General features: G+C 49.5%; 3 protein-coding genes across 3 annotated transcripts; 1 reads left to right on the forward strand and 2 right to left on the reverse strand.

The window, feature by feature from the left end:
- The first annotated feature begins 10,585 nt into the window (after window positions 1–10,585).
- Window positions 10,586–75,320, forward strand: ABCB6 (ATP binding cassette subfamily B member 6 (Langereis blood group)). The gene is made up of 20 exons (XM_038743267.1): window positions 10,586–10,599; window positions 20,768–21,259; window positions 36,769–36,906; window positions 40,521–40,731; window positions 40,836–40,937; window positions 42,557–42,740; window positions 42,832–42,953; window positions 48,973–49,082; window positions 51,595–51,660; window positions 51,760–51,885; window positions 53,930–54,006; window positions 61,854–61,917; window positions 62,036–62,121; window positions 66,192–66,249; window positions 66,360–66,464; window positions 66,551–66,725; window positions 67,987–68,099; window positions 71,729–71,823; window positions 73,582–73,650; window positions 75,073–75,320. Exons 2-20 carry the CDS (start codon window positions 20,783–20,785, stop codon window positions 75,161–75,163), a joined length of 2,469 nt encoding a protein of 822 aa, XP_038599195.1. The 5' UTR covers window positions 10,586–10,599; window positions 20,768–20,782; the 3' UTR covers window positions 75,164–75,320.
- A 3,237-nt stretch (window positions 75,321–78,557) lies between these two features.
- Window positions 78,558–108,641, reverse strand: ZFAND2B (zinc finger AN1-type containing 2B). Its single transcript, XM_038746752.1, has 9 exons — window positions 108,518–108,641; window positions 101,607–101,701; window positions 85,689–85,820; window positions 85,433–85,578; window positions 81,958–82,056; window positions 79,412–79,460; window positions 79,225–79,301; window positions 78,837–78,909; window positions 78,558–78,755 (listed from the first exon to the last, which is right to left on the reverse strand). The coding sequence occupies exons 1-9, from the start codon at window positions 108,570–108,572 to the stop codon at window positions 78,711–78,713; spliced, it is 771 nt and encodes a 256-aa protein (XP_038602680.1). The 5' UTR covers window positions 108,573–108,641; the 3' UTR covers window positions 78,558–78,710.
- A 10,056-nt stretch (window positions 108,642–118,697) lies between these two features.
- RETREG2 (reticulophagy regulator family member 2) lies at window positions 118,698–139,572 on the reverse strand. The gene is made up of 8 exons (XM_038753891.1): window positions 139,232–139,572; window positions 136,369–136,475; window positions 133,727–133,760; window positions 131,254–131,389; window positions 125,479–125,563; window positions 122,894–123,159; window positions 121,793–121,928; window positions 118,698–118,996 (listed from the first exon to the last, which is right to left on the reverse strand). Exons 1-8 carry the CDS (start codon window positions 139,435–139,437, stop codon window positions 118,698–118,700), a joined length of 1,269 nt encoding a protein of 422 aa, XP_038609819.1. The 5' UTR covers window positions 139,438–139,572.
- Between the last annotated feature and the right edge of the window lie 4,607 nt (window positions 139,573–144,179).

The raw sequence follows: 144,179 nt of genomic DNA on the forward strand, positions 1-144,179 counted from the left end.
GGCGGAGGAAAAGGGAGGCTCAGTCTGGGGAGGCACACTCCATAAGCGCTTAGTACAGTGCTCTGCACATAGTAAGTGCTCAATAAATACGATTGATGATGATAAATACCATTAATTGTGCTGCACATTGGCCTTTGTACCCTCATAATTTTCTTCCCATTTTTCTGCTGCTCGATATCCATCCACTGGCTCTAACTTATAGGTGATGGGGAAAGGAACAATGTTCTATAGGAACCCACTTGTAACAGTCCTACCAGTGAAAGGCATCTAAGAGCTGCCCCCATTGTATCCCCCCAGCGCTTAGAACAGTGCTTTGCACATAGTAAGCGCTTAACAAACGCCATCATTATTATTTAGTAAGCGCTTACCACGTGCCAAGCACTGGGGAGGTTACAAGGTGATTCATAATAATAATAATAATAATAATTTTTAGACTGTGAGCCCACTGTTGGGTAGGGACTGTCTCTATATGTTGCCAATTTGTACTTCCCAAGTGCTTAGTACAGTGCTCTGCACATAGTAAGCGCTCAATAAATACGATTGATAATAATAATTAATATTATTAATAATAATGATAGCATTTATTAAGCGCTTACTATGTGCCAAGCACTGTTCTAAGCGCTGGGGAGGTTACAAGGTGATCAGGTTGCCCCACGGGGGCTCACCGTCTTAATCCCCATTTTTACAGATGAGGGAACTGAGGCCCAGAGAAGTGAAGTGAATTGCCCAAAGTCACACAGCTGACAATTGGCAGAGCCGGGATTTGAACCCATGACCTCTGACTCCAAAGTCCCTGCTCTTTCCATGGAGCAATCGTATTTATTGAGCGCTTACCGTGTGCGGACCACCGGACTAAGCGCTTGGGAAGTCCAAGTTGGTAACATCGAGAGACGGTCCCTACCCGACAGCGGATTCACAGTCTAGAAGTTGCCAACTTGGACTTCCCAAGCGCTTAGTCCAGTGCTCTGCACACAGTAAGCGCTCAGTAAATACGATTGATTAATAGAAGGGGGAGACAGAGAACGAAACAAAACATATTAACAAAATTGTGATCGACAAGTAGGGTGCCAAACAGGTTAGTCGGTGTAAATCGGCCGCAGGGTTCGCGTACCCAGGGTGGTGACGCAGATCGGAAAAATGCCTCGGAGACGCGAGTTCGGATAGCGCAGGAAAGGAGGAAAGTGGCGTTTTAGACTGTGAGCCCACTGTTGGGTAGGGACTGTCTCCATATGTTGCCAATTTGTACTTCCCAAGCGCTTAGTCCAGTGCTCTGCACACAGTAAGCGCTCAATAAATACGATTGATGATGAAGTGGCCACCTTCCCGTCAATCTCCCGGGAGAGGCGCGAGTGACAAGCAGCCCCGATCCCATTCTCACCGTTTCTTTTATTCAGTTAAAGCAGAATGGGAGTGGAGCATTTGGGAATTTCAGGAATTCAATCAATGAATCATATTTATCGAGCGCTAACTGTGTGCAGAGCACTGTACTAAGCGCTTGGGAAGTCCAAGTTGGCAACATCTAGAGATGGTCCCTACCCAACAGTGGGCTTACAGTCTAGAAATTCAATTAGGACTGACAGGATGTTATAAATTCTCCTTATCTTCTGTTTTCACAGTCTTTTAGACTGTGAGCCCACTGTTGGGTAGGGACCGTCTCTATATGTTGCCAATTTGTACTTCCCAAGCGCTTAGTGCAGTGCTCTGCACACAGTAAGCGCTCAATAAATGCGATTGATGATGATGATGATGTTGTTATCTGCCCTTTGACCCTGCGTAGATAGGTGTTACTTGTTAATGGCCTTGAAGACATCTGTTGCGGAAAATGCAAAAGGGAGCTGTTCTCTCGGCCTGCACAAAATGGAGGGTTACTGTCAGCATACACAAAATGGAGTCAGTTACGTCAAGTCATTCATTCATTCAGTCGTATTGATTGAGCGCTTACTGTGTGCAGAGCACTGGACTGAGCGCTTGGGAAGTCCAAGTTGGCAACAACTAGAGACGGTCCCTACCCAACCGGGCTCACGGTCTAGAAGGGGGAGACGGACAACAAAACAAAATATATTAACAAAATAAGATCAATAGAATAAATATCATCATCATCATCAATCGTATTTATTGAGCGCTTACTATGTGCAGAGCACTGGACTAAGCGCTTGGGAAGTCCAAATTGGCAACAAGTCCGCTAGTGGACAACATCAGGAATCCAATTAGGACCGACGGGACGTTACAAATTCTCATATTTTAGACTGTGAGTCCACTGTTGGGTAGGGACCGTCTCTATATGTTGCCAACTTGGACTTCCCAAGCGCTTAGTACAGTGCTCTGCACACAGTAAGCGCTCAATAAATACGATTGATTGATTATTCCCTGTTCTCACTGCCTTGTGCAGGATGTTGTTATCTGCCCTATGGACTCGCACTCATTCATTCATTCATTCAATCGTATTTATTGAGCGCTTACTGTGTGCAGAGCACTGGACTAAGCGCTTGCATAGATAGGTGTTACTTGTTACTGGCCTTGAAGACGTCTGTTGCCGAGCCTTACATAAAATACGGAAAGGAGTTGTTCTCTCGGCCTGCACAAAATGGAGGGTTACTGTCAGCATGCGCAAAATGGAGTCAGTCACGTCAAGTCCGCTAATGGACAACAAAATCATCATCATCAATCGTATTTATTGAGCGCTTACTCTGTGCAGAGCACTGTAATAAGCGCTTGGGAAGTACAAATTGGCAACATATGGAGACAGTCCCTACCCAACAGTGGGCTCACAGTCTAAAAGGGGGAGACAGAGAACAAAACCAAACATACTAACAAAATAAAATAAATAGAATAGATATGTACAAGTAAAATAACTAAATAAATGGAGTAATAAATATGTACAAACATATATCCATATATGCAGGTGCTGTGGGGAAGGGAAGGAGGTAAGATGGGGGCGATGGAGAGGGGGACGAGGGGGAGAGGAAGGAAGGAACAAAATAAAATAAACAGAATAAATATGTACAAATAAAATAGAGTAATAAATCCGTACAAACATATATACATATATACAGGTGCTGTGGGGAGGGGAAGGAGGTAAGGCGGGGAGAGGACTGTTGGGTAGGGACCGTCTCTAAATGTTGCCAACTTGGACTTCCCAAGCGCTTAGTACAGTGCTCTGCACACAGTAAGCGCTCAATAAATACGATTGAATGAATAAATACGATTGAAGGAATGAATGAATGAATCAGGTCCCATGCGGGGCTCACAGTCTTAATCCCTGTTTTACAGATGAGGGAACTGAGGCCCAGAGAAGTGAAGTGACTTGCCCAAAGTCACCCAGCTGACAAGTGGCAGAGCCGGGATTTGAACCCCTGACCTCTGACTCCAAAGCCCGGGCTCTTTCCACTGAGCCACGCTGCTTCCCCATTAGGTCACGGGTTCTAATAATAATAATAATAATGGCATTTATTAAGCGCTTACTCTGTGCAAAGCACTGTTCTAAGCGCTGGGGAGGTTACAAGGTGATCAGGTTGTCCCACGGGGGGCTCACAGTCTTAATCCCCATTTTACGGATGAGGGAACTGAGGCCCAGAGAAGTGAAGTGACTGGCCCGAAGTCACCCAGCTGACAAGTGGCGGAGCCGGGATTTGAACCCATGACCTCTGACTCCAAAGCCCGAGCTCTTTCCACTGAGCCACTAATCCCATCTCTGCCACCTCGGGCGAGTCGCTTCACTTCCCTGGGCCTCAGTTCCCTCATCTGTAAAATGGGGGTGGAGCCTGGGAGCCCCACGGGGGACAGGGACTGTCCAACCCAATTTGCTTGTAATAATAATAATAATAATAATAATAATAATAATGTCCCTACCCAACAACGGGCTCACAGTCTAGTAATAATAATGGCATCTGTTGAGCGCTTACTATGTGCAAAGCACTGGTCTAAGCGCTGGGGGAGGATACGAGGTGATCAGATTGTCCCACGGGGGACTCACAGTCTCCAACCCCATTTTACGGATGAGGGAACTGAGGCCCAGCCCAAAGTCACACAGCTGCCAAGTGGAGGAGGTGGGATTTGAACCCATGACCTCTGACTCCAAATAATAATGGTGGCATTTATTAAGCGCTTACTATGTGCAAAGCACTGCTCTAAGTGCTGGGGAGGTTACAGGGTGATCAGGTTGTCCCACGGGGGGCTCACAATCTTCATCCCCATTTTACAGGTGAGGGAACTGAGGCCCAGAGAAGTGAAGTGACTGGCCCAAAGTCACCCAGCTGACAAGTGGCGGAGCCGGGATTTGAACCCACGACCTCTGACTCCCAATCCCCTGCTCTTTCCACTGAGCCACGCTGCTATATTTGTTAAGCGCTGACTATGCGCTAAGCGCTGGGGGGGGTTAGGAGGTAATCAGGTTGTCCCACGTGGGGCTCACAGTCTTCATCCCCATTTTCCAGATGAGGGAACTGAGGCCCAGAGAAGTGAAGTGACTGGCCCGAAGTCACCCAGCTGACAAGTGGCGGAGCCGGGATTTGAACCCACGACCTCTGACTCCCAAACCCGGGCTCTTTCCACTGAGCCACGCTGCTTCCACCTCAGCGCTTAGTACGTTGCCTGGTACAGAGTAAGCGCTTAACAAATACCAGAATTATTCATTCATTCATTCAATCGTATTTATGGAGCGCTTACTGTGCGCAGAGCACTGGACTAAGCGCTTGGGAATATGTATGTAATGGCATTTGTTAAGCGCTTACTATGTGCAAAGCACTGTTCTAAGCACTGGGGGGGATACAAGGTGATCAGGTTGTCCCACGTGGGGCTCACAGTCTTAATCCCCATTTTACAGATGAGGGAACTGAGGCTCAGAGAAGTTAAGTGACTTGCCCAAGGTCACACAGCAGACATGTGGCAGAGCCGGGATTCGAACCCATGACCTCTGACTCCCAATCCCGGGCTCTTTCCACCGAGCCACGCTGCTTCTCTAAAGTACAAGTTGGATTATTAGGGACTGTCTCTATGTGTTGCCAATTTGTACTTCCCAAGCGCTTAGTACAGTGCTCTGCACATAGTAAGCGCTCAATAAATACGATTGATTGATTGATTATTAATAAGTGCTCACAATGTGCTAATAACGCTGTACCAATTGCTGGGGCAGAGACCAGCTAAACGGGTTGGCCACAGTCCATGCCCCACGGGGAGCTCACTGCCATAAGCCCCATTTTAAAGGTGAGGTAACTGAGGCCCAGAGAAGTGAAGTGACTTGGCCAAGGTCACACAGCAGACATGTGGCAGGGGTCAGGATTCGAACCCATGACCTCTGACTCCCAATCCCGGGCTCTTTCCACCGAGCCACGCTGCTTCTCTAAAGTACAAGTTGGATTATTAGGGACTGTCTCTATGTGTTGCCAATTTGTACTTCCCAAGCGCTTAGTACAGTGCTCTGCACATAGTAAGCGCTCAATAAATACGATTGATTGATTGATTATTAATAAGTGCTCACAATGTGCTAATAACGCTGTACCAATTGCTGGGGCAGAGACCAGCTAAACGGGTTGGCCACAGTCCATGCCCCACGGGGAGCTCACTGCCATAAGCCCCATTTTAAAGGTGAGGTAACTGAGGCCCAGAGAAGTGAAGTGACTTGGCCAAGGTCACACAGCAGACATGTGGCAGGGGTCAGGATTCGAACCCATGACCTCTGACTCCCAATCCCGGGCTCTTTCCACCGAGCCACGCTGCTTCTCTAAAGTACAAGTTGGATTATTAGGGACTGTCTCTATGTGTTGCCAATTTGTACTTCCCAAGCGCTTAGTACAGTGCTCTGCACATAGTAAGCGCTCAATAAATACGATTGATTGATTGATTATTAATAAGTGCTCACAATGTGCTAATAACGCTGTACCAATTGCTGGGGCAGAGACCAGCTAAACGGGTTGGCCACAGTCCATGTCCCACGGGGAGCTCACAGCCATAAGCCCCATTTTAAAGGTGAGGTAACTGAGGCCCAGAGAAGTGAAGTGACTTGGCCAAGGTCACACAGCAGACAAGTGACAGAGGCGGGACGAGAACCCGGGGCCGGGGCCTTCAGATATACAGGCCCGGGCTCTACCCGCTAGGCCACCCACTGTTGGGTAGGGACCGTCTCTATATGATGCCAACTTGTACTTCCCAAGCGCTTAGTACAGTGCTCTGCACACAGTAAGCGCTCAATAAATATGATTGATTGATTGATTGATTGATTCTCCATGTCACCATTTCGGGCAAGGGAACGCGTCTGCCGACCCTGATGTTTAGGACAGTGCTTTGCACAGAGTGAACACTCAGTAAGAGCCCGGGCTTTGGAGTCAGAGGTCATGGGTTCGAATTCCGGCTCTGCCAATTGTCAGCTGTGTGACTTTGGGCAAGTCACTTCACTTCTCTGTGCCTCAGTTCCCTCATCTGTAAGAAATAGGGATGAAAACTGTGAGCCCCCCATGGGACAACCTGATCACCTTGTAACCTCCCCAGCGCTTAGAACGGTGCTTTGCACAGAGTAAGTGCTTAATAAATGCCAGCATTATTATGAGAAGCAGCGTGGCTCAGTGGAATGAGCCCGGGCTTTGGAGTCAGAGGTCCTGGGTTCAAATCCCAGCTCTGCCAATTGTCTGCTGTGTGACTTTGGGCAAGTCACTTCACTTCTCTGGGCCTCAGTTCCCTCATCTGGAAAATGGGGACGAAGACTGTGAGCCCCACGTGGGACAACATGATCACCTTGGATCCGCCCGCAGTGCTTAGAACAGTGCTTGGCACATAGTAACCGCTTAACAAATGCCATTATTATTATTATTATTATTGTTATTATTCTCTGGGCCTCAGTTCCCTCATCTGTAAAATGGGGATGAAGACCGTGAGCCCAACGTGGGACAATCTGATCACCTGGGACAACCTGATCGCCTTGTATACCCCCAGCGCTTAGAACAGTGCTTTGCACATAGTAAGCGCTTAACAAATGCCATTATTATTATTATTCCCTGGGCCTCAGTGACCTCATCTGTAAAATGGGGATGAAGACAGTGAGCCGCACGGGGGACAACCTGATCGCCTTGTATACCCCCAGCGCTTAGAACAGTGCTTTGCACATAGTAAGCGCTTAACAAATGCCATTATTATTATTATTCCCTGGGCCTCAGTGACCTCATCTGTAAAATGGGGATGAAGACAGTGAGCCCCACGGGGGACAACCTGATCACCTTGTGTCCCCCCAGCGCTTAGAACAGTGCTTGGCACAGAGTAAGTTCATTCATTCACTCAATCGTATTTATTGAGCGCTTACTGTGTGCAGAGCACTGGACTAAGCGCTTGGGAAGGACAAGTCGGAAACATCTAGAGGTGGTCCCTACCCAATAGTGGACTCACAGGGGGAGGGGCTGGGAAGAGCCACTTCCGGAGGCCCGAGTCGGGGGGAGGGGAGTGGGAAGAGCCACTTCCGGAGGCCCGCGGCGGGGGGGAGGGGCTGGGAAGAGCCACTTCCGGAGGCCCGAGGCGGGGGGAGGGGAGTGGAAAGAGCCACTTCCGGAAGACCGCGGGGGGGGAGGGGTGGGAAAGGTTACTTCCGGAGGCCCGCGGCTGGGGGAGGGGCTGGGAAGAGCCACTTCCGGAGGCCCGAGTCGGGGGGGAGGGGAGGGGGAAGAGCCACTTCCGGAAGCCCGCGGCGGGGGGAGGGGTGGGAAGAGCCACTTCCGGAAGCCCGGGGCGGGGGGAGGGGTGCGAAGAGCCACTTCCGGAAGCCCGCGGTGGGGGGAGGGGTGGGAAAGGTTACTTCGGAGGCCCAAGGTTGGGGGAAGAGCCACTTCCGGAGGCCCTAGGCGGGGGGAGGGGGGTGGGAAAGGTCACTTCCTGAGGCCCGAGGCCGGGGGGAGGGGATGGGAAGAGCCACTTCCGGAGGCCTGCGGTGGGGGGGAGGGGGAGGGGAAGAGCCACTTCCGGTGACCCGAGTCGGGGGGAGGGGGTGGGAAGAGTCACTTTCGGAGGCCCGCGGTGGGAGGAAGGGGGATGGGAAGAGCCACTTCCGGAGGCCCGCGGTGGGGAGGAGGGGGTGGGAAGAGCCACTTCCGGAAGTCCGCGGTGGGGGGAGGGTGTTGGGAAGAGCCATTTTCGGAGGCCCGAGGTGGGGGGAGGGGGGTGGGAAAGGTCACTTCCGGAGGCCCGCGGCGGGGGGAGGGGGTGGGAAGAGCCACTTCCGGAAGCCCGCGGTGGGGGGGGGTGGGAAAGGTCATTTCCGGCGGCCCGCGGTGGGGGGAGGGGGTGGGAAGAGCCACTTCCGGAGACCCGAGTCGTGGGGGGGGGAAGAGCCACTTCCGGAGGCCCCAGGTGGGGGGTGGGAAAGGTCACTTCAGGAGGCCCGCGGTGGGGGGAGGGGGTGGGAAGAGCCACTTCCGGAGGCCTGCGATGGGAAAGGTCACTTCCGGAGGCCCAAGGTGGGAAGAGCCACTTCCGGAGGACCGCGGCGTGGGGAGGGGAGTGGGAAAGGTCACTTCCAGAGGCCCGCGGCGGGGGGAGGGGGTGGGAAGAGCCACTTCCGGAGGACCGCGACGGGGGGAGGGGGAGGGGAAGAGCCACTTCCGGAAGCTCGCGGCGGGTGGAGGGGGAGGAGAAGAGCCACTTCCGTAGGTCTGCGGTCGGGGGGGGTGGGAAAGGTCACTTCCGAAGGCCCGAGTCGGGGGGAGGTGGTGGGAAGAGCCACTTCCGGAGGCCTGCGGGGAGGGGAGGGGGGTGGGAAAAGCCACTTCCGGACGCCCGCGGCGGGGGGGGGGGGGGTGTTGGAGGAGGGAGAAGTGCGCTTTGCCTTTAATTCACTCATTCATTCAATCGTGTTTATTGAGCGCTTACTGTGTGCAGAGCACTGCACTAAGCGCTTGGGAAGGACAAGTTGGCAACATCTAGAAACAGTCCCTGTCCAACAGCGGGCTCACAGTCTAGAAGGGGGAGACAGACGACAAAACAAAACATATTAACAAAATAAGTAGAATATGTACAAGTAAAATAAATAAATGGAGTAATAAATCAGTACAGACATATACATATATACAGGTGCTGTGGGGAAGGGAAGGAGGTAAGGTGGGGGGGATGGAGAGGGGGAGAGGGGGCTCAGTCTAGACTGTGAGCCCACTGTTGGGTAGGGGCCGTCAATATATGTTGCCAACTTGTACTTCCCAAGCGCTTAGTACAGTGCAATGCACACAGTAAGCGCTCAATAAATACGATTGATGGATAGATTGAGTGACCTCCCCCTTCTAGACTGTGAGCCCACTGTTGGGTAGGCACTGTCTCTACATGTTGCCGACTTGTACTTCCCAAGCGCTTAGTCCAGTGCTCTGCACACAGTAAGTGCTCAATAAATACGATTGATTGAGTAGCAGAGAAGCAGCGTGGCTCTGTGGAAAGAGCGCGGGCTTGGGAGTCACAGGTCAGGGGTTCGTATTCCGCCTCCCCCACATGTCTGCTGTGTGGCCTTGGGCAAGTCACTTCACTTCTCTGGGCCTCAGCTCCCTCATCTGTAAAATGGGGATGAAGACTGTGAGCCCCACATGGGACAACCTTATCTCCTTGTATTCCCCCCAGCGTTTAGAATCAATCAATCAATCAATCAATTGTATTTATTGAGCGCTTACTGTGTGCAGAGCACCGTACTAAGCGCTTGGGAAGTCCAAGTTGGCAACATCTAGAGACAGTCCCTACCCAACAGCGGGCTCACAGTCTAAAAGGGGGAGACAGAGAACAAAACCAAACATACTAACAAAATAAAATAAAATAAATAGAATAGATATGTACAAGTAAAATAGAGAGCTGAGAGCTCACCTCCTCCAGGAGGCCTTCCCAGACTGAGCCCCTTCCTTTCTCTCCCCCTCATCCCCCTCTCCATCCCCCCATCTTACCTCCCTCCCTTTCCCACAGCACCTGTATATATGTATGTATGTTTGTACATATTTTTTTTTTACTCTATTTAATTTATTTGTACATATCTATTCTATTCATTTTATTTTGTTAGTATGTTTGGTTTTGTTCTCTGTCTCCCCCTTTTAGACTGTGAGCCCGCTGGTGGGTAGGGACTGTCTCTGTGTGTTGCCAATTTGGACTTCCCAAGCGCTTAGTACAGTGCTCTGCACATAGTAAGTGCTCAATAAATACGATTGATGATGATGATGATAGAGTAATAAATATGTACAAACATATATACAGGTGCTGTGGGGAAGGGAAGGAGGTAAGATGGGGGAACAGTACTTTGCACATAGTAAGCACTTAAATGCCAATATTATTATTATTATTATTATTATTATTATTAATTATTATTACTACTATTATTGAGTGACCTTCCCCAGCCCCCTCCCACCCCCGCTGGCCTCCTCTCCTTGTTTTGCTTCCCCCGCGTGCCTGAGGGGGCCCCCGGCCCCGCCCCCTGGGGACGGCGACCAATGGGGACGCGCGCCGGCCCCGCCCCTCGGCGGCACCAGCCAATAGGGTGGCAGCGGGTCCCGCCCCTTCGGTGACGCCGGCCAATAGGGAGGCGGCTCGGGCGCGGGGGGCGTGGCCTGGTGGGGGTGGAGGAGCCGGCCGCGCATGCGCTGAAGTCCGGAGGGGGCCCAGGTGAGGGGGCGGCGCGCGCACGTGTCCCTTTCCCTCAGTCACTGCGCTTTAATAATTATTAATAATAATAATGGCATTTATTAAGCGCTTACTATGTGCCAAGCACTGTTCTAAGCGCTGGGGGGGATACAAGGTGATCAGGTTGGCCCACGTGGGGCTCACAGGCTTCATCCCCATTTGACAGATGAGGTGACTGAGGCCCAGAGAATAATAATAATGATAATAATGGGATTGGTTAAGCGCTTACTATGGGCCAAGCACTGTTCTAAGCGCTGGGGGAGACTCAAGGTCATCCGGTTGTCCCCCGGGGGGCTCACAGTCTTTATCCCCATTTTACAGATGAGGGAACTGAGGCCCAGAGAATAATGATAATAATAATGATGGCATTGGTTAAGCGCTTACGATGTGCCAAGCACTGTTCTAAGCGCTGGGGGAGATTCAAGGTCATCGGGTTGTCCCACGTGGGGCTCACAGTCTTTATCCCCATTTTACAGATGAGGGAACTGAGGCCCAGAGAATAATACCAATACTAATGATGGCATTTGTTAAGCGCTTACGATGTGCCAAGCACTGTTCTAAGCGCTGGGGGAGATTCTAGGTCATCCAGTTGTCCCCCGTGGGGCTCACAGTCTTTATCCCCATTTTACAGATGAGGGAACTGAGGCCCAGAAAATAATACTAATACTAATGATGGAATTGGTTAAGCGCTTACGATGTGCCAAGCACTGTTCTAAGCGCTGGGGGAGACTCAAGGTCATCCGGTTTTTCCAAGTGGGGCTCACAGTCTTCATCCCCATTTTACAGATGAGGGGCCTGAGGCCCAGAGAATAATAATAATACTAATGATGGCATTTGTTAAGCGCTTACTTTGTGCCAAGCACTGTTCTAAGCTCTGGGGGAGATCCAAGGTGATGAGGTTGTCCCATGTGGGGCTCACAGTCTTCATCCCCATTTTACAGAGGAGGGGACTGAGGCACAGAGAAAAATACTACTACTATTAATAATGGTGGTATTTGTTAAGCGCTTACTATGTGCAAAGCACTGTTCTAAGCACTGGGGAGATTACAAGGTGATCAGGTTGTCCCACGTGGGGCTCACAGTCTTCATCCCCATTTTACAGATGAGCTCCCTGAGGCACAGAGAATAATACTAATAATAATGATGGGATTTGTTAAGCGCTTACGATGTGCCAAGCACTGTTCTAAGCGCTGGGGGAGATTCAAGGTAATCAGGTTGTCCCACGTGGGGCTCACAGTCTTCATCCCCATTTTACAGATGAGCGCACTGAGGCACAGAGAATAATACTAATAATAATGATGGGATTTGTTAAGCGCTTACTACGTGCCAAGCACTGTTCTTAGCGCTGGGGGGGATACAAGGTGATCAGGTTGGTCTTCATCCCCATTTTCCAAATGAGGGAACTGAGGCCCAGAGAAGTGAAGTGACTTGCCCAGGGTCACACGGCTGACTAATAATTATAATGTTGATATTTGTTAAGTGCTTACTATGTGCCCAGCACTGTTCTAAGCACTGGGGAGGTTACATGGTGATCAGGTTGTTCCACGGGGGGCTCACAGGCTTCATCCCTATTTGACAGATGAGGGAACTGAGGCCCAGAGAAGTGAAGTGACTTGCCCACAGTCACACAGCAGACAAGCGGCGGAGCCGGAATTAAAACCCACAACCTCCGACTCCCAAGTCTGGGTTCTTTCCACTGAGCCACGCTGCTTCTCTGATAATAATAATAATAGTAAGGATAATAATAATGTTGGTATTTGTTAAGCGCTTACTATGTGCCCAGCACTGTTCTAAGCGCTGGGGAGGTTACAAGGTTATCAGGTTGTCCCACGGGGGGCTCACAGTCCTCCTTTTACAGATGAGGTCACTGAGGCCCGGAGAAGTGAAGTGACTTACCCAAGGTCACACAGCAGACAAGTGGCGGAGCCGGATTCGAACCCACGACCTCTGACTCCCAAGTCTGGGCTCTTTCCACTGAGCCACGCTGCTTCTCTGGTAATGATAATAATAATATTGATGATGGTATTCTCTAATAACAATAATGGTAGTAATGTTGGTGTTTGTTAAGCGCTTACTATGTGCCAAGCGCCGTTCTAAGCGCTGGGGGGGATACAAGGTCAATCAATCAATCAATCAATTGTATTTATTGAGCGCTTACTATGTGCAGAGCACTGTACTAAGCGCTTGGGAAGTACAACTTGGCAACACATAGAGACAGTCCCTACCCAACAGCGGGCTCACAGTCTAAAAGGGGGAGACAGAGAACAGAACCAAACATACCAACAAAATAAAATAAATAAGATAGAAATGTACAAGTGAAATAAATAAATAGAGGTGATCAGGTTGTCCCCCTTGGGGTTCACGGTCTTCATCCCCATTTTCCAGATGAGGTTACTGAGGCCCGGAGAAGTAAAGTGACTTGTCCAAAGTCACACAGCGGACAAGTGGCAGAGTCGGGATTAGAACCCACGACCTCCGAGTCCCAAGCCCGGGCTCTTGCCATGAAGCCAGGCTGCTATCCATTCATTCCTTCGTTCAGTCGTATGTATTGAGCGCTTACTGTGTGCAGAGCACTGTACTAAGCGCTTGGGAAGTCCAAGTCGGCAACAGATAGAGACGGTCCCTACCCAACGACGGGCTCACAGTCTATTCATGTCCGCCTTCTCCCTCTAACAGTAATTATCCTTCTCCTATTTCTGAGGCGCTTACTAGGTGCCGGGCACTGTACTAAGCGCTGGCGGTGGGGGGGGGGTGAGACAAGCCAATCGGGTCGGACACAGTCCCTGTCCCACGTGGGGCTCACAGTCTTCACCCCCATGCTAGAGAAGCAGCGTGGCTCAGTGGAAAGAGCCCGGGCTTTGGAGTCAGGGGTCATGGGTTCGAATCCCGGCTCTGTCAGTTGTCAGCTGGGTGACTTTGGGCAAGTCACTTCACTTCTCTGGGCCTCAGTTCCCTCATCTGTCAAATGGGGATGAAGACTGTGAGCCCCATGTGGGACAACCTGATCACCTCGTAACCTCCCCAGCGCTTAGAACAGTGCTTTGCACATAGTAAGCGCTTAACAAATGCCATCATTATTATTATTATTATTTGGCAGATGAGGAAAATGAGGCCCAGAGAAGTGATTTTATTTCATTTTATGGTGTTTGATAATAATAATAGTAATAATAATAATAATGGCATTTGCTCCTCCCCCTCCCCCTCCCCCCCGCCTTACCTCCTTCCTCTCCCCACAGCACCTGGATATATGTATATGTACGCATTTATTGCTCCATTTATTTATTTTATTTGTGCATATTTATTCTATTTATTTTATTTTGTTAATATGTTTGATTTTGTCGTCTGCCTCCCCCTTCTAGACCGTGAGCCCGCTGTCGGGTAGGGACCGTCTCTAGATGTGGCCGACTTGGACTTCCCAAGCGCTTAGTCCAGTGCTCTGCACACAGTAAGCGCTCAATAAGTACGATTGAATGAATGAATGAATGAAGGTGACACAGCAGACACATGGCGGAGCCAGATTAGAACCCATGACCTTTCCACTCCCAGGCCCGGCCTATTATCTATTATGACACGCTGCTTTTCTAAGGGGTGTGTTAAGCGCTTACTCTGTGCCAGGAATTGGACTGAATTGAAAAGAGAAGCTGTGTTTTATTTCTATCTCCTTAATCAATCAATCAATCAATCGTATTTATTGAGCGCTTACTGTGTGCAGAGCACTGTACTAAGCGCTTGGGAAGTCCAAGTTGGCAACATCAAGAGACGGTCCCTACCCAACAGCGGGCTCACAGTCTTCCTGATCACCTTGCAACCTCCCCAGCGCTTAGAACATAGTAAGCGCTTGATAAATGCCACAGTTGTTTTATTTCTATCTCCTTAATCAATCAATCAATCAATCGTATTTATTGAGCGCTTACTGTGTGCAGAGCACTGTACTAAGCGCTTGGGAAGTCCAAGTTGGCAACATCAAGAGACGGTCCCTACCCAACAGCGGGCTCACAGTCTTCCTGATCACCTTGCAACCTCCCCAGCGCTTAGAACATAGTAAGCGCTTGATAAATGCCACAGTTGTTTTATTTTTATCTCCTTAATCAATCAATCAATCAATCATATTTATTGAGCACTTACTGTGTGCAGAGAGCACTGTACTAAGCGCTTGGGAAGTCCAAGTCGGCAACATCTAGAGACGGTCCCCACCCAACAGCGGGCTCACCGTCTTCCTGATCACCTTGCAACCTCCCCAGCGCTTAGAATATAGTAAGCGCTTGATAAATGCCACTGTTGTTTTATTTCTATCTCCTTAATCAATCAATCATATTTACTGAGCGCTTACTGGTGTGCAGAGCACTGTACTAAGTGCTTGGGAAGTCCAATTCGGCAACATCTAGAGACGGTCCCAACCCAACAGCGGGCTCACCGTCTTCCTGATCACCTTGCAACCTCCCCAGCGCTTAGAATCAATCAATCAATCAATCAATCAATCGTATTTATTGAGCGCTTACTATGTGCAGAGCACTGTACTAAGTGCTTGGGAAGTACAAATTGGCAACACATAGAGACAGTCCCTACCCAACAGTGGGCTCACAGTCGAAAAGGGGGAGAGTTACTATGGTGTTACTATGTTCACCATCTTCCTGATCACCTTGCAACCTCCCCAGCGCTTAGAGCATAGTAAGCGCTTCTAGACTGTGAGCCCGCCGTTGGGTAGGGACCGTCTCTAGATGTTGCCAACTTGGACTTCCCAAGCGCTTAGTCCTGCACACAGTAAGTGCTCAATAAGTACGATTGATTGATTGATTGATAGATAAATGCCACCGTCGTTTTATGTCTATCTCCCTAACAAACGCCATCAATTTTATTGATATAATTATTTATTTTATATTATAATATATTATATTATATATTATATTATACAATTATTTATACAATTACATGTTGCCAACTTGTCCTTCCCAAGTGCTTAGTCCAGTGCTCTGCACACAGTAAGCACTCAATAAATACGATTGATTGAATGATAAATGCCACCGTCTTTTTATGTCTATCTCCTTAGCAAACGCCATCAATTGTATTTATACAATTGATATTATATTATAAATTATATTATACAATAATTTATACAATTACATGGTGCCAACTTGTCCTTCCCAAGTGATTAGTCCAGTGCTCTGCACACAGTAAGCGCTCAATAAATACGATTGATTGAATGATAAATGCCACCGTCTTTTTATGTCTATCTCCTTAGCAAACGCCATCAATTGTATTTATACAATTGATATTATATTATAAATTATATTATACAATTATTTATACAATTATATGGTGCCAACTTGTCCTCCCTAAGTGCTTAGTCCAGTGCTCTGCCCTTCAGTAAGCGCTCAGTAAATACGATTGATTGATTGATAAATGCCACCATCATTTTATTTCTATCTCCCTAACAAACGCCATCAATTGTATTTATACAATTGATATTATATTATATATTATATTATACAATTATTTATACAATTATATGGTTCCAATTTGTCCTTCCCAAGAGCTTCGTCCAGTGCTCTGCACACAGTAAGCGCTCAATAAATACAACTGATTGATTGATTGATAAATGCCACCGTCTTTTTATGTCTCCCTAACGTCATCAATTGTATTTATACAATTGATATTATATTATATTATATATTATATTATATAATTATTTATACAATTATATGTTGCCAGCTTGTCCTTCCCAAGCGCTTAGTCCAGTGCTCTGCACACAGTAAGCTCTCAATAAATACGATTGATTGATTGATAGATAAATGCCACCGTCTTTTTACGTCTATCTCCCTAACAAATGCCATCAATTGTATTTATACAATTATTTATATTATATTACACAATTATTTATACAATTCTATGTTGCCAACTTGTCCTCCAAAAGCGCTTAGTCCAGTGCTCTGCACACAGTAAGCGCTCAATAACTATGATTGATTGATTGATAAATGCCACCGTCTTTTTATGTCTCCCTAACAAACGCCATCAATTGTATTCTATGTTGCCAACTTGTCATTCCCAAGCGCTTAGTCCGGTGCTCTGCACACAGTAAGCGCTCAATCAATCAATCAATCGTATTTATTGAGCACTTACTGTGTGCAGAGCACTGGCCTAAGCGCTTGGGAAGTCCAAGTTGGAACATCTAGAGACGGTCTCCTACCCAACATCATCATCAACCATCATCAATCGTATTTATTGAGCGCTTACTGTGTGCAGAGCACTGGACTAAGCACTTGGGAAGTCCAAGTTGGCAACATCTAGAGACAGTCCCTACCCAACAGCGGGCTCACAGTCTAAAAGGGGGAGACAGACAACAAAACCAAACATACTGACAAAATAAAATAAATAGAATAGATATGTACAAGTAAAATAAATAAATAAATAGAGTAATAAATATGTACAAACATATATACATCTATACAGGTGCTGTGGGGAAGGGAAGGGAAGGAGGGAAGTCCAAGTTGGCAACATCTAGAGACAGTCCCTACCCAACAGCGGGTTCACAGGCTAAAAGGGGGAGACGGAGAACAAAACCAAACATACTGACAAAATAAAATAAATAGAATAGATAGGTACAAGTAAGATAAATCATTATCATCATCAATTGTATTTATTGAGCGCTTACTATGTGCAGAGCACTGTACTAAGCGCTTGGGAAGCACAAATTGGCAACATATAGAGACAGTCCCTACCCAACAGTGGGCTCACAGTCTAAAAGGGGGAGACAGACAACAAAACCAAACATACTGACAAAGTAAAATAAATAGAATAGATAGGTACCAGTAAGATAAATCATCATCAATCGTATTTATTGAGCGCTTACTATGTGCAGAGCACTGTACTAAGCGCTTGGGAAGTACCAATTGGCAACATCTAGAGACAGTCCCTACCCAACAGTGGGCTCACAGTCTAAAAGGGGGAGACAGACAACAAAACCAAACATCCTGACAAAATAAAATAAATAGAATAGATAGGTACAAGTAAGATAAGTAAGTAAGATAGTAAGCGCTTAGTCCAGTGCACACAGTAAGCGCTCAATAAATACGATTGATGATAGAGTAATAAATATTCACAGGCTAAAAGGGGGAGACGGACAACAAAACCAAACATCCTGACAAAATAAAATAAATGGAATAGATAGGTACAAGTAAGCTAAGTAAGTAAGATAGTAAGCGCTTAGTCTAGTGCACACAGTAAGCGCTCAATAAATACGATTGATGATAGAGTAATAACTATTCACAGGCTAAAAGGGGGAGACGGACAACAAAACCAAACATACTGACAAAATAAATAGAATAGATAGGTACAAGTAAGATAGTAAGCGCTTAGTCCACTGCTCTGCACACAGTAAGCGCTCAATAAATACGATTGATGATAGAGTAATAACTATTCACAGGCTAAAAGGGGGAGACGGACAACAAAACCAAACATCCTGACAAAATAAAATAAATGGAATAGATAGGTACAAGTAAGATAAGTAAGATAGTAAGCGCTTAGTCCAGTGCACACAGTAAGCGCTCAATAAATACGATTGATGATAGAGTAATAACTATTCACAGGCTTAAAGGGGGAGACGGACGACAAAACCAAACATCCTGACAAAATAGAATAAATGGAATAGATAGGTACAAGTAAGATAAGTAAGTAAGATAGTAAACGCGTAGTACGGTGCACACAGTAAGCGCTCAATAAATACGATTGATGATAGAGTAATAACTATTCACAGGCTAAAAGGGGGAGACGGACAACAAAACCAAACATCCTGACAAAATAAAATAAATGGAATAGATAGGTACAAGTAAGATAAGTAAGATAGTAAACGCTTAGTGCAGTGCACACAGTAAGCGCTCAATAAATACGATTGATGATAGAGTAATAACTATTCACAGGCTAAAAGGGGGAGACGGACAACAAAACCAAACATCCTGACAAAATAAATAGAATAGATAGGTACAAGTAAGATAGTAAGCGCTTAGTCCAGTGCTCTGCACACAGTAAGCGCTCAATAAATACGATTGCTGATAGAGTAATAACTACTCACAGGCTAAAAGGGGGAGACGGACGACAAAACCAAACATACTGACAAAATAAATAGAATAGATAGGTACAAGTAAGATAGTAAGCGCTTAGTCCAGTGCACACAGTAAGCGCTCAATAAATACGATTGATGATAGAGTAATAACTATTCACAGGCTAAAAGGGGGAGACGGACGACAAAACCAAACACCCTGACAAAATAAAATAAATAGAATAGATAGGTACAAGTAAGATAAGTAAGCTAGTAAGCGCTTAGTCCAGTGCTCTGCACACAGTAAGCGCTCAATAAATATGATTGATGATAGAATAATCATCTAGAGTATTGATGATAGAGTAATCACGCCGAGCCCGTGGAGAAGGGCGCTGGCATTTGTTAAGCCCTTACTATGTGCCAAGCACTGTTCTCAGCATGACTTGCCCAAGGTCACACAGCAGACATAATAATAATAATAATGGTATTTGTTAATGCTAAACCAAACATACCGACAAAATAAAATAAATAGAATAGATAGGTATAAGTAAGATAGTAAGCGCTTAGTCCAGTGCTCTGCACACAGTAAGCGCTCAATAAATACAATTGGTGATAGAGTAATAACTATTCACAGGCTAAAAGGGGGAGACGGACAACAAAACCAAACATCCTGACAAAATAAAATAAATGGAATAGATAGGTACAAGTAAGATAAGTAAGATAGTAAGCGCTTAGTCCAGTGCTCTGCACACAGTAAGCGCTCAATAAATACGATTGATGATAGAGTAATAACTATTCACAGGCTAAAAGGGGGAGACGGACAACAAAACCAAACATCCTGACAAAATAAAATAAATGGAATAGATAGGTACAAGTAAGACAAGTAAGATAGTAAGCGCTTAGTCCAGTGCACACAGTAAGCGCTCAATAAATACGATTGATGATAGAGTAGTAACTATTCACAGGCTAAAAGGGGGAGATGGACAACAAAACCAAACATACTGACAAAATAAATAGAATAGATAGGTACAAGTAAGATAGTAAGCGCTTAGTCCAGTGCTCTGCACACAGTAAGCGCTCAATAAAAACGATTGATGATAGAGTAATAACTATTCACAGGCTAAAAGGGGGAGACGGACAACAAAACCAAACATCCTGACAAAATAAAATAAATGGAATAGATAGGTACAAGTAAGATAAGTAAGATAGTAAGCGCTTAGTCCAGTGCACACAGTAAGTGCTCAATAAATACGATTGATGATAGAGTAATAACTATTCACAGGCTAAAAGGGGGAGACGGACAACAAAACCAAACATCCTGACAAAATAAATAGAATAGATAGGTACAAGTAAGATAGTAAGCGCTTAGTCCACTGCTCTGCACACAGTAAGCGCTCAATAAATACGATTGCTGATAGAGTAATAACTATTCACAGGCTAAAAGGGGGAGACGGACAACAAAACCAAACATCCTGACAAAATAAATAGAATAGATAGGTACAAGTAAGATAGTAAGCGCTTAGTCCACTGCTCTGCACACAGTAAGCGCTCAATAAATACGATTGATGATAGAGTAATAACTATTCACAGGCTAAAAGGGGGAGACGGACGACAAAACCAAACATCCTGACAAAATAAAATAAATGGAATAGATAGGTACAAGTAAGATAAGTAAGATAGTAAGCGCTTAGTCCAGTGCACACAGTAAGTGCTCAATAAATACGATTGATGATAGAGTAGTAACTATTCACAGGCTAAAAGGGGGAGACGGACAACAAAACCAAACATCCTGACAAAATAAATAGGATAGGTACAAGTAAGATAGTAAGCGCTTAGTCCAGTGCTCTGCACACAGTAAGCGCTCAATAAATACGATTGATGATAGAGTAATAACTATTCACAGGCTAAAAGGGGGAGACGGACGACAAAACCAAACACCCTGACAAAATAAAATAAATGGAATAGATAGGTACAAGTAAGAGAAGTAAGATAGTAAATGCACACAGGAAGCGCTCAATAAATACGCTTGATGATAGAGTAATATGTGCAAACATATATATACATTGATCGATTGATTGATTGGCTGATTGATCTTTCGTTTCCTCCCCCCCGCCACAGGGCACGGCCGCGACCATGGACGGCTACTGCGGGTCGGAGGGCCCGGCGGGGCCGACGTGGCACCGGGGCGGCCCGACTCCCTGCTTCTTCTTCACCCTGGAGCCCGCCCTGCTGCTGGGCCTGGCGGGCCTGGCCGCCGTCCAGCACATAGCCCGGCCGGCCGATCCCCGCCCGCGCCCGGGCCCGCTGCAGCTGCTGCTGGCCACCTCGCAGGCCGCCCTGCCCTTGGCCGGCCTGGCCGCCCGGCCGGCCTCCGGGGCCCCGCTGCCCGGCTTCGCCACCCTGGGGGCCGTCCTGGAGGCGGCGGCCGGGGCCGGGGGGCTGGGGGTGCTGCTCCTGGAGCGGGGCCGGGCCCGGCGGGGGGCCCGGCCCCCCGGGCACGGCCCCGGCCTGCTGCTGCTCTGGGCCGCCGCCTTCGCCGGGGAGAACCTGGCCCTGCTGGGCTGGAACAGCCCGCTGTGGTGGTGGGGCCGGAGGGACCCCCTGCAGAAGGTGGGCGGCCACCCCAGCCCCCGTGTACTGGGCGCCGAGCCCGGGGAGGGGCAGCGGGGCTCGGGGGAATGGGGTCAGGGGTCGTGGGTTCTAATCCCGGCTCTGCCAGGTGACAGCTGGGTGACTTAATAATAATAACGCTGGCATTTGTTCAGCGCTTACTATGTGCCCAGCGCTGTTCTCAGCGTGACTTGCCCAAGGTCGCACAGCAGACATCATAATAATAATAATAATGACGATGGCATTTGTTCAGCGCTTACTATGTGCCCAGCACTGTTCTCAGCGTGACTTGCCCAAGGTCGCACAGCAGACAATAATAATAATAATGATGAGCGCTTACTATGTGCCCAGCACTGTTCTCAGCGTGACTTGCCCAAGGTCGCACAGCAGACATAATAATAATAATAATGATGGCATTTGTTCAGCGCTTACTATGTGCCCAGCACTGTTCTCAGCGTGACTTGCCCAAGGTCGCACAGCAGACATAATAATAATAATAATGATGGCATTTGTTCAGCGCTTACTATGTGCCCAGCACTGTTCTCAGCGTGACTTGCCCAAGGTCGCACAGCAGACATCATAATAATAATAATAATGATGATGGCATTTGTTCAGCGCTTACTATGTGCCCAGCGCTGTTCTCAGCGTGACTTGCCCAAGGTCGCACAGCAGACATCATAATAATAATAATAATGATGACGATGGCATTTGTTCAGCGCTTACTATGTGCCCAGCACTGTTCTCAGCGTGACTTGCCCAAGGTCGCACAGCAGACAATAATAATAATAATGATGGCATTTGTTAAGCGCTTACTATGTGCCCAGCACTGTTCTCAGCGTGACTTGCCCAAGGTCGCACAGCAGACATAATAATAATAATAATAACGATGGCATTTGTTCAGCGCTTACTATGTGCCCAGCGCTGTTCTCAGCGTGACTTGCCCAAGGTCGCACAGCAGACATCATAATAATAATAATAATGACGATGGCATTTGTTCAGCGCTTACTATGTGCCCAGCGCTGTTCTCAGCGTGACTTGCCCAAGGTCGCACAGCAGACAATAATAATAATAATGATGAGCGCTTACTATGTGCCCAGCACTGTTCTCAGCGTGACTTGCCCAAGGTCGCACAGCAGACATAATAATAATAATAATGATGGCATTTGTTCAGCGCTTACTATGTGCCCAGCACTGTTCTCAGCGTGACTTGCCCAAGGTCGCACAGCAGACATAATAATAAGAATAATAATAATAATGACGATGGCATTTGTTCAGCGCTTACTATGTGCCCAGCACTGTTCTCAGCGTGACTTGCCCAAGGTCGCACAGCAGACATCATAATAATAATAATAATGACGATGGCATTTGTTCAGCGCTTACTATGTGCCCAGCACTGTTCTCAGCGTGACTTGCCCAAGGTCGCACAGCAGACATAATAATAAGAATAATAATAATAATAACGATGGCATTTGTTCAGCGCTTACTATGTGCCCAGCACTGTTCTCAGTGTGACTTGCCCAAGGTCGCACAGCAGACATCATAATAATAATAATAATGACGATGGCATTTGTTCAGCGCTTACTATGTGCCCAGCACTGTTCTCAGCGTGACTTGCCCAAGGTCGCACAGCAGACATAATAATAATAATAATAATAATGATGATGGCATTTGTTCAGCGCTTACTATGTGCCCAGCGCTGTTCTCAGCGTGACTTGCCCAAGGTCGCACAGCAGACATAATAATAATAATAATAATGATGATGGCATTTGTTCAGCGCTTACTATGTGCCCAGCACTGTTCTCAGCGTGACTTGCCCAAGGTCGCACAGCAGACATCATAATAATAATAATAATGACGATGGCATTTGTTCAGCGCTTACTATGTGCCCAGCGCTGTTCTCAGCGTGACTTGCCCAAGGTCGCACAGCAGACATCATAATAATAATAATAATGATGACGATGGCATTTGTTCAGCGCTTACTATGTGCCCAGCACTGTTCTCAGCGTGACTTGCCCAAGGTCGCACAGCAGACAATAATAATAATAATGATGGCATTTGTTAAGCGCTTACTATGTGCCCAGCACTGTTCTCAGCGTGACTTGCCCAAGGTCGCACAGCAGACATAATAATAATAATAATAACGATGGCATTTGTTCAGCGCTTACTATGTGCCCAGCGCTGTTCTCAGCGTGACTTGCCCAAGGTCGCACAGCAGACATCATAATAATAATAATAATGACGATGGCATTTGTTCAGCGCTTACTATGTGCCCAGCACTGTTCTCAGCGTGACTTGCCCAAGGTCGCACAGCAGACAATAATAATAATAATGATGAGCGCTTACTATGTGCCCAGCACTGTTCTCAGCGTGACTTGCCCAAGGTCGCACAGCAGACATAATAATAATAATAATGATGGCATTTGTTCAGCGCTTACTATGTGCCCAGCACTGTTCTCAGCGTGACTTGCCCAAGGTCGCACAGCAGACATAATAATAATAATAATGATGGCATTTGTTCAGCGCTTACTATGTGCCCAGCACTGTTCTCAGCGTGACTTGCCCAAGGTTGCACAGCAGACATCATAATAATAATAATAATGATGATGGCATTTGTTCAGCGCTTACTATGTGCCCAGCGCTGTTCTCAGCGTGACTTGCCCAAGGTCGCACAGCAGACATCATAATAATAATAATAATGACGATGGCATTTGTTCAGCGCTTACTATGTGCCCAGCGCTGTTCTCAGCGTGACTTGCCCAAGCTCGCACAGCAGACAATAATAATAATAATGATGAGCGCTTACTATGTGCCCAGCACTGTTCTCAGCGTGACTTGCCCAAGGTCGCACAGCAGACATAATAATAATAATAATAACGATGGCATTTGTTCAGCGCTTACTATGTGCCCAGCACTGTTCTCAGCGTGACTTGCCCAAGGTCGCACAGCAGACATAATAATAAGAATAATAATAATAATAACGATGGCATTTGTTCAGCGCTTACTATGTGCCCAGCACTGTTCTCAGTGTGACTTGCCCAAGGTCGCACAGCAGACATCATAATAATAATAATAATGACGATGGCATTTGTTCAGCGCTTACTATGTGCCCAGCACTGTTCTCAGCGTGACTTGCCCAAGGTCGCACAGCAGACATAATAATAATAATCATAATGACGATGGCATTTGTTCAGCGCTTACTATGTGCCCAGCACTGTTCTCAGCGTGACTTGCCTAAGGTCGCACAGCAGACATAGTAATAATAATAATAATGATGATGGCATTTGTTCAGCGCTTACTGTGTGCCCAGCGCTGTTCTCAGCGTGACTTGCCCAAGGTCGCACAGCAGACATAATAATAATAATAATAATGATGATGGCATTTGTTCAGCGCTTACTATGTGCCCAGCACTGTTCTCAGCGTGACTTGCCCAAGGTCGCACAGCAGACATCATAATAATAATAATAATGATGATGGCATTTGTTCAGCGCTTACTATGTGCCCAGCACTGTTCTCAGCGTGACTTGCCCAAGGTCGCACAGCAGACATCATAATAATAATAATAATGATGATGGCATTTGTTAAGCGCTTACTATGTGCCCAGCACTGTTCTCAGCGTGACTTGCCCAAGGTCGCACAGCAGACATCGTAATAATAATAATAATGATGGCATTCTTCAGCGCTTACTATGTGCCCAGCACTGTTCTCAGCGTGACTTGCCCAAGGTCGCACAGCAGACATAGTAATAATAATAATAATGATGGCATTTGTTCAGCGCTTACTATGTGCCCAGCACTGTTCTCAGCGTGACTTGCCCAAGGTCGCACAGCAGACATAATAATAATAATAATAATGATGATGGCATTTGTTCAGCGCTTACTATGTGCCCAGCACTGTTCTCAGCGTGACTTGCCCAAGGTCGCACAGCAGACATCATAATAATAATGATGGCATTTGTTAAGCGCTTACTATGTGCCCAGCACTGTTCTCAGCGTGACTTGCCCAAGGTCACACAGCAGACATAATAATAATAATAATAATAACGATGGCATTTGTTAAGCGCTTACTATGTGCCCAGCACTGTTCTCAGCGTGACTTGCCCAAGGTCGCACAGCAGACATCATAATAATAATAATAATGACGATGGCATTTGTTCAGCGCTTACTATGTGCCCAGCACTGTTCTCAGCGTGACTTGCCCAAGGTTGCACAGCAGACATAATAATAATAATAATAATGATGGCATTCTTCAGCGCTTACTATGTGCCCAGCACTGTTCTCAGCGTGACTTGCCCAAGGTCACACAGCAGACATAATAATAATAATAATAACGATGGCATTTGTTCAGCGCTTACTATGTGCCCAGCACTGTTCTCAGCGTGACTTGCCCAAGGTCGCACAGCAGACATAATAATAATAATAATAATGATGGCATTTGTTCAGCGCTTACTATGTGCCCAGCACTGTTCTCAGCGTGACTTGCCCAAGGTCGCACAGCAGACATAATAATAATAATAATGATGGCATTTGTTCAGCGCTTACTATGTGCCCAGCACTGTTCTCAGCGTGACTTGCCCAAGGTCGCACAGCAGACATCATAATAATAATAATAATGACGATGGCATTTGTTCAGCGCTTACTATGTGCCCAGCGCTGTTCTCAGCGTGACTTGCCCAAGGTCGCACAGCAGACATCGTAATAATAATAATAATGATGGCATTCTTCAGCGCTTACTATGTGCCCAGCACTGTTCTCAGCGTGACTTGCCCAAGGTCGCACAGCAGACATAGTAATAATAATAATAATGATGGCATTTGTTCAGCGCTTACTATGTGCCCAGCACTGTTCTCAGCGTGACTTGCCCAAGGTCGCACAGCAGACATAATAATAATAATAATAATGATGATGGCATTTGTTCAGCGCTTACTATGTGCCCAGCACTGTTCTCAGCGTGACTTGCCCAAGGTCGCACAGCAGACATCATAATAATAATGATGGCATTTGTTAAGCGCTTACTATGTGCCCAGCACTGTTCTCAGCGTGACTTGCCCAAGGTCACACAGCAGACATAATAATAATAATAATAATAACGATGGCATTTGTTAAGCGCTTACTATGTGCCCAGCACTGTTCTCAGCGTGACTTGCCCAAGGTCGCACAGCAGACATCATAATAATAATAATAATGACGATGGCATTTGTTCAGCACTTACTATGTGCCCAGCACTGTTCTCAGCGTGACTTGCCCAAGGTTGCACAGCAGACATAATAATAATAATAATAATGATGGCATTCTTCAGCGCTTACTATGTGCCCAGCACTGTTCTCAGCGTGACTTGCCCAAGGTCACACAGCAGACATAATAATAATAATAATAACGATGGCATTTGTTCAGCGCTTACTATGTGCCCAGCACTGTTCTCAGCGTGACTTGCCCAAGGTCGCACAGCAGACATAATAATAATAATAATAATGATGGCATTTGTTCAGCGCTTACTATGTGCCCAGCACTGTTCTAAGCGCTGGGGGGGGAGACAGGGTGATCAGGTTGTCCCACGGGGGGCTCACAGCCATCATCCCCATTTTACAGATGAGGGAACTGAGGCTCCAAGAAGTGAAGTGACTTGCCCAAGGTCACACAGCAGACAATAATAATAATGATGATGGCATTTGTTAAGCGCTTACTATGTGCAAAGAACTGTTCTAAGCACTGGGGGGGGATACAAGGTAATCAGGTTGTCCCACGGGGGGCTCACAGCCATCATCCCCATTTTCCAGATGAGGGAACTGAGGCTCCGAGAAGTGAAGTGACTTGCTCAAGGTCACACAGCAGACATAATAATAATAATAACGATGGCATTTGTTAAGCGCTTACTATATGCGAAGCACTGTTCTAAGCGCTGGGCGGGGGGGAATACAAGGTGATCAGGTTGTCCCACGGGGGCTTACAGCCATCATCCCCATTTTACAGATGAGGGAACTGAGGCTCCGAGAAGTGAAGTGACTTGCCCAAGGTCACACAGCAGACATAATAATAATGATGATGATGGCATTTATTAAGCGCTTTCTATGTGCAAAGCACTGTTCTAAGCGCTGGGGAGGTTACAAGGTGATCAGGTTGGCCCACGGGGAGCTCACAGTTTTAATCCCCATTTTCCAGATGAGGTCACTGAGGCCCAGAGAAGTGAAGTGACTGGCCCAAAGTCACACAGCAGACCAGTGGCGGAGCTGGGACTCGAACCCATGACCTCTGACTCCAAAGCCCAGGCTCTTTCCACTGAGCCGCGCTGCTTCTCAAATAAAAACTCCTCCCCACAAACAAGCCCGGGCTGCTTAGAGAAGCAGCGTGGCTCAGTGGAAAGAGCCCGGGCTTTGGGGTCGGGGGTCGTGGGTTCAAATCCCAGCTCTGCCAAGTGACAGTTGTGTGACTTCACTTCTCTGCACCTCAGTTCCCTTAATCAATCAATCAATCGTATTTATTGAGCGCTTACTGTGTGCAGAGCACTGGACTAAGCGCTTGGGAAGTACAAGTTGGCAACATATATCCCTTAATAATAATAATAATGGCATTTTTTAAGCGCTTACTATGTGCAAAGCACTGTTCTAAGCGCTGGGGGGGGATACAAGGTGATCAAGTTGTCCCGCATGGGGCTCACAGTCTTAATCCCCATTTTACAGATGGGGTAACTGAGGCTCAGAGAAGTTCAGTGACTTGCCCAAGGTCACACAGCAGACATGTGGCGGAGGTGGGATTCGAACCCATGACCTCTGACTCCAAAGCCCGGGCTCTTTCCACTGAGCCTGTGAGCCCCCCTGTGGGACAACTTTATCACCTCCCCAGTGCTTAGAACAGTGCTTTGCACATAGTAAGCGCTTAATAAATGCCATTATTATTATTATTATTATTCCAGGCTGCGAGAGAGGGGAAGAGCCCAGGCTTTGGAGTCGGATCCCGGCTCCGCCAGTTCATTCATTCAATCGTATTTATTGAGCGCTTACTGCGTGCCGAGCACTGGACTAAGCGCTTGGGAAGGACAAGTTGGTAGCTTTGGAGTCAGATCCCGGCTCCATCATCATCATCATCATCATCAATCGTATTTATTGAGTGCTTACTATGTGCAGAGCACTGTACTAAGCACTTGGGAAGTACAAATTGGCAGAGCACTGTTCATTCATTCAGTCGTATTTATTGAGCGCTTATTGCGTGCAGAGCACTGGACTAAGCGCTTGGGAAGGACAAGTTGGTAGCTTTGGAGTCAGATCCCGGCTCTGCCAGTTCATTCGTTCATTCATTCAATCGTATTTATTGAGCGCTTATTGCGTGCAGAGCACTGGACTAAGCGCTTGGGAAGTCCAAGCTGGCAACATATGCATTTATTTATTCATTCATTCAATCGTATTTATTGAGCGCTTACTGTGTGCAGAGCACTGGACTAAGCGCTTGGGAAGGACAAGTTGGCAGCTTTGGAGTCAGATCCCAGCTCTGCCAGTTCATTCGTTCATTCATTCAATCGTACTTATTGAGCGCTTACTGCGTGCAGAGCACTGGACTAAGCGCTTGGGAAGTCCAAGCTGGCAACATATGCATTTATTTATTCATTCATTCAATCGTATTTATTGAGCGCTTACTGTGTGCAGAGCACTGGACTAAGCGCTTGGGAAGGACAAGTTGGCAGCTTTGGAGTCGGATCCCGGCTCCGCCAGTCCATTCGTTCATTCATTCAATCGTATTTATTGAGCGCTTACTGTGTGCAGAGCACTGGACTAAGCGCTTGGGAAGTACAAGCTGGCAACATATGCATTTATTTATTCATTCATTCAATCGTATTTATTGAGCGCTTACTGCGTGCAGAGCACTGGACTAAGCGCTTGGGAAGGACAAGTTGGTAGCTTTGGAGTCAGATCCCGGCTCTGCCAGTTCATTCGTTCATTCATTCAATCGTACTTATTGAGCGCTTACTGCGGGCAGAGCACTGGACTAAGCACTTGGGAAGTCCAAGCTGGCAACATATGCATTTATTTATTCATTCATTCAATCGTATTTATTGAGCGCTTACTGTGTGCAGAGCACTGGACTAAGCGCTTGGGAAGGACAAGTTGGCAGCTTTGGAGTCGGATCCCGGCTCCGCCAGTCCATTCGTTCATTCATTCAATCGTATTTATTGAGCGCTTACTGTGTGCAGAGCACTGGACTAAGCGCTTGGGAAGTACAAGCTGGCAACATATGCATTTATTTATTCATTCATTCAATCGTATTTATTGAGCGCTTACTGCGTGCAGAGCACTGGACTAAGCGCTTGGGAAGGACAAGTTGGTAGCTTTGGAGTCAGATCCCGGCTCTGCCAGTTCATTCGTTCATTCATTCAATCGTACTTATTGAGCGCTTACTGCGTGCAGAGCACTGGACTAAGCGCTTGGGAAGTCCAAGTTGGCAACATATGCATTTATTCATTCATTCAATCGTATTTATTGAGCGCTTACTGCGTGCAGAGCACTGGACTAAGCGCTTGGGAAGGACAAGTTGGTAGCTTTGGAGTCAGATCCCGGCTCTGCCAGTTCATTCGTTCATTCATTCAATCGTACTTATTGAGCGCTTACTGCGGGCAGAGCACTGGACTAAGCGCTTGGGAAGGACAAGTTGACAGCTTTGGAGTCAGATCCCGGCTCCGCCAGACCATTGGTTCATTCATTCAATCGTATTTATTGAGCACTTACTGCGTGCAGAGCACTGGACTAAGCGCTTGGGAAGGACAAGTTGGCAGCTTTGGAGTCAGATCCCGGCTCTGCCAATTCATTCATTCAATCGTATTGATTGAACGCTTACTGTGTGCAGAGCACTGGACTCTCATCTGTAAAATGGGGATTAATCAATCAATCAGTCAATCGTATTTATTGAGCGCTTACTGTGTGCAGAGCACTGGACTAAGCGCTTGGGAAGGACAAGTTGGCAACATAGAGAGACGGTCCCTACCCGACAGCGGGCAAATTTTCAGCTGTGTGACTTTGGCCAAGTCACTTCACTTCTCTGGGCCTCAGTTCCCTCATCTGTAAAATGGGGATTAATCAATCAATCAATCAATCGTATTTATTGAGCACTTACTGTGTGCAGAGCACTGGACTAAGCGCTTGGGAAGGACAAGTTGGCAACATAGAGAGACGGTCCCTACCTGACAGCGGGCAAATTTTCAGCTGTGTGACTTTGGCCAAGTCACTTCACTTCTCTGGGCCTCAGTTCCCTCATCTGTAAAATGGGGATTAATCAATCAATCAATCAATCGTATTTATTGAGCGCTTACTGTGTGCAGAGCACTGGACTAAGCGCTTGGGAAGGACAAGTTGGCAACATAGAGAGACGGTCCCTACCCGACAGCGGGCAAGTTTTCAGCTGTGTGACTTTGGGCAAGTCACTTCACTTCTCTGGGCCTCAGTTCCCTCATCTGTAAAATGGGGGATTAATCAATCAATCAATCAATCGTATTTATTGAGCGCTTACTGTGTGCAGAGCACTGGACTGAGCGCTTGGGAAGGACAAGTTGGCAACATAGAGAGACGGTCCCTACCCAACAGCGGGCAAATTTTCAGCTGTGTGACTCTGGGCAAGTCACTTCACTTCTCTGGGCCTCAGTTCCCTCATCTGTAAAATGGGGATTAATCAATCAATCAATCAATCAATCGTATTTATTGAGCGCTTACTGTGTGCAGAGCACTGGACTAAGCGCTTGGGAAGGACAAATTGGCAACATAGAGAGAAAGTCCCTACCCGACAGCGGGCAAATTTTCAGCTGTGTGACTTTGGGCAAGTCACATCACTTCTCTGGGCCTCAGTTCCCTCATCTGTAAAATGGGGATTAATCAATCAATCAATCAATCGTATTTATTGAGCGCTTACTGTGTGCAGAGCACTGGACTAAGCGCTTGGGAAGGACAAGTTGGCAACATAGAGAGACGGTCCCTACCCGACAGCGGGCAAATTTTCAGCTGTGTGACTTTGGCCAAGTCACTTCACTTCTCTGGGCCTCAGTTCCCTCATCTGTAAAATGGGGATTAATCAATCAATCAATCAATCAATCGTATTTATTGAGCGCTTACTGTGTGCAGAGCACTGGACTAAGCGCTTGGGAAGGACAAATTGGCAACATAGAGAGAAAGTCCCTACCCGACAGCGGGCAAATTTTCAGCTGTGTGACTTTGGGCAAGTCACATCACTTCTCTGGGCCTCAGTTCCCTCATCTGTAAAATGGGGATTAATCAATCAATCAATCAATCGTATTTATTGAGCGCTTACTGTGTGCAGAGCACTGGACTAAGCGCTTGGGAAGGACAAGTTGGCAACATAGAGAGACGGTCCCTACCCGACAGCGGGCAAATTTTCAGCTGTGTGACTTTGGGCAAGTCACTTCACTTCTCTGGGCCTCAGTTCCCTCATCTGTAAAATGGGGATTAATCAATCAATCAATCAATCAATCGTATTTATTGAGCGCTTACTGTGTGCAGAGCACTGGACTAAGCGCTTGGGAAGGACAAATTGGCAACATAGAGAGAAAGTCCCTACCCGACAGCGGGCAAATTTTCAGCTGTGTGACTTTGGGCAAGTCACATCACTTCTCTGGGCCTCAGTTCCCTCATCTGTAAAATGGGGATTAATCAATCAATCAATCAATCGTATTTATTGAGCGCTTACTGTGTGCAGAGCACTGGACTAAGCGCTTGGGAAGGACAAGTTGGCAACATAGAGAGACGGTCCCTACCCGACAGCGGGCAAATTTTCAGCTGTGTGACTTTGGGCAAGTCACTTCACTTCTCTGGGCCTCAGTTCCCTCATCTGTAAAATGGGGATTAATCAATCAATCAATCAATCAATCGTATTTATTGAGCGCTTACTGTGTGCAGAGCACTGGACTAAGCGCTTGGGAAGGACAAATTGGCAACATAGAGAGAAAGTCCCTACCCGACAGCGGGCAAATTTTCAGCTGTGTGACTTTGGGCAAGTCACATCACTTCTCTGGGCCTCAGTTCCCTCATCTGTAAAATGGGGATTAATCAATCAATCAATCAATCGTATTTATTGAGCGCTTACTGTGTGCAGAGCACTGGACTAAGCACTTGGGAAGGACAAGCTGGCAACATAGAGAGACGGTCCCTACCCAACAGCAGGCAAGTTTTCAGCTGTGTGACTTTGGGCAAGTCACTTCACTTCTCTGGGCCTCAGTTCCCTCATCTGTAAAATGGGGATTAATCAGTCAATCAATCAATCGTATTTATTGAGCGCTTACTGTGTGCAGAGCACTGGACTAAGCGCTTGGGAAGGACAAGTTGGCAACATAGAGAGACGGTCCCTACCTGACAGCGGGCAAATTTTCAGCTGTGTGACTTTGGGCAAGTCACTTCACTTCTCTGGGCCTCAGTTCCCTCATCTGTAAAATGGGGATCAATCAATCGTATTTATTGAGCGCTTACTGTGTGCAGAGCACTGGACTAAGCGCTTGGGAAGGACAAGTTGGCAACATAGAGAGACGGTCCCTACCCGACAGCGGGCAAGTTTTCAGCTGTGTGACTTTGGGCAAGTCACTTCACTTCTCTGGGCCTCAGTTCCCTCATCTGTAAAATGGGGATCAATCAATCGTATTTATTGAGCGCTTACTGTGTGCAGAGCACTGGACTAAGCGCTTGGGAAGGACAAGTTGGCAACATAGAGAGACGGTCCCTACCCGACAGCGGGCAAATTTTCAGCTGTGTGACTTTGGGCAAGTCACTTCACTTCTCTGGGCCTCAGTTCCCTCATCTGTAAAATGGGGATTAATCAATCAATCAATCAATCAATCGTATTTATTGAGCGCTTACTGTGTGCAGAGCACTGGACTAAGCGCTTGGGAAGGACAAATTGGCAACATAGAGAGAAAGTCCCTACCCGACAGCGGGCAAATTTTCAGCTGTGTGACTTTGGGCAAGTCACATCACTTCTCTGGGCCTCAGTTCCCTCATCTGTAAAATGGGGATTAATCAATCAATCAATCAATCGTATTTATTGAGCGCTTACTGTGTGCAGAGCACTGGACTAAGCACTTGGGAAGGACAAGCTGGCAACATAGAGAGACGGTCCCTACCCAACAGCAGGCAAGTTTTCAGCTGTGTGACTTTGGGCAAGTCACTTCACTTCTCTGGGCCTCAGTTCCCTCATCTGTAAAATGGGGATTAATCAGTCAATCAATCAATCGTATTTATTGAGCGCTTACTGTGTGCAGAGCACTGGACTAAGCGCTTGGGAAGGACAAGTTGGCAACATAGAGAGACGGTCCCTACCTGACAGCGGGCAAATTTTCAGCTGTGTGACTTTGGGCAAGTCACTTCACTTCTCTGGGCCTCAGTTCCCTCATCTGTAAAATGGGGATTAATCAATCAATCAATCGTATTTATTGAGCGCTTACTGTGTGCAGAGCACTGGACTAAGCACTTGGGAAGTCCAAGTTGGCAACATAGAGAGACGGTCCCTACCCGACAGCGGGCAAGTTTTCAGCTGTGTGACTTTGGGCAAGTCACTTCACTTCTCTGGGCCTCAGTTCCCTCATCTGTAAAATGGGGATCAATCAATCGTATTTATTGAGCGCTTACTGTGTGCAGAGCACTGGACTAAGCGCTTGGGAAGGACAAGTTGGCAACATAGAGAGACGGTCCCTACCCGACAGCGGGCAAATTTTCAGCTGTGTGACTTTGGCCAAGTCACTTCACTTCTCTGGGCCTCAGTTCCCTCATCTGTAAAATGGGGATTAATCAATCAATCAATCAATCGTATTTATTGAGCGCTTACTGTGTGCAGAGCACTGGACTGAGCGCTTGGGAAGGACAAGTTGGCAACACATAGAGACGGTCCCTGCCCAACAGCGGGCTCACAGTCCCGGGCTCTACCCACTAAGCAAATACGACTGACTGAGCCTGTGAGCCCCACGTGGGACAGGGACTGCGTGTCCCACCCGATTTGCTTGTTTCCACCCCAGCGCTTAGTACAGTGCCTGGCACAGTCATTCATTCAATTGTATTTATTGAGCGCCCACTGTGTGCAGAGCATTCACAACCTGTATATATAGTCTTCTAGACTGTGAGCCCACTGTAGGGTAGGGACCGTCTCTATAAGTTGCTTGTTTCCACCCCAGCGCTTAGTACAGTGCCTGGCACATTCATTCATTCAATTCACAGCACCTGTATAGATGTATAGATGTTTGTACGTATTTATTACTCTATTTTACTTGTACCTATCTATTCTATTTATTTTATTTTGTGAGTACGTTTGGTTTTGTTCTCCGTCTCCCCCTTTTAGACTGTGAGCCCACCGTTGGGTAGGGACCGTCTCTAGATGTTGCCAACTTGGACTTCCCAAGCGCTTAGTACAGTGCTCTGCACACAGTAAGCGCTCAATAAATACGATTGATGATGATGATGATGATTCAATTGTGTTTATTGAGCGCTTACTGTGTGCAGAGCATTCAAAACCTGTATATATAGTCTTCTAGACTGTGAGCCCACTGTTGGGTAAGGACTGTCTCTATATGTTGCCAGCTGGGACTGCCCAAGCGCTTAGTACAGTGCTTTGCACACAGTAAGCGCTCAATAAATACGATTGATGATGATGATGATGATTCAATTGTGTTTATTGAGCGCTTACTGTGTGCAGAGCATTCAAAACCTGTATATATAGTCTTCTAGACTGTGAGCCCACTGTTGGGTAAGGACTGTCTCTATATGTTGCCAGCTGGGACTTCCCAAGCGCTTAGTACAGTGCTCTGCACACAGTAAGCGCTCAATAAATACGATTGATTGATGTAACTATGTTTGTACCTGTATATATGTATATATAGTCTTCTAGACTGTGAGCCCACTGTTGGGTAGGGACCGTCTCTATATGTTGCCAAATTGTACTTCCCAAGCGCTTTATACAGTGCTCTGCACACAGTAAACGCTCAATAAATATGATTGATTGATGTATATATGTTTGTACCTGTATATATGTATATATAGTCTTCTAGACTGTAAGCCCACTGTTGGGTAGGGACCATCTCTATATGTTGCCAACTTGGACTTCCCAAGCGCTTAGTCCAGTGCTCTGCACACAGTAAGCGCTCAGTAAATACGATTGATTGGTGTATATATGTTTGTACGTATTTATTACTCTATTTTATTTGTACAAATTTATTCCATTTATTTTATTTTGTTAATATGTCTTGTCCTGTTGTCCGTCTCCCCCTTCTAGACTGTGAGCCTGCTGTTGGGTAGGGATCAATCAATCAATAAATCGTCTTTATTGAGCGCTTACTGGGTGCAGAGCACTGTACTAAGCGCTTGGGAAGTCCCAGCTGGCCACATCTAGAGACGGTCCCTACCCAACAGTGGGCTCACAGTCTAGAAGGGGGAGACAGACAACAAAACCAAACGTATTAACAAAATAAAATAAATAGAATAGATATGCACAAGTAAAATAAATAAATAGAGTAATAAATATGTACAAACATATATACAGGTGGACGTCTCTAGATGTTGCCAACTTGGACTTCCCAAGCGCTTAGTCCAGTGCTCTGCACACAGGAAGCGCTCAATAAATATGATTGAATGAATCCCCTCCTTCTAGACTGTGAGCCCGCTGTTGGGTAGGGACCGTCTCTCTATGTTGCCGACTTGTACTTCCCAAGCGCTTAGTACAGTGCTCTGCACACAGTCAGCGCTCAATAAATACGATAATGATTGATTGATTGATTAGTCCAGTGCTCTGCACACAGTAAGCGCTCAATAAATACAATTGAATGAATCTCCCCCTTATAGCCTGTGAGCCCGCCGTTGGGTAGGGACCGTCTCTAGATGGACTTCCCAAGCGCTTAGTCCAGCGCTCTGCACACAGGAAGCGCTCAATAAATCCGAATGAATGAATGACCGTGGAGCCCGCCGTTGGGAAGGGACTGTCTCTAGATGTTGCCAACTTGGACTTCCCAAGCGCTTAGTCCAGTGCTCTGCACACAGTGAGCGCTCAATAAATACGATTGATTGATTAGTCCAGCGCCGTGCACACAGGAAGCGCTCAATAAATCCGATTGAATGAATGACTGTGGAGCCCACTGTCGGGTAGGGACCGTCGCTCCGTGTTGCCAACTTGGACTTCCCAAGCGCTTAGTCCAGTGCTCTGCGCACAGGAAGCGCTCAATAAATACGATTGATTGATTGATTGATTAGTCCAGCGCCATGCACGCAGGAAGCGCTCAATAAATCCGATTGAATGAATGACTGTAGAGCCCACCGTTGGGTAGGGACTGTCTCTAGATGTTGCCAACTTGGACTTCCCAAGCGCTTAGTCCAGTGCTCTGCACATAGGAAGCGCTCAATAAATACGATTGATTGATTGAGGAGGAGGAGGAGAGCAGCCAGGGGAGGGAGGAGGGGGCGATGTGATGGACGGCTCTCAAGCGGAGGGTGTGGGAGAGTCCGGCTTTGTGTAACGCCCCTGTGCTCTGCCCGCTGCGGGCCCCGCTCCCAGGTCCAGTTTGGGCTATGGATTATGCGCTACCTGATCTCCGGGGGTCTGTTGGCGCTGGGGCTCTGGGCCCCCTGGCTCCCCGCCGTCCACTACACCCTCCAGGTCAACGGCGACGACGGGGACGTGGAAAGGAGGCAGGTGAGGACCCCCACCCGCGCGCCCACCCCCTCCAAAAAGCCGCTCGGCTTTAATAAATGCCATTATTATCGTTCTTCTAGACTGTGAGCCCGCTGTTGGGTAGGGACCGTCTCTAGATGATGCCAACTTGGACTTCCCAAGCGCTTAGTACGGTGCTCTGCAAACAGGAAGCGCTCAATAAATACGATTGAATGAATGAATCCACCCTAAGTTCTTGGCACTTAGTAAACGCTTAACAAATACCGTCGTTCTTCTAGCCTGTGAGCCCGCTGTTGGGTAGGGACCGTCTCTAGATGTTGCCAACTTGGACTTCCCAGGCGCTTAGTCCAGTGCTCTGCACACAGTAAGCGCTCAATAAATACGATTGATTGAATGAATGAATGAATCCACCCCAGTGCTTAGAACAGCTCTTGGCGCTTAGTAGACGCTTAACAAATAAATACCATCATTCTTCTAGACTGTGAGCCCACTGTTGGGTAGGGACCGTCTCTATATGTTGCCAACTTGGACTTCCCAAGCGCTTAGTCCAGTGCTCTGCACATAGTAAGCGCTCAATAAATACGATTGATTGATTGATAGCGCTCAATAAAGACGATTGAATGAATGAATATTAGTAGTAGTACTACTAAATTTCCTCAGTCTAGAAGTGGTGGGGGCAGACAAGAAAACCAAACAAGTAGACAGGTGTCAATACCGTCAGAATAAATAGAATTATTGCTATATATAACAATAATAACAATGTTGGCATTTGTTAAGCGCTTACTATGTGCAAAGCACTGTTCTAAGCGCTGGGAGGGATACAAAGTGATCAGGTTGTCCCATGTGGGGTTCACAGTCTTAATCCCCATTTTACAGATGAGGTAACTGAGGCTCAGAGAAGTTAAGTGACTTGTCCAAGGTCACACAGCAGACATGTGGCAGAGTTGGGATTCGAACCCCTGACCTCTGACTCCAAAGCCCGGGCTCTTTCCACTGAGCCACGCTGCTTCTCAATATAATGATGGTATTTGTTAAGTGCTTACTATGTGCAAAGCACTGTTCTAAGTGCTGGGGGGGGAATACAAGGCGATCAGGTTGCTCCACGTGGGGCTCACAATCTTAATCCCCATTTTACAGATGAGGTAACTGAGGCCCAGAGAAGTGAAGTGACTTGCCCAAAGTCACACAGCTGACAGTTGGCAGAGCTGGGATTTGAACCCATGACCTCTGACTCCAAAGCCCATGCTCTTTCCATTGAGCCATCATAGCTCAGTGGAAAGAGCCCGGGCTCTGCAGTCAGAGGTCATGGGTTCAAATTCCGGCTCCATCGCTTCATTCATTCATTCATACTTATTGAATTTATTGAGAAGCAGCGTGGCTCAGTGGAAAGAGCCCAGGCTTTGGAGTCAGAGGTCAGGGGTTCAAATCCCGGCTCCGCCACTTGTCAGCTGTGTGACTTTGGGCAAGTCACTTCGCTTCTCTGGGCCTCAGTTACCTCATCTGTAAAATGGGGATTAAGACTGGGAGCCCCCCCATGGGACAACCTGATCACCTTGTAACCTCCCCAGCGCTTAGAACAGTGCTTTGCACATAGTAAGCACTTAATAAATGCCATTATTATTATTAATATTAACAAAATAAAAGAAATAGAATAGTAAATATGGACAAGTAAAATAGAGTAATAAATATTCATTCATTCAGTCAGTCGTATTTCTTGAGTGCTTACTGTGTGCAGAGCACTGGACTAAGCGCTTGGGAAGTCCAAGTTGGCAACATCTAGAGATGGTCCCTACCCAACAGCGGGCTCACAGTCTGGATGCCCTCTCCCCGAGCCCCTGGAACACCATTCATTCATTCCATCGTATTTATTGAGCGCTTCCTGTGTGCAGAGCACTGGACTAAGCACTTGGGAAGTCCAAGTTGGCAACATCTAGAGACGGTCCCTACCCAAAGGTGGGCTCACAGTCAGCTGGGTGACCCTGGGAAAGTTGCTTCACCTCTCCCCGAGCCCCTGGAATACCATTCATTCATTCAGTCAGTCAGTCAGTCATACTTATTGAGCACTTACTGTGTGCAGAGCACTGTACTAAGCGCTCGGGAAGTCTAAGTCGGCAACATATAGAGACAGTCCCTACCCAACAGCGGGCTCACAGTCTAGAAGGGGAGATGGTATTTGTTAAGCGCTTACTACGTGCCAGGCACTGTTCTAAGAGCTGGGGTAGAGACGAGGTGATCAGGTTGTCCCAGGTGGGGCTCACAGTCTTCATACACATTCATTACTCCATTTATTGATTTTACTTGTACATATTTATTCTATTTATTTGATTTTGTTAATATGTTTGGTTTTGTCATCTGTCTCCCCCTTCTAGACTGTGAGCCCGCCATTGGGTAGGGACTGTCTCTAGGTGTTGCCAACTTGGACTTCCCAAGCGCTTAGTCCAGTGCTCTGCACGCAGTAAGTGCTCAATAAATACAGTTGAATGAATGAAGGAATGAATGAATGTGAGCCCATTGTTGGGTAGGGACTGTCTTTATATGTGGCCGACTTGGACTCCCAAGCGCTTAGTCCGGTGCTCTGCACGCAGTGAGCGCTCAATAAATGCGATTGAAGGAATGAATGAAGGAATGAATGAATGTGAGCCCATTGTTGGGTAGGGACCGTCTCTATATGTGGCCGACTTGGACTTCCCAAGCGCTTAGTCCGGTGCTCTGCACGCAGTAAGCGCTCAATAAATACGATTGAATGAATGAATGAAGGAATGAATGAATGTGAGCCCATTGTTGGGTAGGGACCGTCTCTATATGTTGCCAACTTGTACTTCCCAAGCGCTTAGTGCGGTGCTCTGCACTCAGTAAGTGCTCAATAAATACGATTGAATGAATGAATGAAGGAATGAATGAATGTGAGCCCATTGTTGAGTAGGGCCCGTCTCTATATGTGGCTGACTTGGACTTCCCAAGCGCTTAGTCCGGTGCTCTGCACGCAGTAAGCACTCAATAAATACGATTGAATGAATGAAGGAATGAATGTGAGCCCGCTGTTGGGTAGGGACCGTCTCTCTTGGACTTCCCAAGCGCTTAGTCCGGTGCTCTGCACGCAGTGAGCGCTCAATAAATACGATTGAATGAATGAAGGAAGGAAGGAATGAATGTGAGCCCATTGTTGGGTAGGGACTGTCTCTATATGTGGCCGACTTGTACTTCCCAAGCGCTTAGTCCGGTGCTCTGCACGCAGTAAGCGCTCAATAAATACGATTGAATGAATGAATGAAGGAATGAATGAATCTGAGCCCATTGTTGGGTAGGGACCGTCTCTATATGTTGCCAACTTGTACTTCCCAAGCGCTTAGTCCGGTGCTCTGCACGCAGTAAGCGCTCAATAAATACGATTGAATGAATGAATGAATGAATGAATGAATGTGAGCCCGCTGTTGGGTAGGGACCATCTCTCTTGGACTTCCCAAGCGCTTAGTCCAGTGTTCTGCACGCAGTAAGCGCTCAATAAATACGATTGAATGAGTGAACGAATGGGCCCCCGGGGGACTATCTGTCCATGCCCCTGGCGTGCCATCTTCCTCACCCAACACCGCGGACGTGTCCCCCGCCTTGACACCCCTGTCCCCTTCCTCCCGCAGCCGCCGCCGCCACCGGAGGAGAAGGAGGAGGAGGAGAACCGAGGCCCGAGGTCGACATGGCGGGACTTGGGCCGCAAGCTGCGCCTACTGAGCGGCTACCTGTGGCCGCGGGGGAGCCCGGGCCTGCAGCTGGTGGTGCTGCTCTGCCTGACCCTCATGGGCCTGGAGCGCGGGCTCAACGTCCTCGTGCCCCTCTGCTACCGGGACATCGGTGAGCGGCCCCCCGGGGGGGGAGGCGGGCCCCCGCCGGGACCCCGGGCCACATGTGTGGCTCTTTGTGGCTCTGTGTGTGTCTGTCTGTCTGGGCGCGGGCAGTGAACGATCTGACGGCGGGCACGGCGTGGCCTTCCCTGGCCCAGACGGTGGGCATCTACGTCCTGCTCAAGTTCCTCCAGGGCGGCGGCACCGGCAGCACGGGTAACACCTCGCGCCCCCGACGCACACCTACCCAGACCCCCCAACCCCAGCCCCCAGGACACACCTGGGCCCTCTCTCCCAGCCCCCCCATCCCCCAGCATGCACCTGGGCCCTCCCTCTCAGCCCCCCAATCCCCCCAGGACGCACCTGGGCCCTCCCTCTCAGCCCCCCAATCCCCCCAGGACGCACCTGGGCCCTCCCTCCCAGCCCCCCAATCCCCCCAGGATGCACCTGGGCCCTCCCTCCCAGCCCCCCCAATCCCCCAGCATGCACCTGGGCCCTCCCTCTCAGCCCCCCATCCCCCAGCATGCACCTGGGCCCCCTCTCTCATCCCCCCCATCCCCCAGGATGCACCTGGGCCCTCTGTCCCAATCCCCCAGGACGCACCTGGGCCCTCCCTCTCAGCCCCCCCATCCCCCCAGGATGCACCTGGGCCCTCCCTCCCAGCCCCCCCAGTCCCCCAGGATGCACCTGGGCCCTCCCTCTCAGCCCCCCATCCCCCAGCATGCACCTGGGCCCTCTCTCTCAGCCCCCCCATCCCCCAGGACACACCTGGACCCTCCCCCTCAGTGCCCCCATCCCCCCAGGACGCACCTGGGCCCTCCCCCTCAGCCCCCCCCATCCCCCAGCATGCACCTGGGCCCTCTCTCCCAGCCCCCCCCATCCCCCAGCATGCACCTGGGCCCTCCCCCCCAGCCCCCTCAATCCCCCAGCATGCACCTGGGCCCTCCCTCTCAGCCCCCCCATCCCCCAGGACACACCTGGGCCCTCCCTCCCAGCCCCCCAATCCCCCAGCATGCACTTGGACCCTCCCTCCCAGCCCCCCAATCCCCCAGCATGCACCTGGGCCCTCCCTCTCAGCCCCCCATCCCCCAGCATGCACCTGGGCCCTCTCTCTCAGCCCCCCCCCATCCCCCAGGACGCACCTGGGCCCTCTCTCCCAGCCCCCACAATCCCCCAGGACACACCTGGGCCCTCTCTCCCAGCCCCCCCAATCCCCCAGGATGCACCTGGGCCCTCCGTCCCAGCCCCCCCCAATCCCCCAGCATGCACCTGAGCCCTCCCTCCCAGCCCCCCCCACCCCCCAGCATGCACCTGGGCCCTCTCTCCCAGCCCCCCAATCCCCCAGGATACACCTGGGCCTCCCCACTCAGCCCCCCATCCCCCAGGATGCACCTGGGCCCCCTGTCCCAGCCCCCCCAACCCCCCAGGACACACCTGAGCCCTCCCTCTCAGCCCCCCAGTCCCCCAGGACGCACCTGAGCCCTCCCTCTCAGCCCCCCCATCTCCCAGCATGCACCTGGGCCCTCTCTCCCAGCCCCCCCAATCTCCCTGAGTCCTCTCTCTCAGCCCCCCAATCCCCCAGGATACACCTGGGCGCCCCCCCTCAGCCCCCCAATCCCCCAGGATACACCTGAGCCCTCCCTCTCAGCCCCCCCACCCCCCCAGGCGGCACCTGGGCCCTCCCTGCCAGCCCCCGCTGGGCCCTCTCCCCCTTCCCCCCCCATGCCCGCCCGCCCGCCCTCGTCCCCCTCGGGCCCCCTGAGGTTGTCCGGGCCGGGCCGGGCCGCCACGGCCTCCCCTCGGCCACCCCTCGGCCTCCCCCCGGCCTCCCCCAGGCTTCGTGAGCAACCTGCGCACGTTCCTGTGGATCCGGGTGCAGCAGTGGACGTCGCGGCGGGTGGAGGTGCAGCTGTTCAGCCACCTGCACAGCCTGGCCCTGCGCTGGCACCTGGGCCGGCGCACGGGGGAAGTCCTGCGCAGCGTGGACAGGGGCACCGCCAGCATCAACGGCCTGCTGAGGTGCGGCCCGGGGGGCCGGGGGGCCGAGGGAGGGGCGGGCCGCCCGGGGACCCCGACCCCGGCCCTGACCCCGTCCCCGGCCCTCCCCCAGCTACCTGGTGTTCAACATCGTCCCCACCCTGGCGGACATAGTCATCGGCATCGTCTACTTCAGCATGTTCTTCAACGCCTGGTTCGGCCTCATCGTCTTCCTGTGCATGACGCTCTACCTCAGTGAGTGCCCCGCCGGGCCCGCCTCACGGGTACTTGACACCCGTCCACGTGCTTGGTTTGGTCGCCCGCCTCCCCCTTCTAGACCGTGAGCCCGTCGTCGGGGAGGGACCGTCTCTAGATGGACTTCCCAAGCGCTTAGTCCGGTGCTCTGCACACAGTAAGCGCTCAATAAATACGATTTCTAGGCCGTGAGCCCGTCGTCGGGGAGGGACCGTCTCTAGATGGACTTCCCAAGCGCTTAGTCCGGTGCTCTGCACACAGTAAGCGCTCAATAAATACGATTTCTAGGCCGTGAGCCCATCGTCGGGTAGGGACCGTCTCTAGATGGACTTCCCAAGTGCTTAGTCCGGTGCTCTGCACACAGAAAGCGCTCAATAAATACGATTTCTAGGCCGTGAGCCCGTCGTCGGGGAGGGACCGTCTCTAGATGGACTTCCCAAGCGCTTAGTCCAGTGCTCTGCACACAGTAAGCGCACAATAAATATGATTTCTAGGCTGTGAGCCCGTCGTCGGGTAGAGACCGTCTCTATATGGACTTCCCAAGCGCTTAGTCCGGTGCTCTGCACACAGTAAGCGCTCAATAAATATGACTTCTAGGCTGTGAGCCCGTCGTCGGGGAGGGACCGTCTCTAGATGGACTTCCCAAGCGCTTAGTCCAGTGCTCTGCACACAGTAAGCGCTCAATAAATATGATTTCCAGGCCGTGAGCCCGTCGTCAGGTAGGGACCATCTCTATCTGTTGCCAATTTGACCTTCCCAAGCGCTTAGTCCGGTGCTCTGCACACAGTAAGCGCTCAGTAAATATGATTTCATGGCTGTGAGCCCGTCGTCAGGTAGGGACCGTCTCTAGATGTTGCCGATTTGTCCTCCCCAAGCGCTTAGTCCAGTGCTCTGCACCCAGTAAGCGCTCAATAAATATGATTTCTAGGCCGTGAGCCCGTCGTCAGGTAGGGACCGTCTCTATATGGACTTCCCAAGCGCTTAATCCAGTGCTCTGCACACAGTAAGCGCTCAAAAAATATGATTTCTAGGCTGTGAGCCCATTGTCGGGTAGGGACCGTCTCTATATGGACTTCCCAAGCGCTTAGTCCGGTGCTCTGCACACAGTAAGCGCTCAATAAATATGATTTCTAGGCCATGAGCCCGTCTTCGGGTAGGGACCGTCTCTATATGGACTTCCCAAGTGCTTAATCCGGTGCTCTGCACACAGTAAGCGCTCAAAAAATATGATTTCTAGGCTGTGAGCCCGTCGTCGGGTAGGGACCGTCTCTATATGGACTTCCCAAGCGCTTAGTCCGGTGCTCTGCACACAGTAAGCGCTCAATAAATATGACTTCTAGCCTGTGAGCCCGTTGTCGGGTAGGGACCATCTCCAGATGTTGCCGACTTGTCCTTCCCAAGCGCTTAGTCCAGTGCTCTGCACACAGTAAGCGCTCAATAGGTATGATTTCTAGGCTGTGAGCCCGTCGTCGGGTAGGGACCCTCTCTAGATGGACTTCTCAAGCGCTTAGTCCAGTGCTCTGCACACAGTAAGTGCTCAATAAATATGATTTCATGGCTGTGAGCCCGTCGTCAGGTAGGGACCGTCTCTAGATGTTGCCAATTAGTCCTTCCCAAGCGCTTAGTCCAGTGCTCTGCACACATTAAGCGCTAAATAAATATGACTTCTAGGCCGTGAGCCCATCGTCGGGAAGGGACCGTCTCTAGATGGACTTCCCAAGCGCTTAGTCCAGTGCTCTGCACACAGTAAGCGCTCAATAAATACGATTTCTAGGCCGTGAGCCCATCGTCGGGAAGGGACCGTCTCTAGATGGACTTCCCAAGCACTTAGTCCAGTGCTCTGCACACAGTAAGCACTCAATAAATACGATTTCTAGGCCGTGAGCCCGTCGTCAGGGAGGGACCATCTCTACATGGACTTCCCAAGCGCTTAGTCCAGTGCTCTGCACACAGTAAGCGCTCAAAAAATATGATTTCTAGGCTGTGAGCCCATTGTCGGGTAGGGACCGTCTCTATATGGACTTCCCAAGCGCTTAGTCCGGTGCTCTGCACACAGAAAGCGCTCAATAAATATGATTTCTAGGCCGTGAGCCCGTCGTCGGGTAGGGACCATCTCTAGATGGACTTCCCAAGCGCTTAGTCCGGTGCTCTGCACACAGTAAGCGCTCAATAAATATGATTTCTAGGCCGTGAGCCCGTCTTCGGGTAGGGACCGTCTCTATATGGACTTCCCAAGCGCTTAATCCGGTGCTCTGCACACAGTAAGCGCTCAAAAAATATGATTTCTAGGCTGTGAGCCCGTCGTCGGGTAGGGACCGTGTCTATATGGACTTCCCAAGCGCTTAGTCCGGTGCTCTGCACACAGAAAGCGCTCAATAAATACGATTTCTAGGCCGTGAGCCCGTTGTCGGGTAGGGACCGTCTCTAGATGTACTTCCCAAGTGCTTAGTCCGGTGCTCTGCACACAGTAAGCGCTCAATAAATACGATTTCTAGGCTGTGAGCCCATCGTCGTGTAGGGACCGTCTTGATCTGTTGCTGATTTGTCTCTCCCGAGCGCTTAGTCCAGTGCTCCGCACACAGTAAGCACTCAATAAAGATGATTTCTAGGCTGTGAGCCCGTCATTGGGTAGGGACCGTCTCGATCTGTTGGCGATTTGTCTCTCCCAAGCGCTTAGTCCAGTGCTCCGCACACAGTAAGTGCTCAATAAATATGATTTCTAGGCTGTGAGCCCATCGTCGGGTAGGGACCGTCTCCAGATGTTGCCGACTTGTCCTTCCCAAGCGCTTAGTCCAGTGCTCTGCACACAGTAAGCGCTCAATAGGTATGATTTCTAGGCTGTGAGTCCATCGTCAGGTAGGGACCGTCTCTATATGGACTTCCCAAGCGCTTAGTCCAGTGCTCTGCACACAGTAAGCGCTCAATAAATATGACTTCTAGGCTGTGAGCCCGTCGTCGGGTAGGGACCATCTCTAGATGTTGTTGACTTGGACTTCCCAAGCGCTCAGTCCAGTGCTCTGCACACAGGAAGCACTCAATAAATGTGATTTCTAGGCTGTGAGCCCGTCGTCGGGTAGGGACCGTCTCCAGATGTTTCCGACTTGGACTTCCCAAGCGCTTAGTCCAGTGCTCTGCACACAGGAAGCGCTCAATAAATATGATTTCTAGGCTGTGAGCCCATCGTCGGGTAGGGACCGCCTCTAGATGTTGCCGATTTGTCCTTCCCAAGCGCTTAGTCCAGTGCTCTGCACACAGGAAGCGCTCAATAAATAATGAATGAATGGCACAGCTTGGGGCCCGGGAGTCCAAAGGCCCTCAGAAGGCCAGGGCCTCTAATCCCGGCCCCGTCACTTATTAATAATAATGATGGTATTTGTTAAGCGCTTACTATGTGCGAAGCACTGTTCTAAGCGCCGGGGAGGTTACAAGGTGATCAGGTTGTCCCACGTGGGGCTCCCAGTCTTCATCCCCATTTTCCAGATGAGGTCACTGAGGCCCCGAGAAGTGAAGTGACTGGCCCAAAGTCACATAGCCGACAGTTGGCGGAGCCAGGATTTGAACCCATAACCTCTGACTCCAAAGCCCCGGCTCTTTCCACTGAGCCACGCTGCTTCACTTACTATTATTATTATGGTATTTGTTAATAATAATAATGATAATAATGATGGCATTTGTTAAGCGCTTACCACGTGCCAAGCATTCATTCATTCATTCAGTCGTATTTATTGAGCGCTTACTGTGTGCAGAGCGCTGGACTAAGCGCTTGGGAAGTCCAAGTCGGCAACAGATAGAGACGGTCCCTATAATAATAATAATAATGGTATTTGTTAAGCGCTTACTATGTGCAAAGCACTGTTCTAAGTCTCGGTCTAGAAGGGGGACAACGAAACAAAACATCATCATCATCATCATCATCAATTGTATTTATTGAGTGCTTACTATGTGCAGAGCACTGTACTAAGCGCTTGGGAAGTCCAAGTCGGCAACATCTAGAGACGGTCCCTACCCAACAGTGGGCTCACAGTCTAAAAGGGGAGACAGAGAACAAAACCAAACATACTAACAAAATAAAATAAATAGAATAGATATGTACAAATAAAATAAATAAATAAATAAATAAATAGAGTAATAAATCTGTACAAACATATATACATATATACAGGTGGTGTGGGGAAGGGAAGGAGGTAAACATGGAGACGGGTGAAAAAACCGAGCACTGTTCTAAGCGCTGGGGGAGAGACAAGGCAATCGGGTGGTCCCCCGTGGGGCTCCCAGCCTTCATCCCCATTTTCCAGATGAGGGAACTGAGGCCCAGAGGGAGTGAAATGACTTGCCCAAGGTCACACAGCCGACAAGCGGCGGAGCCGGGATTCGAACCCAGGTCCTCCTGCCGCCCGGGCTCTGGCAACGAGGCCATGCTGCTTCCCTGCTGGGTCTGCCCCTTGTCCGCTGTGTGACCTCGGACGAGTCCTTTCCCTTCTCCGGGCCTCAGTTCCCTCCTCTATAAGAGAGGGGTTCATTCATTCGTTCATTCAGTCGTATTTATTGAGCGCTTCCTGTGTGCAGAGCACTGGACTAAGCGCTTGGGAAGGACAAGTCGGCAACATAGAGAGACGGTCCCTACCCAACAGTGGGCTCCCAGTCTAGAAGGGGGAGATTCATTTAATCGTATTTATTGAGCGCTTCCTGTGTGCAGAGCACTGTACTAAGCGCTTGGGAAGTCCAAGTCGGCAACATATAGAGACAGTCCCTACCCAACGTCGTCATCATCATCATCAATCGTATCTATTGAGCGCTTACTGTGTGCAGAGCACTGGACTAAGCGCTTGGGAAGGACAAGTCGGCAACATCTAGAGACGGTCCCATATCAATCGTAGTTATTATTCAGTCTTCATCCCCATTTTCCAGATGAGGTCACTGAGGCCCCGAGAAGTGACAAAGTCACACAGCTGACAGTTGGCGGAGCCGGGATTTGAACCCATGACCTCTGACTCCAAAGCCCCGGCTCTTTCCACTGAGCCACGCCGCTTCACTTGCTATTGTTATTATGGTATTTGTTAATAATAATAATAATGATAATAATGATGGCATTTGTTAAGCGCTTACCACGTGCCAAGCGTTCATTCAGTCAGTCAGTCGTATTTATTGAGCGCTTACTGTGTGCAGAGCGCTGGACTAAGCGCTTGGGAAGTCCAAGTCGGCAACAGATAGAGATGGTCCCTATAATAATAATAATAATAATGGTATTTGTGAAGCGCTTACTATGTGCAAAGCACTGTTCTAAGTCACGGTCTAGAAGGGGGACAACGAAACAAAACATCATCATCGTCATCTCTCTCATGGCTCAGTGGAAAGAGACCGGGCTTTGGAGTCAGAGGTCATGGGTTCAAATCCCGGCTCCACCACTTGTCAGCTGGGTGACTTTGGGCAAGTCACTTTACTTCTCTAAGCCTCGGTTCCCTCATCTGTAAAATGGGGATGAAGACTGTGAGCCCCCCGTGGGACCACCCGATCACCTTGTAACCTTTCCAGCGCTTAGAACAGTGCTTTGCACATAGTAAGCGCTTAATAAATGCCATGATTATTATTATTATTATCATCATCAATCGTATTTATTGAGCGCTTACTGGGTGCAGAGCACTGGACTAAGCGCTTGGGAAGTACAAATTGGCAACATCTAGAGACGGTCCCTACCCACCAGCGGGCTCACAGTCTAAAAGGGGGAGACAGAGAACGAAACCAAACGTACTAACAAAATAAAATAAATAGAATGGATATGTACAAGTAACATAAATAAATAAATAGAGTGATAAATATGTACAAACATATATACATATATACAGGTGTCTGTCACTCCCATTGACAGACACACGCCAAACACACCCGTAAACCCGCACATTTCACCGTCTCTCGCTGTCACTCACCCACCCGCTCCCCGTCTCTGTCTCTCTGCCCCGGTCTCTGTGTGTCTCTGTGTGTCTCTGTGTGTCTCTGTGTCCCGTCCCGCCGCGTCCGGCAGCGCTGACCATCGTGGTGACCGAGTGGAGAACCCAATTCCGGCGGGCCATGAACACGCAGGAGAACGCCACGCGGGCCAGGGCCGTGGACTCCCTGCTCAACTTCGAGACCGTGAGAGGCTGCGGGGGGGGGTCCTGAGGATCCCGGGGGTCCCCGGGGCGGGGCTCGGTGGAAAGAGCCCCGGCTTTGGAGTCCGAGGTCGTGGGTTCAAATCCCGGCTCCTCCGACTGTCAGCTGGGTGACTTTAGGCAAGTCAATCAATCCATCAGTCGTATTGAGTGAGCGCTTCCTGTGTGCAGAGCACTGGACTAAGCGCTTGGGAAGTCCAAGTTGGCAACGTAGAGAGACGGTCCCTCCCCAGCAGCGGGCTCACGGGCTAGAAGGGGGAGGCGGATGACAAAACAAAACATATTCACAAAATAGAATAAACAGAATAAATTCATTCATTCAATCGTATTGATTGAGCGCTTACCGTGTGCAGAGCACTGGACTAAGCGCTTGGGAAGAACAGGTTGGCAACATCTAGAGACGGTCCCTACCCAACCAGCGGGCTCACAGGCTAGAAGGGGGAGGCGGACGACAAAACAGAACATATTCACAAAATAAAATAAATAGAATAAATTCATTCATTCATTCATTCAATCGTATTTATTGAGCGCTTACTGTGTGCAGAGCACTGGACTAAGCACTTGGGAAGTCCAAGTTGGTAACATATAGAGACGGCCCCTACCCAACAGCAGGCTCACAGGCTAGAAGGGGGAGGCGGACGACAAAACAAAACATATTCACAAAATAAAATAAATAGAATAAATTCATTCATTCATTCAGTCGTATTTATTGAGCGCTTACTGTGTGCAGAGCACTGGACTAAGCGCTTGGGAAGTACAGGTTGGCCACATATAGAGACAGTCCCTACCCAACAGCGGGCTCACGGGGTAGAAGCGGGGGAGGCTTCTCTGGGCCTCAGTTACCTCATCTGTAAAAGGGCGATTAATCAATCAATCAGTCAATCAATCGTATTTATTGAGCGCTTACCGTGTGCAGAGCACTAGACTAAGCGCTTGGGAAGTCCAAGTCGGCAACATCTAGAGATGGTCCCTACCCAACAATGGGCTCACAGTCTAGAAGGGGGAGACAGACAACAAAACAAAACATATTAACAAAATAAAATAAATAGAATAGATATGTACAAGTAAAATAAATAAATAAATAAATAAATAGAGTAATTAATAGGTACGAACATATATACATATATACAGGTACTATGGGGAAGGGAAGGAGGTAAGATGGGGGGGATGGAGAGGGGGACTGTGAGCCCCCCGTGGGACAACCTGATCACCTTGTAACCTCCCCAGCGCTTAGAACAGGGCTTTGCACCTAGTAAGCGCTTAATAAATGCCATCATTATTATTATTATTCTCTGGGCCTCAGTGACCTCATCTGGAAAATGGGGATGAAGACTGGGAGCCCCCCATGGGACAACCCGATGATCTTGTATCTACCCCAGCGCTTAGAAAAGTGCTTTGCACATAGTAAGCGCTGATGGCTCAGTGGAAAGAGCCCGGGCTTTGGAGTCAGAGGTCATGGGTTCAAATCCCGGCTCCGCCAACTGTCAGCTGTGGGACTTTGGGCGAGTCACCTCACTTCTCTGGGCCTCGGTGACCTCATCTGGAAAATGGAGATGAAGACTGGGAGCCCCCCATGGGACAACCCGATGATCTTGTATCTACCCCAGCGCTTAGAAAAGTGCTTTGCACATAGTAAGCGCTTATGGCTCGGTGGAAAGAGCCTGGGCTTTGGAGTCAGAGGTCATGGGTTCAAATCACTTGGAGAAGCAGCGTGGCTCAGTGGAAACAGCCCGGGCTTTGGAGTCAGAGGTCATAAGTTCGAATCCCAGCTCTGCCACTAGTTAGCTGTGTGACTTTGGGCAAGTCACTTCATTTCTCTGGGCCTCAGTGACCTCATCTGTAAAATGGGGATGAAGACTGTGAGCCCCCCGTGGGACAACTTGATCACCTTGTATCCACCCCAGCACTTAGAACAGTGCTTCGCACATAGTAAGTGCTTAATAAATGCCATTATTATTATTATTATTATTATTATTCTCTGGGCCTCAGTGACCTCATCTGTAAAATGGGGATGAAGACTGGGAACGCCCCCTTGGGACAACCCGATGATCTTGTATCTACCCCAGCGCTTAGAACAGTGCTTTGTGCATAGTAAGTGCTTATGGCTCAGTGGAAAGAGCCCGGGTTTTGGAGTCAAAGGTCATGGGTTCAAATCCCGGCTCCGCCAACTGTCAGCTGTGGGACTTTGGACTGTCTTTTAGACTGTGAGCCCCCTGTTGGGTAGGGACTGTCTCTTATATGTTGCCAACTTGTACTTCCCAAGCGCTCAGTACAGTGCTCTGCACACAGTAAGCGCTCAATAAATACGATTGATGAACTTTGGGCAAGTCACCTCACTTCTCTGGGCCTCGGTGACCTCATCTGGAAAATGGAGATGAAGACTGGGAGCCTGCCGTGGGACAACCCGATGATCTTATATCTGCCCCAGCGCTTAGAACGGTGCCTGGCGCATAGTAAGCGCTTAGGAAACGCCATCGTTATTGTATCCGCTCCAGGTGAAGTACTACAACGCGGAGAGCTACGAGGTGGAACGCTACCGCGAGGCCGTCCTCAAGTACCAGGTGGGGCCGGGGGGGGATCCGGGGGACGGTCCCGGGGGGCCCCGGGGGGGACGGGGCCCGGTGGGGGCCCGTGACCGGGCTCGGTCCGTCTGCACGCAGGGGCTGGAGTGGAAGTCGAGCGCGTCGCTGGTGCTCCTCAACCAGACCCAGAACCTGGTGATCGGGCTGGGCCTACTGGCCGGCTCCCTGCTCTGCGCCTACTTCGTCAGCGACAAGCAGCTGCAGGTCTCGGGGGGGGGGCACCGGGACCGGGGGGCGGGGGGGGGGAGAAAGGGGGACAGAGGGCTGGGGGGGACGGGCCGGGGGGCAGAGGGACGGGGACAGAGGGATGGGGGGATGGGGGAAATCAGGGACCGGGGGCTGGGGGGATGATGGGGGACAGGGAGGATGGGGGAATCAGGGGATGGGGGACAGGGGGGTTGGGGGCTGGAGGACAGAGGGATGGGGGGGATGGGGGAAACGGGCCAGGGGCCGGTGGGATGATGGGGGATACAGGGACAGAGGGATGGGGGGGAATGGGGGGATCGGGGGCCAGGGGGATGGGGGACGGGGGGATGGGGGACGGGGGGATGGGGGCCAGGGGAGACGGGGGACAGAGGGATGGGGGGGGGAGTGGGGGGATAATAATAATAATAATGGCATTTATTAAGCGCTTACTATGTGCAAGGCACTGTTCTAAGCACTGGGGGTACACAAGATGATCAGGTTGTCCCATGGGGGCTCACAGTCTTCATCCCCCTTTTACAGATGAGGTCACTGAGGCCCAGAGAAGTGAAGTGACTTGCCCAAAGTCACACAGCTGACAAGTGGCAGAGCCAGGATTCGAACCCATGACCCCGGACTCCAAAGTCCGTGCTCTTTCCACTGAGCCATGCTGCTTCTCTCAAGGGGCCGGGGGCCGGGGGATAGGGGACAGGGGGACAGGGGGATGGGGGACGGGGGGGACGGGGAGACGGGGGACAGAGGGATGGGGGGGGAATGGGGGGATCAGGGGTCGGGGGGATGGGGAGATGGGGGACAGAGGGATGGGGGGATGGGGGAAATCAGGGGCCAGGGGCTGGGGGATGATGGGGGATGGGGTGACAGAGGGCCGGTGGATGAGGGGGATGGGGGACAGAGGGATGGGGGCATCACGGGACGGGGGGATGTGGGAATCGGGATGGGGACGGGGGGATGGGGGACAGGGAGACGAGGGGATGGGGGACAGGGAGACGGGGGAATGGGGGAAACAGGGGCCAGGGGCCAGGGGGATGATGGGGGATGATGGGGTGATGGAGGGACAGAGGGATGGGGGGATCAGGGGCCGGGGGCCGGGGGGATGAGGGATAGGGGGACAGGGGGGATGGGGCCCAAGGGACAGAGGGATGGGGGGGGCGGGGGGGATCGGGGGCCGGGGGACAGAGAGACAGGGGGATGGGGGGGATGGGGCCTAAGGGACAAGGATGGGGGACCTGGGGATAGAGGGACAGGGGGATGAGGGCCGGGGGACAGAGGGATGGGGGGACGGGGGCCGGGGGACAGAGGGATGGGGGGACGGGGGCCAGGGGGATGGGGGAAATCAGGGGGATGGGACAGGGGAACAGAGGGATGGGGGACCAGGGGCTGGGGGCCAGGGGGATGGGGGACAGAGGGAGAGGGGGACAGGGGGGATGGGGGAAATCAGGGGCCAGGGGGGTGGGGGGACGGGAGACAGAGGGATGGGGGGATTGGGGGAATGAATCAGGGGCCGGGGGGATGGGGGATGGGGGACAGAGTGACAGGGAGATGGGGCCTGGGGGACAGAGGGATGAGGGATGGGGGGACGGGGGGCCGGGGGGCCGGGGGAACTGGGGCCCAAGGGGATGGGGGCCAGAGGGCCACGGGGACGAGGACCAGAGCCCGGGGTGGGGCGGGGAGCTGTGACCGTCCCCATAGAAGGACACGGTCCAGGGACAGCAAAGCAGGAAGCCCAGCCCCTCCCCTCCCCGCCCTGCCCCGAACCCCCAGGGATCCATTCGTTCCATCGTCTATTTATTGAGCGCTTCCTGGGTGCAGAGCACTGGACTAAGCGCTTGGGAAAGCACAACTGGGCAACAGAGAGGGACGGCCCCTCCCCAACGAGGGGCTCACGGGGATCCTTTTAGACTGTGAGCCCACTGTTGGGTAGGGACTGTCTCTATATGTTGCCGACTTGTACTTCCCAAGCGCTTAGTCCAGTGCTCTGCACATAGTAAGCGCTCAATAAATACGATTGATGATGATGATGATGATGATTCCGCCGCCTCTGCAGGTGGGGGATTTTGTGCTGTTTGGGACGTACATCATCCAACTCTACGCCCCCCTCAACTGGTTCGGCACCTACTACAGGTAACACCGGGGGCCCGCCCGGCCCCTTTTCTTATTGTTTTATTGTCTTATTTTCTTATTGTCTGCTGTATATATGTTTGTACATATTTATTACTCTATTTATTTATTTATTTTACTTGTACATATCTGTTCTATTTATTTTATTTTGTTAGTATGTTTGGTTTTGTTGTCTGTCTCCCCCTTTTAGACTGTGAGCCCACTGTTGGGTAGGGGCCGTCTCTAGATGTTGCCAATTTGTACTTCCCAAGCGCTTAGTCCAGTGCTCTGCACATAGTAAGCGCTCAATAAATACGATTGATGATGATTTATCTTACTTGTACCTATCTATTCTATTTATTTTATTTTGTCAGTATGTTTGGTTTTGTTCTCTGTCTCCCCCTTTTAGACTGTGAGCCCGCTGTTGGGTAGGGGCCGTCTCTAGATGTTGCCAATTTGTACTTCCCAAGCGCTTAGTCCAATGCTCTGCACATAGTAAGCGCTCAATAAATACGATTGATGATGATTTACTTGTACCTATCTATTCTATTTATTTTATTTTGTTAGTATGTTTGGTTTTGTTCTCTGTCTCCCCCTTTTAGACTGTGAGCCCGCTGTTGGGTAGGGGCCGTCTCTAGATGTTGCCAATTTGTACTTCCCAAGCGCTCAGTACAGTGCTCTGCACATAGTAAGCGCTCAATAAATACGATTGATGATGATTTATCTTACTTGTACCTATCTATGCTATTTATTTTATTTTGTCAGTATGTTTGGTTTTGTTGTCTGCCTCCCCCTTTTAGACTGTGAGCCCACTGTTGGGTAGGGACCGTCTCTAGATGTTGCCAATTTGTACTTCCCAAGCGCTTAGTACAGTGCTCTGCACACAGTAAGCGCTCAATAAATACAATTGATGATGATGATGATGATTGTCTGCTGTATGACCTTGGGTAAGTCACTTCTCTGGGTCTCAGTTCCCACATCTGTAAAATGGGAGTGTGAGACCCAGGTGGGGCAGGGACTATGTCTATTCTATTTATTTTATTTTGTTAGTATGTTTGGTTTTGTTGTCTGTCTCCCCCTTTTAGACTGTGAGCCCGCCGTTGGGTAGGGACCGTCTCTAGATGTTGCCAATTTGTACTTCCCAAGCGCTTAGTACAGTGCTCTGCACATAGTAAGCGCTCAATAAATACGATTGATGATGATTTATCTTACTTGTACCTATCTATTCTATTTATTTTATTTTGTCAGTATGTTTGGTTTTGTTGTCTGTCTCCCCCTTTTAGACTGTGAGCCCACTGTTGGGTAGGGACCGTCTCTAGATGTTGCCAATTTGTACTTCCCAAGCGCTTAGTACAGTGCCCTGCACATAGTAAGCGCTCAATAAATACGACTGATGATGATTTATCTTACTTGTACCTATCTATTCTATTTATTTTATTTTGTCAGTATGTTTGGTTTTGTTCTCTGTCTCCCCCTTTTAGACTGTGAGCCCACTGGTGGGTAGGGACCGTCTCTAGATGTTGCCAATTTGTACTTCCCAAGCGCTTAGTCCAGTGCTCTGCACATAGTAAGCACTCAATAAATACAATTGATGATGATGATGATGATGATTGTCTGCTGTATGACCTTGGGTAAGTCACTTCTCTGGGCCTCAGTTCCCACATCTGTAAAATGGGAGTGTGAGGCCCAGGTGGGACAGGGACTATGTCTATTCTATTTATTTTATTTTGTTAGTATGTTTGGTTTTGTTCTCTGTCTCCCCCTTTTAGACTGTGAGCCCGCCGTTGGGTAGGGACCGTCTCTAGATGTTGCCAATTTGTACTTCCCAAGCGCTTAGTCCAGTGCCCTGCACATAGTAAGCGCTCAATAAATACGATTGATGATGATTTATCTTACTTGTACCTATCTATTCTATTTATTTTATTTTGTCAGTATGTTTCGTTTTGTTCTCTGTCTCCCCCTTTTAAACTGTGAGCCCGCTGTTGGGTAGGGGCCGTCTCTAGATGTTGCCAATTTGTACTTCCCAAGCGCTTAGTACAGTGCTCTGCACATAGTAAGCGCTCAATAAATACGATTGATGATGATGATGATGATGATTGTCTGCTGTATGACCTTGGGTAAGTCACTTCTCTGGGTCTCAGTTCCCACATCTGTAAAATGGGAGTGTGAGGCCCAGGTGGGACAGGGACTATGTCTATTCTATTTATTTTATTTTGTTTGGTATGTTTGGTTTTGTTCTCTGTCTCCCCCTTTTAGACTGTGAGCCCGCCATTGGGTAGGGACCGTCTCTAGATGTTGCCAATTTGTACTTCCCAAGCGCTTAGTACAGTGCCCTGCACATAGTAAGCGCTCAATAAATACGACTGATGATGATTTATCTTACTTGTACCTATCTATTCTATTTATTTTATTTTGTTAGTATGTTTGGTTTTGTTCTCTGTCTCCCCCTTTTAGACTGTGAGCCCGCCGTTGGGTAGGGACCGTCTCTAGATGTTGCCAATTTGTACTTCCCAAGCGCTTAGTACAGTGTTCTGCACATAGTAAGCGCTCAATAAATACGATTGATGATGATCCTTTGTGGTAGCAAGCGCTCATTATGTGCCAGACACTGTACTAAGCGCCGGGGCGGATACAAGCTAATCGGGTTGGACGCAGCCCCCGTCCCACGGGGGGCTCACACTGTTCATCCCTTTTACAGATGAGGGAACTGAGGCCCAGAGAAGGGAAATGCCTTTTATTTTTTCAGGGTGATACTTGCTAAGCGCTTACTATGTGCCAGGCACTGTTCTAAGCGCTGGGGGAGAGTCAAGGTCATCAGGTTGGGCCCAGTCCCAGTCCCCCGTGGGGCTCGCAGTCTTCATCCCCATTTTGCTCAGTGGAAAGAGCCCGGGCTTGGGAGTCAGAGGTCATGGGTTCGAATACCGGCTCCGCCACTTATCGGCTGTGTGACTTTGGGCAAGTCACTTCACTTCTCTGGGCCTCAGTTACCTCATCTGTAAAATGGGGATTAAGATTGTGAGCCCCCCGTGGGACAACCTGATCACCTTGTATCCCCCCCCCCCGCAGCGCTTAGAACAGTGCTTTGCACATAGTAAGCGCTTAATAAATGTCATCATTATTATTTTACCGATGAGGGAACTGAGGCCCAGAGAATAATAATAATAATAATAATAATAATAATAATAATAATGGCATTTGTTAAGTGCTTACTATGTGCCAAGCACTGTTCTAAGCGCTGGGGGAGATACAGGGTAATCAGGTTGTCCCACGTGGGGGCTCACAGTCTTCATCCCCATTTTACAGATGAGGGAACTGAGGCCCAGAGAATAATAATAATAATGATAATGATGGCATTTGTTAAGTGCTTACTATGTGCCAAGCACTGTTCTAAGCGCTGGGGTAGATACAGGGTAATCAGGTTGTCCCCCGTGGGGCTCAGAGTCTTCATCCCCATTTTACAGATGAGGGAACTGAGGCCCAGAGAATAATAATAATGATAATGATGGCATTTGTTAAGTGCTTGGTACGTGCCAAGCACTGTTCTAAGCACTGGGGAGGATACAGGGTAATCAGTTTGTCCCACGTGGGGGCTCACAGTCTTCATCCCCATTTTACAGATGAGGGAACTGAGGCCCAGAGAATAATAATAATGATAATGATGGCATTTGTTAAGCGCTTACTACGTGCCAAGCACTGTTCTAAGCGCTGGGGTAGATACAGGGTAATCAGGTTGTCCCCCGTGGGGCTCACAGTCTTCATCCCCATTTTACCGATGAGGAAACTGAGGCCCAGAGAATAATAATAATAATGATAATGATGGCATTTGTTAAGCGCTTACTACGTGCCAAGCACTGTTCTAAGCGCTGGGGGAGATACAGGGTAATCAGGTCATCCCACGTGGGGCTCACAGTCTTCATCCCCATTTTACAGATGAGGGAACTGAGGCCCAGAGAATAATAATAATGATAATGATGGCATTTGTTAAGTGCTTACTATATGTGCCAAGCCCTGTTCTAAGCGCTGGGGAGGTTACAGGGTAATCAGGTTGTCCCACGTGGGGCTCACAGTCTTCATCCCCATTTTACCGATGAGGGAACTGAGGCCCAGAGAATAATAATAATAATGATAATGATGGCATTTGTTAAGCGCTTACTATGTGCCAAGCACTGTTCTAAGCACTGGGGAGGATACAGGGTGATCAGGTTGTCCCACGTGGGGGCTCACAGTCTTCATCCCCATTTTACTGATGAGGGAACTGAGGCCCAGAGAATAATAATAATGATAATGATGGCATTTGTTAAGTGCTTACTATATGTGCCAAGCCCTGTTCTAAGCGCTGGGGAGGTTACAGGGTAATCAGGTTGTCCCACGTGGGGCTCACAGTCTTCATCCCCATTTTACAGATGAGGGAACTGAGGCACAGAGAATAATAATAATGATAATGATGGCATTTGTTAAGCGCTTACTATGTGCGAAGCACTGTTCTAAGCGCTGGGGGGGAGGATACAAGGTGATGAGGTTGTCCCACGTGGGGCTCACAGTCTTCATCCCCATTTGACAGATGAGGGAACTGAGGCACAGAGAAGTTGGGTGGCTTGCCCAGAGTCACCCAGCTGACAAGTGGCGGAGCCGGGATTCGAACCCACCACCTCCGACTCCCAAGCCCGGGCTCTTCCCACTGAGCCACGCTGCTTCTCTGTTAAAAAATAATGATGATGGCATTTGTTAAGCGCTTACTCTGTGCCAAGCACTGTTCTAAGCGCTGGGGCGGATACAAGATGATCGGGTTGTCCCACGGGGGGCTCACAGTCTTCATCCCCATTTTACAGATGAGGGAACTGAGGCCCAGAGAAGTGAAGTGACTCGCTCAAGGTCACCCAGCTGACAATTGGCAGAGCCAGGATTCGAACCCACGACCTCTGACTCCCAAGCCCGGGCTCTTTCCACTGAGCCACGCCACTGCTCTGTGTGAGAAGTGAAGGGACTCGCCCAAGGTCACACAGAGGACAAGTGGCAGAGCCGGGATTATAATAATAATAATCATGGCATTTATTAAGCGCTTACTATGTGCAAAGCACTGTTCTAAGCGCTGGGGAGGATACACGGTGATCAGGTTGTCCCACGGGGGGCTCACAGTCTTCATCCCCATTTTCCAGATGAGGGAACTGAGGCCCAGAGAAGTGAAGTGACTTGCCCAAAATCACACAGCTGACAGTTGGCGGAGGCGGGATTAGAACTCAGGTCCCCGGTCCGGGCTCTACCCACTAGGCCACGCTGCTTCTCAGGCCCAGCGCCTGCTTTGGCCTGCCTCCCGCCCCTTCCGAGTAAGGCAGCGTGGCTCAGTGGCAAGAGCCCGGGCTTTGGAGTCCGAGGTCATGGGTTCGAATCCTGGCTCCGCCAATTGTCAGCTGGGTGATTTGGGGCAAGTCACTTCACTTCTCGGGGCCTCAGTGACCTCATCTGGAAAATGGGGATGAAGACTGTGAGCCCCCCATGGGACCACCTGATCACCTTGTAACCTCCCCAGCGCTTAGAACAGTGCTTTGCACATAGTAAGCGCTTAATAAATACGATCAAAAAAAAAAAGGAGACCCTGCTGACCCTCATAATGGCCCCCTTTGCCCCCCGCCCCAACTGACCACTCTGTACAAGACTCCCCTCCCCTCTTTACGCCCCCCCAGCCCTTCATTCATTCATTCAATCGTATTTATTGAGCGCTTACTGTGTGCAGAGCACTGGACTAAGCGCTTGGGAAGTACAGGTCGGCAACAGAGAGACGGTCCCTACCCAACAGTGGGCTCACAGTCTAGAAATCATATTTATTGAGCACTTACTGTGTGTGGAGCACTGGACTAAACGCTTGGGAAGTACAAGTTGGCAACAAATAGAGATGGTCCCTACTCAACAATGGGCTCACAGCCTGGAAATCGTATTTATTGAGCGCTTACTGTGTGCGGAGCACTGGACTAAGCGCTTGGGAAGTCCAAGTCGGCAACAGATAGAGACGGTCCCTACCCGACGACGGGCTCACAGCCTGGAAATCATATTTATTGAGCGCTTACTGTGTGCAGAGCACTGGACTAAGCGCTTGGGAAGTACAAGTCGGCAACAGATAGAGACGGTCCCTACTCAACAACGGGCTCACAGCCTGGAAATTGTATTTATTGAGCGCTTACTGTGTGCGGAGCACTGGACTAAGCGCTTGGGAAGTCCAAGTCGGCAACAGATAGAGACGGTCCCTACCCAACGACGGGCTCACAGCCTAGAAATCATATTTATTGAGCGCTTACTGTGTGTGGAGCACTGGACTAAACGCTTGGGAAGTCCAAGTTGGCAACAGATAGAGACGGTCCCTACCCAACGATGGGCTCACAGCCTAGAAATCATATTTATTGAGCGCTTACCGTGTGCAGAGCACAGGATTAAGCGCTTGGGAAGTCCAAGTTGGCAACAAATAGAGATGGTCCCTACCCGATGACGGACTCACAGCCTAGAAATCATGTTTATTGAGCGCTTACTGTGTGCGGAGCACTGGACTAAACGCTTGGGAAGTCCAAGTCGGCAACAGATCGAGATGGTCCCTACCCAACGACGGGCTCACAGTCTAGAAGGGGGAGACGGACGACAAAACAAAACATGGGGACAGGTGTCGAGTCGTCAGAATAAATAGAAATAAAGCTAGATGCGCATCATTAAGAAAATAAATAGGATAGGAAATATGTACAAGTAAAATAAATGGAGTAATAAATCTGTACAAATAGATATACAGGTGCTGTGGGGAGGGGAAGGAGGGATGGGGAGGAGGAGAGGGAAAAGGGGGCTCAGTCTGGGAAGGCCTCCTGGAGGAGGTGAGCTCTTTCCCGTGTCCCTCCCTCCCCTTGCTCGCAGACGCTTCCCGTCCTCTTCCTCCTCCTCCTCCTTTTTATATAATGGCATTTATTAAGCGCTTCCTATGTGCAAAGCACCGTTCTAAGCGCTGGGGAGGTTCCAAGGTGATCAGGTTGTCCCACGGGGGGCTCACAGTCTTCATCCCCATTTTCCAGATGAGGTAACTGAGGCCCAGAGAAGTGAAGCGGCTCGCCCAAAGTCACCCAGCTGATACGTGGCGGTGCCGGGATGTGAACCCATGACCTCTGACTCGGATTTGTTGAGCGCTTACTGTGTGCAGATATGTTGCCAATTTGTACTTCCCAAGCACTTAGTCCAGTGCTCTGCACATAGTAAGCGCTCAATAAATACGATTGATGATGATGATGATGCAGAGCACTGGACTGAGCGCTTGGGAGGTGCGGGTTGGCGACATGTGGAGGCGGTCCCTACCCGACAGCGGGCTCACGGTCTAGAAGGGGGAGACGGAGAACAAAACCAAACATATTAACAAAATAAAATAAATAGAATAAATATATACAAGTAAAATAAATACCCAACAGTAGGCTCACTCATCGGCTCCCGCTTCAGGATCCAGGGTCCCCCCACCCCCCGGGATCCGGACCAGGGCTCCTCTAGACTGTCAGCTCCTTGTGGGCAGGGAATGCGTCTATTTACTGTTCTATCGTCCTCTCCCAAGCCCGTAGTCCAGTGCTTTGCACACAGTAAGCGCTCGGTAAATATCTATTTTGCTTGTCCATATCTATTCTATTTATTTTATTTTGTTAATATGTTTGGTTTTGTTCTCCGTCTCCCCCTTCCAGCCTGTGAGCCCGCTGTCGGGTAGGGCCCGTCTCTAGATGTTGCCAACTTGGACTTCCCAAGCGCTGAGTCCGGTGCTCTGCCCACAGGAAGCGCTCAGTAAATACAATTGACTGATTGATTGATTGATTTCCAAGCCCGGGCTCTTTCCGCTGAGCCCCGCCGCTTCTCTTCTTCCTCAGGATGATCCAGACCAACTTCATCGACATGGAGAACATGTTTGACCTGCTGAAAGAGCAGCCCGAGGTGACGGGACGGGGGCGGGAGGACCGCGGCGGTCCGTCCGTCCGTCCGCCCCTCCGTCCGTCCGCGTGCCGTCCGGGGGTGGTCCCGCCGCACCGCCCAACCCCACGCCGTCCCGCAGGTGCAGGACGCCCCCGGAGCCGGCCCCCTGCTCTTCAAGAGAGGCCTGATCGAGTTCCAGAACGTCCACTTTGGCTACACGGAAGGGTGGGTGGCCCAATCCGGCCTCTCCCCGCTCCGCGGCCTCCTCTTCCTCCTCCTCCCCGGGCCCCGCGGGCCCCACTGCCCCCCGATCTCTTTCTCCTTATTCATTCATTCAGTCGTATTTACTGAAGGCTTACTGTGTGCAGAGCACTGGACTAAGCGCTTGGGAAGTACAAGTTGGGTCACCCGGACCCCAGTCCCCCCAGATTCCGGCCTCCCTCCTCCTCCCAGTTGCCCCGGACTTCAGCCCCCTTCTCCCCAGTCCCCCCAGACCTCAGTTTCCTCCTCCCATTCGCCTGGTCCCCGGCCACCTCCTCCTCCTCCTCTGGACTTCAGCCCCCTTCTTCCCAGTTCCCCTGGATTCCGGCCTCCTCCTTCTCCCAGTTGCCCTGGATTTCAACCCCCTTCTCCCCAGTCCCCCCCAACTCCGGCCTCCTCCTTCTCCCAGTTCCCCTGGATTTCATCCCCCTTCTTCCCAGTCCCCCCGGATTCCGGCCTCCTCCTTCTCCCAGTTGCCCTGGATTTCAACCCCCTTCTTCCCAATCCCTCCCAGACTCCGGCCTCCTCCTCCTCCTAGTCCCCCCGGACTTCACCCCCCTCCTCCCCAGTCCCCCCAGATTCTGGCCTCCTCCTCTTCCCAGTTGCTCTGGATTTCAACCCCCTTCTCCCCAGTCCCCCCCAGATTCCGGCCTCCTCCTCCTCCCAGTCCCCCCCAGACTTCAGCCCCCTTCTCCCCAGTCCCCCCAGATTCTGACCTCCTCCTCCTCCTCCTCCTCCCAGTCCCCCCAGACCTCAGTTTCCTCCTCCCATTCCCCTAGACCCCGGCCACCTCCTCCTCCTTCGTCCCCTGGACTTCATCCCCCTTCTCCCCAGTCCCCCCGGATTCCGGCCTCCTCCTCCTCCCAGTCCCCCTGGACTTCAGTCTCCTCCTCCCCAGTCCCCCCGGATTCCGGCCTCCTCCTTCTCCCAGTTGCCCTGGATTTCATCCCCCTTCTTCCCAGTCCCCCCGGATTCCGGCCTCCTCCTCCTCCCAGTCCCCCCAGACTTCATCCCCCTCCTCCCCAGTCCTCCGATTCCAGCCTCCTCCTCCTCCCAGTTGCCCTGGATTTCATCCCGTCTCCCCAGTCCCCCCAGATTCCGGCCTCCTCCTCCTCCCAGTCCCCCTGGACTTCAGTCTCCTCCTCCCCAGTCCCCCCGGATTCCGGCCTCCTCCTTCTCCCAGTTGCCCTGGATTTCATCCCCCTTCTTCCCAGTCCCCCCGGATTCCGGCCTCCTCCTCCTCCCAGTTGCCCTGGATTAAAACCCCCTTCTCCCCAGTCCCCCCAGATTCTGGCCTCCTCCTCCTCCCAGTCCCCCCAGACTTCATCCCCCTCCTCCCCAGTCCTCCGATTCCAGCCTCCTCCTCCTCCCAGTTGCCCTGGATTTCATCCCGTCTCCCCAGTCCACCCAGATTCCGGCCTCCTCCTCCTCCTAGTCCCCCCGGACTTCACCCACTTCCTCCCCAGTCCCCCCGGATTCTGGCCTCCTCCTTATCCCAGTTGCCCTGAATTTCAACCCCCTTCTCCCCAGTCCCCCCAGACATTCCGGCCTCCTCCTCCTCCCAGTCCCCCCGGATTACGGCCTCCTCCTCCTCCTCCTCCTCCCAGACATTCCGGCCTCCTCCTCCTCCTCCCCCCAGACATTCCGGCCTCCTCCTCCTCCCGAATCCCCCCGGATTTCGGCCTCCTCCTCCTCCTCCTCCTCCTCCTCCTCCTCCACCTCCCAGTTGCCCTGGATTTCAACCCCCTTCTCCCCAGTCCCCTCGGATTCCGGCTTCCTCCTCCTCCCAGTTGCCCTGGATTTCAACCCCCTTCTCCCCAGTCCCCCGGAATTCCAGCCTCCTCCTCCTCCCAGTCCCCCCAGACCTCAGTCTCCTCCTCCCATTCCCCCCGGACCCCGGCTGCCTCCTCTTCCTCATCCCCTGGACTTCATCCCCCTCCTCCCCAGTCCCCCCGGACCCCAGCCTCCCCCCCGTCCCATTCCCTCCCAGAACCTCAGCCGCCTCCTCCCAGTCATTCATTCAGTCGTACTTATTGAGCGCTTACCGTGTGCAGAGCACTGGACTAAGCGCTTGGGAAGTACAGGTTGGCAACATACTTCCGAGGCCGACCTCGGCCTCCTCCTCCTCCACCACAATCCCCCCGGCCCCTGGCCTCCTCCCTGCTTTCATTCATTCATTCAATCGCATTTATTGAGCGCTGACTGTGTGCAGAGCACTGGACTAAGAGAGGCAGCGTGGCTCAGTGGAAAGAGCCCGGGCTTTGGAGTCAGAGGTCATGGGTTCAAATCCCGGCTCTGCCAATTGTCAGCTGGGTGACTTTGGCCAAGCCACTTCACTTCTCTGGGCCTCAGTTCCCTCATCTGGAAAATGGGGATTAAGACTGTGAGCCCCCCGTGGCACAACCTGATCACCTTGTAACCTCCCCAGCGCTTAGAACAGTGCTTTGCACATAGTAAGCGCTTAATAAATGCCATCATTATTATTACAAGTTGGCAACATATAGAGAGACGGTCCCTACCCAACAGCGGGTTCACAGTCTAGAAGGGGGAGACGGACAACAAAACAAAACATAGTAACAAAATGAAATGAGCACTGTGTGCAGAGCACTGTACTAAGCGCTTGAGAAGGACAAGTTGGCAAGATCTAGAGACGGTCCCTACCCAACGGTGGGTTCACAGTCTAGAAGGGGGAGATGGAGAACAAAACAAAACATAATAACAAAATAAAATAATAATAATAATGGCATTTATTAAGCGCTTACTATGTGCAAAGCACTGTTCTAAGCACTGGGGAAGTTACAAGGTGATCAGGTTGTCCCACGGGGCGCTCACACTCTTCATCCCCATAATAATGATAATAATAATAATGATGGCATTTATTAAGCGCTTACTATGTGCAAAGCACTGTTCTAAGCACTGAAGTGGTTACGAGGTGATCAGGTTGTCCCATGGGGGACCCACACTCTTCATCCCCATAATAATGATAATAATAATGATGGCATTTATTAAGCGCTTACTATGTGCAAAGCACTGTTCTAAGCGCTGGGGAGGTTACAAGTCGATCAGGTTGTCCCACGGGGGGGCTCACAGTCTCAATCCCCATTTTACAGATGAGGTAACTGAGGCCCAGAGAAGTGAAGTGACTTGCCCAAGGTCACACAGCTGACAAGTGGCAGAGCTGGGATTTGAACCCATGACCTCTGACTCCAAAGCCCGCGCTCTTAACACTGAGCCACGCTGCTTCCCTATGGGCGTTTCCTGTGTGCAGAGCACTGGACTAAGCGCTTGGGAAGTCCAAGTTGGCAACATCTAGAGAGACGGTCCCTACCCAACAGCGGGTTCACAGTCTAGAAGGGGGAGACGGACGACAAAACATAGTAACCAAATGAAATGAGCACTGACTGTGTGCAGAGCACTGTACTAAGCGCTTGGGAAGGACAAGCTGGCAACACCTAGAGTGGTCCCTACCCAACAGTGGGTTCACAGTCTAGAAGGGGGAGACGGATGACAAAACATAGTAACAAAATGAAATGAGTGCTGACTGTGTGCAGAGCACTGTATTAAGCGCTTGGGAAGGACAAATTGGCAACACCTAGAGACGGTCCCTACCCAACAGCGGGCTCACAGTCTAGAAGGGGGAGATGGACGACAAAACAAATCGTAGTAACAAAGTGAAATGAGCGCTGTGTGCAGAGCACTGGACTAAGCGCTTGGGAAGTCCAAGTTGGCAGCATCTAGAGACGGTCCCGACCCAACAGCGGGCTCACAGTCTAGAAGGGGGAGACGGACGACAAAACCAAACATAGTAACCAAATGAAATGAGCGCTGTGTGCAGAGCACTGTGCTAAGCGCTTGCAGAACTGCGTCCCCCCCCCGCCCCGACTTTTAGACTGTGAGCCCACTGTTGGGTAGGGACCGCCTATGTTGCCAACTTGGACTTCCCAGGCGCTTAGTCCGGCGCCCTGCACGCAGTAAGCGCTCAATAAATACAACTGATTGATTGATTGACTCGCGCGGCCTTCTGCCCCCACCAGCCGAGAAACCCTGCAGGACATCTCCTTCTCTGTGATGCCGGGACAGACGCTGGCCCTGGTGAGTTGGGTCGCTCCCACCCTTCCCGTCCCATCCCGTCCCGTCCCCCCGCTCACCTGTCCATCCCTCCCTCCGTCCGTCCGTCCGTAAATCCCGGGCGCGGGGCTCAGGTGGGGCCGTCGGGCGCGGGAAAGAGCTCGGTGCTGCGGCTGCTGTTCCGCTTCTACGACGTGGGTTCGGGCTGCATCCGCGTGGACGGCCAGGACATCGCCCAGGTGAGGGCCGGGGGTCCCGGCGGGGGGCCGGGGGGCGGCGGGCGGCGGGCCGGGGGGGTCAGGCCCTGCCCTCCGCCCCGCCGCAGGTGACCCAGGCGTCCCTACGCTCCCACATCGGGGTGGTGCCCCAGGACACGGTGCTGTTCAACGACACCATCGCCAACAACATCCGCTACGGCCGCACGGCCGCCCCCGACGGGGAGGTCCAGGCCGCCGCCCGGGCCGCCGGCATCCACGACGCCATCCTGGCCTTCCCCGACGGTCAGTCGGACCCCCCCCGGACCCCCGGCCCGGCCTCTTCTGGCCATCGGTGACCTCTCCCCCCCCGCCCCGGTCCCCACAGCCCGCTGCCTGCAGTTCGTTCGGTCGTATTTATTGAGCGCTTCCGGCGTGCAGAGCACTGGACTGAGCGCTTGGGAAGTCGGAGACGGAGACGGGCCCTACCCTGCAGTCCGCCAGACGTGACCGCTGACCCTCGACCCGAGGGGCCACCCTTTTCCCAACTTGCCAACTTTTGTCCTTCCCAAGCGCTTAGTCCAGTGTTCTGCAATCAATCAATCGTATTTATTGAGCGCTTACTGTGTGCAGAGCACTGGACTAAGCGCTTGGGAAGGACAAGTTGGCAACATATAGAGACAGTCCCTTCCCAACAGTGGGCTCACAGTCTAGAAGAAGCTTTTCCCAACTTGCCAACTTCCCAAGCGCTTAGTCCAGTGCTCTGCACACAGTAAGCGCCCGATAAATGCCCAACTTGCCAACTTGTGGACTTCCCAAGTGCTTAGTCCAGTGCTCTGCACACAGTAAGCGCCCGATAAATGCCCAACTTGCCAACCTTTGGACTTCCCAAGCGCTTAGTCCAGTGCTCTGCACACAGTAAGCGCCCGATAAATGCCCAACTTGCCAACTTGTGGACTTCCCAAGCGCTTAGTCCAGTGCTCCACACACAGTAAGCGCTCGATAAATGCCCAACTTGCCAACTTGTGGACTTCCCAAGCGCTTAGTCCAGTGCTCTGCACACAGTAAGCACCCGATAAATGCCCAACTTGCCAACTTTTGGACTTCCCAAGCGCTTAGTCCAGTGCTCTGCACACAGTAAGCGCTCGATAAATGCCCAACTTGCCAACTTTTGGACTTCCCAAGCGCTTAGCCCAGTGCTCTGCACACAGTAAGCGCCCGATAAATGCCCAACTTGCCAACCTTTGGACTTCCCAAGCGCTTAGTCCAGTGCTCTGCACACAGTAAGCGCCCGATAAATGCCCAACTTGCCAACCTTTGGACTTCCCAAGCGCTTAGTCCAGTGCTCCGCACACAGTAAGCGCCCGATAAATGCCCAACTTGCCAACCTTTGGACTTCCCAAGCGCTTATTCCAGTGCTCTGCACACAGTAAGCGCCCGATAAATGCGATTCAGTGAGTGAATGAATTTTCCCAGCGGTAGCAGGCGTCTCCCCCTGCCCCGCAGCCCGTCCCCGGGTCTCGAACCCAGGGCCCGGGCCGGACGTGATGGACGGGGTCATCCACAGGCTACGAGACCCAAGTGGGCGAGCGGGGGTTGAAGCTGAGCGGCGGGGAGAAGCAGCGAGTGGCTATCGCCCGGACCATCCTCAAAGCCCCGGACATCATCCTGCTGGATGAGGTCAGTGACCCCCGGCCCCCCGCGCCCCGCAGAAGACGATAGTCGTCCGCCCCACCTCTCTCTACTACTGCGCTTAGAACAGTGCTTTGCACATAGTAAGCGCTTTATAAATGCCATTATTATTATTATTATTGTCATCATTATTATTATTATGTTATCATTATGATCACCTTGTAACCTCCCCGGCGCTTAGAACAGTGCTTTGCACATAGTAAGCGCTTTATAAACGCCATTATTATTGTTATTACTATGTGAGCCCCCCTTGAGACAACCGGATCACCTTGTAACCTCCCCGGCGCTTAGGACGGTGCTTTGCACATAGTAAGCGCTTTATAAATGCCATTATTATTATTATTACTATGTGAGCCCCCCTTGAGACAACCGGATCACCTTGTAACCTCCCTGGCGCTTAGGACGGTGCTTTGCACATAGTAAGCGCTTTATAAACGCCATTATTATTATTATTACTATGTGAGCCCCCCTTGAGACAACCGGATCACCTTGTAACCTCCCTGGCGCTTAGGACGGTGCTTTGCACATAGTAAGCGCTTTATAAACGCCATTATTATTATTATTATTATGTGAGCCCCCCCTTGAGACAACCGGATCACCTTGTAACATAGTAAGCACTTTATAAGCGCCATCATTATTATTATTATTATTATGTGACACCCCCGCCTTGAGACAACCAGATCACCTTGTAACCTCCCCGGCGCTTAGAACAGTGCTTTGCACAGAGTAAGTGCTTTATAAACACCATTATTATTATTATTATTATTATGTGAACCCCCCTTGAGACAACCGGATCACCTTGTAACCTCCCCGGCGCTTAGAACAGTGCTTTGCACATAGTAAGCGCTTTATAAACGCCATTATTATTATTATTATTATTATTATTATTATGTGAGCCCCCTTGAGACAACCGGATCACCTTGTAACCTCCCTGGCGCTTAGAACAGTGCTTTGCACATAGTAAGCGCTTTATAAACGCCATCATTATTATTATTATTATTATTATTATTATTATTATGTGAGCCCCTCTTGAGACAACCGGATCACCTTGTAACCTCCCCAGCGCTTAGAACAGTGCTTTGCACATAGTAAGCACTTTATAAATGCCATTATTATTATTATGTGAGCCCCCCTTGAGACAACTGGATCACCTTGTAACCTCCCCGGCGCTTAGAACAGTACTTTGCACATAGTAAGCACTTTATAAGCGCCATTATTATTATTATCATTATTACTATTATTATTATGTGAGCCCCCCCTGGAGACAACCGGATCACCTTGTAACCTCCCCGGCGCTTTGAACGGTGCTTTGCACATAGTAAGCGCTTTATAAACGCCATTATTATTATTATGTGAGCCCCCCTTGAGACAACCGGATCACCTTGTAACCTCCCCGGCGCTTAGAACAGTGCTTGGCACATAGTAAGCGCTTTATAAATGCCATTATTATTATTATTATTGTTATTATTATTATTGTTATTATTATTATTATCATTATGTGAGCCCCCCTTGAGACAACCGGATCACCTTGTAACCTCCCCGGCGCTTAGAACAGTGCTTTGCACATAGTAAGCGCTTTATAAACGCCATTATTATTATTATTATTATTATGTGAGCCCCCCACCCTTGAGACAACCGGATCACCTTGTAACCTCCCCGGTGCTTAGAACAGTGCTTTGCACATAGTAAGCGCTTTATAAATGCCATTATTATTATTAAGCGCTTACCATGTGCAAAGCACTGTTCTGAGCGCCGGGGAGGTTACAAGGTGATCAGGTTGTCCTGCACGGGGGGCTCCCGGTCTTCATCCCCATTTTCCAGATGAAGGAACTGAGGCCCAGAGAAGTCAAGTGACTTGCCCAAAGTCCCACAGCTGACAGTTGGCGGAGCTGGGATTTGAACCCGTGACCTTTAACTCCCAAGCCCAGGCTCTTTCCACTGAGTCATGCATACCAAAATTATTATTATTATTGATGGTATTTATTAAGCGCTGACTACGTGCAAAGCACTGTTCTAAGCGCTGGGGAGGTTCCAAGGTGATCCAGTTGTCCCACGTGGGGCTCACAGTCTTCATCCCCATTTTCCAGATGAGGGAACTGAGGCCCAGAGAAGTGAAGTCACTTGCCCAAAGTCACACAGCTAACTGGCAGAGCTGGGATTTGAACCCATGACCTCTGACTCCCAAGCCCGGGCTCTTTCCACTGAGTCACGCTGCTTCTCTATTATTATTATTGATGGTATTTATTAAGCGCTGACTATGTGCAAAGCACCGTTCTAAGCGCCGGAGAGGTTACAAGGTGATCCGGTTGGCCCACGGGGGGCTCCCAGTCTTCACCCCCATTTTCCCGATGAGGTCACTGAGGCCCAGAGAAGCGCCTTGCCCCAAGCCCCCCAGCTGACCGTCGGCGGAGCCGGGATTAGAACCCGTGACCTCTGACTCCCAAGCCGGGGCTCTTTCCACTGAGTCACGCTGCTTTTCTATTATTATTATTGATGGTATTTATTAAGCGCTGACTATGTGCAAAGCACCGTTCTAAGCGCCGGAGAGGTTACAAGGTGATCCGGTTGGCCCACGGGGGGCTCCCAGTCTTCACCCCCATTTTCCCGATGAGGTCACTGAGGCCCAGAGAAGCGCCTTGCCCCAAGCCCCCCAGCTGACCGTCGGCGGAGCCGGGATTAGAACCCGTGACCTCTGACTCCCAAGCCGGGGCTCTTTCCACTGAGTCACGCTGCTTTTCTATTATTATTATTGATGGTATTTATTAAGCGCTTACTATGTGCCAAGCACTGTTCTAAGCGCCGGAGAGGTTACAAGGTGATCAGGTTTCATCCCCATTTTCCAGATGAGGGAACTGAGGCCCAGAGAAGTGACTTGCCCGAAGTCCCCCAGCTGACCGTTGGCGGAGCCAGGATTTGAACCCATGACCTTTGACTCCCAAGCCCGGGCTCTTTCCACTGTCACGCTGCTTCTCTATTATTATTATTATTATTAATGGTATTTATTAAGCGCTATGTGCAAAGCACTGTTCTAAGCGCCGGGGAGGTTACAGGGTGATCGGGTTGTCCCACGGGGGGCTCCCAGTCTTCACCCCCATTTTCCAGATGAGGTCACTGAGGTCCAGAGAAGCGCCTCGCCCCAAGCCCCCCAGCTGACCGGTGGCGGAGCCGGGATTTGAACCCATGACCTTTGACTCCCAAGCCCGGGCTCTTTCCACTGAGTCACGCTGCTTCTCTATTATTATTATTATTATTATTGACGGCATTTATTAAGCGCTGACTACGCGCAAAGCACTGTTCTAAGCACCGGGGAGGTTACAAGGCGATCGGGTTGTCCCACGGGAGGCTCCCAGTCTTCACCCCCATTTTCCCGATGAGGTCACTGAGGCCCAGAGAAGTGAAGTGACTGGCCCGAAGTCCCCCAGCTGACCGTCGGCGGAGCCGGGATTAGAACCCGTGACCTCTGACTCCCAAGCTGGGTCTCTTCCCGCTGAGCCACGCCGCTTCTCTACTGTGGGGGGGGGCCCGTCTGGCTGGGAGCCCCCGGGCACTGTACTGGGCGCCTCGGGGGGGTGGGGGGGGGGCGTCGGTGTCGCTTCCCACCAGGCTTTCCCGTGCAGGCGACGTCGGCGCTGGACACGTCCACGGAGCGAGCCATCCAGGCCTCCCTGGCAGCCGTCTGCGCCCAGCGGACCACCATCGTGGTGGCCCACCGGTACCCGTTCCCTCCTACTTACTGAGCGCTTCCGCTGTGCGGAATAACCGGGATTGCCACTGGACTGGCAGTAATACTAATAATTATACTAATAATAATTAACAATAATACTAATAACGTCGGTGGGCGACGTCGGCGCTGGACACGTCCGCGGAGCGAGCCACCCAGGCCTCCCTGGCGGCCATCTGCGCCCAGCGGACCGGTACCCGTTCCCTCCTACTTACTGAGCGCTTCCGCTGTGCGGAATAACCGGGATTGCCACTGGACTGGCAGTAACACTAATAATTATACTAATTATACTACTAATAATTAACAATAATACTAATAGCGTCGGTGGGCGACGTCGGCGCTGGACACGTCCACGGAGCGAGCCACCCAGGCCTCCCTGGCGGCCGTCTGCGCCCAGCGGACCGGTACCCGTTCCCTCCTACTTACTGAGCGCTTCCGCTGTGCGGAATAACCGGGATTGCCACTGGACTGGCAGTAATACTAATAATTATACTAATTATACTAATAATAATTAACAATAATACTAATAACGTCGGTGGGCGACGTCGGCGCTGGACACATCCGCGGAGCGAGCCACCCAGGCCTCCCTGGCGGCCGTCTGCGCCCAGCGGACTGGTACCCGTTCTCCCTCCTACTTACTGAGCGCTTCCGCTGTGCGGAATAACCGGGATTGCCACTGGACTGGCAGTAACACTAATAATTATACTAATTATACTACTAATAATTAACAATAATACTAATAGCGTCGGTGGGCGACGTCGGCGCTGGACACGTCCGCAGAGCGAGCCACCCAGGCCTCCCTGGCGGCCGTCCGCGCCCAGCGGACCACCATCGTGGTGGCCCACCGGTACCCGTTCCCTCCTACTTACTGAGCGCTTCCGCTGTGCGGAATAACCGGGATTGCCACTGGACTGGCAGTAACACTAATACTAATAATTATACTAATATGCTAATAATAGTTAACAATGATACTAATAGCGTCGGTGTTCGCGGAGCACTGTTCTAAGTGCCCGGCGGGTAATACTAATACTAATAATACTAATAATTATACTAATATGCTAATAATAGTTAACAATGATACTAATAGCGTGGGTGTTCGCGGAGCGCTCACGCCGCGCCGAGCGCTGTTCGAAGCGCCCGGCGGGTAATACTAATACTACTAATACTCATAATTATACTAATATGCTAATAATAGTTAACAATGATACTAATAGCGTCGTTCGCGGAGCGCTGTTCTAAGTGCCTGGCGGGTAATACTAATAATACTAATAATTATACTAATATGCTAATGATAGTTAACAATGATACTAATAGCGTCGGCGTTCGCGGAGCGCTCACGCCGCGCCGAGCGCTGTTCGAAGTGCCCGGTGGGTAATACTAATAATACTAATAATTATACTAATATGCTAATAATAGTTAACAATGATACTAATAGCGTCGTTCGCGGAGCGCTGTTCTAAGTGCCCGGCGGGTAATACTAATATTAATAATACTAATAATTATACTAATATGCTAATAATAGTTAACAATGATACTAATAGCGTCGGCGTTCGCAGAGCGCTCACGCCGCGCCGAGAGCTGTCCTAAGCATCCGGCGGGTAATACTACTAATACTAATAATTATACTAATATGCTAATGATAGTTAACAATGATACTAATAGCGTGGGCGTTCGCGGAGCGCTCACGCCGCGCCGAGCGCTGTCCTAAGCGCCCGGCGGGAGCCAAGGTGTCCGTCCCTCCGTCCGCAGGCTGTCCACCGTGGTCCACGCCGACCAGATCCTGGTGCTCGACGAGGGCCGCATCGTGGAGCGCGGCCGGTGAGGGAACTCTATTCTGGGTTGGACACCTTGGATTTTCCCTCTACTCCTTCACCTCACAAGACAGCTCTAGGGGCTGCACGATGGCCCCCTCCAGTGAGATGAGGGACACACGAGAAAAGCAAAGGCATGGATTCGGGAGAAAAATCAGATAGATAATAACAATAAGAAGAAGAAGAATTGTGGTATTTGTTGAGCATTTACTATATGCTAGGAACTGTAGTAAGTGCTGAGGTAGATATAAGTAAATCAGGTTGGACACAGTCTCTGTCCCACATGGGGCTTGCAGTCTACATCCCCATTTTCCAGATAAGGTAACTAATCAATCAATCAATCAATCAATCGTATTTATTGAGCGCTTACTATGTGCAGAGCACTGTACTAAGCGCTTGGGAAGTACAAATTGGCATCACATAGAGACAGTCCCTACCCAACAGTGGGCTCACAGTCTAAAAGGGGGAGACAGAGAACAGAACCAAACATACCAACAAAATAAAATAAGTAGGATAGAAATGTACAAGTAAAATAAATAAATAAATAGATAAATAGAGTAATAAATATGTACAACCATATATACAGGTGCTGTGGGGAAGGGAAGGAGGTAAGACGGGAGGATGGAGAGGGGGACGAGGGGGAGAGGAAAGAAGGGGCTCAGTCTGGGAAGGCCTCCTGGAGGAGGTGAGCTCTCAGCAGGGCCTTAGACACAGACTAAGACTAAGACACGGACAAGTGAAGTGACTTACCCAAGGTCACAAAGCAGATTTGTGGCAGAGTTAGAATTGGAACCCAGCTCCTTCTGATCCCAAGGCCCATGCTGTATCCATTAGGCCACACTCAGATCCCTTGACCCTCAACACAAGCACTGTATCGCCTCTCTTCTGTCCAGCTGTTCCTAGCATGTGTCTTATATAAAAGCCTTAGGTGAGTGAAAGCCAAATAAATTCAGATTTGAGCCTGGATCAGGCCCTGGATATTCAGACCCCAGAATACCAGATTCGCTTACTTACCTAGGAGCAGGAAACAGCAGCTCAGGAAATTGGGATTTCAGAGGACCTTATATATAGTTGTCATGTTTGTACATATTTTTTACTCTATTTATTTATTTATTTATTTTGTTTGTACATATTTTTTACTCTATTTTATTTGTACCTATCTATTCTATTTATTTTATTTTGTTAGTATGTTTGGTTTTGTTCTCTGTCTCCCCCTGTTAGACCGTGAGCCCACTGTTGGGTAGGGACTGTCTCTAGATGTTGCCAATTTGTTCTTCCCAAGCGCTTAGCACAGTGCTCTGCACAGAGTAAGCGCTCAATAAATACGATTGATGATGATGATGATGAGGGCCGGGGGGCCGGGGGGCGGCCGGGGCCGGGGGCCGGGGGCCACAGCGTGGCCCCTGACCCCCGCCGCCGTCTCCCCCAGGCACCAGGCTCTGCTGGCGCGGGGAGGCGTCTACGCCGACATGTGGCGGCTTCAACAGCGGGCGCAGGGCGAGGCCCAGGACGGCCGGTGACGGACGCCGGGGCGCTTCCCCCAGCCCCCCCGGACGGCGGGACGGCGTTGGGGGGCGGTGAGCGGAATAAAGGTCCTTGAAGCGAGGCGCGGGGCCTGCTTAGTACACTGCTCGGCGGCACACGGTGAGCGCTCAATAAGTAGCACCGACTGACCGGGGCCCCTGAAGGGATGCCCGGCGGGAGGGTGGGTGAGGGTGGCGACCGCCCCGTCCCCTTGTCCCCCTTCCCCAGCCTCAGTGGAAACAGCCCGGGCTTTGGAGTCAGGAGGTCGCAGGTTTGAATCCCGGCTCCGCCACTTGTCAGCTGGGTGACTTGGGGCGAGTCACTTCACTCCTCCGGGCCTCAGTGACCTCATCTGGAAAATGGGGATGACCCACGGGGGACAACCTGATCACCTTGTATCTCCCCCAGCGCTTAGGACAGTGCTTGGCACATAGTAAGCGCTTAACAAATACCAACACTATTATCATCATCATCAATCGTATTTATTGAGCGCTTACTGTGCGCAGAGCACTGTACTAAGCGCTTGGGAAGTACAAGTTGGCAACATCTAGAGACGGTCCCTACCCAACAGTGGGCTCACAGTCTAAAAGGGGGAGACAGAGAACAAATTATTACCGGCCCAGCGGCTCGGGCCCAAGGCCCAGAACGGCGCTCAGAACAGTCCTTTTTTTTAGGACGGTATTTGTTAGGCGCTTACTACGTGCCAAGCACTGTTCTAAGCGCTGGGGGGCTACAAGGTGATCAGGTTGTCCCACGGGGGGCTCACAGTCTTCATCCCCATTTTCCAGATGAGGGAACTGAGGCCCAGAGAAGTGAAGCGACTTGCCCAAAGTCACCCAGCTGATAAGTGGCGGAGCTGAGATTTGAACCCATGACCTCTGACTCCAAAGCCCCGGGCTGTTTCCACTGAGCCACGCTGCTTCTCCTTGGAAAGTCAGAGGTCAACAGAGGTCAACAGAACAGTCAGAGGTCACAGGTTCAAATTCCGACTCCGCCGCATGTCTGCTGGGTGACCTTGGGCAAGGCACTTCACTTCTCTGGGCCTCAGTTCCCTCATCTGGAAAATGGGGATTAAGACTGTGAGCCCCCCGTGGGACAACTTGATCACCTTGTATTCCCCCTCAGCACTTAGAACAGTGCTCTGCACATAGTAAACGCTTAACAAATGCCATTATTATTATTATTATTATTATTATTAAGAGCTTACTTAACAACTTCAGCGCTTACTTAAGCGCTTAGTACAGTGCTCTGCACACAGTGAGCGCTCAATAAATATGATTGATGATGATGATTGATTGATTAACAAGAGAAGCAGCGTGGCTCAGTGGAAAGAGCCCGGGCTTTGGAGTGTGAGCCCGCTGTTGGGTAGGGACCGTCTCTAGATGTTGCCAACTTGGACTTCCCAAGCGCTTAGTACAGTGCTCTGCACACAGTAAGCGCTCAATAATAATAATAATAATAATGATGGCATTTATTAAGCGCTTACTATGGGCAAAGCGCCGTTCTAAGCGCTGGGGAGGTTACAAGGTGACCAGGTTGTCCCCCGGGGGGCTCCCAGTCTTCATCCCCATTTTCCAGATGAGGGAACTGAGGCCCAGAGAAGTGAAGTGACTCGCCCAAAGTCACCCAGCTGACAATTGGCGGAGCCGGGGTTTGAACCCATGACCTGTGGCTCCAAAGCCCGGGCTCTTCCCACTGAGCCACGCTGCTTCTCTAATCGTATCAATTAAATACGATTGAATGAAAGGGGGCATGGGTTCGAATGCCGCCTCCATCACCTGTCTGCTCTGTGACCCCGGGCAAGTCACTTCTCTGAGCCTCAGGGACCTCATCTGTCGAATCAATCAATCAATCGTATTTATTGAGCGCTTACTGTGTGCAGAGCACTGGACTAAGCGCTTGGGAAGTCCAAGTTGGCAACATAGAGAGACGGTCCCTACCCAACAGCGGGCTCACAGGCTAGAAAGTGGGCCGAATGGGGATGAAGACGTGTTCAGTGGAAAGAGCCCGGGCTTTGGAGTCCGAGGTCCTGGGTTCAAATCCCGGCTCTGCCAATTGTCAGCTGTGTGACTTTGGGCAAGTCACTTCACTTCTCTGGGCCTCAGTGACCTCATCTGGAAAATGGGGATGAAGACTGGGACCCCCCCGTGGGACAACCTGATCACCTTGTAACCTCCCCAGAGCTTCTAGACTGTGAGCCCGCTGTTGGGTAGGGGCTTGCCAACTTGTCCTTCCCAAGCGCTTAGTCCAGTGCTCTGCACACAGTAAGCGCTCAATAAATACGACTGATTGATTAGAACGGTGCTTTGCACATAGGAAGCGCTTAATGCCATTATTAATAATAAGAATAAATTATCATTTTCATTAATGATAATAATAAGTATCACAAATATAATTATATCATATTATCATTATCATTAATATCATCATTAATATAATTATCATTATGAAATAATGAAAAAGATAATAATAAATGCCATCATTATTATTAGCAATAATAATGATGGCATTTATTAAGCGCTTACTATGTGCAAAAAGCACCGTTCTAAGCACTGGGAAGGTTACCAGGTGATCAGGTTGTCCCCCGGGGGGCTCCCAGTCTTCATCCCCATTTTCCAGATGAGGTCACTGAGGCCCAGAGAAGTGAAGCCACCTGCCCAAAGTCACCCAGCCGACAGTTGGCGGGGCTGGGATTCGAACCCAGGACCCCCTGGCTCCAAAGCCCCGGGCTCTTTCCACTGAGCCCCGCGGCTTCTCTAAGACTGGGAGCCGCCGTGTGGGACCACCCCATCCCCTTGTATCCCCCCCAGCAGTGCTTGGCATAGAGTAAGCGCTTAACAAATGCCATCATTATTATTATTATTATTATTAATGACAAATACCGTCGTCATCATTAGTTTTAGAAGCAGCAGCGGTAGAAATGTTTTATTGGCGACCCCCATTTCTTCTTCTCCTCCTCCTCCTCCTCCTCCTCCTCCTGCATAGAGTAAGTGCTTAACAAATGCCATCATTATTATTATTATTATTAATGACAAATACCGTCATCATTATTAGTTTTAGAAGCAGCAGCGGCAGAAATGTTTTATTCTCCACCCCGGGGGTCGGGGGGGCGACCCCCATTTCTTCTTCTCCTCCTCCTCCTCCTCCTGCATAGAGTAAGCGCTTAACAAATGCCATCATTATTATTATTATTATTAATGACAAATACCGTCGTCATTATTAGTTTTAGAAGCAGCAGCGGTAGAAATGTTTTATTCTCCACCCCGGGGGTCGGGGGGCGACCCCCATTTCTCCTCCTCCTCCTCCTCCTCCTCCTGCATAGAGTAAGTGCTTAACAAATGCCACCATTATCATTATTATTATTATTAATGACAAATACCATCGTCGTTATTAGTTTTAGAAGCAGCAGCGGCAGAAATGTTTTATTCTCCACCCCGGGGGTCGGGGGGCGACCCCCGTTTCTTCTTCTTCTCCTCCTCCTCTTCCTCCTCCTCCTCCTGCTGCGGGGGTCTCCGGCTCCTCCGGCGGGCCCCCCGCCCGCCCCTAGCACAGGCTGCAGCCGGTCGGCTTCGCCCCCCGGCCCTCGGCCTGCAAGGGAGGGAACGGGGGGTCAGGGCGGGGGGTAAACCGAGGCAGGGAGGATGCACCGGACGCCCCCCTCCTCCTCACCTGCGAACGCCGCTCCTCCTCTTCGCTGGCGGCCAGGGCCCGGGCCAGGGCGAGGTCGTCCTCCTCCTGGGCGCTGGGGTCGAAAGGCTCCCCTCCGTCACGGCCCCCCCCTCCATCCCGCCCCCCAAAACGGGGTCCAGAGGAGCGGCGCGGCCCAGGGGGGAAGAGCGTGGACTTGGGAGTCCGGGGTCGCGGGTTCGGATCCCGCTGGGTGACTTTGGGCAAGCCACTTCGCTTCTCTGGGCCTCCGTTCCCTCATCTGGAACAGGGGGATGAAGACTGGAAGCCCCCCACCGTGGGACAACCTCCCCCAGCGCTTAGAACAGTGCTTGGCACATAGTAAGCGCTTAATAAATGCTATTATTATTATTATTATTATTATTATTACCTTCGACTGGGGGTGGTCCACCGGGCGGCCTCCGCCAAGGATAACTCCAGAGCCCGCTGCAGGGCCTCGTCCTCGCTCTGCACCCAAAGGGAAGACGGGGAGGGGGCCACGCGGGGCTCACCCTCGCCTCTCCCTGTCCGCCCTGCCTCAGTTTCCCCCCAAGACCCCCCCCCCCCCCCCGACTCACCAGTCCGTTCTGCAGAGCCAGGGCGGGGTGGGGCGGAGGGGCGCCCATCCTGGGACGGGAGACGGGCGTCGTGATGAGGGGCGGGCGCTGCGCTGAGCGCTGCCAAGCGCGGGATGGGCCTGTGCCCGCGGAGGGGCTCACGAGCCTCGGGAGGAGGGGCGCGTCCCCCGCTCCGCGGATGGGGAAACTGAGGCCCGGAGAAGGGCCCCTCCCCATCCCCCCCCGCCTCACCTCCTTCCCCTCCCCACCGCACCTATATATACGTTTGTACAGATTTATTACTCTATTTTACTTGTAACATATTTATTCTATTTTATTTGGTTTATATGTTTCCTTCCCCTCCCCACAGCACCTGAATAGATACGTATATATATATATATATATATATATATATATATATATATATATATATATATATATGTACAGATTTATTACTCTATTTTACTTGTACATATTTACTATTCTATTTATTTTATTTGGTTTATATGTTCCCCTCCCCACAGCACCTGCATACACACACACACACACACACACACACATATACGTGTGTGTGTGTGTGTGTATATATATGTTTGTACAGATTTATTACTCTATTTTACTTGTACATATTTACTATTCTATTTATTTTATTTGGTTTATATGTTTCCTTCCCCTCCCCACAGCACCTGTAAATATATATATATATATGTATGTATGTATGTATATGTATGTATGTGTGTATATATATATATATATGTTTGTACAGATTTATTACTCTATTTTACTTGTACATATTTACTATTCTGTTTATTTTATTTGGTTTATATGTTTCCTTCCCCTCCCCACAGCACCTATATATATACATATATATATATATATGTGTACTATATATATGTATATATGTGTGTACACACATATATGTTTGTACAGATTTATTACTCTATTTTACTTGTACATATTAATTCTATTTATTTTATTTGGTTTATAGGTTTCCTTCCCCTCCCCACAGCACCTGTATATATGTGTGTGTGTATATATATATATATATATATATATATATATATCCTTCCCCTCCCCACAGCACCTGTATATATATATATATATATATATATATATATATATATATATATGTTTGTACTGATTTATTACTCTACTTGTACGTACTAATTCTATTTATTTTATTTGGTTTATGTGTTTTGTTTTGTTGTCTGTCTCCCCCTGGTTTATGTGTTTTATGTGTTTATGTGTTTTGTTTTGTTGTCTAGCCTCTGAGCCCGCTGTTGGGTAGGGACCGTCTATGTTGCCAACTTGTGCTTCCCAAGCGCTTAGTACAGTGCTCTGCACCCAGTAAGCGCTCAATAAATACGACTGACTGAATGAATGATTGAGCGCTGACTCTGTGCTCTGGACAGCACTGGACTGAGTGCTTGGGAGAGGACAGCCATTCATTCATTCATTCAATCGTATTTATTGAGCGCTTACTGGGTGCAGGTGAGAAGCGGACCAACGTCCCCTGCCCACGAGGAGCTGACAGTCTCGAGGGGGAGACAGTCTAGAAATCAATAATAATCGTTGGGTAGGGACCGACTCTATCTGTTGCCGATTTGTCCTTCCCAAGCGCTTAGTCCAGTGCTCTGCACACAGTAAGCGCTCAATAAATATGATTGATTGATTGATTGATTGATTGCCTCCTTCCCCTCCCCACAGCACCTGCATATATGTATATATGTTTGTACGGATTTATTACTCTATTTATTGATTTATTTTACTTGTACATATCTATTCTACTTATTTAATTCTGTTAATATGTTTGGTTTTGTTGTCTGTCTCCCCCTTCTAGCCTGTGAGCCCACTGTTGGGTAGGGACCATCTCTACATGTTGCCAACTTGGACTTCCCAAGCGCTTAGTCCAGTGCTCTGCACCCAGTAAGCGCTCAATAAATATGATTGATTGATTGATTACCTCCTTCCCCTCCCCACAGCACCTGTATATATGTTTGTACGGATTTATTACTCTATTGATTTATTTTACTTGTACATATTTCCACAGCACCTGTATATATGTATATATGTATGTTTGTACGGATTTATTACTCTATTTTACTTGTACATATTTATTCTACTTATTTTATTTTGTTAATATGCTTTGTTTTGTTGCCTGTCTCCCCCTTCTAGCCTGTGAGCCCGCTGTCGGGTAGGGACAGTCTCTAGATGTTGCCAACGTGGACTTCCCAAGCGCTTAGTCCAGTGCTCTGCACCCAGTAAGCGCTCAATAAATACGACTGATTTATTGATTACCTCCTTCCCCTCCCCACAGCACCTGCATATATGTATATACGGATTTATTACTCTATTGATTTATTTTACTTGTACATATTTATTCTACTTATTTTATTCTGTTAATATGCTTTGTTTTGTTGTCCGTCTCCCCCTTCTAGCCTGTGAGCCCGCTGTCGGGTAGGGACCGGCTCTAGATGTTGCCAACTTGGACTCCCCAAGCGCTTAGTCCAGTGCTCTGCACCCAGTAAGCGCTCAATAAATACGATTGAATGAATGAATGGAGGTACCTGGAAGGAGTCGGGATTGGCGTTCCGATTCTGCCCCCTTCCCGGGCCGGAGCCGGGGGGTCCGGGAAGAGGCCCTGGGCCCTAGGAATGGCAGCCACTCTGTCAGAGACACACAAAGAGGGAGAGAGAGAGAGACGGGGGGAAAGGATGCCCCCCCAAAACCAATCAATCAATCGCATTTATTGAGCGCTTACTGTGTGCAGAGCACTGTACTAAGCGCTTGGGAAGTCCAAGTTGGCAACATCTAGAGACAGTCCCTACCCAACAGTGGGCTCACAGTCTAAAAGAGTGGGCTCACAGTCTGAAAGAGTGGGCTCACAGTCTAAAACCAGTCATTCATTCATTCAGTCATATTTATTGAGCGCTTACTGTGTGCAGAGCACTGGACTAAGCGCTTGGGAAGTCCAAGTTGGCAACATATAAAAACGGTCCCTACCCAACAGTGGGCTCACAGTCTAAAAGAGTGGGCTCACAGTCTAAAAGAGTGGGCTCACAGTCTAAAACCAGTCATTCATTCATTCAGTTGTATTTATTGAGCGCTTACTGTGTGCAGAGCACTGGACTAAGCGCTTGGGAAGTCCAAGTTGGCAACATATAGAGACAGTGCCTACCCAACAGTGGGCTCACAGTCTAAAAGACTGGGCTCACAGTCTAAAAGAGTGGGCTCACAGTCTAAAACCAGCCATTCATTCATTCAGTCGTATTTATTGAGCGCTTACTGTGTGCAGAGCACTGGACTAAGCGCTTGGGAAGTCCAAGTTGGCAACATATAGAGACAGTGCCTACCCAACAGTGGGCTCACAGTCTAAAAGAGTGGGCTCACAGTCTAAAACCAGCCATTCATTCATTCAGTCGTATTTATTGAGCGCTTACTGTGTGCACAGCACTGTACTAAGCGCTTGGGAAGGACAGCCAGCCACCCCAATCTCCGCCCGGCCCCATCGGCCGGGAGGTGGGCACCCAATCCCCGGGAGGTGACGGGATTTCTTTGGCTTGGAAGGGGCAGGAAGGCTGGCTCAAGTGAGAAGAAGAAGAAGAAGAAAAATCGTGGTATTTGCTAAACGCTCGGCACACAGTAAGCGCTCAATAAATACGATCGAAGTACGATTGAATGAGGCGTGCCCTCAGTGCTCGGCACACAGTCAGCGCTCCATCAATACGACTGAATGAATGAATGAACAACCTGATCACCTTGTATCCTCCCCAGTTCCCAAGCGCTTAGTCCAGTGCTCTGCACACAGTAGGCGCTCAATAAATACGACCGAATGAATGAATGTTGGGTAGGGACCGTCTCCATATGCCGCCACCTTGGACTTCCCAAGCGCTTAGTCCAGTGCTCTGCACCCAGTAAGCGCTCAATAAATACGACTGAATGAATGAATGAACAACCTGATCACCTTGTATCCTCCCCAGTTCCCAAGCGCTTAGTCCAGTGCTCTGCACACAATAGGCGCTCAATAAACACGATTGAATGAATGAATGTTGGGTAGGGACCGTCTCCATATGCTGCCACCTTGGACTTCCCAAGCGCTTAGTCCAGTGCTCTGCACACAGTAAGTGCTCAATAAATACGACTGAATGAATGAATGAACAACCTGATCACCTTGTATCCTCCCCAGTTCCCAAGCGCTTAGTCCAGTGCTCTGCACACAGTAGGCGCTCAATAAACACGATTGAATGAATGAATGTTGGGTAGGGACCGTCTCCATATGCTGCCACCTTGTCCTTCCCAAGCGCTTAGTCCAGTGCTCTGCACACAGTAAGTGCTCAATAAATACGACTGAATGAATGAACAACCTGATCACCTTGTATCCTCCCCAGTTCCCAAGCGCTTAGTCCAGTGCTCTGCACACAGTAAGCGCTCAATAAATACGACTGAATGAATGACTACTACTACTCGGGAATGAATGAGCGACGCCGGTGGGTGGTGGCGGGGCGGGGGTTAGCGCTTGGTCCAGTGCTGTGCACACAGTAAGCGCTCAATAAATACAACCGAATGAATGAATGTTGGGTAGGGACCGTCTCCATATGCTGCCACCTTGTCCTTCCCAAGCGCTTAGTCCAGTGCTCTGCACACAGTAAGCGCTCAATAAATACGACTGAATGAATGAATGTTGGGTAGGGACTGTCTCCATATGCCGCCACCTTGACCTTCCCAAGCGCTTAGTCCAGTGCTCTGCACCCAGTAAGCGCTCCATCAATACGACTGAATGAATGAATGAATAACCTGATCACCTTGTATCCTCCCCAGTTCCCAAGCGCTTAGTCCAGTGCTCTGCACACAGTAAGCGCTCAATAAATACGACTGAATGAATGACTACTACTACTCGGGAATGAATGAGCGACGCCGGTGGGTGGTGGCGGGGCGGGGGTTAGCGCTTGGTCCAGTGCTCTGCACACAGTAAGTAAGCGCTCAATAAATACAACCGAATGAATGAATGTTGGGTAGGGACCGTCTCCATATGCTGCCACCTTGTCCTTCCCAAGCGCTTAGTCCAGTGCTCTGCACACAGCGCTCCATCAGTACGATTGAATGAATGAATGAACAACCTGATCACCTTGTATCCCCCCAAGTTCCCAAGCGCTTAGTCCAGTGCTCTGCACACAGTAAGCGCTCAATAAATACGACCGAATGAATGAATGTTGGGTAGGGACCGTCTCCATATGCCGCCACCTTGGACTTCCCAAGCGCTTAGTCCAGTGCTCTGCACCCAGTCAGCGCTCCATCAATACGATTGAATGAATGAATGAACAACCTGATCACCTTGTATCCTCCGCAGTTCCCAAGCGCTTAGTCCAGTGCTCTGCACACAGTAAGCGCTCAATAAATACGACTGAATGAATGAATAATATAATTACTCGGGAATGAATAAGCGACGCCGGTGGGTGGTGGCAGGGTGGGGGTTAGCGCTTGGTCCAGTGCTCTGCACACAGTAAGCGCTCAATAAATACGATTGAATGAATGACTAATACTACTCGGGGATGAATGAACGAGGACTGTGGGTGGTGGCGGGGCGGGGGTTAGCGCTTGGTCCAGTGCTCTGCACACAGTAAGCGCTCAATAAATACGACTGAATGAATGACTACTACTACTCGGGAATGAATGAGCGATGCCGGTGGGTGGTGGCGGGGCAGGGGTTAGCGCTTGGTCCAGTGCTCTGCACACAGTAAGCGCTCACTCAATACGACTGAATGAATGACTACTCGTACTCAGGAATGAATGAACGACGACTGTGGGTGGTCTGCACATAGTAAGCGCTCAGTAAATACGATTGAAATATGACTGATGACTGAATGAATGACTATTACTACTCGGGAATGAATGAACGACGACTGTGGGTGGTGGCGGGGCGGGGGTTAGCGCTTGGTCCAGTGCTCTGCACACAGTAGGCGCTCAATAAATACGATTGAATGAATGACTACTACTACTCGGGAATGAATGAATGATGCCGGTGGGCAGCGGGGCGGGGGTTACCGTGCGTCCCGGCCCTCCTCCCCGGGGCAGGCGTGGTCCAACGGGTGGCGATGCCTGAGGCAGAAGTTGCGCCCGCAGCCCTGGCACGTCAGCTCCATCATCTCGCGCTGGCGGCAGCCGGCCCGCCCGCATCGCTTGGTGAAGATCTGGTGCCCGCGGCGGGGAGATGGGGGGAAAAGGGGGCGTCCGCCCGTCACCCACCCGGCCCCTGCCCGGCGTGCCCACCCTTGTGCCCGCCCGTCCGTCCTATGCCCACCTTCCGCTTGCGCTGGGCCGGGTCGGAGCGGCAGTCCCGGTCGATGTGGTCCCCCACGGCCCGGTCCGGCGGCTCCCCCCGCGCCCCGGGCACGGGCATGTTGCACAGTGGGCACACCGGCACCTGGACGTCCTAATAAGAATAAAAATGGCATTTGTCAATCAATCAATCGTACCGATTGAGCGCTTACTGTGTGCAGAGCACTGGACTAAGCGCTTGAATAAATATTCTATTTATGGACGTCCTAATAAGAATAATAATAATGGCGGCATTTGCCAATCAATCAATCGTACTGATTGAGCACTTACTGTGTGCAGAGCACTGGACTAAGCGCTTGAATAAATATTCTATTTATGGACGTCCTAATAAGAATAATAACAACATTTGTCAATCAATCAGTCGTACTGATTGAGCGCCTACTGTGTGCAGAGCACTGGAGTAAGCGCTTGAATAAATATTCTATTTATGGATGTCCTAATAAGAATAATAATAATGGCGGCATTTGTCAATCAATCAATCGTACTGACTGAGTGCTTACTGTGTGCAGAGCACTGGACTAAGCGCTTGACTAAATATTCTATTTATGGACGTCCTAATAAGAATAATAATGGCATTTGTCAATCAATCAATCGTACCAATTGAGCGCTTACTGTGTGCAGAGCACTGGAGTAAGCGCTTGAATAAATATTCTATTTATGGACGTCCTAATAAGAATAATAATAATGGTGGCATTTGTCAATCAATCAGTCGTACCGATTGAGCGCTTACTGTGTGCAGAGCACTGGACTAAGCGCTTGACTAAATATTCTATTTATGGACGTCCTAATAATAATAATAATGGCATTTGTCAATCAATCAATCATACCGATTGAGCGCTTACTGTGTGCAGAGCACTGGACTAAGCCCTTGAATAAATATTCTATTTATGGACGTCCTAATAATAATAATGGCATTTGTCAATCAATCAATTGTACTGACTCAGCGCTTACTGTGTGCAGAGCACTGGACTAAGCGCTTGAATAAATATGCTATTTATGGACGTCCTAATAAGAATAATAATGGCATTTGTCAATCAATCAATTGTACCGATTGAGCGCTTACTGTGTGCAGAGCACTGGACTAAGCGCTTGACTAAATATTCTATTTATGGACGTCCTAATAAGAATAATAATGGCATTTGTCAATCAATCAATCGTACTGATTGAGCGCTTACTGTGTGCAGAGCACTGGACTAAGCGCTTGACTAAATATTCTATTTATGGACATCCTAATAAGAATAATAATAGCATTTGTCAATCAATCAATCGTACCGATTGAGCGCTTACTGTGTGCAGAGCACTGGACTAAGCACTTGAATAAATATTCTATTTATGGACGTCCTAATAAGAATAATAATGGCAGTTGTCAATCAATGAATCGCTTGAATAAATATTCTATTTATGGATGTCCTAATAAGAATAAGAATAATGGTGGCATTTGTCAATCAATCAGTCATACCGATTGAGCGCTTACTGTGTGCAGAGCACTGGACTAAGCGCTTGACTAAATATTCTATTTATGGACGTCCTAATAATAATAATAATAATGGCGGCATTTGTCAATCAATCAATCGTACTGATTGAGCACTTACTGTGTGCAGAGCACTGGACTAAGCGCTTGACTAAATATTCTATTTATGGACGTCCTAATAAGAACAATGATAATGGCGGCATTTGCCAATCAATCGTACCGATTGAGCGCTTACTGTGTGCAGAGCACTGGGCTAAGCGCTTGACTAAATATTCTATTTATGGACGTCCTAATGAGATTAATAATGGCATTTGTCAATCAATCAAAATAAGAATAATAATGGCATTTGTCAATCAATCGTACCGATTGAGCACTTACTGTGTGCAGAGAACTGGACTAAGCGCTTGAATAAATGTTCTATTTATGGACGTCCTAATAAGAATAATAATAGCATTTGTCAATCAATCAGTCATACCGATTGAGCGCTTACTGTGTGCAGAGCACTGGACTAAGCGCTTGACTAAATATTCTATTTATGGACGTCCTAATAAGAACAATAATAATGGCGGCATTTGCCAATCAATCAATCGTACCGATTGAGCGCTTACTGTGTGCAGAGCACTGGACTAAGCGCTTGACTAAATATTCTATTTATGGACGTCCTAATGAGATTAATAATGGCATTTGTCAATCAATCAAAATAAGAATAATAATGGCATTTGTCAATCAATCAATCGTACCGATTGAGCACTTACTGTGTGCAGAGAACTGGACTAAGCGCTTGAATAAATGTTCTATTTATGGACGTCCTAATAAGAATAATAATAGCATTTGTCAATCAATCAGTCGTACCGATTGAGCGCTTACTGTGTGCAGAGCACTGGACTAAGCGCTTGAATAAATATTCTATTTATGGACGTCCTAATAAGAACAATAATAATGGCGGCATTTGTCAATCAATCAATCGTACTGATTGAGCGCTTACTGTGTGCAGAGCACTGGACTAAGCGCTTGACTAAATATTCTATTTATGGACGTCCTAATAAGAATAATAATGGCATTTGTCAATCAATCAATCATACCGATTGAGCGCTTACTGTGTGCAGAGCACTGGACTAAGCCCTTGAATAAATATTCTATTTATGGACGTCCTAATAATAATCATAATAATGGCATTTGTCAATCAATCAATTGTACTGACTCAGCGCTTACTGTGTGCAGAGCACTGGACTAAGCACTTGAATAAATATGCTATTTATGGAAGTCCTAATAAGAATAATAATGGCATTTGTCAATCAATCAATCGTACCGATTGAGCGCTTACTGTGTGCAGAGCACTGGACTAAGTGCTTGACTAAATATTCTATTTATGGACGTCCTAATAAGAATAATAATGGCATTTGTCAATCAATCAATCGTACTGACTGAGCGCTTACTGTGTGTAGAGCACTGGACTAAGCGCTTGACTAAATATTCTATTTATGGACATCCTAATAAGAATAATAATGGCATTTGTCAATCAATCGTACCGATTGAGCGCTTACTGTGTGCAGAGCACTGGACTAAGCGCTTGAATAAATATTCTATTTATGGACGTCCTAATGATGAGATTAATAGTGGCATTTGTCAATCAATCAAAATAAGAATAATAATGGCATTTGTCAATCAATCAGTCATACCGATTGAGCGCTTACTGTGTGCAGAGCACTGGACTAAGCGCTTGAATAAATATGCTATTTATGGACGTCCTAATAATAATAATAATGGCATTTGTCAATCTATCAATTATACCAATTGAGTGCTTCCTGTGTGCAGAGCACTGGACTAAGCACTTGAATAAATATTCTATTTATGGACGTCCTAATAATAATAATAATGGCATTTGTCAATCAATCAATCATACCGATTGAGCGCTTACTGTGTGCAGAGCACTGGACTAAGCGCTTGAATAAATACTCTATTTATGGACGTCCTAATAAGAATAATACTAATGGCGGCATTTGTCAATCAATCAATCGTACTGATTGAGCGCTTACTGTGTGCAGAGCACTGGACTAAGCGCTTGAATAAATATTCCATTTATGGACGTCCTAATAAGAATAATAATGGCATTTGTCAATCAATCAATCATACTGATTGAGCGCTTACTGTGTGCAGAGCACTGGACTAAGCGCTTGAATAAATATTCTATTTATGGACATCCTAATAATAATAATAATGGCATTTGTCAATCAATCAATCGTACTGACTGAGCGCTCATTGTGTGCAGAGCACTGGACTAAGCGCTTGCATAAATATTCTATTTATGGACGTCCTAATAATAATAATAATGGCATTTGTCAATCAATCAATCATACCGATTGAGCGCTCACTGTGTGCAGAGCACTGGACTAACCGCTTGAATAAATACCCTATTTATTTTATTTGGTTAGTATGTTTGGTTTTGTTGTCCGTCTCCCCCTTTTATCATCATCAATCGTATTTACTGAGCGCTTACTGTGTGCAGAGCACTGTACTAAGCGCTTGGGAAGGCCAAATTGACTGACTTTTGACTTTTAGACTGTGAGCCCGCTGTTGGGGAGGGACCGTCTCTAGATGTTGCCAGCTTGGACTTCCCAAGCGCAGAGTAAGCGCTCAATCAATACGATTGATTGATTATTATTATTATTATTGCCAAGCACTTTTAGTCCACTGCTCTGCACACAGTAAGCGCTCAATAAATACGATTATTATTATTATTATTCTTGCCAAGCGCTTAGTCCAGTGCTCTGCACACAGTAAGCGCTCAATAAATACGATTGATTGATTGATTGATTGATTGGGAAGTACAAGTTGGCAACATCTAGAGACGGTCCCGACCCGACAGCGGGCTCACAGTCTAAAAGTCTAAAAGCGCTTACTATGTGCAAAGAACTGTTCTTCTAGACCGTGAGCCCGCTGTTGGGAAGGGATCGTCTCTATATGTTGCCAACTTGGACTTCCCAAGCGCTTAGTACAGTGCTCTGCACACAGTAAGTGCTCAGTACATACGATTGATATTGATTATTATCATTATTATTGCCAAGCGCTTAGTCCAGTGCTCTGCACACAGTAAGCGCTCAATAAATACAATTGATTGATTATTATTATTATTGCCAAGCACTTAGTACAGTGCTCTACACACAGTAAGCGCTCAATCAATACAATTGATTGATTATTATTATTGCCAAGCGCTTAGTCCAGTGCTCTGCACATAGTAAGCACTCAATAAATACGATTGATTGATTATTATTATTATTGCCAAGCACTTAGTCCAGTGCTCTGCACACAGTAAGCACTCAATACAATTGATTGATTATTATTATTATTATTATTATTGCCAAGCGCTTAGTACAGTGCTCTGCACACAGTAAGCGCTCAATAAATACAACTGATTGATTATTATTATCATTATTATTATTATTATTATTATTATTATTGCCAAGCGCTTAGTCCAGTGCTCTGCACAAAGTAAGCGCTCAATAAATACAATTGATTGATTATTATTATTGCCAAGCGCTTAGTACAGTGCTCTGCACACAGTAAGCGCTCAATAAATACGATTGATTATTATTATTATTATTATTGCCAAGCACTTAGTCCAGTGCTCTGCACACAGTAAACGCTCAATAAATACGATTGATTGATCATTATTATTATTATTGCCAAGCGCTTAGTACAGTGCTCTGCACACAGTAAGCACTCAATAAATACGATTGATTGATTGATTGATTGGTCTAAGCACTGGAGGCTGGGTGACTGGGCAGTCCGTTCACTTCTCCGTGCCTCAGTGGCCTCATCTGTCAAAGGGGGATGAAAACTGTGAGTCCCCCGTGGCACAACCTCATCACCCTATATCCCCCCAGCGCTTAGAACAGTGCTTTGCACATCGTAAGCACTTCACAAATGCCATCATTATTATTACTATTATTATTCTCTGGGCCTCAGTTCCCTCATCTGTAAAATGGGGATGAAGAGTGTGAGCCCCCCGTGGGACAACCTGATCACCTTGTAACCTCCCCAGAGCTTAGAACAGTGCTTGGCACATCGTAAGCGCTTCACAAAAGCCATTATTATTATTATTATTATTATTATTATTATTCTCTGTGCCTCAGTTCCCTCATCTGTAAAATGGGGATGAAGACTGTGAGCCCCACCGTGGGACCACCTCATCACCTTGTATCCCCCACCCCGGGGCTTAGAACAGCGCTTTGCACATCGTAAGCGCTTAACAAATGCCATCATCATTATTATTATTCTATAGGCCTCAGTGCCCTCATCTGTCAAATGGGGATGAAGACTGTGAGCCCCCCATGGGACAACCTCATCACCTTGTATCCCCCCCAGCGCTTAGAACAGGGCTTTGCACATCGTAAGCGCTTAACAAATGCCATTATTATTATTATTATTATTCTCTGGGCCTCAGTGACCTCATCTGTAAAATGGGGATGAAGACTGTGAGCCCCACGGGGGACAACCTGATCACCTTGTATCCCCCCCAGCGCTTGGAACGGTGCTTGGCACATAGTGAGCGCTTAACAAATGCCATCACTATTATTATTACAGATAGGGAATAATGGAGGCCCAGGACAGTGAAGTGACTCGCCCAAGGCCACACAGCAGACAAGTGGCGGAGCCGGGATTAGAACCCATGTCCTCTGACTCCGAAGCCCGGGCACTACCCATTAGAGAAGCAGCATGGGCTCAGTGGAAAGAGCTAGGGCTTTGGAGTCAGAGGTCATGGGTTCGAATCCCGGCTCCGCCACTTGTCAGCTGTGTGACTTCAGGCAAGTCACTTGACTTCTCTGTGCCTCAGTTACTTCATCTGCAAAATGGGGATTAAGTCTGTGAGCCCCATGTGGGACAACTTGATTACCTTGTAACCTCCCCAGCACTTAGAACAGTGCTTTGCATATAGTAAGCGCTTAATAAATGCCATTATTATCATTATTATCATCATCATTATTAATATTATTATTATTATTATAATACCCCACGGCCCAACCGTCGCCCCGGCCCCCTCCCCAAGCCCGCCCCCTTCCCGAACCACGTGTCCATCTCCTCCTCTAATACTAATAATCAATCAATTGTATTTATTGAGCATTTACTGTGTGCAGAGCACTGTACTACGCGCTTGGGAAGCACAAGTTGTCAACATATAATAATAATAATATAATAACATAATAATAATAATAATGATGGCATTTGTTAAGCGCTTCCTATGTGCAAAGCACTGCTCTAAGCGCTGGGGAGGTTACAAGGTGATCGGGTTGTCCCACGTGGGGCTCCCAGTCTTCATCCCCATTTTCCAGATGAGGGAACTGAGGCCCAGAGAAGAGAAGTGACTTGCCCAAATTCACCCAGCTGACAAGTGGTGGAGCCGGGATTTGAACCCATGACCTCTTACTCCAAAGCCCGGGCTCTTTTCCACTGAGCCACGCTGCTTCTCTAATACTAATAATAATGATGGTATTTGTTAAGCGCTTACTATGTGCAAAGCACTGCTCTAAGCGCTGGGGAGGTTACAGGGTGATCAGGTTGTCCCACGTGGGGCTCCCAGTCTTCATCCCCATTTTCCAGATGAGGGAACTGAGGCCCAGAGAAGAGAAGTGACTTGCCCAAATTCACCCAGCTGACAAGTGGCGGAGCCGGGATTTGAACCCATGACCTCTGACTCCAAAGCCCGGGCTCTTTTCCACTGAGCCACGCTGCTTCTCTAATACTAATAATAATGATGGTATTTGTTAAGCGCTTACTATGTGCAAAGCACTGCTCTAAGCGCTGGGGAGGTTACAAGGAGATCAGGTTGTCCCACGGGGGGCTCACAGGCTTCATCCCCATTTTACGGATGAGGGAACTGAGGCCCAGAGAAGTGAAGTGACTTGCCCAAAGTCACCCAGCTGACAAGTGGCGGAGCCGGGATTTGAACCCATGACCTCGGACTCCAAAGCCCGGGCTCTTTTCCACTGAGCCACGCTGCTTCTCTAATACTAATAATGATGATGGTATTTGTTAAGCGCTTACCATGTGCCAAGCACTGTTCTAAGCACTGAGGTAGATACAGGGTCATCAGGTTGTCCCACCTAGATTGTCAGCTTGTTGTGGGAAGTGAATATAATATAATATAACATAATATAATATGATATAATACAATATAATTAATATAATATAATATAATGTAAGATAATAATATAATATAATGTAATATGTAATGCAATATAATGTAATATAATGTGATATAATATATAATATGATATAATATAACATAATATAATTAACATAATACAATATAATGTAATATAATATAATAATATAATATAATGTAATATGGAATGTAATATAATGTAATATAATATAATGTGATATAATATAATATAATATAATATAATATAATATAATATAGGGAAGCAGCGTGGCTCAGCAGAAAGAGCCCGGGCTTTCAAGTCAGAGGTCATGGGTTCAAATCCCGGCTCTGCCACTTGTCAGCTGGGTGACTTTGGGCCAGTCAACTTCACTTCTCTGGGCCTCAGTTCCCTCCTCTGTAAAATGGGGATGAAGACTATGAGCCCCCCGTGGGCCAACCCGATCACCTTGTAACCTCCCCAGCGCTTAGAGCAGTGCTTGGCACAGAGTAAGCGCTTAACAAATACCATTATTGTTATTATTATATTTACTGCTTTTCTTAATGATGTGCATCTAGCTTTAATTCTATTTATTCTGATGACCTGACACCCGTCCACATGTTTTGTTTTGTTCTCTGTCTCCCCCTTCTAGCCTGTGAGCCCGCTGTCGGGCAGGGACCGGCTCTCGATGTTGCCAACTTGGACTTCCCAAGCGCTCAGTACAGTGCTCTGCACACAGTAAGCGCTCCATAAATAATAATAATAATGATGGTATTTGTTAAGCGCTTACTACGTGCAAAACACTGTTCTAAGCGCTGGGGGGATACAAGGTGATCAGGTTGTCCCATGTGGGGCTCCCAGTCTTCATCCCCATTTGACAGATGAGGGAACTGAGGCCCAGAGAAGGGAAGGGACCTGCCCAAAGTCACCCAGCTGACAATTGGCGGAGCCGGGATTTGAACCCCTGACCTCTGACTCCAAAGCCCGGGCTCTTTCATGGTTGAATGAATGAATGAATGAATGGTGGGTGACCTTGGGCAAGTCACTTCAATTCACTTATAATAATAATAATAATAATAATAATGATGGCATTTATTAAGCACTTACTATGTGCCAAGCACTGTTCTAAGCGCTGGGGAGGTTAAAAGGTGATCAGGTTGTCCCACGGGGAGCTCATAGTCTTAATCCCCATTTTCCAGATGAGGGAACTGAGGCCCAGAGAAGTGAAGTGACCGGCCCAAAGTCACCCAGCTGACAATTGGCGGAGCCGGGATTTGAACCCATGACCTCCGACTCCAAAGCCCGGGCTCTTTCACAATTGAATGAATGAATGAATGAATGAATGCTGGGTGACCTTGGGCAAGCCACTTCAATTCACTTATCCATCCCTGTGCTTAGTACAGTGCCCGGCACATAGTGAGCACTTAACAAATACTATTAGAGAAGCAGCGTGGCTCAGTGGAGAGAGCACGGGCTTTGGAGGCAGAGGTCATGGGTTCAAATCTCAGCTCCCCCACATGTCTGCCATCATTATTATCCAGCGCTTAGAACAGTGCTTTGCACATAGTAAGTGCTTAATAAATGCCATTATTATTATTATTATTATTATTATGACAGCCACATGCCTGCCATCGTTATTATCCAGCGCTTAGAACAGGGCTTTGCACATAGTAAGTGCTTAATAAATGCCATCATTATTATTACTATTATTATTATGATTATGATAGCCACATGCCCGCCATCGTTATTATCCAGCACTTAGAACAGTGCTTTGCACATAGTAAGTGCTTAATAAATGCCACCATTATCATTATTATTATTATTATTATTATAGCCACATGCCTGCCATTGTTATTATCCAGCGCATAGAACAGTGCTTTGCACATAGTAAGCGCTTAATAAATGCCATTATTATTATTATTATTATTATGATAGCCATATGCCCGCCATCGTTATTATCCAGCACTTAGAACAGTGCTTTGCACATAGTAAGCGCTTAATAAATGCCATTATTATTATTATTATTATTATGATAGCCACATGCCTGCCATCATTATCCAGCGCTTAGAACAGTGCTTTGCACATAGTAAGCGCTTAATAAATGCCATCATTATTATTATTATTATGATAGCCACATGCCTGCCATCGTTATTATCCAGCGCTTACAGCAGTGCTTTGCACATAGTAAGTGCTTAATAAATGCCATTATTATTATTATTACTATTATTATGATCGCCACATGCCTGCCATCGTTATTATCCAGCGCTTAGAACAGTGCTTTGCACATAGTAAGTGCTTAATAAATGCCATCATTATTATTATTATTATTATTATTATGATAGCCACATGCCTGCCATCGTTATTATCCAGCGCTTAGAACAGTGCTTTGCACATAGTAAGTGCTTAATAAATGCCATTATTATTATCATTATTATTATTATGATAGCCACATGCCTGCCATTGTTATTATCCAGCACTTAGAACAGTGCTTTGCACATAGTAAGCGCTTAATAAATGCCATTATTATTATTATTATTATGATAGCCACATGCCTGCCATCGTTGTTATCCAGCGCTTACAGCAGTGCTTTGCACATAGTAAGTGCTTAATAAATGCCATTATTATTATTATTACTATTATTATGATCGCCACATGCCTGCCATCGTTATTATCCAGCGCTTAGAACAGTGCTTTGCACATAGCAAGCGCTTAATAAATGCCATTATTATTATTATTATGATAGCCACATGCCCGCCATCGTTATTATCCAGCGCTTAGAACAGTGCTTTGCACATAGTAAGTGCTTAATAAAAGCCATCATTATTATTATTATTATAGCCACATGCCCGCCATCGTTATTATCCAGCACTTAGAACAGTGCTTTGCACATAGTAAGCGCTTAATAAATGCCATCATTATTATTATTATTATTATTATTATTATTATTATGATAGCCACATGCCTGCCATCGTTATTATCCAGTGCTGAGAACAGTGCTTTGCACATAGTAAGCGCTTAATAAATGCCATTATTATTATTATTATCATTATTATGATTATGATAGCCACATGCCTGCCATTGTTATTATCCAGCGATTAGAACAGTGCTTTGCACATAGTAAGCGCTTAATAAATGCCATTATTATTACTATTATTATTATGATAGCCACATGCCTGCCATCGCTATTATCCAGCGCTTAGAACAGTGCTTTGCACATAGTAAGCGCTTAATAAATGCCATTATTATTATTATTACTATGATAGCCACATGCCTGCCATCATTATCCAGCGCTTAGAACAGTGCTTTGCACATAGTAAGCGCTTAATAAATGCCATCATTAATATTATTATTATTATTATTGATAGCCACATGCCCGCCATCGTTATTATCCAGCGCTTAGAACAGTGCTTTGCACATAGTAAGCGCTTAATAAATGCCATTATTATTATTATTATTATTATTATTATTATTATTATTATTATGATAGCCACATGCCTGCCATCGTTATTATCCAGCACTTAGAACAGTGCTTTGCACATAGTAAGTGCTTAATAAATGCCATCATTATTATTATTATTATGATAGCCACATGCCTGCCACCGTTATTATCCAGCGCTTAGAACAGTGCTTTGCACATAGTAAGCGCTTAATAAATGCCATCATTATTATTATTATGATGATAGCCACATGCCTGCCATTGTTATTATCCAGCGCTTAGAACAGTGCCTTGCACATAGTAAGCGCTTAATAAATCCCATTATTATTATTATTATGATAGCCACATGCCTGCCATCGTTATTATCCAGCGCTTAGAACAGTGCTTTGCACATAGTAAGCGCTTAATAAATGCCATTATTATTATTATTATCATTATTATGATTATGATAGCCACATGCCTGCCATTGTTATTATCCAGCGATTAGAACAGTGCTTTGCACATAGTAAGCGCTTAATAAATGCCATTATTATTACTATTATTATTATGATAGCCACATGCCTGCCATCGCTATTATCCAGCGCTTAGAACAGTGCTTTGCACATAGTAAGCGCTTAATAAATGCCATTATTATTATTATTACTATGATAGCCACATGCCTGCCATCATTATCCAGCGCTTAGAACAGTGCTTTGCACATAGTAAGCGCTTAATAAATGCCATCATTAATATTATTATTATTATTATTGATAGCCACATGCCCGCCATCGTTATTATCCAGCGCTTAGAACAGTGCTTTGCACATAGTAAGCGCTTAATAAATGCCATTATTATTATTATTATTATTATTATTATTATTATTATTATTATGATAGCCACATGCCTGCCATCGTTATTATCCAGCACTTAGAACAGTGCTTTGCACATAGTAAGTGCTTAATAAATGCCATCATTATTATTATTATTATGATAGCCACATGCCTGCCACCGTTATTATCCAGCGCTTAGAACAGTGCTTTGCACATAGTAAGCGCTTAATAAATGCCATCATTATTATTATTATGATGATAGCCACATGCCTGCCATTGTTATTATCCAGCGCTTAGAACAGTGCCTTGCACATAGTAAGCGCTTAATAAATCCCATTATTATTATTATTATGATAGCCACATGCCTGCCATCGTTATTATCCAGCGCTTAGAACAGGGCTTTGCACATAGTAAGCGCTTAATAAATGCCATCATTATTATTACTATTATTATTATGATTATGATAGCCACATGCCCGCCATCGTTATTATCCAGCGCTTAGAACAGTGCCTTGCACATAGTAAGCGCTTAATAAATGCCATCATTATTATGATTATTATGATAGCCACATGCCCGCCATCGTTATTATCCAGCGCTTAGAACAGTGCTTTGCACATAGTAAGCGCTTAATAAATGCCATCATTATTATTATTATGATGATAGCCACATGCCTGCCATTGTTATTATCCAGCGCTTAGAACAGTGCCTTGCACATAGTAAGCGCTTAATAAATCCCATTATTATTATTATTATTATGATAGCCACATGCCTGCCATCGTTATTATCCAGCGCTTAGAACAGGGCTTTGCACATAGTAAGCGCTTAATAAATGCCATCATTATTATTACTATTATTATTATGATTATGATAGCCACATGCCCGCCATCGTTATTATCCAGCGCTTAGAACAGTGCCTTGCACATAGTAAGCGCTTAATAAATGCCATCATTATTATGATTATTATGATAGCCACATGCCCGCCATCGTTATTATCCAGCGCTTAGAACAGTGCTTTGCACATAGTAAGCGCTTAATAAATGCCATCATTATTATTATTATGATGATAGCCACATGCCTGCCATTGTTATTATCCAGCGCTTAGAACAGTGCCTTGCACATAGTAAGCGCTTAATAAATCCCATTATTATTATTATTATTATGATAGCCACATGCCTGCCATCGTTATTATCCAGCGCTTAGAACAGGGCTTTGCACATAGTAAGCGCTTAATAAATGCCATCATTATTATTACTATCATTATTATGATTATGATAGCCACATGCCCGCCATCGTTATTATCCAGCGCTTAGAACAGGGCTTTGCACATAGTAAGCGCTTAATAAATGCCATCATTATTATGATTATTATGATAGCCACATGCCCGCCATCGTTATTATCCAGCGCTTAGAACAGGGCTTTGCACATAGTAAGCGCTTAATAAATGCCATCATTATTATCATCATCAATCGTATTTATTGAGCGCTTACTATGTGCAGAGCACTGGACTAAGCGCTTGGGAAGTACAAGTCAGCAACACATAGAGACGGTCCCTACCCAACAGTGGGCTCACAGTCTAGAAGGGGGAGACAGAGAACAAAACCAAACATACTAACAAAATAAAATAAATAGGATAGATCATTATTATTATTATTATTATTATTATTATTATGATAGCCACGAGTGCCATCGTTATTATCCAGCGCTTAGAACAGTGCTTTGCACATAGTCAGCGCTTAATAAATGCCATTATTATTATTATCATTATTATGATTATGATAGCCACATGCCTGCCATGGTTATTATCCAGCGCTTAGAACAGTGCTTTGCACATAGTAAGCGCTTAATAAATGCCATTATTATTATTATTATTATTATGATAGCCACATGCCCGCCATCGTGATTATCCAGCACTTAGAACAGTGCTTTGCACATAGTAAGCACTTAATAAATGCCATTATTATTATTATCATTATTATTATTATGATAGCCACATGCCTGCCATCGTTATTATCCAGCGCTTAGAGCAGTGCTTTGCACATAGTAAGCACTTAATAAATGCCATTATTATTATTATCATTATTATTATTATGATAGCCACATGCCTGCCATCGTTATTATCCAGCGCTTAGAACAGTGCTTTGCACATAGTAAGCGCTTAATAAATCCCATTATTATTATTATTATGATAGCCACATGGCTGCCATCATTATTATCCAGCGCTTAGAACGGTGCTTTGCACATAGTAAGCGCTTAATAAATGCCATCATTATTATTATTATTATAATAGCCACATGCCCGCCACCGTTATTATCCAGCGCTTAGAACAGTGCTTTGCACATAGTAAGCACTTAATAAATGCCATTATTATCATTATTATTATTATGATAGCCACATGCCCGCCATCGTTATTATCCAGTGCTTAGAACTGTGCTTTGCACATAGCAAGCGCTTAATAAATGCCATTATTATTATTATCATTATTATTATTATGATAGCCACATGCCTGCCATCGTTATTATCCAGCGCTTAGAACGGTGCTTTGCACATAGTAAGCGCTTAATAAATGCCATCATTATTATGATTATTATGATAGCCACATGCCCGCCATTGTTATTATCCAGCGCTTAGAACAGTGCTTTGCACATAGTAAGTGCTTAATAAATGCCATCATTATTATTATTATTATTATTATGATAGCCACATGCCTGTCATCTCTATTATCCAGCGCTTAGAACAGTGCTTTGCACACAGTAAGCACTTAATAAATGCCATCATTATTATTATTATTATTGCCACATGCCCACCATCGTTATTATCCAGCGCTTAGAACAGTGCTTTGCACATAGTAAGCGCTTAATAAATGCCATCATTATTATGATTATGATAGCCACATGCCCGCCATCGTTATTATCCAGTGCTTAGAACAGTGCTTTGCACATAGTAAGCGCTTAATAAATGCCATCATTATTATTATTATTGCCACATGCCCGCCATCGTTATTATCCAGCGCTTAGAACCGTGCTTTGCACATAGTAAGCGCTTAATAAATGCCATCATTATTATTATTATTATGACAGCCACATGCCTGCCATCGTTATTATCCAGCGCTTAGAACGGTGCTTTGCACATAGTAAGCGCTTAATAAATGCCATTATTATTATTATTATTGCCACATGCCCGCCATCGTTATTATCCAGCGCTTAGAACCGTGCTTTGCACATAGTAAGCGCTTAATAAATGCCATCATTATTATTATTATTATGACAGCCACATGCCTGCCATCGTTATTATCCAGCGCTTAGAACGGTGCTTTGCACATAGTAAGCGCTTAATAAATGCCATCATTATTATTATTATTATGATAGCCACATGCCCGCCATCGTTATTATCCAGCGCTTAGAACAGTGCTTTGCACATAGTAAGCGCTTAATAAATGCCATCATTATTATTATTATTATGATAGCCACATGCCCGCCATCGTTATTATCCAGCGCTTAGAACCGTGCTTTGCACATAGTAAGCGCTTAATAAATGCCATCATTATTATTATTATTATGACAGCCACATGCCTGCCATCGTTATTATCCAGCGCTTAGAACGGTGCTTTGCACATAGTAAGTGCTTAATAAATGCCATCATTATTATGATTATTATGATAGCCACATGCCCGCCATCGTTATTATCCAGCGCTTAGAACCGTGCTTTGCACATAGTAAGCGCTTAATAAATGCCATCATTATTATTGCCACATGCCCGCCATCGTTATTATCCAGCGCTTAGAACAGGGCTTTGCACATAGTAAGCGCTTAATAAATGCCATCATTATTATTATGATTATGATAGCCACATGCCCGCCATCGGTATTATCCAGCGCTTAGAATAGTGCTTTGCACATAGTAAGCGCTTAATAAATGCTATTATTATTATTATTATTATTATTATTATTATTATTATTATAAATATGATTTCACGGATGAATGGGGGCGGGAGGGCCCCCCGCGCACCCCCTTGTCCTTCGTCCCACCTTGCCGTAGGCCGAGGTGCAGCGGTGTCGGGCGTAAGCGATGTGGTCCTTGCAGAAGATGCCGGCGCACGCGTCGCACTTCAGGGGCAGGAAATCTGCGGGAATGGGGGGAGAAGCGGGGCTGGATGAGACGCTCCTTTCGGAAAATCTCATTCCATTTTTCCTTTAATAAATAATGATGGCATTTGTTAAGCGCTTACTATGTGCCAAGCTCCGTTCTAAGCGCTGGGGGGGATACAAGGTGATCAGGCGGTCCCACGTGGGGCTCACAGTCGTCCTCCCCATTTGACAGATGAGGTCACTGAGGCTTTGAGAAGTGAAGTGACTTGCCCAAGGTCACACAGCCGACACGTGACGGAGCCGGGATTCGAACCCACGACCTCTGCCTCCAGAGCCCGGGCTCTTCCCGCTGAGCCACGCGGCTTCTCTACGATCAGGTTGTCTCACGGGGGGGCTCACATTCTTAATCCCCATTTTACAGATGAGGTCACTGAGGCGCAGAGAAGTGAAGTGACTTGCCCAAGTTCACACACCCGACACGTGGCGGAGCCGGGATTCGAATCCACGACCTCTGCCTCCAAAGCCCGGGCTCTTCCCGCTGAGCCACGCGGCTTCTCTACGATCAGGTTGTCCCACGGGGGGGCTCACATTCTTAATCCCCATTTTACAGATGAGGTCACTGAGGCGCAGAGAAGTGAAGTGACTTGCCCAAGTTCACACAGCCGACACGTGGCGGAGCCGGGATTCGAACCCACGACCTCTGCCTCCGGAGCCCGGGCTCTTCCCGCTGAGCCACGCGGCTTCTCTATGATCAGGTTGTCCCACGGGGGGCTCACATTCTTAATCCCCATTTTACAGATGAGGTCACTGAGGCCCAGAGAAGTGAAGTGACTTGCCCAAGTTCACACAGCCGACACGTGGCGGAGCCAGGATTCGAACCCACGACCTCTGCCTCCGGAGCCCGGGCTCTTCCCGCTGAGCCACGCGGCTTCTCTATGATCAGGTTGTCCCACGGGGGGCTCACATTCTTAATCCCCATTTTACAGATGAGGTCACTGAGGCCCAGAGAAGCGAAGTGACTTGCCCAAGGTCACACGTGGCGGAGCCGGGATTCGAACCCACAACCTCTGCCTCCGGAGCCCGGGCTCTTCCCGCTGAGCCACGTGGCTTCTCTATGATCAGGCTGTCCCACGGGGGGGCTCACATTCTTAATCCCCATTTGACAGATGAGGTCACTGAGGCGCAGAGAAGTGAAGTGACTCGCCCAAAGTCACACAGCTGACAGTTGGCGGAGGCAGGATTTGAACCCACGACCTCTGACTCCAAAGCCCATGCTCTTTCCACTGAGCCACGCTGCTGGTTGTCTGTCTCCCACTTCTAATAATAATAATAATAATAATAATGGCATTTGTTAAGCGCTTACTATGTGTAAAGCGCTGTTCTAAGCGCTGGGGAGGTTACGAGGTGATCCGGTTGTCCCACGGGGGGCTCACAGGCTTCATCCCCATTTTACAGCTGAGGCAACTGAGGCACAGAGAAGTGAAGGTATTTAATGGTATTGGCGCCTGTCTGCTTGTTTTGATTTGTTGTCTGTCTCCCTCTTCTAATCCCCATTTTCCAGATGAGGTAACTGAGGCGCAGAGAAGTGAAGTGACTTGCCCAAGGTCACACAGCTGACGAGTGGCGCAGCCGGGATTTGAACCCATGACCTCGGACTCCAAAGCCCGGGCTCTTTCCATTGAGCCACGCCACATGTCTGCTGTGTGACCTTGGGCAAGTCACTTCACTTCTCTGAGCCTCAGTTCCCTCATCTGTCAAATGGGGATGAAGACTGGGAGCCCCCCGGGGGACAACCTGATCACCTTGTAACCTCCCCAGCGCTTAGAACAGTGCTTTGCACACAGTAAGCACTTAACAAATGCCATGATTATTATTATTATTCATTCGTTCGTTCAATCGTATTTATTGAGCGCTTACTGTGTGCAGAGCACTGGACTAAGCGCTTGGGAGGTACAAGTGGCCTTGGGCGAGTCACTTCGCTTCGCTGGGCTCTCAGTGACCTCATCTGGAAAATGGGGATGGAGACTGCGAGCCCCCCGTGGGACAACCTGATCACTCTGTATCCCCCCCAGCGCTTAGAACAGTGCTTCGCACATAGTAAGCGCTTAACATAGTAGGCGAGTGCCGACTTGTACTTCCCAAGCGCTTAGTCCAGTGCTCTGCACACAGTCAGCGCTCAATAAATACGATTGATTGATTGATCGATTAACAGATACCATCATTATTATTACTTCAAAGAGGAGAGAACTGAATCCCAAGGTCACAGAGCAGACGGCAGTGTGGCCCAGTGGGTACTGGGCCTGGAGTCAGGAGGTCATGGGTTCAAATCCCGGCTCTGCCACTTGTCTGCTGTGTGACCTTGGGCAAGTCACTTCCCTTCTCTGGGCCTCAGTTCCCTCATCTGTCAAATGGGGATGAAGACTGGGAGCCCCACGGGGCCAACCCGATCACCTTGTATCTCCCCCACCGCTTAGAACAGTGCTTGGCACAGAGTAAGCGCTTAATAAATACCAACATTATTATTACTGTTGTCCGCTGTGTGACCTTGGGCAAGTCACTTCCCTTCTCTGGGCCTCAGTTCCCTCATCTGTCAAATGGGGATGAAGACTGGGAGCCCCACATGGGCCAACCCGATCACCTTGTATCTCCCCCACCGCTTAGAACAGTGCTTGGCACAGAGTAAGCGCTTAATAAATACCACCATTATTATTACTGTTGTCCGCTGTGTGACCTTGGGCAAGTCATTTCCCTTCTCTGGGCCTCAGTTCCCTCATCTGTCAAATGGGGATAAAGACTGTGAGCCCCCCGGGGGACAACCCGATCACCTTGTATCTCCCCCACCGGTTAGAACAGTGCTTGGCACAGAGTGAGTGCTTAACAAATACCGACATTATCATTACTATTGTCTGCTGTGTGACCTTGGGCAAGTCACTTCCCTTCTCGGGGCCTCAGTTCCCTCATCTGTCAAATGGGGATGAAGAGACTGTGAGCCCCACGGGGGACAACCCGATCACCTTGTATCTCCCCCACCGGTTAGAACAGTGCTTGGCACAGAGTAAGCGCTTAACAAATACCAACATTATTATTACTAGTGTCTGCTGTGTGACCTTGGGCAAGTCACTTCCCTTCTCTGGGCCTCAGTTCCCTCATCTGTCAAATGGGGATGAAGACTGTGAGCCCCACGGGGGCCAACCCGATCACCTTGTATCTCCCCCAGCGCTTAGAACAGTGCTTGGCACAGAGTAAGCGCTTAATACCGACATTATTATTACTATTGTCCGCTGTGTGACCTTGGGCAAGTCACTTCCCTTCTCTGGGCCTCAGTTCCCTCATCTGTCAAATGGGGATGAAGACTGGGAGCCCCCCGGGGGCCAACCCGCTCACCTTGTATCTCCCCCACCGCTTAGAACAGTGCTGTTGGAGAAGCAGCGTGGCTCAGTGGAAAGAGCTCGGGCTTTGGAATCAGAGGTCATGGGTTCAAATCCCGGCTCCACCAACTGTCAGCTGTGTGACTTTGGGTAAGTCACTTCACTGCTCTGGGCCTCAGTTCCCTCATCTGCAAAATGGGGATGAAGACTGTGAGCCCCCCGTGGGACAACCTGATCACCTTGTAACCTCCCCAGCGCTTAGAACAGGGCTTTGCATATAGTAAGCGCTGAATAAATGCCATTATTATTATTGGCACAGAGTAAGCGCTTAACAAATACCGACATTATTATTACTACTGTCCGCTGTGTGACCTTGGGCAAGTCACTTCCCTTCTCTGGGCCTCAGCTCCCTCATCTGTCAAATGGGGATGAAGAGACTGTGAGCCCCACGGGGGACAACCCGATCACCTTGTATCTACCCCTGCGCTCAGTACAGTGCCTGGTGCGTAGTAAGCACTTAAATACCACCCCAAAAAAAAAAGTGGCGGAGCTGGTAGTGCTGGCACATAGTAAGCGCTTAACAGATGCCATCGTCGCTGTCATTATTACTAGAAGGCAGGTGGTTCAGAGTCTCAGGCTCTACCCGGTTAACGATGGCGTTTGTTAAGCGCTTACTCTGTGCGAAGCGCTGTTCTATCAATCAATCGCTCAATCGTATTTATTGAGCGCTTGCTGTGTGCAGAGCACTGTACTAAGCACTTGGGGAGTCCAAGTTGGCAACATATAGAGACGGTCCCTACCCAACAGTGGGTTCACAGTCTGCGGGGGGGGATACAAGGTGATCGGGTTGTCCCACGGGGGGCTCACAGTCTTCATCCCCATTGGACAGATGAGGTCTGTTGGCATGACTGACTCCATCTTGGGCATACCAACAGTAGCCCTTTATTTTGGGCATCATCATCATCCTCAATCGTATTTAGTGAACGCTTCCTGTGGATGGCAGAGCACTGGACTAAGCGCTTGGGAAGTCCAAGTTGGCAACATCTAGAGACGGTCCCTACCCGACAGCGGGCTCACAGGCTAGAAGGGGGAGACAGAGAACAAAACCAAACATACTAACAAAATAAAATCATCGTCATCATCATCAATCGTATTTATTGAGCGCTTCCTGTGTGCAGAGCACCGGACTAAGCGCTTGGGAAGTCCAAGTTGGCAACATCTAGAGACGGTCCCTACCCAACAGCGGGCTCACAGTCTAGAAGGGGGAGACAGAGAACAAAACCAAACATACTAACAAAATAAAATCATCATCATCAATCGTATTTATTGAGCGCTTCCTGTGTGCAGAGCACCGGACTAAGCGCTTGGGAAGTCCAAGTTGGCAACATCTAGAGACGGTCCCTACCCAGCAGCGGGCTCACAGTCTAAAAGGGGGAGACAGACAACAAAACCAAACATACTGACAAAATAAAATCATCATCATCATCATCAATCGTATTTATTGAGCGCTTCCTGTGTGCAGAGCACTGGACTAAGCGCTTGGGAAGTCCAAGCTGGCAACATCTAGAGACGGTCCCTACCCAACAGCGGGCTCACAGGCTAGAAGGGGGAGACAGAGAACAAAACCAAACATACTAACAAAATAAAATCATCATCATCATCATCATCAATCGTATTTATTGAGCGCTTCCTGTGTGCAGAGCACTGGACTAAGCGCCTGGGAAGTCCAAGTTGGCAACATCTAGAGACGGTCGGTCCCTACCCGACAGTGGGCTCACGGCCTAAAAGGGGGAGACAGAGGACAAAACCAATCGTACTAACAAAATAAAATAAATAGAATAGATAGGGACAAGTAAAATAAATAAATAAATAGAGTAATAAATATGTACAAGCATCTATCCAGGTGCTGTGGGGAAGGGAAGGAGGTAAGATGGGGGGGGATGGAGAGGGGGAGTGAATGAATGAATAAATATGTTTGTACAGGTGAGGGAACTGAGGCCCAGAGAAGGGAAGTGACTTGCCCAAGGTCGCACAGCGGACAATAGTACTAATAATGTCGGTATTTGTTAAGCGCTTACTCTGTGCCAAGCACTGTGCAGCCCGGAAGCACTCCAGTGTGGATACAGTAACATTAACCAAAGTGGCTCCTCTCTGTCTGGAACGTCCCCATCCTGTGTCCACCGTTACCTCCTTCATTCACTCAATCCTATTTATTGAGCGCTTCCTGGGTGCGGAGCACTGGACTAAGCGCTTGGGAAGTCCACCTTGGCAACATCGGCGGCCGATTTACACCGATGAACTTATTTTGCACCCTACCTGTCACTCATTCATTCATTCATTCGCCCAAAGTCACCCAGCTGACAACTGGTGGTGTTGCGATTCGAACCCATGACCTCTGACTCCAAAGCCCCTCCTCCTTTAATTTCCCTAACCCCGCCCCTTCTCTCCTCAGGCCCCGCCCCCTTTCCCTCCCCGTAGGCACCGCCCCTTCCGGCCCCGCCCCTCCCTTCCTCCAGACCCCGCCCCTTCCCTCCTCAGGCCCCGCCCCTTCCCCGCCCTCTCGGCCCCGCCCCTTTCCTTCCCTAACACCCCACCCCTTCGCCTCACAGGCCCCGCCCCCTCCCTCCTCCATTCTCTCCTCAGGCCCCGCCCCCTTTCCTACCCGCAGGCCCCGCCCCTTCCGGCCCCGCCCCTCCCTTCCACCAGGCCCCGCCCCTTCCCTCCTCAGGCCCCGCCCCCTTCTCCGTCCTCTCCCGCCCACCGGCCCCGCCCCCTTTCCTTCCCTCACACCCCGCCCCTTCGCCTCACAGGCCCCGCCCCTTCCTCACTGAGCCCCGCCCCCTTCCGGTCACGCCTCCTTTCTCCTCCATTCTCTCCTCGGGCCCCGCCCCCTTTTCCCTCCCCGCTGACCCCGCCCCTTCCGGCCCCGCCCCTCCCTTCCACCAGGCCCCACCCCTTCCCTCCTCAGGCCCCGCCCCCTTCTCCGTCCTCTCCCGCCCGGCCGGCCCCGCCCCCTTTCCTTCGCCTCACAGGCCACGCCCCTTTTCCCACTGACCCCGCCCCCTTTCTCGGGGTCCGCCCCTTCCGGCCCTGCCCCTCCCTTCAGAGGCCCGCCCCTTCCACTTTATCCCCCAGGCCCCGCCCACCCCCGCTGACCACGCCCCTTCCTCAGGCCCCGCCCCTTCCGGTCCCGCCCCATTTAATTCCCAGAGGCCCCGCCCCCTTCCCATCACAGGCCCCGCCCCTTTCCCACCCCTCCCCCCGGCCCCGCCCGCACCCCTTCACTGTTTTTCTTCCGGCCCCGCCCCTCCCAGGCCCCTCCCCCCTCTTCCGGCCCCGCCCTTCCTCCTTCCGGCCCCGCCCCATCTCGCCCCTCCCTCCTGCCCTTTCCCAGGCCCCGCCCCCGTGTCCCCTCCCTCCTTCCGGCCCCGCCCCCCTCCTTCCGGCCCCGCCCATCCCCCCCTTCCCCTCCCCCCCCCTCACCCAAACGCTTGCAGCTGGGCTCGGAGCAGTGCGCGCCCACGTCTGGGAACTCCATGGCGACGGGGGGCGGGGGGGAGTCCTCCGCTCTCCTCTCCTCCGCTCCGCCGCGTCCTCCCCAGCGGCGCGATGACGTCACGCCTGCACGCACGACGGACAGACGCACGCACGGCGCGCGCCCTCGCCCCCTCCGCACGCACGGCGCGCGCCCTTACCCCCCCACACTCACGCGAGCACGCACGACGGACGTACGCGCGTACGTCACGCGCCCTTACCCCCCCCCCCGCACGCACGTCGTGTGCCCTTACCCCCACGCACGCACGCGAGCACGCACGCACGGCGCGCGCCCTTACCCCCACGCACGCACGCGAGCACGCATGGCGCGCGCCCCCTGCAGGCACGCACTCACCTACCTCAGAGCTGTAAGGAGGAGCTCTGAGGTGATTGTTTGGCCAGCATCTAGTAATAATTATAATAACAATAAGAATAACGGCACTTATTAAGCACTTACTATGTGCCAAGCACTGTTCTAAGCGCTGGGGAGGTTACAAGATGATCAGGTGGTCCCACGGGGGGCTCACAGTCTTCATCCCCATTTTACAGATGAGGGAACGGAGGCCCAGAGAATAATAATAATAACAATGACATTTATTAAGCGCTTACTATGTGCAAAGCACTGTTCTAAGCGCTGGGGAGGTTACAAGGTGATCAGGTTGTGTCACCCTAGTATAGGCCAGGCACTGTGCTAAGCGTTGGGGTGTGGCTCTGAGCCGCCCCTCTAGCCTGTGAGCCCACTGTCGGGTAGGGACCGTCTCTAGATGTTGCCAACTTGGACTTCCAAGGCGCTTAGTCCAGTGCTCTGCACACAGGAAGCGCTCAATAAATACGATTAAATGAATGAAAGAGCCCGGGCTTTGGAGTCAGAGGTCACGGGTTCGAATGCCGACTATGCCACATATCTGCTGTGTGACCTTGGGCAAGTCACTTCACTTCTCTGAGCCTCAGTTCCCTCATCTGGAAAATGAGGATGAAGACTGTGAGCCCCCACGTGGGACAACATGATCACCTTGTATCCTCCCCAGCGCTTAGAACAGTGCTTTGCACGTAGTAAGCTCTTAATAAACGCCACCATTATTATTTAAAGGAGAGCCCCTCTAGGGGTAGGGATGGGGTCACGGCCTCCACCGTACCAAGCCGTGTGACTTTGGGCAAGTCACTTCACTTCTCTGGGCCTCAGTTACCTCATCTGTCAAATGGGGATGAAGACTGAGAGCCCCCCCCCCCCATGGGACAACCTGATCACCTTGTAACCTCCCCAGCGCTTAGAACAGTGCTTTGCACATAGTAAGCGCTTAATAAATGCCATCATTATTATTATTATTATTATTACCAAGGCCCCCCGCCCTGCCACTTCTTATTCATTCATTCATTCAATCGTATTCATTTCTAGCCTGTGAGCCCACTGTTGGGTAGGGACCGTCTCTAGATGTTGCCGACTTGGACTTCCCAAGCGCTTAGTACAGTGCTCTGCACACCGTAAGCGCTCAATAAATACAATTGAATGAATGAATGAACAAATGCCATTATTATTATTATTATTATTAGAGTAAGCGCTTAATAAATGCTATCATTATTATTATCGTCCCCATTTTCCAGATGAGGGAACTGAGGCCCAGAGAAGCGACATGACTCGTCCAAGGTCACCCAGCTGACAAGTGGCGGAGGCAGGATTAGAACCCACGACCGGGCTTTTTCCCCTAAGCCAGTGGGACCCTGGTCCCAGGGGTGCTGGGGGAGGGGAGGGCCTTGGGGCTTGCGGAGAGTGGGGAGGAAGGGTGGAGAGTACAGTGCTCTCTGCAAACAGTAGGCGTTCAATAAATAATAATAATAATAATAATAATAATGGTATTTGTTAAGCGCTTACTATGTGCAAAGCACTGTTCTAATAAATACTTCTAGACTGTGAGCCCGCTGTTGGGTAGGGACCATCTCTATATGTTGCCAACTTGGACTTTCCAAGCGCTTAGTACAGTGCTCTGCACGCAGTAAGCGGTCAATAAATACGATTGAATGAATGAATGAATAAATGAAATACACCTGATTGATAGCTTGATTGATCCTTGATTGATTGATCCAGACTAAGCCCCCTCCTTCCCCTCCCCATCCCCCCTGCCTTAAGCAGCGTGGCTCAGTGGAAAGAGCCCGGGCTTTGGAGTCAGAGGTCATGGATTCGAATCCAGGCTCCGCCAAATGTCAGCTGGGTGACCGTGGGCAAGTCACTTCACTTCTCTGGGCCTCAGTTCCCTCATCTGGAAAATGGGGATGAAGACTGGGAGCCCCCCGTGGGACAACCTGATCACCTTGTAACCTCCCCAGCGCTTAGAACAGTGCTCTGCACATAGTAAGTGCTTAATAAATGCCATCATTATTATTATTACCTCCTTCCCCTCCCCACAGCACCTGTATATATGTATATATATTTGTACCTATTTATTATTCTATTTTACTTGTACATATTAATTATATTTATTTTATTTGGTTAATATGTTTTGTTCTGTTGTGTGTCTCCCCCTTCTAGACTGTGAGCCCGCTGTTGGGTAGGGACCGGCTCTGTATGTTGCCGACTTGGACTTCCCAAGCGCTTAGTCCAGTGCTCTGCACTCAATAAGCGCTCAATAAATACAATTGAATGAATGAAATACACCTGATTGATAGCTTGATTGATCCTTGATTGATTGATCCAGACTGAGCCCCCTCCTTCCCCGCCCCATCTCCCCCGCCTTAAGCAGCGTGGCTCAGCGGAAAGAGCCCGGGCTTTAGAGTCAGAGGTCGTGGGTTCGAATTCCGACTCCGCCAATTGTCAGCTGTGGGACTGTGGGCAAGCCACTTCACTTCTCTGGGCCTCAGTTCCCTCATCTGGAAAATGGGGATGAAGACTGTGAGCCCCCCGTGGGACAACCCGATCACCTTGTAACCTCCCCAGCGCTTAGAACAGTGCTCGGCACATAGTAAGTGCTTAATAAATGCCAGCATTATTATTATTACCTCCTTCCCCTCCCCACAGCTCCTGTATATATGTATATATGTTTGTACATAATTATTATTCTATTTTACTTGTACATATTAATTCTATTTATTTTGTTAATATGTTTTGTTTTGTTCCCTCTCCCCCTTCTAGCCTGTGAGCCCGCAGTTGGGTAGGGACCGTCTCTAGATGTTGCCGACTTGGACTTCCCAAGCGCTTAGTACAGTGCTCAGCGCACAGTAAGCGCTCAATAAATACGACTGAATGAATGAATGAAATACGCCTGATTGATAGCTTGATTGATCCTTGATTGATTGATCCAGACTGAGCCCCCTCCTTCCCCGCCCCATCTCCCCCGCCTTAAGCAGCGTGGCTCAGCGGAAAGAGCCCGGGCTTTGGAGTGAGAGGTCATGGGTTCGAATCCCGGCTCCGCCAATTGTCAGCTGTGGGACTGTGGGCAAGCCACTTCATTTCTCTGGGCCTCAGTTCCCTCATCTGGAAAATGGGGATTTAGACTGTGAGCCCCACGGGCGGCAACCTGATCACCTTGTAACCTCCCTAGTGCTTGGAACAGTGCTTGGCACATAGTAAGCGCTTAATAAATGCCATCATTATTATTGTTACCTGCTTCCCCTCCCCACAGCACCTGTATATATGTTTGTACATATTTATTACTCTATTTATTTTACTTGTACATATTTACTGTATTTTATTTTGTTAGTATGTTTGGTTTTGTTCTCTGTCTCCCCCTTTTAGACTGTGAGCCCACTGTGGGGTAGGGACCGTCTCTAGATGTTGCCAATTTGTACTTCCCAAGCGCTTAGTACAGTGCTCTGCACATAGTAAGCGCTCAATAAATACGATTGATGATGATGATGATGATGATGTGAGCCCGCTGTGGGGTAGGGACCGTCTCTAGATGTTGCCAACTTGGACTTCCCAAGCGCTTAGCCCAGTGCTCTGCACACAGCAAGCGCTCAATAAATACCATTGAATGAATGAATGAATCCTATTGGGGAGGACAGTGCTTAGCACATAGTAAGCGCTTAATAAATGCCATTATTATTATTATTATTATTGTTAATATTATTATTATTACTGCCACTACCGGCGAGGGCTGGAGGGTGAGCGGAGGCCTAGGGTGTCCGTGAGCTTGGACTGGGAATCCCGCGAGGGACAGGGACTGTGTCCGATCTCTTTAGAAGCAGCGTGGCCTAGTGTGTGGCAGCTGTGTGACCTTGGGCGAGTCACTTAACTTCTCTGGGCCTCAGTTCCCTCATCTGTAAAATGGGGATGAAGACCGTGAGCCCCCCCGTGGGACAACCTGATCACCTTGTAACTTCCCCAGCGCTTAGAACAGTGCATTGCACATAGTAAGCGCTTAATGTCATTATTATTATTATTCTCTGTGCCTCAGTTCCCTCATCTGGAAAATGGGGATGAAGACCGTGAGCCCCCCCGTGGGACAACCGGATCACCTTGTAACTTCCCCAGCGCTTAGAACAGTGCGTTGCACATAGTAAGCGCTTAATAAATGCCATTATTATTATTATTATTATTCTCTGTGCCTCAGTTCCCTCATCTGTAAAATGGGGATTAAGACTGTGAGCCCCCCATGGGACCACCTGATCACCTTGTAACTTCCCCAGCGCCTAGAACAGTGTGTTGCACATAGTAAGCACTTAATAAATGCCATTATTATTATTCTCTGTGCCTCAGTTCCCTCATCTGTAAAATGGGGATTAAGACTGTGAGCCCCATGTGGGACAACCTGATCACCTTGTAACTTCCCCAGCGCTTAGAACGGTGCTTTGCACAGAGTAAGCGCTTAATAAATGCCATTATTATCATTATTATTATTATTATCAGGCTGTCCCACGTGGGGGGGCTCACACCCTTCATCCCCATTCTACAGATGAGGTGACTGAGGCCCAGAGAAGTGAAGTGACTTGCCCAAAGTCACACAGCTGACTAGTGGCGGAGTCGGGATTCGAACCCACGACCTCTGGCCCCCAAGCCCGGGCTCTTTCCACTGAGCCCCGCTGCTTTTCCAAACCTCTGAACCTTCCCTTGGCTCAGGCTGGGATTCATTTTCATTCCATTCATTCAATCGTATTTTTTGAGCGCTTTCTGTGCGCAAGGCACTGTACTAAACGCTGGGGAGCAGCGTGGCTCAGTGGAAAGAGCCCGGCCTTTGGAGGCAGAAGTCATGGGTTCGAATCCCTGTATATATGTATGTACGTATGTATTACTCTATTTTATTTGTACATATTTATTCTATTTATTTTATTAATATGTTTGGTTTTGTTGTCTGTCTCCCCCTTCTAGCCTGTGAGCCCGCTGTTGGGTAGGGACCGTCTCCCCGTGTTGCCGACTTGGACTTCCCAAGCGCTTAGTACAGTGCTCTGCACACAGTAAGCGCTCAATCAATACTATTGAATGAATGAATGACTTTATTTGTAAATATTTATTCATTTTATTTTGTTAATATGTTTGGTTTTGTTGTCCGTCTCCCCCTTCTAGACTGTGAGCCCGCTGTTGGGTAGGGACCGTTTCTAGATGTTGCCGACTTGGACTTCCCAAGTGCTTAGTCCAGTGCTCTGCACACAGTAAGTGCTCAATAAATGATTCTATCCTACTTATTTTATTTTATTTTATTTTATTTTATTTTGTTGGTATGTTTGGTTCTGTTCTCTGTCTCCCCCTTTTAGACTGTGAGCCCACTGTTGGGTAGGGACTGTCTCTAGATGTTGCCAATTTCTACTTCCCAAGCGCTTAGTCCAGTGCTCTGCACATAGTAAGCGCTCAATAAATACGATTGATTGATTGATTGATTGAATGAATGAATTACTCTTTATTTGTAAATATTTATTCTATTTATTTTATTTTGTTAGTATGTTTTGTTTTGTTGTCTGTCTCCCCCTTCTAGCCTGTGAGCCCGCTGTCGGGTAGGGACCGTCTCTAGACGTTGCCACCTTGGACTCCCCAAGCGCTTAGTCCAGTGCTCTGCACACAGTAAGCGCTCAATAAATACGATTAAATGAATGAATGAGCCCGCTTTCGGGTAGGGACCGTCTCTGGATGTTGCTGACTTGTCCTTCCCAAGCGCTTAGTCCAGTGCTCTGCACACAGTAAGCGCTCAATAAATACAATTGAATGAATGAATGAATGAGCCCGCTGTTGAGTAGGGACCGTCTCTAGATGTTGCCAACTTGGACTTCCCAAGCGCTTAGTCCAGTGCTCTGCACACAGTAAACGCTCAATAAATACGATTGAATGAATGAATGAGCCCGCTGTTGAGTAGGGACCGTCTCTAGATGTTGTCGACTTGGACTTCCCAAGCGCTTAGTCCAGTGCTCTACACACAGTAAGTGCTCAATAAATATGATTGAATGAATGAATTACTCTTTATTTGTAAATATTTATTCTATTTATTTTATTAATATGTTTTGTTTTGTTGTCTGTCTCCCCCTTCTAGACTGTGAGCCCGCTCTTGGGTAGGGGCCGTCTCTAGATGTTTGCCAACTTGGGCTTCCCAAGCGCTTAGTCCAGTGCTCTGCACACAGTAAGCGCTCAATAAATACAATTGAATGAATGAATGAATGAGCCCGCCGTTGTGTAGGGACCGTCTCTATATGTTGCCAACTTGGACTTCCCAAGCGCTTAGTCCAGTGCTCTGCACACGGTAAGCGCTCAATAAATACGATTGAATGAATGAATGACTCTTTATTTGTAAATATTTATTCTATTTATTTTATTTTAATATGTTCTGGTTTGTCTTCTGTCTCCCCCTTCTAGACTGTGAGCCCGCTGTTGGGTAGGGACCATCTCTATGTTGCCAACTTGGACTTCCCAAGCGCTTAGTACAGTGCTCTGCACACAGTAAGCGCTCAATAAATACGATTGATGATGATGATGATAATGCTCTGCACACAGTAAGCGCTCAATAAATACGATTGAATGAATGAATGAGCCCGCTGTTGAGTAGGGACCGTCTATGTTGCCAACTTGTCCTTCCCAAGCGCTTAGTCCAGTGCTCTGCACACAGTAAGCGCTCAATAAATACGATTGAATGAATGAATGAATGAGTGAAATCCCAGCTCTGCCACCTGTCAGCTGTGTGACTTTGGGCAAGACACTTACCTTCTCTGGGCCTCAGTTCCCTCATCTGGAGAATGGGGATTGACTGTGAGCCCTCTGTGGGACATCCTGATCACCTTGTATCCCCCCCAGCGCTTAGAACAGTGCTTTGCACGTAGTAAGCGCTTAACAAATATCATCATTATTCTAATTGCAATACAGCAATAGTGACAATCCCTGTATATGTATGTAATAGTAATAATAGTATTTAAGTGCTTACTATGTGCCAAGCGCTGGGGGAGGTATAGGGGAATCAGGTTGTCCCCCATGGGGCTCCCAGTCTTCATCCCCATTTTCCAGATGAGATCACTGAGGCCCAGAGAAGCAAAGTGACTCGCCCAAAGTCACCCAGCTGACAAGGGGCGGAGCCGGGATTTGAACCCACGACCTCTGACTCCCAAGCCCGGGCTCTTTCCACTGAACCACGCTGCTTCTCATGTGTGTGGGTGGGTGTATGTTGCCAACTTGGACTTCCCCAGCGCTTAGTCCAGTGCTCTGCACACGGTAAGCGCTCAATAAATACGATTGAATGAATGAATGAATGAATGAATGGAGGTTGAGCCCCACGTGGGACACCTCATGACCTTGCATCTCCTCCAGCGCTTAGAACAGTGCTTGGCACACACAGTAAGCGCTTAACAAATATTCATTCATTCATCCAATCGTATTTATTGAGCGCTTACCGTGTGCAGAGCACTGGACTAAGCGCTTGGGAAGGACAAGTTGGAGAAGCAGCGTGGCTCAGTGGAAAGAGCCCGGGCTTGGGAGTCAAAGGTTCAAATCCCGGCTCGCCAATTGTCAGCTGTGTGACTTTGGGCCAGTCACTTCACTTCTCTGGGCCTCAGTTCCCTCATCTGTAAAATGGGGATTAAGACTGTGAGCCCCCCGTGGGACAACCTGATCACCTTGTAACCCCCCCGGCGCTTAGAACAGTGCTTGGCACATAGTAAGCGCTTAACAAGTACCATCATTATTATTATCCTCTGGGCCTCAGTTCCCTCATCTGTCAAATGGGGAGGAAGACCGTGAGCCCCACCGTGGGACAACCTGGTCACCTATAGAGAAGCAGCGTGGCTCAGTGGAAAGAGCCCGGGCTTTGGAGTCGGAGGTCATGGGTTTGAATCCCGCTCCGCCCATTGTCAGCTGGGTGACTTTGGGCAAGTCACTTCACTTCTCTGGGCCTCAGTGACCTCATCTGGAAAATGGGGATGAAGACCGCGAGCCCCCCGTGGGACAACCTGATCCCCTTGTATCCTCCCCAGCACTTAGAACAGTGCTCTGCACATAGTAAGCGCTTAATAGATGCCATTATTATTATTATTGTAACCTCCCCAGTGCTTTGCACATAGTAATAATAATAATAATGATGACATTTGTGAAGCACCTACTATGTGCCAAGCACTGATCTAAGCGCTGGGGCGGATACAAGGTCATCAGGTTGTCCCTCGGGGGGCTCCCAGTCTTCATCTCTAGATGTTGCTGACTTGTACTTCCCAAGCGCTTAGTCCAGTGCTCTGCACACAGTAAGCGCTCAATAAATACGATTGAATGAATGAATGAATGAAATCCCAGCTCTGCCACTTGTCAGCTGTGTGACTTTGGGCAAGTCACTTACCTTCTCTGTGCCTCAGTTCCCTCATCTGGGAAATGGGGATTGACTGTGAGCCCCCCGTGGGACAGCCTGATCACCTTGTATCCTCCTCAGTGCTTAGAACAGTGCTTTGCACATAGTAAGCACTAAATACCATCATTATTATTATTACTTCCCAAGCGCTTAGTCCAGTGCTCTGCACACAGTAAGCGCTCAATAAAAACGATTGAATGAGTGAATGAATGCATGAATCCCCATTTTCCAGATGAGGATGCTGAGGCCCCGAGAATCAATCGTATTTAATGAGCGCTCACTGTGTGCAGAGCACTGTACTAAGCGCTTGGGAAGTCCAAGTTGGCAACATCTAGAGACGGTTCCTACCCAACAATGGGCTCACAGTCTAGAAGGGGGAAGCGACTCGCCCAAATAATAATAATAATTGGTACTTGTTAAGCGCTTCCTATGTGCAAAGCACTGTTCTAAGCGCTGGGGAGGATACAGGGTGATCGGGTTGTCCCCCGTGGGGCTCACAGTCTTCATCCCCATTTTCCAGATGAGGGAACTGAGGCCCGGAGAAGTGAAGTGACTTGCCCAAGATCACACAGCAGACATGTGGTGGAGTGGGGATTCGAACCCACGACCTCTGACTCCAAAGCCCAGGCTCTTTCCACTGAGCCACGCTGCTTCTCAGCTGACCGGTGGCGGGGCCGCGATTGGTTTTCTTCTCTGTCTCCCCCTTTTAGACTGTGAACCCACTGTTGGGTAGGGGCCGTCTCTAGATGTTACCAATTTGTACTTCCCAAGCGCTTAGTCCAGTGCTCTGCACATAGTAAGCGCTCAATAAATACGATTGATGATGATGACGATTAGAACCCACGACCCCGGGCTCTTCCCACTGAGCCACGCTGTGGGCGCTCAATAAATGCCGTTATCGTTCTTATTAAAGAGCAGACCATCCGGCCCGGCAACCGACACTTTATTCCGGCGGCCGCGCGTGGCGGTCCCCTCCCGCCGGCCCCGATGGCCGGTGGTGTTCCCGCCTGCCCGAGGACGGGGAGGGCGATCCCGGCATCCCGGCGCGCCCCGCTTCCGGGCCTCCCGTCCTCCCTTTTCCCTTCCCTCCGGCGGGAGCTCGGCGGGGGGACACGGGATTGGGAAGCGGGGAGGCACGACACCACCGGGTGGGCGAACCGAGGCCGGAGCGGGGGGTGTCCAATAAAGCGGGAGGCGGCTGTCAGAGACCGCCCGACGGCCCCCCTCCGCCACCCCGCAACTGTCAGGTTATTTACGGGCTTAAAACTAGGCCGGGCCCAACTTGGCGGGGAGAGGGGCGAGCTGAAGGACGGAGCACGCGCGGGTGTGTGCGTGTTGGGGGGGCTGCAGTTGGAGGGCTGAAGGGTAGACTGGACGAGGAAAGGGGGGGGGGTTCAGGGCCGGGGCTCCTGCTCCGGCCGGTCGAGCAGCTCGAAGTCCTCCTCGGGGGCGGGTGGGGGGCCGCCGGGGCCGCCCCCCGCCCCGTTGAAGTGAGCGTTCACAAAGTGCAGGGGGGACGGGAGTTGCAGCGGGGCCGCCGCCGCCTCCTCCAGCGAGTCCGCCGGGCTGTGCAGGACGCCGGGCAGGGCGCGGGGCGCGGGCGGCTTCTTGGCTCCTGTCGTCGCCTCCTCCTCCTCCTCCTCCGGCCTCGGGGTCTCCTCCGCCTCACTGGGCAGGCTCTGCTGGTCCAGATCTGAGAGGGGGGGAAGCGGCGTGGCTCAGTGGGAATCAATCGATCATCAATCAATCAATCAATCGTATTTATTGAGCGCTTCCTGTGTGCCGCGAGCACTGGACTAAGCGCTTGGGAAGTCCAAGTTGGCAACCGAGGCTCCCCTCTGGAGCCTCGCGTCTCCCTCCGTCAACCCCCGCCATGCCGCCCCTGCCCCTCCCAGACGGAGCCCCCCTTTTTCCTCTCCTTGGTCATTCACTAGTACTCTATTTATTTATTTCACTCGTACATATTTATTCTATTTATCTGATTTGATTGGAGATCAATCAATCCATCGTATTTATTGAGCGCTTACTGTGTGCAGGGCACTGGGCTAAGCGCTTGGGAAGTCCAAGGTGGCAACATCTAGAGACGGTCCCTACCCAACAGCGGGCTCACAGTCTAGAAGGGGGAGACAGAGAACAAAACCAAACATGCTAACAAAATAAAATAAATAGAATAGATACGTACAAGCAAAATAAATAAATAAATGAGTAAATGAGTAAAATAAATAAATAAATAAGCAAAATAGGTAGTTAAATAAATAAGCAAAATAAATAAATAAGTAAAATAAATAAGCAAAATAAATAAATAGCTAAATAAATAAGCAAAATACACAAATAAATAAATAATGATGGCATTTGTTAAGCACTTACTATGTGCAAAGCACTGTTCTAAGCACTGGAGGGGACACAAGGTGATCAGGTTGTCCCCCATGGGGCTCCCAGTCTTCATCCCCATTTTCCAGATGAGGGAACTGAGGCCCAGAGAACTAAAGTGACTCACCCAAAGTCACCCAGCTGACAATTGGTGGAGCTGGGATTTGAACCCATGACCTCTGACTCCCAAGCCCGGGCTCTTTCCACTGAGCTACGCTGCTTCTCTAGACTGTGAGCCCGTTGTTGGGTAGGGACCGTCTCTCTATGTTGCCAACTTGTGCTTCCCAAGCGCTTAGTCCAGTGCTCTGCACACAGTAAGCGCTCAATCAACACGACTGATTGATTGATTGACTGTCTCTGCATGTTGCCAACCTGGACTTCCCAAGCGCTTAGTCCGGCGCTCTGCACGCAGTAAGCGCTCAATAAATACGACTGATTGATTGATTGACTGACTGTCTGTATATGTTGCCAACTTGGACTTCCCAAGCGCTTAGTCCAGCGCTCTGCACGCAGTAAGCGCTCAATAAATACGACTGATTGATTGATTGATTGACTGACTGTCTGTATATGTTGCCAACTTGGACTTCCCAAGCGCTTAGTCCAGCGCTCTGCACACAGTAAGCGCTCAATCAATACGACTGATTGATTGATTGACCGTCTCTAGATGTTGCCAACTTGTCCTTCCCAAGCGCTTAGTCCAGTGCTCTGCACGCAGTAAGCGCTCAATCAATACGACTGATTGATTGATTGACTGTCTCTACATGTTGCCAACTTGTCCTTCCCAAGCACTTAGTCCAGCTAAGCGCTCAATCAATACGATCGATTGATTGATTGACTGATTGAAGCAGCGTGGCTCAGTGGAAAAGAGCCCGGGCTTTGGAGTCAGAGGCCATGGGTTCAAACCCGGGCTCCGCCCATTGTCAGCTGTGTGACTCTGGGCAAGTCACTTCACTTCTCTGTGCCTCAGTTCCCTCATCTGTAAAACGGGGACTAAGACTGTGAGCCCCCCATGGGACCACCTGATCACCTTGTAACCTCCCCAGCGCTTAGAACAGTGCTTGGCACAGAGTAAGCGCTTAATAAATGCTACTATTATTTTTCTCTTTTAGACTGTGAGCCCACTGTTGGGTAGGGACTGTCTCTAGTTGTTGCCAACTTGTCCTTCCCAAGCGCTTAGTCCGGCGCTCCGCACGCAGTAAGCGCTCAATAAATACGACTGATTGATTGACCGTCCCTAGATGTTGCCAACTTGTCCTTCCCAAGCTCTTAGTCCAGAGCTCCGCACGCAGGAAGCGCTCAATCAATATGACTGATTGATTGATTGACTGACTGTCTCTATATGTTGCCAACTTGTCCTTCCCAAGCGCTTAGTCCGGCGCTCCGCACGCAGTAAGCGCTCCATCAATACGGCTGATTGATTGACCGTCCCTAGATGTTGCCAACTTGTCCTTCCCAAGCGCTTAGTCCAGAGCTCCGCACGCAGTAAGCGCTCAATCAATATGACTGATTGATTGATTGACTGACCGTCTCTATATGTTGCCAACTTGTCCTTCCCAAGCGCTTAGTCCGGTGCTCTGCACGCAGTAAGCGCTCAATCAATACGACTAATTGATTGATTGATTGACTGACTGTCTGTATATGTTGCCAACTTGCCCTTCCCAAGCGCTTAGTCCAGTGCTCTGCACGCAGTAAGCGCTCAATCAACATGACTGATTGATTGTATATGTTGCCAACTTGTCCTTCCCAAGCACTTAGTCCAGAGCTCTGCACACAGTAAGCGCTCAATAAATATGACTGATTGATTGATTGACCGTCTCTATATGTTACCAACTTGTCCTTCCCAAGCGCTTAGTCCAGCGCTCTGCACGCAGTAAGCGCTCAATCAACACAACTGATTGATTGACTGTATATGTTGCCAACTTGTCCTACCCAAGCGCTTAGTCCAGCGCTCTGCATGCAGTAAGTGCTCAATCAACACAACTGATTGATTGACTGTATATGTTGCCAACTTGTCCTACCCAAGCGCTTAGTCCAGTGCTCTGCATGCAGTAAGTGCTCAATCAATACGATTGATTGATCGATTGAGGCCCCCCCCCCCCCCCCCCCCACCTCCCCATACCCTCTGAGACGTCGGTGAGCTGCGGGGTGGTGGCCCGGGACACGGAGAAGCCCCCGCTCTCCAGGATGGAGGCCTCCTCGTCCGACAGCTCCGAGTCGGTGATGGCCAGGGCCAGGGCCGTCTTCCTCACGTCCACCTGCGGCGGGGGAGAGGAGGCCGCGGTGTCTGTGCCCGGTGCCCGCCCCCGGCGCCCACCCGTCGATCCAAGCCGTCACCAAAACCTGCCGGTCTCAGCTCCACAACATCGCAAAGCTCCGCCCTTTCCTCTCCATCCCAACCGCTACCCTGCTCATTCAAGCTCTCATCCTATCCCGTCTGGACTACTGCACCAGCCTTCTCTCTGATCTCCCATCCTCGTGTCTCTCCCCACTTCAATCCATACTTCATGCCGCTGCCCAGATTGTCTTTGTCCAGAAACGCTCTGGGCATGTTACTCCCCTCCTCAAAAATCTCCGGTGGCTCCCAATCAATCTGCGCATCAGGCAGAAACTCCTCCCCCTGGGCTTCCAGGCTGTCCATCCATCCATCCATCCATCCATCCCCTGGCCCCCTCCTCCCTCCCCTCCCTTCTGTCCTTCTCCATCGCAGCCGGCACCCTCCGCTCCTCCTCCGCCGCTGATCTCCTCACCGTTAGGCCTCGTTCTCGCCCGTCCTGCCATCGACCCCCGACCCACGTCATCCCCCGGGCCCGGAATGCCCCCAATCCCTCCGCCCATCTGCCCAGCTCGCTCTCTTTCTCCCTTCAAGGCCCTGCTGAGAGCTCACCTCCTCCAGGAGGCCTTCCCAGACTGAGCCCCTTCCTTCCTCTCCCCCTGGTCCCCCTCTCCATCCCCCCCATCTTACCTCCTTCCCTTCCCCACGGCACCTGTATATATGTACACATTTATTACTCTATTTATTTTACTTGTACATATCTATTCTATTTTCTTTTGTTAGTATGTTTGCTTTGGTTCTCCGTCTCCCCCTTTTAGACTGTGAGCCCACTGCTGGGTAGGGACCGTCTCTAGATGTTGCCAACTTGTACTTCCCAAGCGCTTAGTCCAGCGCTCTGCACACAGTAAGCGCTCGATAGATACGATCGACTGATTGAGGGGCTCTCACCACGGGGGGGAAGCCGGCCAGCTCGGCCTCGCTCTCGCTGTCCGTCTCGGCCGCGGGGTCGCCGTCGTCGTCCCCGTCCCCGGCGTGGCGGCGGCCCCCCGCGCGGCCCCCGGGGGCCCGGCCCGCGCCCCGGGGGTCGTGCCGGTGGCGCACGGCCTCGGCCTTCATGCTGTAGTCCAGCTGCATGAGCAGCGGCTCCAGCCGCGTGTACATCCGCTGGATCAGCTCGTGGTACACGACCAGGGGCCACAGGAGGATGCTCAGCACTGACGGGGACACCGGGAGAGGCACACGGACAGAGACACACACACATATACACACGCAGAGACGGACGTTCTCTCTCTAATAATCCTGTATATATGTATGTATATATGGTTGTACATATTTATTACTCTATTTATTTATTTATTTATTTATTTTACTTGTACCTATCCATCCTATTTATTTTATTTTGTTAGTATGTTTGGTTTTGTTCTCCATCTCCCCCTTTTAGACTGGGAGCCCGCTGTTGGGTAGGGACCGTCTCTAGACGTTGCCAATTTGTACTTCCCAAGCGCTTAGTCCAGTGCTCTGCACGTAGTAAGTGCTCAATAAATACAATTGATGATGATAATAATCATAATAATGGCATTTATTAGGCGCTTACTACATGCCGAGCACCGTTCTTACGATGATGATGATGATGATAATCATAATAATGGCATTTATCAGGCGCTTACTACGTGTCGAGCACCGTTCTAAGCGCTGGGCGGGTTACGTTACATCAAATCCATTAAGCGTGTTTGATTAAGTGCTCAATAAATTAAGCGCTTACTACGTGCCGAGCACCGTTCTAAGCGCTGGGCGGGTTACGTTACATCAAATCCATTAAGCGTGTTTGATTAAGTGCTCAATAAATTAAGCGCTTACTAGGTGCCAAGCACCGTTCTAAGCGCTGGGGAGGTTACAAGGGGATCGGGTTGCCCCACGGGGGGCTCACAGTCTTCATCCCCATTTTACAGATGAGGGAACTGAGGCCCAGAGAAGCGAGGTGACTTGCCTAAAGTCACACAGCTGACAAGTGGTAGAAAAAAAAATGATAGCATTTATTAAGCACTTACTACGTGCAAAGCGGTGTTCTAAGCGCTGGGGAGGTTACAAGGGGATCGGGTTGTCCCACGGGGGGCTCCCAGTCTTAATCCCCATTTTACAGATGGGGGAACTGAGGCCCAGAGAAGTGAGGTGACTGGCCCAAAGTCACCCAGCTGACAAGTGGCAGAACAAAAAAATGATGCCATTTATTAAGCGCTTACTATGTGCCGAGCACCGTTCTAAGCGCTGGGGAGGTTACAAGGGGATCGGGTTGCCCCACGGGGGGCTCCCAGTCTTAATCCCCATTTTACAGATGAGGGAACTGAGGCCCAGAGAAGTGAGGTGACTGGCCCAAAGTCACACAGCTGACAAGTGGCAGAACAAAAAAATGATAGCATTTATTAAGCGCTTACTACGTGCAAAGCACCGTTCTAAGCGCTGGGGAGGTTACAAGGGGATCGGGTTGCCCCACGGGGGGCTCACAGTCTTAATCCCCATTTTACAGATGAGGGAACTGAGGCCCAGAGAAGTGAAGTGATTTGCCCAAAGTCACACGGCTGACAATTGGCAGAGCCGGGATTTGAACCCAGGACCTCTGACTCCAAAGCCCAGGCTCTTTTCCACTGAGCCACGCTGCTTCTCTTAAAAAAAAAAATGATAGCATTTACTAAGCGCTTACTATGTGCCAAGCACTGTTCTAAGCGCTGGGGAGGTTACAAGGAGATGAGGTTGCCCCACAGGGGACTCACAGTCTTAATCCCCATTTTACAGATGAGGGAACTGAGGCCCAGAGAATAATAATAATAATAATGATGGCATTTGTTAAGCGCTTACTATGTGCAAAGCACTGTTCTAAGCGCTGGGAGATACAAGGTGATCATGTTGTCCCACGTGGGGCTTACAGTCAATCCTCATTTTACAGATGAGGTCACTGAGGCCCAGAGAATAATAATAATAATAATGATGGCATTTGTTAAGCGCTTACTATGTGCAAAGCACTGTTCTAAGCGCTGGGGGATACAAGGTGATCAGGTTGTCCCACGTGGGGCTCCCAGTCTTCATCCCCATTTGACTGATGAGGGGACTGAGGCCCAGAGAATAATAATAATAATAATAATGATGATGGCATTTGTTAAGCGCTTACTATGTGCAAAGCACTGTTCTAAGCGCTGGGGGATACAAGGTGATCGGGTTGTCCCACGTGGGGCTTACAGTCAATCCCCATTTTCCAGATGAGGGAACTGAGGCTCAGAGAAGTGAAGTCACCCAGCGGAGCTGGGATTCGAACCCACGACCTCGGACTCCGAAGCCCGGGCTCCTCCCACCGAGCCACGCTGCTTCTCGGTGGCGTCGGACCGAGTCGCGCTCCGCGGTTCACCGACCCCCCGGGCCCGGATAGGAAGGGGGACGCGGGGGAGACCCTCAGCCCCACCGGGATGAACCCTTCCTTATCCCCGGGGGGGACAAGCCCACATTCCCGAGGCCCAGATTCCCGGGACGGGGGGCGTACTCACGGATGATGTAGGAAATCATGGTCCCGGGCACGTAGTGGCCCAGCGCGGCCAGGGCGGTGCAGCCGCAGCAGACTCGGGCGCAGAACTGAGCGGGGATGGGGGGGACGGGGGGTGGGCCCCCAGTCACAGGGGGCTCCCACGCCGCCCACCCCCCGCCCCATCGCGATTTATTTACTTGAACAGATTTAGTCTATTTATTAAACGCTCAATCAATCGATCGATCGTATTTATTGAGCGCTTACTGCGCGCAGAGCACCGGACTAAGCGCTTGGGAAGTCCAAGTTGGCAACATCTAGAGACGGTCCCTACCCGACAGTGGGCTCCCGGCCTAGATTTCGCTATCTCCCCTTGTAAAATAGAAAAATAACTGATGGCATTTGTTAAGCGCTTACTATGTTCATTCATTCGATCGTATTTATTGAGCGCTCACTGTGGGCAGAGCGCCGGACTAAGCGCTTGGGAAGTCCAAGTTGGCAACATCTAGAGACGGTCCCGACCCGACAGTGGGCTCCCAGTCTAAAAATAAATACGATTGAATGAATGAATGAATGAATAAATACAATTGAATGAATGAATGACTACAGTGCCTGGCACCTAGTTAAGTGTTTAACAGATACCCTCCGGGCACCTAGTTAACAAATGCCCGCTGCTGGGTAGGGATCGTCTCCCTATGTTGCCAACTTGGACTTCCCAAGCGCTTAGTCCAGTGCTCTGCACACAGTAAGCGCTCAATAAATACGACTGAATGAATGAATGTTGGGTAGGGACTGTGTCTATATGTTGCCCACTTGGACTTCCCAAGTGCTTAGTCCGGTGCTCTGCACGCAGTAAGCGCTCAATAAATACGATTGAATGAATGAATGTGGGGTAGGGACCATCTCTATGTGTTGCCAACTTGTCCTCTCCCAAGCGCTTAGTACAGTGCTCTGCACACAGTAAGCGCTCAATAAATACGATTGAACGAATGAATGAATGTTGGGTAGGGACCGTCTCTCTATGTTGCCGACTTGGACTTCCCAAGTGCTTAGTCCGGTGCTCTGAACACAGTAAGTGCTCAATAAAAATGATTGAATGAATGAATGAATGTTGGGTAGGGACCGTCTCTATATGTTGCCAACTTGTCCTCTCCAAAGCGCTTAGTCCAGTGCTCTGCACACAGTAAGCGCTCAATAAATACGATTGAATGAATGAATGAATGAATGTTGGGTAGGGACCGTCTCTATATGTTGCCCACTTGGACTTCCCAAGCACTTAGTCCGGTGCTCTGCACACAGTAAGCGCTCAATAAAAACGATTGAATGAATGAATGAATGAATGTTGGGTAGGGACCGTCTCTAGATGTTGCCAACTTGTACTTCCCAAGCGCTTAGCACAGTGCTCTGCACACAGTAAGCGCTCAATAAATACGATGGAATGAATGAATGAACCACCCCCTCCCCACCGAGTGAATGGGTGCCCGGCCTCGTATGTTTGGTTTTGTTCTCTGTCTCCCCCTTTTAGACTGTGAGCCCGCTGTTGGGTAGGGACTGTCTCTAGATGTTGCCAACCTGTCCTTCCCAAGCGCTTAGTCCAGTGCTCTGTACGCACTAAGCGCTCAATAAATACAATTGAATGAATGAATGCCTCCCGACAAGCAGCATGGCCTAGTAGTTAGAGCCCGGGCTTGGGGAGCTCAGAGGTGGTCGTTCAGTCACACTTAAGCAGCATGGCTCAATGGAAAGAGCACGGGCTTTGGAGGTCATGGGTTCAAATCCCGACTCTTCCCATTGTCAACTGTGTGACTTTGGACGAGTCCCTTCACTTCTCTGGGCCTCAGTGACCTCACCCGTAAAATGGGGATGAAGCCTGTGAGCCCCCCGGGGGGCAACCTGATCACCTTGTCACCTCCCCAGAGCTTAGAACGGTGTTTGGCACAGAGCACTTAATACATTCATTCATTCATTCATTCATTCAATCGTACTTATTGAGCGCTTACAGCGTGCAGAGCACTGGACTAAGCGCTTGGGAAGTCCAAGTCGGCAACATCTAGAGACAGTCCCAACCCAACAGCGGGCTCATTCATTCATTCAAGAGACGGTCCCTACCCAACAGCGGGCTCATTCATTCATTCATTCGTATTTATTGAGAGCTTACTTGTGCAGAGCAGTGTACTAAGCGCTTGGGAAGTCCAAGTTGGCAACATATAGAGATGGTCCCTACCCAATAGCGGGCTCATTCATTCATTCAATCATATTTATTGTGCAGAGCACTGTACTAAGCGCTTGGGAAGTTCAAGTCGGCAACATACAGAGACGGTCCCTACCCAACAATGGGCTCCACAGTCGTTCACTCAATCGTATTTATTGAGCGCTCACTGTGTGCAGAGCACTGTACTAAGCGCTTGGGAAGTCCAATTCGGCAACATCTAGAGATGGTCCCTACCCGACAGCGGGCTCATTCATTCATTCAATCATATTTATTGAGTGCTTACTGTGTGCAGGGCACTGGACTAAGCGCTTGGGAAGTTCAAGTCGGCAACATACAGAGACGGTCCCTACCCAACAATGGGCTCCACAGTCGTTCACTCAATCGTATTTATTGAGCGCTCACTGTGTGCAGAGCACTGTACTAAGCGCTTGGGAAGTCCAATTCGGCAACATCTAGAGATGGTCCCTACCCAACAACGGGCTCATTCATTCATTCATTCAATCGAATTATTGAGCGCTTACGGTGTGCAGAGCACTGGACTAAGCGCTTGGGAAGTACAAGCTGGCAACATAGAGAGACGGTCCCTACCCGACAGCAGGCTCATTCATTCATTCATTCATTCAATCATTCATTCAATCATATTTATTGAGCGCTTACTGCGTGCAGAGCACTCTACTAAGCGCTTGGGAAGGAGAAGTTGGCCACGCATAGAGACGGTCCCGACCCAACAGCGGGCTCACGCTCTAGACCAGCCAGGCTTTGACCACCCTTAGCCCCACTGAAATCACCCGCAATCCTTACCACCCACGGAGAAACGTAAAGGGCCAGTGCTCGTCCCCTTTAAATTACCACTAATCAATCAATCAATCGTATTTGTTGAGCGCTTACTGGTAGTTCATTCAATCGCATTTATTCATTCATTCATTCAATCGTATTTATTGAGCGCTTCCTGTGTGCAGAGCACTGGACTAAGCGCTTGGGAAGTACAAGTTGGCAACATAGAGAGACGGTCCCTACCCAACAGCAGGCTCATTCATTCATTCAATCGTATTGATTGAGCGCTTACTGTGTGCAGAGCACTGGACTAAGCGCTTGGGAAGTCCAAGTTGGCAACATATAGAGATGGTCCCTACCCAACAGCGGGCTCATTCATTCATTCAATCATATTTATTGAGCGCTTACTGTGTGCAGAGCACTGGACTAAGCGCTTGGGAAGGACAAGTTGGCAACATCTAGAGACGGTCCCTACCAAACAGTGGGCTCCACAGTCATTCATTCAATCGTATTTATTGAGCGCTTACTGGGTGCAGAGCACTGGACTAAGTGCTGGGGAAGTCCAAGTTGGCAACATCTAGAGACGGTCCCTACTCAACAGCGGGCGCATTCATTCATTCATTCATTCAACTGTATTTATTGAGCGCTTACTGCGTGCAGAGCACTGGACTAAGCGCTTGGGAAGTCCAAGTTGGCCACATAGAGAGACGGCCCCTACCCAACAGCGGGCTCACGGTCTAATCACCTCCCATAACCAACCCCACGCTTAGTCCAGTGCTCTGCACACAGTAAGCGCTCCCTTCCCCACAGCACCTGTATATATGTATATATGTTTGTACATATTTATTACTCTATTTATTTATTTTACTTGTACATATCTATTCTATTTACTTTATTTTGTTAGTAGGTTTGGTTTTGTTCTCTGTCTCCCCCTTTTAGACGGTGAGCCCACTGTTGGGTAGGGACCGTCTCTAGATGTTGCCAATTTGGACTTCCCAAGTGCTTAGTCCAGTGCTCTGCACATAGTAAGCGCTCAATAAATACGATTGATGATGATGATGTGGGGTAGGGACTGTCTCTATATGTTGCCAATTAGTACTTCCCAAGCGCTTAGTCCAGTGCTCTGCACACAGTAAGCACTCCCTTCCCCACAGCACCTGTATATATGTTTGTACAGATTTATTACTCCATTTATTTATTTATTTTGCTCGTACACGTCTATTCTATTTATTTTATTTTGTTAGTCTGTTTGGTTTTGTTCTCTGTCTCCCCCTTTTAGACTGTGAGCCCACTGTTGGGTAGGGACTGTCTCTAGATGTTGCCAACTTGTACTTCCCAAGCAATTAGTCCAGTGCTCTGCACACAGTAAGCACTCAATAAATACAATTGATGATGATGATGATGATGATGTTGGGTAGGGACCGTCTCTAGATGTTGCCAATCTGTACTTCCCAAGCGCTAAGCCCAGTGCTCTGCACACAGTAAGCGCTCAATAAATACGATTGATGATGATGACGATGATGCTGGGTAGGGACTGTCTCTAGATGTTGCCAATTTGTACTTCCCAAGCGCTTAGTCCAGTGCTCTGCACACAGTAAGCGCTCAATAAATACAACTGATTGATTGATTGATTGAAAGATTGAATGATTGCGCTTAGTCCAGTGCTCTGCACACAGTAAGCGCTCAATCAATACGATTGATTGATTGAATGATTGAATAAATAATCAACGCCATCACTGTTATGACTGTGCGTTACCTGCCCCGGGTTGTGCCTCTTGTAGCACAGCAGGTCATCATCAGTCATCGTCATCAATCGTATTTATTGAGCGCTTACTATGTGCAGAGCACCGGACTAAGCGCTTGGGAAGGACAAATTTTTTACAGCTGAGGAGACTGAGGCACAGGCCAATTCAATGACTGCCCAAGGTCATAAAGCATTCAAGTGGTGAAGCTACTTCAAGTGGTGATGATGATGATGTTGGGTAGGGACCGTCTCTATATGTTGCCAACTTGTGCTTCCGAAGCACTTAGTCCAGTGCTCTGCACACAGTGAGCGCTCAATAAATACGACTGATGGATTGATTGATTGATTGGATTGAATGACTGCGCTTAGTCCAGTGCTCTGCACACAGTAAGCGCTCAATAAATACGATTGATTGATTGATTGATTGGATTGAATGACTGCGCTTAGCCCAGTGCTCTGCACACAGTAAGCGCTCAATAAATACGATTGATTGATTGAATGATTGTGCTTAGTCCAGTGCTCTGCACACAGTAAGTGCTCAGTAAATACTATTGATTGATTGATTGGATTGAATGATTGCGCTTAGCCCAGTGCTCTTCACACAGTAGGCGCTCAATAAATACGATTGATTGATTGATTGATTGGATTGAATGACTGCGCTTAGTCCAGTGCTCTGCACACAGTAGGTGCTCAATAAAAACGATTGATTGATTGATTGATTGGATTGAATGACTGCGCTTAGCCCAGTGCTCTGCACACAGTAGGCGCTCAATAAATACGACTGATTGATTGAATGATTGAATGATTGCGCTTAGTCCAGTGCTCTGCACACAGTAGGCGCTCAATAAATACGACTGATTGATTGATTGATTGGATTGAATGACTGCGCTTAGCCCAGTGCTCTGCACACAGTAGGCGCTCAATAAATACGACTGATTGATTGATTGATTGGATTGAATGACTGCGCTTAGCCCAGTGCTCTGCACACAGTAGGCGCTCAATAAATACGACTGATTGATTGAATGATTGACTAAATAATCAACGCCATCACTGTTATGACTGCGCGTTACCTGCCCGGGGTTGTGCCTCTTGTAGCGCAGCAGGTCGCGCAGGTGTCCGTGAAAGGCGAGCCAGCTCTCCGCCACGCAGCGGCACATCTCGGGGACGCTCAGCAGGTGCGGCCGGGCCCCCGCCCCCAGGGCCTCGCTGGGCGGCGGTGGGGGAGACGCCCGCATCACCCCATCGCCGGGAGACCCCCCCCCCGCCCCCCCCCGGGAGACCCCCCCACCCACCCACCCCGCTTGAGAAGCGGCGCGGCTCTGTGGGAAGAGCCCGGGCTTTGGAGTCAGAGGTCGTGGGTTCAAATCCCGGCTCCTCCGCCTGTCGGCTGGGTGACTTTGGGTGAGTCATTTAACTTCTCCGGGCCTCAGTTCCCTCTTCTGGAAAATGGGGATGAAGACTGGGAGCCCCCCCGGGGGACAACCTGATCGCCTTGGAACCTCCCCAGCGCTTAGAACAGTGCTTTGCATCATCATCATCGTCATCAATCGTATTTATTGAGCGCTTACTATGTGCAGAGCACTGTACTAAGCGCTAGGGAAGTACAAATTGGCAACATATTTGCGCATAGTAAGCGCTTAATAAATGCCATCATCATCATCATCATCACCCACTCCCCCGTCAAGGGCTCCCACTCCAGGCCTGGGTTCGAATCCCGGCCCCGCCGCCCGACCCTGGGCGAGTCGCCTGGCTCCTCTGGGCCTCTCGGCTGGAGAAAACGAGGGTCAGCTTGGGCCCCCAGGGCGCTTAGTCCAGTGCTCCGCGCGCAGTAAGCGCTTAATCAGTATGATATATGTATAGATATATATATAGATCTTTTAGACTGTGAGCCCACTGTTGGGTAGGGACTGTCTCTATATGTTGACAATTTGTACTTCCCAAGCGCTTAGTCCAGTGCTCTGCACATAGTAAGCGCTCAATAAATACGATTGATGATGATGATGATAGATGTTTGTACAGATTTATTACTCTGCTTATTTATTTTACTTGTACATATCTATTCTATTTATTTTATTTTGTTAGCATGCTTGGTTTTGTTCTGTCTCCCCCTTTTAGACTGTGAGCCCGCTGTTGGGTAGGGACCGTCTCTAGATGTTGCCAACTTGGACTTCTCAAGCGCTTAGTCCAGTGCTCTGCACACAGTAAGCGCTCAGTAAATACGATTGATGATGATGATGTTCTATTCTATTTATTTTATTTTGTTAGTATGCTTGGTTTTGTTCTCTGTCTCCCCCTTTTAGACTGTGAGCCCACTGTTGGGTAGGGACCGTCTCTAGATGTTGCCAACTTGTACTTCCCAAGCGCTTGGTACAGTCCTCTGCACACAGTAAGCGCTCAATAAATACGATTGATGATGATGATTTATTACCCTACTTATTTATTTTACTAGTACATACCTATTCTATTTATTTTATTAGTATGCTTGGTTTTGTTCTCTGTCTCCTCCTTTTAGACTGTGAGCCCACTGGTGGGTAGGGACCGTCTCTACATGTTGCCAACTTGGACTTCCCAAGCGCTTAGTCCAGTGCTCTGCACACAGTAAGCGCTCAATAAATACGATTGATGATGATGATGATGATGATTTATTACTCTATTTACTTATTTATTTTACTTGCACATACCTATTCTATTTATTTTATTTTGTTAATATGTTTGGTTTTGTTCTCCGTCTCCCCCTTCTAGACTGTGAGCCCACTGTTGGGTAGGGACCGTCTCTAGATGTTGCCAACTTGGACTTCCCAAGCGCTTAGTACAGTGCTCTGCACACAGTAAGCGCTCAATAAATACAATTGATTGATTGATTGAATGAAGGAAGGAAGGAAGGAAGGAAGGCGGGGAGCCCCGCGTGCGACGGGTCCGACCTGGTTAGGCCGGCTCTGTCCCTGGCACAGAGTAAGCGCTTAATAAATACCACGAAAAATGAGGACCCCCCCCCCTCCCCGTGGTGGACCTTCCCAAATAATAATAACAACGATGGCATTTATTAAGCGCTTACTATGTGCCAAGCACTGTTCTAAGCGCTGGGGAGGTTACAAGGTGACCAGGCTGTCCCACGGGGGGCTCGCAGTCTTCATCCCCATTTTCCAGATGAGGCCACTGAGGCCCGGAGAAGTGAACTGACTTGCCCAAAGTCACCCAGCGCTTACTACGTGCAAAGCACCGTTCTAAGCGCCGGGGAGGTTACAAGGTGATCAGGTTGTCCCACGGGGGGCTCGCAGTCTTCATCCCCATTTTCCAGATGAGGTCACTGAGGCCCGGAGAAGTGAACTGACTTGCTCAAAGCCACCCAGCTGACAAGTGGCGGTGCTGGGATTCGAACCCATGACCTCGGACTCCAAAGCCCGGGCTCTTTCCACTGAGCCGCGCTGCTTCTCTAAGAAGGTCGGGGGGCGAGCGCTGCCCCGATCTTTGGCCCCCCCCCGCAACCCCGGGGGTCCGGACGGAGGAGCGGCCGATGGGCGGGACGCCCGGCGGGGGACTCACCTGTCAGCCCGGGGCTGCTCCTCGGCGGACGGGGCTACTGTGGGGAGACGGAGGAGTCGGTCAGGAGGAGGCTACTTTCATTCACTCAATCGTATTTATTGAGCGCTTACTGTGTGCAAAGCACTGGACTAAGCGCTTGGGAAGTCCAAGTCGGCAACATCTAGAGACGGTCCCTACCCAACAACGGGCTCACAGTCTAGAAGGGGGAGACGGACGATAAAACGAAACATGTGGACGGGTGTCTGGTCATCAGAATAAATAGAAGTAAAGCTCGATGCACATCATTAACAAAATAAATAGAATAGGAAATATGTACCAGTAAACTAGAATAATAAATCTGTACAAATATTCATTCAATCATATTTATTGAGCGCTTACTGTGTGCAAAGCACTGGACTAAGCGCTTGGGAAGTACAAGTCGGCAACATCTAGAGACGGTCCCTACCCAACGACAGGGTCACAGTCTACGAGGGGGAGACGGACGATAAAACGAAACATGTGGACGGGTGTCTGGTCATCAGAATAAATAGAAGTAAAGCTCGATGCACATCATTAACAAAATAAATAGAATAGGAAATATGGACGAGTAAAATAGAGTAATAAATCTGTACAAAAATTCATTCATTCATTCAATCGTATTTATTGAGCGCTTACTGTGTGCAGAGCACTGTACTAAGCACTTGGGAAGTCCAAGTCAGCAACATAGAGAGACGGTCCCTACACAACGACGGGCTCACAGTCTAGAAGGGGGAGACGGACGATAAAACGAAACATGTGGACGGGTGTCAGGTCATCAGAATAAATAGAAGTCAAGCTCGATGCACATCATTAACAAAATAAATAGAACAGGAAATATATATGAGTAAAATAGAGTAATAAATCTGTACAAATATTCATTCATTCAATCATATTTATTGAGTGCTTACTGTGTGTAGAACACTGGACTAAGCGCTTGGGAAGTCCAAGTCGGCAACATAGAGAGACGGTCCCTACCCAACAACGGGCTCACAGTCGAGAAGGGGGAGACAGACGATAAAACGAAACATATGGACGGGTGTCAGGTCATCAGAATAAATAGAAGTAAAGCTAGATCAATGAATCAATCGTATTTTTGAGCGCTTACTATGTGCAGAGCACTGGACTAAGCGCTTGGGAAGTACAAGTTGGCAACATGTAGAGACGGTCCCTACCCGAAAGTGGGCTCACAGTCTAGAAGGGGGAGACAGAGAACAAAACCAAACATATTAACAAAATAAAATAAATAGAATAGATATGTACAAGTAAAATGAATAGAGTAATAAATATGTACAAACATATATACATATATACAGGTGATTCAGTCGTATGTATTATTTATTATTATTTATTATTTCAAATTCAATTTTCAAATTTATTATTTCAAATTCAGCCGTATTTATTGAGCGCTTACTATGTGCAGAGCACTGGACTAAGCGCTTGGGAAGTACAAGTTGGCAACATAGAGAGACGGTCCCTACCCAACAGCGGGCTCACAGTCTAGAAGGGGGAGACAGAGAACAAAACCAAACATATTTATATGTATATATGGTTGTACATATTTATTACTCTATTTATTTATTTTACTTGTACATTTCTATCCTACTTATTTTATTTTGTTGGTATGTTTGGTTCTGTTCTCTGTCTCCCCCTTTTAGACTGTGAGCCCACTGTTGGGTAGGGACTGTCTCTATGTGATGCCAATTTGTACTTCCCAAGCGCTTAGTACAGTGCTCTGCACATAGTAAGCGCTCAATAAATACGATTGATTGATTGATTGATTGATATTAACAAAATAAAATAAATAGAATAGATATGGACAAGTAAAATAAATAGAGTAATAAATCCGTACAAACATATCTACATCTATCCAGGTGCTGTGGGGAAGGGAAGGAGGTAAGATGGGGGGATGGAGAGGGGGATGAGGGGGAGAGGAAGGAGGGGGCTCAGTCCAGGAAGGCCTGAGCTTAGTTGACGGTAAACTCGCTGTGGGCAGGGAGCGGGTCTCCCGACTGTTTCGCTGCCCTCTCCCAAGCGCTCACTACAGTGCTCCTGCGCTCGGTAAGCGCTCAGTACGTACCATTCGACTGGAAGCTCTCGCTGTGGGCAGGGAACGTGTCTACCAACTCTGCACCCGTCTACTCGTTTTGTCTCGTTGTCCGTCTCCCCGCTTCTAGACGTGAGCCCGTCGTCGGGTAGGGACCGTCTCTGTTGCCGACTTGGACTTCTCAGGCGCTTAGTCCAGTGCTCTGCACACAGTGAGCGCTCAACAAATATGACTGAATGAACGGATACCATACTGTAGATGCTCAGTACATATCAGGGGAGGACTGATGTATATTAACGTCCGTCTCCAGACTGTAAGCTCGTCGTGGGCAGGGAACGTGTCTACCAACTCCGTTAGACTCTACTCTTCAAACCGCTTCGTCCAGTACATAGTAAGCGCCCAATACGTACCCCAGATGGACCGATTTACATTGACGCCCGTCTCCCCCTCTAGACGGTAGATTCGTCATGGGCAGGGAACTCGCACGTGGTGCCCTCGCCCGAACGCTCAGTCCGGTGCTCTACACCCGGTAAGCGCTCAGTACATGGCACCCGCTGCGGGGAGGGCAGGTGGTTCTTACCGGAGAAGGGGGCCAGGGCCCGGGGCGGCCAGCGTTGCAGCAGCAGGAAGCAGAGCAGGGAGACGCCCAGCAGGAAGAAGGGCCGCAGGGAGGAGGAGGACAGCAGCCTGGGAGAGGGAGAATGGACGGATGCGGGGGTGGACGGATGGACGGACGGGGGGATGGATGGATGGGGGAACGGGAGGATGGGGGAATGGGCAGACGGGGGATGGATGGACAGAGGGATGGATGGATGGGCGGATGGGGGAATGGATGGACAGGGGGATGGGCAAATGGACGGGCAGATGGGGGGATGGGTGGGGGACGGATGGGTGGATCATCATCATCAATCGTATTTATTGAGCGCTTACTATGTGCAGAGCACTGGACTAAGCGCTTGGGAAGTACAAACTGGCAACATATAGATGGGGGATGGACGGACAGATGGCAAGATGGACGGGCAGACGGGGGGATAGGCAGGCGGGGGGGATGGATGGATGGGGGAACGGGAGGATGGGGGAATGGGTGGACGGGGGAACGGGCGGACGGGGGAATGGGCAGACGGGGGAATGGGCAGACGGGGGAATGGGCAGATGGGGGGATGGATGGGCAGATAGGGGATGGATGGGGAATGGACGGGCAGATGGGGGGATGGGCAGATGGGGGAATGGGCAGAAAGATGGGGGAATGGGTGGACAGATGGTGGAATGGGCAGATGGGGGGATGGATGGGCGGGGGAACGGGAGGATGGGGGAATGGGCGGACGGGGGAACGGGCGGATGGGGAATGGGCAGATGGGGGGATGGATGGGCAGATGGGGAGACGGATGGGCGGATGGGGGGATGGATGGGCGGATGGGGGGATGGATGGGGGGATGGGGAGATGGACGGGCAGACGGGGGGATGGATGGGCAGATGGGGGGATGGATGGGCAGATGGGGGGATGGACGGGCAGACGGGGGGATGGATGGGCAGATGGGGGGATGGATGGGGGATGGATGGATGGGCAGGCGGGGGATGGGTTGGCAGGCGGGGGGATGGATGGGGGATGGATGGTTGGATGGGCAGACGGGGGATGGATGGACAGATGGGGAGATGGAGGGGGGATGGATGGATGGGCAGACGGGGGGATGGATGGATACATGGACGGATGGGGGATGGGCAGACAGACGGGAGGGGGGATGGATGGATGGATGGATGGATGGATGGATGGATGGATGGTTGGATGGATGGATGGATATGGATGGATGGATGGAGGGCAGACTCACTCTGCCCCTCCTCACGACGCCCCGCCCCCAGGCGCATGCGCGCGCTCTGTCAGCCCCGCCCCCTCCCTGGGCACATGCGCACTCTCTGCCTGCCCCCTCCCCAAACACGCCCCGCCCCCAAGCGCATGCGCGCAGACTGTGGACCGCCCCCGCCCTCCCCGACGCCCTGCCCCCAGGCGCATGCGCTGACACCTTTGTGGCCCCCCACGACGACGCCCCGCCCCCAAGCGCGCGCGCACGCAGCCTGACATTCCCCTCTGCCCTCCCTTCAACGAAGCCCCGCCCCCTCCAGAGACCCCTCCCCCAAAGGCACTAGCACTATCAGCCCCGCCTGCCCTGCCCTCAACGAAGCCCCGCCCCCAAGCGCATGCGCGAACGCCATGACCCCCCCGTGCCCTCCTCAACACCGCCCCGCCCACAAGCTCTGCCCTCAACGACGCCCCGCCCCCTGCCCTACCTTCAGCGTAGCCCCGCCCCCTACGACGCTTCGCCCCCAAGCACAAGCGCGCATGTGCATAAGCGCATGCGCTGTGACACCTCCTTGCACCCTCCCCACGACGCCCCGTCCCTTCCGCAAGCCCCGCCCTCCGGCTCTCTTCCCTTCCAAGATGCCCCGGCCCCTAGCGCGTGCGCACACACACGCACTCTGCCCGCCTCAACAACACCCACCCCCAGACTCTCTCTGCCCCCCCACGACGCCTCGCCCCCAAGCGCATGCGCACACGCGCTGTGACACCTCCTTGCACCCTCCCCACGACGCCCCGCCCTTTCCTCACGCCCCGCCCTCCGGCTCTCTTCCCTCCCAAGATACTTCGCCCCCCGGTCTCCCTGCCCTCCCCCCAGCGAAGCCCCGCCCCCAGATTATCTCTGCTCCATTCCCTACGAGGCCCCGCCCCCAAGCGCATGCGCGCACGCTGACCCTCCTCCATGCACCCTCCCCAATGACGCCCCGCCCCCAAGCGCATACGCTGACACCTCCTTGCGCCCTCCCCACGACGCCCCGCCCTCCGGCTCTCTTCCCTCCCAAGATACCCCGCCCCCTTGCGCACACGCGCTCTGCACTCCTCAACGACGCCCCACCCCCCCAACTAAGCCCCGCCCCCAAAGTCTTTCTGCCCCCTCCCCTACGACGCCTCGCCCCCAAGCGCATGCACGCGCGTGAGGAAGCGCATGCGCTGTGACACCTCCTTATCCCCTCCCCACGACGCCCCGCCCTCTGGCTCTCTTCCCACCCAAGATGCCCCGCCCCCTAGCGCATGCGCGCACGCACGCGCTCTGCCCTCCTCAACTCCGCCCCGCCCCCTGGTCTCCGCTCAGCGAAGCCTCGCCCCCAAGCGCATGCGCACACGTGCGTTCTACCTGACACCTCCCTCTGCCCTCCGCAACGACGCCCCGCCCCCAGAACGCACCTGACACCTCCCCAACGACTCCCCCCGGCGCATGCGCGCCGTGTCTGACCCCACCCTGCGCCCCCCAACGACGCGCCGGTCTCGCATGCGCATGCGCGGCCCGTCCGCCCCGCCCCTCCCTCGGGCCCCGCCCCCCCGTCCCGAGGCCCCGCCCCCTCCGCCGTCCTCCCCCGGGTTCGGCGGGCGGGCGGCCGGTCGTCGGGGTTACCAGAAGAGTCCGTTGAGGGCGGCGGCGGCGAGCAGGCTGTGGAGCGGCCTCTCCCAGACGAGCAGCCGCTGCCCGGCCGCCAGGGCCGCCTCCCAGCCCAGGGCCCGCTGCCTCAGCGCCGCCGCCAGCCGCCCCACCGCCGCCTCCGCCTCCTCCTCCTCTTCCGCCGCCGCCGCCGCCTCGCCCAGGCCCCCGCCGCTCGCCATGGTGGGGCCGGACGGCCGGACGGCTGCGGCGCTGCGCGGAAGGGGGGGCGCGCCCGCGAAGCCGCCCCACACGTGACCCCGAGCGCTCCCCCGGCACGTGACGGCGGACGCCCTGCGCACGCGCACAACTCCTGGCACGTGACGGGGGCACCCGGCGCACGCGCGCAACTCCCCGGCACGTGACGGGGGACGCCCTGCGCACGCGCACAACTCCCCGCCCCACTGAGGTGGTTGCTAGGCGCTCTGCGCGTGCGCACAGCTTCCCTCGGTCACCTCCGTGCGTGTCTGGTAGTTCATTCGATCGTATTTATAATAATAAATAATGGTACTTATTAATAATAATAGCATTTGTTAAGCGCTTACTATATGCAAAGCACTGTTCTAAGCGCTTACTATGTGCAAAGCACTGTTCTAAGCGCTGGGGAGGTTACAAGGTGATCAGGTTGTCCCACGAGGGGCTCACAGTCTTCATCCCCATTTTACAGAGGAGGGGACTGAGGCCCAGAGAAGCGAAGTGACTTGCCCAAAGTCACCCAGCTGACAATTGGCAGAGCCGGGATTTGAACCCATGACCTCTGACTCCAAAGCCCGGGCTCTTTTCCACTGAGCCATGCTGCTTCTGCCGTGCGGGTCTGGTAGTTCTTTCAATCGTATTTATTCAGTCAATCAATCAATCGTATTTATTGAGCGCTTACTGTGTGCAGAGCACTGGACTAAGCGCTGGGGAAGTTCAAGTTGGCAACATATAGAGACAGTCATCATCAATCGTATTGAGCGCTTACTATGTGCAGAGCACTGTACTAAGCGCTTGGGAAGTACAAATTGGCAACATATAGAGACAGTCCCTACCCAACAGTGGGCTCACAGTCTAGAATCAATCAGTCATATTTATAGAGCACTTACTAAGTGTGCAGAGCACTGGACTAAGCACCTGGGAAGTCCAAGTTGTCAACATATAGAGACGGTCCCTACCCAACAGCAGGCTCACAGTCTAGAAGGGGAAGACAGAGAACAAAACCAAACATATTAACAAAATAAAATAAATACAATGGATATGTACAAGTTAAATAAATAAATAAATAAAGAGTAATAAATATGTACAAGCATATATACCTATATACAGGTGCTGTGGGGAATCAATCGTATTTACTGAGCACTTACTGTGTGCAAAGTACTGTACTAAGCACTTGGGAAGTATAAGTTGGCAACACATAGAGACAGTCCCTACCCAACAGTGGGCTCACAGGCTAGAAGGGTGAGACACAGAACAAAACCAAACATATTAACAAAATAAAATAAATAGAATAGGTATGTACAAGTAAAATAAATAGAGTAATAAATACGTACAAACATATATACATATATGCAGGTGCTGTGGGGAATCAATCAATCAATCGTATTTATTGAGTGCTTACTGTGTGCAGAGCACTGGACTAAGCGCTTGGGAGGTACAAGTTGGCAACATCTAGAGACAGTCCCTACCCAGCAGAGGGCTCACAGTCTAGAAGGGGGAGACACAGAACAAAACCAAACATATTAACAAAATAAAATAAATAGAATACATATGTACAAATAAATGGAGTAATGAATATGTTCAAACATATATACATATATACAGGTGCTGTGGGGAAGGGAAGGAGGTAAGACGGGATGGAGAGGGAGGCGAGGGGGAGAGGAAGGGGGGCTCAGTCTGGGAAGGCCTCCTTCATTCATACGATTCATTCAATCGTATTTATTGAGCGCTTACTGTGTGCAGAGCACTGTACTAAGCGCTTGGGAAGTACAAGTTGGCAACATATTGAGACGGTCCCTACCCAACAACGGGCTCACAGTCTAGAAGGGGGAGACAGACAACAAAACAAAACATGTAGACAGGTGTCAAAATCGTCAGAACAAATAGAATAAGAGCTAGATGCACATCATTAACAAAATAAATAGATTTATTGAACGCTTACTGTGTGCCTCTACCACCCCCTCCAGATTCTTGTAGCCGTCATCTACCGCCCTCCGGGCCCCACTTACAACTTCTTTAATGACTTTGACCCCTTCCTCACATTCCTTCTCTCCTTCTCCATGCCCACTCTGATCCTCGGAGACTTCAATATCCACATGGATATCCCTAACGACTCCTCTGCCGCCCGCCTTCTATCTCTCCTTGACGCTGCCAACCTCTTCCTCCACCCCACCTCACCCACTCACCAACTTGGTCATACCCTCGACCTCATCATCTCCTACCGCTGCACTGTGTCCACCCTCACCAACTCTGTGATCCCTCTCTCTGATCATAATCTTCTCACCTGCCTCCTCACTCACACTCCTTTCCCCTGTAAATCCGTATTACTCCCTCACAGAGATCTCCGCTCTCTGGACCCCACCCATCTTTCGGAGCGCCTCACACCCCACCTCGCCGCCCTCTCCTCTCTACCCAGTCTTGATGATCAGATTACTGCTCTCAACTCTCCCCTTTCTACTCAGCTAGACTCGCTCGCTCCCCTTTCCCTTCGCCGCTCTCGCACCACTAACCCACAGCCCTGGATCACTGCCACTGTCCGCCTCCTTCGCTCTTATGCTCGAGCTGCTGAACGCTGCTGGCGAAAGTCTAAACACCATGCCAACCTCGTTCACTTCAAGTTTATCCTTTCCTGCCTTAACTCAGCCCTCTCTTCTGCCAGACAAAACTATTTCTCCTCCCTTATTGACACCCAGGCCCATCACCCCCGCCAGCTCTTCCGTACATTCAACTCCCTTCTCAGGCCCCCGGTTCCTCCCCCTCCTCCTTCCCTCACCCCCAACGATCTGGCCTCCTACTTCATCAACAAAATTAAATCCATCAGGTCCGACCTCCCCAAAGTCTCTTCCCCCCTTTCTCCAACCCCCCGGCTCTCAACACTCTCTGCTACTCTCCCATCCTTCCCAGCGGTATCCTCAGAGGAACTCTCCTCCCTCCTCTCAAGTGCTACTCCGGCCACCTGTGCTTCTGACCCCCTTCCCTCTCATCTTATGAAATCTCTCGCTCCATCCCTTCTCCCCTCCTTAACTTCCATCTTCAACCGCTCACTCTCCACTGGTTCCTTCCCCTCTGCCTTCAAACATGCCCATGCCTCTCCCATCCTAAAAAAACCCTCTCTTGACCCCACCTCACCTTCTAGTTATCGTCCCATATCCCTCCTACCATTCCTTTCCAAACTCCTTGAACGAGTTGTCTACACGCGCTGCCTAGAATTCCTCAACAACAACTCTCTCCTCGACCCCCTCCAGTCTGGCTTCCGTCCCCTTCATTCCACGGAAACTGCGCTCTCAAAGGTCACCAATGACCTCCTGCTTGCCAAATCCAACGGCTCATACTCTGTCCTAATCCTCCTCGACCTCTCAGCTGCCTTTGACACTGTGGACCACCCCCTTCTCCTCAACACGTTATCTGACCTTGGCTTCACTGACTCCGTCCTCTCCTGGTTCTCCTCTTATCTCTCCGGTCGTTCTTTCTCAGTCTCTTTTGCAGGCTCCTCCTCCCCCTCCCATCCTCTTACTGTGGGGGTTCCCCAAGGGTCAGTGCTTGGTCCCCTTCTGTTCTCAATCTACACTCACTCCCTTGGTGACCTCATTCGCTCCCACGGCTTCAACTATCACCTCTACGCTGATGACACCCAGATCTCCATCTCTGCCCCTGCTCTCTCCCCCTCCCTCCAGGCTCGCATCTCCTCCTGCCTTCAGGACATCTCCATCTGGATGTCCGCCCGCCACCTAAAGCTCAACATGTCGAAGACTGAGCTCCTTGTCTTCCCTCCCAAACCTTGTCCTCTCCCTGACTTTCCCATCTCTGTTGACGGCACTACCATCCTTCCCGTCTCACAAGCCCGCAACCTTGGTGTCATCCTCGACTCCGCTCTCTCATTCACCCCTCACATCCAAGCCGTCACCAAAACCTGCCGGTCTCAGCTCCGCAACATTGCCAAGATCCGCCCTTTCCTCTCCATCCAAACCGCTACCCTGCTAATTCAAGCTCTCATCCTATCCCGTCTGGACTACTGCACTAGCCTTCTCTCTGATCTCCCATCCTCGTGTCTCTCTCCACTTCAATCCATACTTCATGCTGCGGCCCGGATTATCTTTGTCCAGAAACGCTCTGGACATATTACTCCCCTCCTCAAAAACCTCCAATGGCTACCGATCAATCTGCGCATCAAGCAGAAACTCCTCACCCTGGGCTTCAAGGCTCTCCATCACCTCGCCCCCTCCTACCTCACCTCCCTTCTCTCCTTCTACTGCTCAGCCCGCACCCTCCGCTCCTCCACCACTAATCTCCTCACTGTACCTCGCTCTCGCCTGTCCCGCCATCGACCCCCGGCCCACGTCATCCCCCCGGGCCTGGAATGCCCTCCCTCTGCCCATCCGCCAAGCTAGCTCTCTTCCTCCCTTCAAGGCCCTGCTGAGAGCTCACCTCCTCCAGGAGGCCTTCCCAGACTGAGCCCCTTCTTTCCTCTCCCCTCGTCCCCCTCTCCATCCCCCCGTCTTACCTCCTTCCCTTCCCCACAGCACCTGTATATATGTATATATGGTTGTACATATTTATTACTCTATTTATTTATTTATTTATTTTACTTGTACATTTCTATCCTACTTATTTTATTTTGTTGGTATGTTTGGTTCTGTTCTCTGTCTCCCCCTTTTAGACTGTGAGCCCACTGTTGGGTAGGGACTGTCTCTATGTGATGCCAATTTGTACTTCCCAAGCGCTTAGTACA

The sequence above is a fragment of the Tachyglossus aculeatus genome, chromosome 1 (assembly GCF_015852505.1).
Source record: "Tachyglossus aculeatus isolate mTacAcu1 chromosome 1, mTacAcu1.pri, whole genome shotgun sequence".
NCBI lineage: Eukaryota > Metazoa > Chordata > Mammalia > Monotremata > Tachyglossidae > Tachyglossus > Tachyglossus aculeatus.

Bases quoted from the DNA above. Each gene is read 5' to 3' on its own strand.
- ABCB6 (XM_038743267.1), top strand. From the start codon at position 20,783: ATGGACGGCTACTGCGGGTCGGAGGGCCCGGCGGGGCCGACGTGGCAC. The intron at 54,007-61,853 runs GTAACACCGGGG...CTTCTTCCTCAG, and splicing joins TGGTTCGGCACCTACTACAG to GATGATCCAGACCAACTTCA. The intron at 66,250-66,359 runs GTGAGTTGGGTC...CGCGGGGCTCAG, and splicing joins CGGGACAGACGCTGGCCCTG to GTGGGGCCGTCGGGCGCGGG.
- ZFAND2B (XM_038746752.1), bottom strand. From the start codon at position 108,572: ATGGAGTTCCCAGACGTGGGCGCGCACTGCTCCGAGCCCAGCTGCAAG. The intron at 79,302-79,411 runs GTGAGTCGGGGG...CTTTGGGTGCAG, and splicing joins TGGCTCTGCAGAACGGACTG to AGCGAGGACGAGGCCCTGCA. The intron at 78,756-78,836 runs GTGAGGAGGAGG...CCTCCCTTGCAG, and splicing joins AGGAGGAGCGGCGTTCGCAG to GCCGAGGGCCGGGGGGCGAA.
- RETREG2 (XM_038753891.1), bottom strand. From the start codon at position 139,437: ATGGCGAGCGGCGGGGGCCTGGGCGAGGCGGCGGCGGCGGCGGAAGAG. The intron at 133,761-136,368 runs GTAAGAACCACC...TCCCCACAGTAG, and splicing joins GGCCCTGGCCCCCTTCTCCG to CCCCGTCCGCCGAGGAGCAG. The intron at 125,564-131,253 runs GTAACGCGCAGT...ATCCCCGCTCAG, and splicing joins AGAGGCACAACCCCGGGCAG to TTCTGCGCCCGAGTCTGCTG.